Here is a 144,179-nt window from a genome sequence, read left to right on the forward strand (position 1 = left end):
GAAGTGTAAAGTATGTATGTACTAATTCATGCAAGTATTATGTATAAGTTTAATGTCATGTCATATATCATGTATGTAATGTTATGCTTCATGTATGCATTATGGCCTATGAACACCCAGGCAACCATTAACATAAGAATCTGTACAGAACCAATGTCAAATTGGAATAGCCCCTGTATGGCCATGTAAACTTTTTCATGAAGGCTCAGTAACTCCCGGTGCGCCCTTGTGGGACCCCAGGGAGTTCTTGTATCTATATAGGGGAGGCGGGGGACATATGCCTGTTTACCTCCGTTAAACACCAGGCGTCCCCGTCCTCCGTCAGCTGTCACCTGTGTAACATGTATACGACCCAGTTTCAATTAGAAAGTTCTCCACGAAAGCATCCTTTCCCTGAGGCAGATAGACCTCCAGTGCTTTGCTATAATCTAATAAACCAACCAAAATAACCTTTGGGTGTACACCAAACGAATTTTTCCAAGAACAAGTAAAGGCAAAATACTTAGACCGCTTGGCTTAATAACGAGACCCAATTAATGACTGCTTATAGAGTCATTAGGTTATTTTGAAAATGCGAAAATGCTGAATGCCCTTGCCTGGACCTCTCGAATGCTTGCAATTACACCATGAAGACGTGCAGAAAAGGAGGGAGAGAATACCTTATACCCCCTTTTAAAGAGGATAGCCAATCGCCAGATATCGGTGGTGACGAATGATCGGTCACCACCTTGTAGTTCGGACCCCATTTACTGGGAAATGTGTGTGTGATTATGGCAAAGCACACTAGGGCTCTCTGCCTAAGGGGAGGGACGGCTTCGTGGAGGACTTTCTAAGGGAAACTGGCTCGTATACATGTTACATATGGGGAAAACCACGAAAACTCCCATGCAGCCAGCCCTTTCGCGGGATTCTAACCTCGGACCGAACTGCTAGTGTTCAGCGACTTTATCACTCGGCCGCTGGTGGGCTTTACTGGGAAATGAGTGTTTTCTTGAAGCAGGAGATGTGAAAAATGTGCAATGACTTCGCCGGGACTCGAACCTGGACGTCTCGAATACATGTCGAGTATACTTGAAATTACACCACGAAGATATGAATATATATACCTCATATACTCTCCCCCCTTTTAAAGAGCGACTGGGGATGAGGGACCCTAGTTGCCAAATCTTGGTTGTTGTTGTTGTCTTGTCCATATTACGTGGAATAATGTTTGCCAGAGCCTACTCCGAAGAGAGGTTGGACTTCTTCTTAATACTAGCATAGGACCTCCACGAAGGAGGGATGCCTTCGTGGAGGACTTTCTAAGGGAAACTGGCTCGTATACACGTTACACATGGGGAAAAGTCAAATCTTGGTGGTTGCGAATTATTGTATTGTCCACCACCTTTTAGTTCGGGCGCCACTTGTACAGAAATTACGGTTTTCTTGCAGCAGGAGAAGAACAAAATGTGCAATGACCTCGCCGGGACTCGAAACTGGCCCTCTAGAATACTCACCGAATGTGCTACTTTATACCACGAAGGAATGCTGGAAAGAGGAGGAAAATACTCTGTACATTATTATAAAAACTTCTATTTTTTTGTTATAACAAATTTTCTAACAAACTGTTTTAATGCTAAGATAGATATGCATTGAGCAAAATATGTAATGCAGATAAATGCAGTATTGCGCATGCTACTGTCCGTAAATACTTTTCTGCTATCCAGATCAAAATCAGTTTTATTAACATGCTGTAATGTTTCCGATCTTCATACTTTTCATCAGTCTATTTTTTTTTCTATTTTGATCCTAACAATTTTCTTCGTTGCTCAACTCTTCTCATTAACGTTACAAAAACTCAATGTTAGTGAATTTTGAAAAAAAAAAAAAAAAAAAAAAAAAAAAAAAAACACCATGCAGTATCAGTTTTGAACGCTCATTGGCAGTTGTTGCATTGTCTCGGAAGAAGTGACTATGCGTAGACCGCGCAGTCTTTAATCATCGAACTAGAATCGTATTACAAACAAATATCGTATACCAAACAACAATTTTCGCTTCGATACTGGAAGAACAGCAAGCTCGAATAAATATATATATCGAATATCGTTAGTGTTTGACGGATTGTCGCCTGTTATGGTTGAACTTGTTTTGGCCCAGGGGTTTCACCTCTTGCAGCAGCAACAACAACTACCAAACTGAACGCATTTCAAAGTGGACATATACCGAGGTACACTGAAAAAAAAGGGGGCAGTTCTGTATCCCCCGTTCTTCTTGGCCAAATGACGAAATTCAAATTGCATTTTTAACGTCTCGAAAGTGCGACTTAGGGTATATATTAAATTAGCATTGCTCTAACAAAGGTAATTTGACACAAAATTGGACTTTTTCTAAAACAACATAGCCCACCAGCGGCCGAGCGGTAAAGTCGCTGAACACTGGTAGTTCGGTCCGAGGTTCGAATCCCGCGAACGGGCTGGCTGCATGGGCGTTTTCATGGTTTTCCCCATGTGTAACGTGTATACGAGCCAGTTTCCCTTAGAAAGTCCTCCACGAAAGGCATCCCTCCCCTTAGGCAGATAGCCCTCGTGTGCTTTGCCATAATTAAATACACACACACTAAAACAACATACTAATTTTTTCCATATTTCGATTCTGCGACTCAAATTATGCCTAGATATTAAACTTTGTAACTTTTGGTGAGAAATTTATGGTGAAATTTAAAAATTTATCTTCGCAATTTTTGTTCAGTTTGGAGAACTTCGTAATTCAAGCTATTTTCCTTTCCTTTTTCTCACTGTCTCCACGAGCGGGAAAAAAGACATCGTCCATACTTTCAAATAATTTTAGTAAGTGCGTAAACCACATTTGGCTTTATTATCGCTTATAACAAACACACCAAATTTCAAAACGCGCCACTATATAAATTCACTTTTATCTTTGGAAATTTTGAATAAAGAAGCTAATTTTTTGCAGGTATGCTTAAATACAAATTTTAAAAATAAATTATGAAAAAGAGCGAATTTTGTTTGGAATGAACCTAAATTTCGAAATATGAAAGGAAAAATCAAGTAAGTTTAATTAAGAAAGAGATATTAATATACATGCGTATCTAATTCAATCAACATTGATGAACTAAAATTTTGATATCTAATTTTCTAAAAACTACTCGTGCGAATTTTACAAAATTTGGGAGTTTGGCATAGTTTCAGTTGTAGAATCGAAATATGGAAAAACCTGGCATCAGAAAAAGTCCGATTTTTGTGTCAAAATATCTATATTAGAACAATGATACATATAAATCTAATATATTCGACACAGTATTTGAAGTTCCAGTCGAACGGGAGATATAGAACTGTCTTTTTTGTTTTTTTTTTTTGTTTTTTTACGCAGTACCTGCCTAGTACTATATTCATATGGCTAATTAGAAAAAAAAATTCGATTATTTATTTGAAGAAACATGTTGGGTACAGATTTCGTGTAGTTAAACCACTATATGAGGCAATAGACTAGACTGCACGGGAACGAAGCCCCTGTTCTCTGGCGTATAATAATAGTTAAACCACCATATAATGATTCAAGAAAGTGAGCTCTTGAGAAAATGATAATTACAAAGCAAGACATTCGCTTTCAGTCTTATTACTGTCATTCTGAATACGGAAGAAATGCACACAGAATCACAAACACTGGTTTGATTTTCCTTTCCAAAAGACAGTATTGACTCTGGGACCGTTAACAGTAGAGCGTATCCCTCCATTCTACTCAACCATGGAGGTAGGAAAGAGAGGAGGGGCCATTCCGCGCTAGAAGTGAAGCACTGCTTTGAAGCTTGGGTCACCAGACGTTCTTTGTTTACATTCAGAAGCTCGCTTGACAAGATTCTGATAGTATTTCGACACACGACAGTTCCATAGAAATCGAAAAAGGGACACTCTCGCATGAAAGAAACATTCACAGTGTGATGGATAATAGCAATTTGTATAGTTTACTGACATTTACGCAAAAATCACATCTTGGTTATTTTTCGATAACTAACAACAGCGATTTTCATTATGAATTTGTTTTATAAAATTCTAAGCTGTTGCACTACAAAAATATAGATTTTAAGAAAATTGCTAAAAGAGATCTGCCAAATTTATTTTCTAGAAGATTTGAAAATTTTGAAACTTGATGGCTAAATGTAAATATAAAATTATGTATGTTAAAATATTTGTAATTAGGCACATAGGTCAGATTAAGTTTTTATTAAATAGAGTAACGCATGCAAGCGCTATCTGCCTAAAGAGAGAGATGCCATCGTGGAGGAATTTTGAAGAAAAACTGACCTTTGAGTGGGTATTAAAAATAATACTTATAATTTTCATTCAAATTATATTCATATATATTTTTTTTGTAAAACTTTCGGGTGTATGCTAAATTAGTGTAAATTACTTTACACAAAAAATATAGTAAATGCACAGAAATTAAAGATTTGCACATGCCGGAAATGATAAATAGGAAATATGTATGGGTATTTATGCATGTGCTTGCAAAAAGCATGTATCTGCCTTTGACAAAATACTTAAATATTCATTAAATTATTGATAAATGTATTTGAAATGAATTTATTCACTTATAAACAACTGTGAAAGTACTGTGAAGAAATCTAATGACTAAATGTATCTAATTTATAATGATTATAAATGTTATCTAAATATATAATAACCTTAATATTGAATTGTAAACATAAATTGAAATCCTGTTGACAAATACGTTATTAAACTATTTAAGCAAGAATTGTTCGTATTGGAAAGCAATCTGTTAAAAGGTATTGTAAAGCAAATGCTATGAGATGCTCACTTAAGAACGTAATAAAGAGTTTTGGAATATGTATTGTTGAAATGAAGGGTAAAAAAAAATCTGATAAGTATAATTAAAAGAATTATTCCCTTTACATTTTATAATAACTCAGTTACAAGTTTTAAATAATACTTAAAAAAAAAAAAAAAAAACTTATTTTATTCCCTTTCAGAAATGTTCAGAGAAAGTCAAATACTATTTAATACATATTTACTTATTAGGAATTAGCGAAATACTTATTTAAAGTATTTCGCTAATTCCTAATAATTCTCTAATTTAAAATGAACCGAATAGAGCATTAATTATAAATTGACTTACATTTTTCGATTTAAAAGAAGCCAAAAAATCATGTCATATTTAAGAAAGTATTTTAGGAAGAAGCTCTATAAACAGAAAAGAAATAATGCATAATTTTAATATTAATAATACAATTTTTGTACCTTAACCGAATAAAATCGAATTACCTTAATTTTTTTTCTAATGTAATTAACGAAAACTTGTGAAAATATTTCATTCAAATTAAACCATTCTGAGAAAACTGTCCTGTGAAAAGTATAGCATTTAATTCCGTTCAGAATGATATGTTGTTTAAAAATATGTTGTTTTCCCATACTTAGGACTCTGAAGTGTTGTAGAAAAAGAAAATATATACATTTATATGTATATTTGCGACGTAATTACAAAATATTTACAATCCGAACGCGTCAAATCCCATAGAACTCAATGGTAAATGACCCAATGTTTTGGTCACCACGTAGGGATCGCTGGTGCTTCAGAGCAGAGTACGGAGAAACTTGTTTAGGGCGACTCCATCTTACTTCCTACCTCCATGTACTCAACTGAGTAAAAGCACTGAATTAGAAGCAGTGTTACTAATATCTACAAGAATCGGATTTGCATCGTGTAAACCAGCGATTTTCAACCGGTGGTGCGCAAAGAAACAATATATTTTTAAGTATTCAATTCAAAAATCTTGTGAAGAGAAATAACAACTGATAAATATTTCCTGCAGTAGAACTCTAACTAGAGATTTCAAAAATAACACACTCGTTGACTCTTCGCTGAACAGAAAAAAGAATTTAAAAGAATTTCAAATAAAGCTCTTAAATTTTCATTGCCATTTCGCACAACCTCTTTGTGTGAACAATAATTTCCTTCCATGTTATATTTGAAAAATAAATACAGAATAAAATTAAAGGTGGATCCTAATTTACGGTTGAAACTAAATTAAATAAGACCCGACAAAACCAATGGATCTTTCTCAAACAAATTTCAAAGCAAATTTTAGAATTAAATTATTATAGCTTAAATTTCAATGATTAAAATGGTAACCAATTTTTAACCTGATATTCTTCGCGTGTGCACATCTAATACAAATAGCCAATAAGTTGTGCAAATGGCAAAATAATATTTTTTAATATTTCTCTTCAGAAACTGGAAAATAATCATTGTAAAAATGTAGTGGTTGGTAGTATAGATTTTCAGTTTCTGGTTAGGTGGCACGTGTTAATCAAAAGGTTGAGAATCGCTAGTGCCAGGTGTCGTGAATGCGCTTTGGTAGAGAGTAAATATTCTCCGTTCAGTTGGCAAAACATTTTGTTTGCTTTACCAAGGGAAACTTTGACGTTGTACAAGTGTATACTTGCTATCATTGGGACTAGCGCAGAATGAAATCTCCAATATGAAATAAGACTCCAATATGACAAAGCACTCGAGGGCTATTTGCCTAAAAATTGGGAATGCATTTGGGGAGGACTTTCTAAGGGAAACTCGCTCGAGAAAAACCACGAAAACATGCATGCAGCAAGCCCGTTCGCAGGATTTAAATCTCAGACCGAACTACCAGTGTTCAGCGATTTTACCGCTCAACCGCAGCTAGGTCTTCCTTCTGCGATATCAAACAGTCGAATGACAAAAATAAAGCCTTAGAAATCGTCTGCCAGGTTCTATTTGCAAATTTGGGACGACAATATATCAAAATTTTTAAATGAAAGAATAAGTGCTTAGACAGATATAATTATTTCGAGAAGTTCGCAATAAAATATATTCATATAAAATATATATAAGATATATATTTTATATGAATATATTTATATCTTCATATAAAAAAAGATAATAAATTTTAATATATACCACACGTTAAAGTATTGGCCAAACTTCATCTGTAAGAGCGGAAGGCCTTACAGATGAACCTATGAAGAAATCCGACCGCGATATATTTATAAATTAAATACTTGTCAACCATAACTGAAATTTCATCTTAATTAATCAGAAACTGTGTTTTCGACTCTCATAATTAGCAACTAAAATTTTAAAGTAAAATTATAAAGTATACATAGTACGAATCAATTCATACCGATCAGAATTTGAAACACACGGAATACACTTCCAACCTTAAACAAAGGTCAATATTTCCTTCTTTGAATTGCCTACTTGTATGTTTTAAAATTAAGCAATATTATATAAACATAAAACGGGAAATAAATAAATAAAGGATCGAACCAAACTGTGTATTCTGTGTGTGTGTGTGTGTGTGTGTGTGTGTATGTGTGTTTGCAACATACTTCATCCACTACTTACGTTGTAGTCTGAACTGTAAATTACGATAAATTATGTTCGACAAACTCAAATCGCCGTATTCGTGATTTTGCAAGCAAAACAGTCTTAATCAGAAAAAGACGCATGTAATTTTGGAAAGTAATTTTTAGTGTTTTAAGACTCGAATTCTTACCTTCTCGGTAGCCGATGGCGTTTTAACTGCTGATATATTCTTTAAATGTATCAGAAAATATTATTATATTAAATAGATATATATTATTATAGACACTATTAATATAAGTCATCATGTACAGAGGGTCTAACACACACAAGTTAAATAAAGTTCGAGCGCTCAGACAAACAGATAAAGTAGTCAAATGTCTTGTTTTGCACCTACTAAGTCTTTCTGCACCGATGGGAGAAAAATTAAGCTAAGGTGCGAATGAAAAATAGAAAATGGGCAATTTCGTATTTCAGAGGAGAGTGAAAAGGAACTTCGTACATTTTGTACCTTGATGGCACAACATTAGTCACCATTACAGTTACAACTGGCCGTTGCTTCTATAATATGGGATAACGCGCATAACAGCTGATACCATTTATGCAGATTATAAGGTATTTCTCTCGCCTTCTTAGCCTGCTTTAGTGATGTAGTGGTTGGCACACTCGGCGCGTATTCGAGAGGTCCGCGGTTCGTGTCCCGGCGAGGGCAATGCTCATTTTTCATGTCTCCTGATTCAAAATCCTAATGTCCCTACAGTAGCGCCCGAACTTAAGGGTGGTGGAGATAGGATTTGACGATTCTGTATCGTACAAATCCTCGAGGGCTATCTGCCTAAAGGGAGGGATGCCTTCGTAGAGAACATTCTAAGAGAAATTGGCTCGTATACACGTTACACATGGCGAAAACCACGAAATGCCCATGCAGCCAGCCCGTTCGCGGAATTCGAACCTCAGACCGAACTACCAGTGTTCAGCGTCTTTACCGCTCGGCCGCTGGTAAGCCAAAATAAACATACAATATAATTAACCAATAGACTGACACTCAGGTCTCTGTACGAGAGATTAAAAATTATTATAACATTCTGTACGACGTATATAATAATAAGACTCTGCATTTACAGATTAAATAAAAAAATATAAGAAAACTTTATGAAGATTTATGGATTTTAGTAGTTTGAATTCGTTTAATAATTGAGGATTTTAAAAGTTTGCATAATTAGCCCAGAAGGGCTATTAGTCTCGGAACGGCATTTTGCGCTGGTTCATTATAAATGGCGCATCCCTTTTTAAATTGTTACCACCAAACATTATCACATTATATTATGTTTAAACAAAATAAATAATGAGAAATTTGTAAGAAGGTATGTATGTTTCTCGCATTATGGAAAAACAACGGTACTAGAGCCACCCAATTTTGAATAACGTAGTCCCCCACCCGAATATGGACACCTGGAAACCCGAATTCGGAATACGCATTTTGTTTTTATTGAGTATTTCATATTTCGTAAAATTCTAACGAATTTTGATTAACAAACTCAACGGTTTCAAAGCGAGCAGTATCAGTACTTAGGTGTTTTGGGAAGCAGGCAAGATGAAAAATGAGCCATCGCCTTCGCCGGGAATCAAACCACTGACCTCTGGTGCAAAACCACTAGAGCACGAAGGCACGTTAGGAAGGTGAGAGAAATACCTTATACACTATATGGAAGAAAACATTTCTATCGGAAATTCTAAAGATATGCTGTTTTTAAATATTTTACCCCAAAGGGACATTAGCCGAAGGGCTCTCGAAACGTGTATGTGTTTGAAAATGAAAAAAGCCACTTTGTGCGTAATATAAAATCTGGAACCTATGAGAATTTTTTATTAACATTTAAAAGCAAAAGTGAATGAGGCTCTAAGAAATCTAAAAAATCCATATCTATCTGATTCAAAGATTTGAAGGTACAGATTTGATTAACTTTTATTCTTAACTGACGAAACATAAAAACATTCTTTTGAATTTTAGCAATTAGAATAATCGCTTTACCATGCCTGAGTCGAATCACTTTCTTTGAAACACATTTATATATATGACTTGTTCCCCCCGCCCCCGACGGTAAAATCTGTAACAGAAGAACCCATTGACCGATGAGCAGCTGCAATCTGTAACGAAGATAATTTCTCTGCAACTTTATCAGAGTCGAAACGGTATCAAGGTGTGTGTGTGTGTATTTAATTATAGCAAAGCACACTAGGGCTATCTGCCTAAGGGGAGGGATGCCTGGAAAACCACGAAAACACCCATACAGCCAGCCCGTTCGCGGGATTCGAACCTCGGACCGAACTACCAGTGTTCAGCGACTTTACCGCTCGGCCGCTGGTGGGCGAAACGGTATCAAGTGTGAAGCTGTAATAGGAAATAGAGAAGTTTACAGTCTTTAATATACAAGCATATGTATTTTTATTTTTGAGTGTAATAAAAAATTAGTAATTAACAGAAATAGGCTAGATTGTGATTGTTTTTTGCTAAATTTTCTCTCAAACTGATAAATTCTCAAAACTTATTTATTTTCAGCTTTTTTAGAGTAACAATTTAATGATTAAATCAACATACAGGGTGGTTATAATTAAAGATCCACTTCAAAATGGATATAAAAGAAAAACTACTGGACGAAATATTATCAAACTGGGTAATCCTGTAAAGATGGTCATGGGAATTTACTTTCCGCGAAGAACGTTTACAAACTCACCATCAGGGAAGAAAGGCGTTGTATGCAATATTGTTACACGATATAAAACATAAAGACATCGGTTTAAAATGTGGTTAGTCATTTCTGAAACGCGTTACAATGCATGTTTAATGTGGCTGCCATCATTTTCCGAAAGCAAGGTAAATCGTATTTCCGCTTTTCCAACAGCAGCTCTTAGCATATCAGGAGGAATATTACGGACATGTCGGTATATTGCATCTTTCAGTTCCCCCAAATTGTTTAGATTAAGCTTTTGAAATAAGCCCATAGCAAAAGTCAAAGGAGTTGAGGACTGAAGACCGGTGTGACCAAGAAGTGAGGAGGTGTCGCCCGTTCATTCATGAAATGTTGTCTGAAAAACTGTGTGACAGTGCATGTAACAGGTCCAGCTGTCGACTGTTTCTTCAAGGAAAAATGGTCCAATTACGAAAGTAGCTGTCATGCCACACCAAACGGTGACTTTAAGAGAATGCAGTGTAACTGGGTAGATAATATGAGCGATGTGTCAGAAAATGATTTCCGAAATGCGCACACTTTTACGAGTAATTTGCGATATCATATTTTCTAATCTCTAATTTGTGGTTTTCAAAAACGAATTTCTCCGTTGCACGGAGGGCGCACTCGACTTGTATCGCCTTTAACGTCTTTAAATGGTAGTTTTGTTTAGGTCAATGTTTCTTAAGGGCAAACAACATGTTAAACCCGTGTAACAAAAGTTTAAATCAGAATCCGACCCTTATTTCGTTTATTGCTTACAGCGCCATTTCCCTCCTGGTGATTTTTCCTTTCATGACAATTTCAAAGTGGAACTTTAATTATAACCACCCTGTATTTTAATCTTGTTTCAAATAGCAAATTGATATAAGGAATAAAATTACTTTTAGCCTTCGTGATATACTTTGAAGTACGTACGGCTTCAAATCGGAATCAGAAAGTCTGAGGTTCGAATCCCGTCGAGGACACTTTTGATAGTCCTGTTTCCTTCAGCGAAATAGCTTAACGACTCAAAAAATAGGTTAGGTTATTTAATTACGGCAAAGCCTTGAGGGCTACTGCTTAAGGGGACGGATGCCTTCGTGGAGGACTTTCTAAGGGGAACTGGCTCGTACACACGTTTCACATGGGGAAAACCCCATGCAGTCAGCCCGTTCGCGGGATTCGAACCTCGGACCGAACTACCAGTGTTCAGCGACTTTACCGCTCGGTCGCTGGTGGGACCCGCAAAAGAAAAGAAAAACATTGTTCCAGCCTCGCAATGCTTCGGAGATCATAACTTTGTTCTCTTTACCCGACGCGTTCCCCTAAATTCTCGGAGATTACGGTCAATTAACTTCAATCTCGAGTTTCAGAATAGCGGAAATTGTCTTCCGATCCCCCTCCCGTGAGCATGGAGGCACTGGAGATCCTTCGTTGGTAACCAAAACTTTGGTTAATTTATCATTATTAAGTTCAATGGATTTTTGACACGATCGGATGTAAGTATTTTGTAATTATGTCGTAAATATACATATAAATGCACATATTTTCTTTTTCTACAATACTTCAGAGTCCTAAGTATATGAAAAGAATACATTTTTAAACAACATTTCATCCTGAACGGAATTAAATACTATACTTTTAACAGAAAAGTTTGCTCAGAATGGTTTAATTTGAATGAAATATTTTCACAAGTTTTCGTTAATTACACTTGGGAAAAAAGTTAAGCTAATTCGATTTTATTCTGTTAAGGATTGCAGAACTTCAGATGAAAGTTTATTGTATTATTAATATTAGAATTATGCATTATTTCTTTTCTATTTATAGAGCTTCTTCCTAAAATATATTCTCAACTATGACATTTTTTAGCTTCTGAGGCATCCGTGACGGAGAAGCTGAGATTTCATCGTGACAACCTTAATCCGAGGTCGTTCCATCGAATGCAGTTCAACTGAAGATATCCCAGATTGGTTTAGACATAATAACTTGCCGATTCCATTCCAAAGAAAGAACTAACGCTAATTACATGTGCGAAAGGTGAAGCCGCATTGCTTACCAACGTGAAATGAGAAGTGTCTCAAAACACGTTAAAAATTTCAGTATAATGATGAATGAAAGGGCGATTTGCTGTTATAACGATAAATATTAGTATTTATACTAGCGGGCTGCGGCCAAAGCAGAATTTATAAGTTCTATGTATATGTGTTAAAATACGTATTCTGCGCCTGGGATAAGACTTCAAAGTATATCACGCCGTACGTACTTCAAAATATATCACGAAGGTTAAAAGTAATTTTATTCCTTATATCAAACTACTATTTAAAACAAGATTAAAATACAGGGTGGTTATAATTAAAATTCCACTTTGAAATTGTCATGAAAGGAAACATGTGTATGATTTGGCAAAGAGAAGAACTAAAATTCATTTACTCCTAAAATAACACAAAATATTTTTCGAAAAGCTGCTTATTATTTCCTAAGAATAAATTTAGAATGCATATAACTTTCATCACTATCTGAATTGCCTGCTAGAAAATCTTCCCACTATTAAGTACTCGCATTTGCGTGTCCCGACTCACTTCTGGTTACTCTCTTTGTAAGCGACATAATTATTGTGGTGATGCGCGAGCGAAGTATTTGAATCTAAACAGTTTTCGGTTAGCTGCAAAGAATACCAACAGATTGAGGGTGCAAGATCCCATACGCGCGTATTGGCAGTACGGAAAAGAAGTGCTAGGAGGTGACTCGGATCCGACGTTCACGTTTAGAATGGCGCGTGTGCTTCCTGGGAGTCAACCTGTTAGTATTACAAAGTTACCGTCTGGCGTTAGTATTACATACCGTCTGGCGTCGTAGCGTCCTGATAACTTTCAAACTATACAAAATTTGATTTTGAAATTTAAAAGAAACAAGCTACACTGTACTGTTTATTAATCGGCACTCCACATAGGGTGTTTACTAACTTTTAGAACGAATTCGATAAAGAATTGTAAAAAAGCAAATGCTTTGGATTAAAATGTTTTTGCCCACAGCTTATTATCACAAAACAAAAATATCGTGTTACTTTTAAATTTATTCCCTGAAAATGTCGCATGTCAATAAGCTGCGGATTGAATGGTATGTTTTGGCACTTTCCGAAGTGAAATATCCCTATTCCATAATTCACAAACTTCGTGAAATGCGCGGTAATAAAATTTCTGAGTGCAAAATAAGCAACATTATTGATCGGAAAGGAAAAAACTGTCAATCATCACATGTACAGAGAAAGAATACTGCAAATATATACCAGAAAACTTTGCTTGTTGTTTCAAATATTTCTAAAGTTAAATCGCTGCTAAAAATAGGAACTTCGCCGTTTATAAGCCGCCGTACTATTTTAAAAGTCTCTAGTTCCCAAGAAATTTTAATATTTGCATGCTCTTTTAAAGTAAAATGTTAAATTTGATACTATAAAATCGTATTTGTAATAACAAAAAAGGGTACTTACGCTTTAAACCGTCGACCATGAAGTTTGTCTGGTATCGAACCCTAAAATTTGCTGGAGATCCCGCCAAAGATGTGGCAGAAGTTTTTGCGTTTCATCAAAAGGCTTTCGCTGATTTCTGTTCTTTCGTTAGGCCTTCCGGTTTCACTGGAATACCAAGTCTTGAATGATACGAGTAGAAATTTCCTTTTTGTAACAGTTCCAGCCTTTGACTGCTTTATTGGCCGTATTTAGATGACGTATCGTGTCCAATAATGCACACGTTTTTGACGGCACCATCCCATAACTTTAGAAATAATCCGTTGATTTCTGTTCTGTAGAAGGCAGGTTTCTAACTTTAATCATTTTTACTTCCTTGTGCGAAGTAAGGGAAGTATTGTAATCACGAAAAATATCAAGTATAATTTTTCAAAGGAAGTATATAATTGGACCATTCCGGATAACTTTTAGTGACGTCCGTACGTACGGACAGAATAATGAACTCGTTTTCAAAACAGATTGTAAAATGGGTTTAAAATAGATTCAAAAGGGTTCTTTTCATGAGATCTGTAAGTGTACGTACGTATGCATCTCGCATGACTCGGAAACAATTAGTCGTAGAACGTTGAAATTTTGAAAATAAGATCTCGTTGCGCACGTACCGGGACTTCATTTTCACAGTCTTGATCGTTGTCATATACTTCCAATTACAGAAGTGTTTTAAACGACAAAAGTATTCAAGGTTCGGCAATTTTAGATTTTAAAAAACATCCATTTTCGACAAATAACAAAATCTCTCTTAATGTCGTCTCGTGGTTCCTATACTTATATTTGGGAAAGTTTTATACTCGTTGTGAAAATATAAAATTATAAGAAGCTTGAATTTTCGTAAAATAAAAATTGATCGGGATGTTTAATTTCAAAATTTCGCAGCAATCTTTGATGTCATTGCCAGCTTGCCTTCAGGGATTGGTGTTACAATAGAATATTTCGAAGAAATAAGTTTAGAAAAAGGCAGCAAAAATGTGTATTACTTAGGCCGTTACGAGGAAGTTATGTGGTGTTCACACAAGATTTTTTTGTTTTTCAAAATGCAAGGAAAGGTACTGCATTAACAGTTAATTCATATCCTTGTTCATAAAAACAAAATTGTCAAGAATCCTTCAGCGTTCAAAAGAAAGCGTAGATATTACGAGTATGTTGTTAAATCACATTTATACATATGTGATGTTCAATCCCATTTTTCACTTGAAAGAATAATACACAAGTACTCTTACACGTATCCAATATTCTAGCTATCTTAGAGTACTATCTGCTGATACTCTCTAACCAGCTATTTACAGCAGGATATTCTGATTTTACATTTTATACATATACATTTTTATAAAGCTTTCTTCTTTCTGCATCTAAGTTATATGTGTATTACATAAAATATAGCTCATTATTCTCTATAACTAGAAAAGTGCGCCTGAAAATATGGACGCAGTTGCTTGAAAATAAATCAGACACCAATACATTAATTTTAGTTTAGATAAACCAAGAAGCATTTATCAGAATGAAGGCTATAGTTTAATTTAATCGTGTCATTAATTTTAATATTCCGGTTAAGTTTTCAGATATTTCGAAGCACATGTTATCAAAATGAATCCCTAACTAAATGTTCCTCTTATGGGTGATTCTAAGATCTTTCGCGACTTATTATAACATCAGCTACTGCAGGTGTGACGTTTCAGAATAAATTTCTATCACACCGCCTGAAGAGATGAAACAGAAAAAAGAATCTTACTTTAGGAAAATGCACATCTCTGTCGGAGAGCTCCCAGACCCATCATAGTATGCCGAATATGAGAAAACGAACTCTTTTTTTTTTTTTCGTCTAAAAATTTAAAGTGATTCGCCAGGAAAACATGCAGAGATCATTTTTGATTCAGAGCAAAACTAACTCTGCAGTTATGCAAATAACAGGAAAAGTTTGATTTGGAATGAAGAAAGAATGTCTGTGCTTATGTAACCTTTTTAGCAATGCAAAGCAAGTAAAGACTTCAACCGGCTGATGCTGTTCTGATTAGATTCAAAGATTTTATTACCATTCCCATTATTCTCTCACACATATAAAATTTTTAAGAAAACATCTTCGATTTAAACTCTGGAATTCTGATACGTTAATTTAAATATCCGATGATGATATGTGTAAAAAAGGATAGTTAAAATACTTTCTCGTATATGCTCTGCATCAAAAAAAAATATGTTAACAAATCTGAAGAAATTATTCGTTATAAAAAATATCTGATTTAGCCAGCACCACGACTTTCCTAATTCCACGTGAAAACAGGGAGTTCGCAAAATAGCAAGGAAATTCAAGAAAGCTTTCACTTCCGGTTGATCTTTAATAAATAAATGTTGTTTTGTTTATAAACCTTGTAGAATCATTAGGTTATTTTGAAGCAGGAGACGTGAAAAGTGTGCAATATATATACCAACTCTGTTACTCTGATTCGTCAGCTCAGTTTTTTTATTCTTATACCTTGTTAAATTCTGCATTTTCTGCTTTAAAAATAACTGAATTATGTTGCTCTTATCTTCCGGTTAAGGATTTTATGCCTTTATTTAATCTGCATGCAATAGTTATAGAATTCTCGACAATTTAAAAGTTTTTTAAGTGCGGTTATGCCTAATTGTTTTACTACAGCAGTGACATTTGTTTACATTTTAAACTTGGCGAAATAGTGAGTTAAGTCATTTCGCACTTTTAATGTTTTTTTGCCGAGCGGAACCAAAAGTAAACATTCAGTTTTGTGCACTTAAAGCCTGCCTTCTAGATCGCTGTTCCAATTGCTTGTTTTTGCGTAGAAACTCTAATTTGAGTTGCAAAATAGTATTTGTTTATTGCTTTAACTGTATTTGATGTTTTATATTTTTCAATTTTTAATTAAAATAGTTTGAGGTTTAATATATTTTTGGCTTGTCTCGGAATTAATTGAATGATTAAAAGTTTATCTTTAATAAAATTCGAGGAGATAAGTTTAAATGAAATGCAAGAAAAAATGCCTAGAATTCCTTACAAGGAAGTCATCAGGTTTTTAAACGTGATTTAGACGTTTTGCTCAAAAAGCGCGTTACACCAAATGGGTCTCGTTACACCAGTCTCGAAACGGAATTTTGCGTTGAATCACAATAAATGACGTATCACTTTTCTATTTGCTGCCACCAACTAATATCGCCCTGTATTATTTTTAAAGAAATTAAATAATGGCCAAATTTGGAATTAAATAATGCCTGAAAATGGAAGCCCGAATTTTAATTTAATTTCGAAGGATATTATGTTCTACATCTTTCGAGGGATAGGCAGAGATATCTCCTACAAACGACTCGATTTCGGCTGACTGTGTATTTTAAGTACCCCCTATGTCTCAAAGATACTGTACACTACTAAACATAAATTGTTTTTTTCTGGATTCGAACCCTAACCCGGTGATGCATAGAAGAGGATAACATTAGGTTAGGTTACGTTATTTAATTGCGGACTTCGTGGAGGACTTTCTAAGAGAAACTGTCTCGTATACACGTTACACATGGGGAAAACCACGAAAACACCCATGCAGCCAGCCCGTTCGCGGGATTCGAACCTCGGACCGAACTACCAGTGTTCAGCGACGTTACCGCTCGACCGCCGGTGGGCGAAGAGGATAACGAATGAGGATTATACGAAGCAGTAGGGTTTCTGTAAATTTCAGAACATTAGAGAATTCTTTGACTGAGGTGTCAGACAGCACTCTGTTCACGACTGGGACTTCTTCATAATTGCAAATGCAAATGAAATTTGTCATTGATTGAAAGGGTGTAAACCATGATTTCTATACTTAGTAATTTTTCCGTAAAATCATTTACGTGTGGTGAAATTTAAAAACAGCAAAAAGAAATTGAATCATTGCAGTACATCAACCACGCAGACTGCTTGAAAGGCAGACTGCTTGAATATAAAGGTAAATAAATTTCGTTATTTCCAGTAAGAATGGTAAGAGGTATAAATTTATCTCTTTGTTTCACATACTCTAAATTAAATCATTTAGAAACATTATTACTTTGAAAATTCACTAAACTGCACCGATTGGCAATGACCATTTTCCAGTACAAATGCACGATAAATGACGCGGTAGTAAAACGTAACAGAAATTTACATGACACGGAAGTTAGAATAAGTTATTTGAATATGGCAAAGCGCATGAAGGCTATCCGGCGAAGAGGATGCATGCCTTCGTGGAGAACTTCCTAAGGAAATCTGTCTCTATTTACGTTACCTATGCTGAAACTTGCGAATCCCAGCTAAGCAGCCAGCCCCTTTGTCTAAAATAGAACACAATCCAGATCGAACTACGAGTATTCAGCAGTGTTAACCGCTCGGAGACTCGTAAAATGGAAAAATCACAATTTCAGACATAGAAAACATACGGAAATTACATTCATATTTTTTGAGTCATTCAGTTATTTCGGTGAAGAAAACAGGACTATCAAAAGTGTCCTTCACAGGATTCAAACACCAGACCAGAAAGTCGGGCTTTCGATTTGTAGCCAGACGTGCTTGAAACTACACCAGGAAGGTTAAAAATAAACAAATTTATTTGTTATAGCAAAATGCTATTTAAAACAACATTCAATATTTCAGATGATTTATAAATGTACCAGCTACTTATTTATTTTATGATCTGTTAAAATTTTTGCATTGATAATTAAAACTGTCCCCGAGAGGTATTTACGAAAATCGTCTATAAATATGTAAAAAAGACAAACACATTTTCGTGAAGACAAACCGTTTTGTGCCACGTAAAACGCGTGAACAAGCCAGAGTGCTACCAGTAACAGTCATTTAGGTGGCATTGTACGTTATAGAACTATAACATACAAGCGCATTTTAGAACGTTCTTGAGAATGTTTTAAAGTATTCGAACGAATGTGTTCTTGTAGAACAGGCCGCCTTTTCCGCATTTCGTGGAGGGCACTCTAGGTGAAGCTGAAAAATATCTTTCACATGTTTTGCTTCCATCTCGTTTGGAATGTTTCCCTGGGGGCTTCGTTAAAAGTTTCAACAGTCAAAAACATTTCAAAAGATCACGTATTCGATTGTTGCGGGGAAGGGGAGAAACTGCAGCGATAAATTTTCGTACGGAAGGCCGCGGATTGATATCTTACACTTTTCCAATATTCCACTTTAACAGAGGATGTGAAACATACCCAACAGAAAACATTCCCTATAGGAATTTTTATCAATTTGTAAGGATTTCGAGGGATATTAGCAACACTACGAGTTGCAAGAATTTTTCATGGATATTTAAGAATTTAAAAAAAAAGAAATCGTCAAAAAACAGACATGTGAACGCTGATTCGCTGAACACCAATGAACGGTGGTGGCCCAGGATAAAGAAAAGAAAAATTTTAAAAAAATAAAAAAAGATGGTGTGCAAATCTGTACATTTATCTAATTCATATCCCCTAGATACCACGCCAGATACGGAGAGCCAGTTGTTTGCTTATGTATCTATTTGATGAAAGCATTTCTTGCATTTCCTATAGAGATTTAAAAATTATCCGAAACCCCTCCTGTTTCGTCCATGGCTATAAATTTGGTGTCTTTCTGTTCCAGCGATTTATTTTCCGCGGTTGTCTAAAACGTTCCTGTCATCAATCTTCATTAACTCCCTTCTTAAAGGGGTTACATAGTGAGAGGCTGAGTAGGGGGGGTTATTCAATTATGGCAAAGCACACGAGGGCTACCTGCCTAAAGGAAGGAATGCCTTCGTGGAGGACTTTCTAAGGAAACTGGCTCGTATACACGCTACACATGGGGAAAACCACGAAAACGCCCATGCAGCCAGCCCGTTCGCGGGATTCGAACCTCGGACCGAATTACCAGTGTTCAGCGTCTTTACCGCTCGCCCGCTGGTGGGCCGAGAGGCTGAGTGGACTTTGGCCTCTCGCAAAATGTAGAATAGCAAAAAATTTTCAGATTTAGAAAAAAAAATTTAAAACAAATTATAAAATATTTACGATCTTGGATCTTTGCATGAATGAAGCTAATACTGTATTTAAAAGGAGAGAGAGAGAGAGATGTTCAAACGCTGCGATGATTTTGGTAATGACCTTAAAGATCGTTTCCTCAATTAAAAATCAATAGTCTTCCAACGTTCTGCATAAAGGTGAGTTATAATAAAATCTTTCAGAACATATATTCGTTCTAAAACGAAGTACTAAAATGACGTTCGTTCTTCTAAAACGACTTCTGCTTTGATTTTAATTGCGCCTTTGCAGCTTTGAATTCTTTCATTTATGCAAATCCAAAAAAAACTACATTTTTCTTATTTCTATTCCAAAATTCGATACTCATAACTTTTATAAAGGGCTATTTTTTTTTTCTTTTAGTTTCAATAATGTCTAAAACATCCATATTGATTAACATCAGATGTGAAAATAACAGCCAATATTATAAATTGAGTGAAATTAATGATTTCGAGAAGAGCCTAAACTTAAAACTAAATTCACAAAGAAACTGCCCAGCTCTTCTTAATGACTTATCGTGACATCTCCTGAGGAGCTGTGGCAGGGGATCTGTACTTTCCGATTTCGCGGGAACAGGAAGAATTTTGAAAAAGGCGGAAAGAGGAATCGCGGGAACAGAACTATCTTCATAAATTTCCAGGGTGGGGAAAGACATTCTGCAGAACCCCGGAAGGAGAATGTCGGCGGATTCCTTTTTTGGCTTGCCAATCATTAAACATTCACGGTGACATTATCGTTGTCATGGAAGTAAGGAAAGGTTTACTTCCTACCTCCATGGTTGTTGCATATTCGGGTAAGAAGAGCCTTAATTATGAAGGGTGTAAACGGGTGTGTTAGAGGTTAAAAGGGGAGATATACTGTAAAAGAAAAATATTTTAGGTCTTATTCAGTATCAATATATAAGGAAACAAACCTCGAATGGAAGTGGGTGGTTTAAAAACAATTGCAGATACTTTTCGGGCATACTCCCTGATGAAATTTTTCCAATTATCAACAAATAACTAATTTTATTTCCTTTGTTCTTTTACATTATAATAGTTTATTGCTTATCAGTACAAAAACTGAGGCAATTAAAAAATAAGCTTTTTAATAATATAGTACATAAACATAAATAAAGAAGAAGAATTTAGAACTATTTTTACTAATAATTTCTACTAATATCAACATAATTAACGTAATTAATGAAAACCATTTAAAACAAAAATAGGATTTGCATTAGTGAGTTTCTTTTCTTTACAAATGCCGAATATCTGTTTGCCATACACTTGATCAAATAGTGAGTAAGGGCTTAATCCCAGTAATTAAATTGCGCCGATTCTGGTGCTCTTCACTTTCTAAGATAAATTACAATTCTAGCCGGGGCGCACCGGAGCCCTAAATAAGATGAGCTCCTTATAAAACTGAACCATAGTTTTAAAAAAATCTTTAGAATTCGGAACGTTTTGTTTTAGCCATAAGTAAGACCTGTTCTCCTAGTAGTTATTTGTGTGTGTGTGTGTGTGTGTGTGTGATTATGGCAAAGCCTCGAGGGCTATCTGCCTAAGGGGAGGGATGCTTTCGTGGAGGACTTTCTAAGGGAAACTGGCTCGTATACACGTTACACATGGGGAAAACCACGAAAACGCCCATGCAGCCAGCCCGTTCACGGGATTCGAACCTCGAACCGAACTACCAGTGTTCAGCGACTTTACCGCTCAGCCGCTGGTGGGTCCCTGTTCTCCTAAGATACAAATTCATAAGAACATGAGACATACAAGAAGAATCAATCCCCTCAATCACATGATCTGCCTAAAGGGAGGGATGATTTCGTGGAGGATTTTTTTAAGGGTATCTGGCTTGTGTACACGTTACACATAGAGAAAACCACGAAAACATCCACTCTGCGAGTCCGTTCGCGGGATTTGAACCTCGAACCGAACTACGAGTGTCTGGCGACTTTACCGCTCGACTGCTGGCGGGCTTTTTAAGTTTCTGCGAATAACTAAAATATAGTAGACTTTGACTATATATTCAATATAGTGACATATATTTGAATATAGTGACATATTTGCTTACCCAACATCCATCTAAATTAAATTAAAAGTCTGCAAAAAACGACTTTTTACTGTCCATTATTAAGTTAAATTACTAAAGAAAATTATTATAAAAAATCTGAAAGATTTCAGATTTTATATTATGCCCAAAGGGACTTTTTTTAACGTTTTGTGTGCTCCTTTATTTATTGAATATCATGTTCTTTGTACTTAAACCATAGAATTCAATTCAACAGCAATATCGCAAAATAATTTTAAAATGAGCATATTTTTAGAAATATTTTTTTCTGCACAACGTTGCCATTACTCGCTTTGAAGTCTTTGAGTTTAATTAATTGTTAATCCAATTTTTTGATTTGTTAATCAAAAACAAATATGAAATCGATATTGAAACAAATTTTAAATTCCAAATTAGGGCTTTCTGTTGCACATATTTGATGGAAGATTACGTTATTCAAAATCTAACGGCTCTAGTTACCGTTGTTTCATCACAATGCAAAAAACATACAAACATTTATGCAGATTCTTCATTATTTAATTTGTTTAAGTATAGCAAAGGGTAGCAACGATTTGAGAAGTGAACCGACATTTATAGAGAACCAACGCAAAATGCCGAAACGAAATGAATAGCACTTCTGGACAAATTGCCCCTTTGGGCTAAAAATTAAAAAATACATTAAAAATTTAATAAGGAACAACATAGTACTGCAAACGTAAGCACAAATATATGTAAGCCGGGCGGCATTCCGATATTTAGGGTTCCGAGATAATTTTATTTTTTCATTTTATTTTTGCCTTTTTCTTTTTTTTCTTATCTATTCCTGCATTCTGCTTACATTTTAAATGCTAGATAGGGAAAGGCGTGGGACATTCGCCTGTTTACCTATGTTAGACACCAGGCGTCCCCGTCACCTGTAACCTGCATTCTACTTACAGAGATGTTGAGATTGTTTAGTGTTATCACAGCTCGTGAATAACGAATATTGTCGGGAATTTGTTGAAAGAATGTATTCCTATTAAAGTTTTTACATAATGAAGAAAAGCATTTAGCGGAAATATAAATAGTTTACAAATACAACATAACGGAAAGCTAAAACTATTTAAAATGTCAGATAATTTTGAATTGCATTATCTGTAGAAATCAGTATTCCAAACACTAATTTCTGGCAAATGATAGGCTGTTTGAATAGAAACCATCAGATATTGGATTGCACTTGTCGGTACTGCAATTAACGCGGCTTCATTCTACATCAGACAGTCCGACATATGGTAACCCATGCACACCCAAACTCTATGGTCTGAAAAACATTTATCGGTATTGCAAACCAAAAGGTCATTGTCATTGCAAACCAAAAGGTATTGTTTTCAAACCAAAAGGTATTGTCATTGCAAACCAAAAGGTATTGTCAGACATTATCAGATCGTTCGACTTGTTGAAAGATGGGTGATGAGAACACCGAAGATGTTGCATAACCATGGATCATACTATTGTAATTGCGCCTAATTATGTACAGATATACATAATACAGATAGGAATGATACGAGTAAACGGGAATGCGTATGCAATGGTACCTCGTCCGATCAAATCCTGTTATGGGGCACTTTGACAACGAAGAATGCAGAAGTCCAACCCGCAATTACCTCGATGTCTTCCAGCAAGCATGCAGCCGTCAAGACGAGTCTTTTTTTTTTTTTTTTTTTGTTGTTGTTGTTTTGTTTTGTTACAGCAAAAGCATCATCGATGCATATGTATGCGTCACTGGAAAGCAGCACTGCAAGGGCTGACTCCGTGCTGTCAAAGGAGGCCCGAAGCAATCGGCGTTTTGGCCCCCGATGTTTAGTCCCCAAGCGAACTTGGTACTCATTTTATCGACCCACTCAAGGGATGAAAGATTGAGTCAAAACTGCTCAGCACGGGGATCAAACCCCGGACCTGTGGTGCACGACGAGTTAGCCACTTCGCCACCGGACGATTCTCAGTCCTTCTAACAAGGATCAAAATGAAAAACGTGAAGGTATTTGAAATTCAATACAACATTAGGACTTGGTGCGTATATATAAATAATTTTTGGTAATAATACAAACATTTAATGTAAATATGTTGTTGTGTCTTATATCACGTCTCTGACAGTAACATCAGAATAAGCACACGGAATTCACCGTGGCAAGGAGTGCAAGATTGTGACTGTTCGTTGGCAATAGCTTTGAACATCCTTGAGATCCTTGAGGTGACAGTACGATTTTGCTCAATTCCGCCCCCAATTTTGATGGAGAGCACCCAGTGGGTCCGAGGGTCTTCTACTCCTCTTCCCCTACCACCAATCTCTCGAGAGGACATTTGGCTCACCGCATATTTAGAGTGCCCCCATGCCGCACAGATACTATATATTTAAAAACATCCATGCCTTCTCCTGGATTCCAACCTTCGCTAACCATTGTCCGGTTGGGCAGTTGGTAAATATTGCATCGAGTTTTTTTTCTTAAAATTTTAAATCAAGAAATCTTTGGCTAAAAAGAGTTACCTGGTATAAAGTGTCCTTTTTTGTAATCATTTTTATCGATATTTGCGCAATTTATCTAGACCATACAAAAGAACAAATTCCGATAAAACCTACAAGGCACGGTATATATATCTTAAATGATAATCGTGTGATGGGTTCGAATTACGTCATTTTATAACCATCGGCATCTTCTTACTTGAGACGGCACCTAGAATTTAAATATATAATAGCCTAAAATTTCTGTATGATGTTAAAGTAGACTACAAAAATCCCTTTTTTAATTTATATTTTAATGCCTAACGCAAATTTTAGCAAATCTCGAAGTTTCATGGGTACTCTTCTGTTATCGTGACCGGATTCAGAAATGTATGAATGTATGTCAGTGTGTGTGTATATAGGTGCATATATGTGCTATACGTATACACACACATATATTAGTGCTTACATATATACACGAACACGTACACTGCGGGGAAAAAAATGAGACAGTTCTATATCTCCCGTTTTACTGGGCCGATTGATGAAATTCAAATTGCTTTCTTCATGTCTCGAAAGCGCGACTTATGATATATATTAGATTTATACATAGCTAAAATAGTTAGTTTGAGACAAAATCGGACTTTTTCTGAAATAACATAACAATTTTTTTCCATATTTCGATTCTACGACTCACATTATGCCTAAATATGAAATTTTGTAAAATTTGGTGCGAAATTTACGGAGAAATTCACAAATTTATGGGGTTTTTTTTTTTTTTTTTAGTTTGCGCCAAGAATAGTTTACTTAACGAACTTCTTAATATATGGCAACCTATTCTCTTTTCCAGTGAGCGGAAAAAAAATGTCACATTCCTTCCTTTTTTTCAAATAATGTTCTTTCTATTATATTTTTAATTATAATTGTTATTATTTTAAGTAATTTTTTCCTTTTTCGAGTTTCATTTTAATTGTTTAAGTTGCATGGTTTAAGTTGCATGGTTATTCGAACTGCGTACTTTAAATAAAAGGTGCATCGTTTATTTATTTTTTTTTTCCAAATAATTTTCTTTAGAATTTATGTTTTTGTCACAGTTATTATTTTAGGTAATTTTTAGACTTTTTTTTAATTGTTTGTGTTGCATTGTCTCTTCAGATAACTGCTTTCAAATTTTCTATTTAGTCATTTGAACTGAGCCTTTTAAATATATTTATTAATATATAATAAATATTAATATAATAATCTATTTCCAGGATTTTATTTTATTTATTTGAATTGCGTTTCTTTTGGAAGAATTGTAGATATATTAGGTTAATTGGAAGAGCCGGAGAGATGAAAAATTAGCAACCACCTTTGCCGGGAATCGAACCACGGACCTCCGGAATACCGGCCCAGCGTGTAAAAAGCACTACACCACGAAGGCACGCTAGGAAAGTGGAAGAAATACCTTATAAAATACTTTGTGTCCCAGACTACGATGCATCTGAAAACTGAATATATTAAAAGAGAAAATACGGTAAAGCACAGTTAACACGCCTTTCAATGTTCCTTTCAGTAAAGATATATAAATGAGAATGATGTATAACCAACATTTTAACTTGGGACGACTTCATAAATTGCTTTAAATAGCTTTAAACATTGTGTTCATTGCTTTACACAATTTTATCTTCCTACATATAGTTTCTTAAAACGTTATTCATATTTTATTCAAATATTTTATTTTTGAAATTGCAATAATCAAATATCATAAGATTAAAAAGTTTTAATTTAAAAAAAATACTAAATTGTATGCAAAAATTTATTTTTTTCATCTTTTCTCTTTTTCAGGCATTCTGCAAGTATATTAAAAATCATCCAACTTTTCGAAACATCTTGGTATTTCTGACAGCCAAATTCTCCTTCAAATTTTTGCTTACTTTTCACCCTAATTTTCTTCTACATTTATTTTCAGTGCTCACAACAAGAAAATTAAGATTTTTCGATTGTTACACTTCCATAAATTTTGCATTCTTGCCAATTTTTTTAAAATATCAATTACATCAACTGCGTTTCACTTGAAGACATTTTCATTTTCTAGGCATTTTAACTATAAATAAAGTTTAAAGCAAAGTCCAAAAGATAAATATTTTAATTAAAAAAGATTTTTTGCTATATGACAAAGAAATAAAACAGTCCAGCAGTGTTTATATTGTACCACTGAGTGACCCGATTATTGTATCGTCTGCACACAATCTCAATCATATTAAAGATCATGTTTTTTTATACAATCTATAACACGAGAGAAAAATAGCTACTTAAAACATTCTTTCCAAGAGGATTTATGTAAAAATTTATACTTATATATATATAATTTTTAAAGCTGGGACATCAACGTCCTATTTGCTTGAAAATTTTGTGAAAATAAATATCAAACGAACTTTCTCAGTTTTAGACAATTCAATTTAAATGCAATCAAAGTAAAGTAGCAGACGATAACACGGCGAAGGTAAAAATTTACTCTCACAAATATTAAAAACAAAAAAATCTGATGTGTACACCACATGACTTCCTTGTATTGGAATATTAAATTATACGCATTTTTTCTTGCATTTCATTTAAACTTATTGGATTGAATTAAATCTACTTCGCCGACAGCGCATAAACCACAATAGAATAAATGCATTCTTTAAAATTCACTCTAGTATTTGTTTACCATAGCGACACTCTGGCGCTAGATTCACTTAACAGTATTAATAATTATATAACAGTTAACGTATATACAGTGTCTCACAAAAGTGATGGGATACTTGTGCTTTACAAAAGGAAACTGTAATAAAATTAATTAAAAAACATGTAAACATTTTTTGTGTGTTTCATACTTAAATTTAGTAACAATTATTACATAACATACATTTTCTCAAAATATTAAAATATTAATTTAATAAGAATACAATTGTTTAGAACGGAGCAAAAAATGGCTCACATAAGTGATGGGACACCATTAGATACTACTACGTACTACAACAAAAATATTTTTGGGGTTTTTACTTTTACTCAAAAGCAATTAGCAATAATTTATAAAATCGTCTGCAGTCTTTCTCTCCAGTTTGTTTTGGAATTTTTGTGTTTTTTAGCTCTGTGCAGCCATGAATGCTAAACGAAAAGAAACTTTGCTTGAAATTCGAAAATTAGTTATTAAGTTGCATATTGAACGTCGAAAATCTGTTAGAGAAACTGATGAAACAGTTAACTTGAGTCATTCAACAGTTTTCAATATCATTAAACGATATAAAAATAATCATACGATTCAGGATAAAAGAAGACCTGGCCGACCATCAAAGCTATCCAATGGAATGAAGCGAATTATCGTTCGAAATATTAAAAAAAATCCAAGAATGAGTGCTCCTAAAGTTGCTGCTGATTTACAAGCATTATATGGAGTAACTGTTAATTCTGAGACTATTAGAAGAGTAATTCTATCTGCTGGATATCACGGTAGAGCAGCCAGGAAGAAATTCTTCGTAAGTGAAAAGAATAGAAAACTCAGACTGGCTTTCGCAAAATCCAACATAAATAAGAATTCTGATTACTGGAATGGAGTTATATTTGCTGATGAGAGTAAATTTAATATATTTGGTTCTGATGGGAAAATCTTGGTATGGAGAAAACCCAGGGAAAAATTTCGCAAACAGAACTTGATGCCAACAGCAAAACATGGTGGAGGAGGAGTTATGGTATGGGGGTTGGTAATCTTGTTTTTATTGACAGTATAATGGATCAGTACAAGTATATTAACATTTTAAATCAAAATTTGAAATCTTCAGCTCGAAAATTTAACATTCATAGCGATTTTAAATTCTACCAGGAAAATGACCCCAAGCACACTGCTTTGAACGTTAGACTCTGGCTGCTGTATAACTGTCCTGAAATAATAAAAACACCACCATAATCTCCAGATTTAAATACCATAGAGAATATTTGGCAAGAATTGGAATCAAGAATTCGCAAACACACCATTTCTTCAAAACAACAATTAAAATCAGTGCTTCAAGAAGAATGGGGTAAAATCACTCCAGAAATCACAAAAAAATTAGTCGAATCCATCTCAAGAAGATTAAATCATGTTCTAAAAGTAAAAGGTGTGGTGTATTGAGAATACGGCAAAGCACACTAGGGCTATCTGCCTAAGGGGAGGGATGCCTTCGTGGAGGACTTTCTAAGGGAAACTGGCTCGTATACACGTTACACACGGGGAAAACCACGAAAACGCCCATGCAGCCAGCCCGTTCGCGGGATTCGAACCTCGGACCGAACTACCAGTGTTCAGCGATTTTACCGCTCGGCCGCTGGTGGGCCTAAAAGTAAAAGGAATTCCAACAAAGTAAATTTAAAAATTAAATTTTTTTTTGGATAAATATTTGATGGAAAAGTAAGTGCCCCATCACTTAAGTGAGCCATTTTTTGCTCCGTTCTAAACAATTGTATTTTTATTAAATTAATATTTTAATGTTTTGAGAAAATTTTTGTTATGTAATAATTGTTAATAAATTTAAGTATGAAACACACTCACAAAAAATTTGTACATGTTTTTTTAATTTATTTTACTACAGTTTCCTTTTGTAAAGCACAAGTGTCCCATCACTTTTGTGAGACACTGCATTTCGTTCATATTATAACTCATAATGCACAAAATTTATATCATTTAAAGAATAGAATTATCTAATCGTTGCCACATGTTCTATTCAAATACTATAATAAAGCTAGAATGACGTATAAAAGAAATTAAGCAAACAAAACAAAAAAGGAGGAGCTTTTCACAGACGATTGAGTATTTCTCATTTAATTAATTCAGTTCTCACTTGGCGAGAAGGCAAAAATACATAAAAACTCAAAATATCTATATTAAAAATTACGAAGTAAATCTCAAACACTTATTTCCTCGAAAAATTTCCAGAAAGAATTAAGCATGATTTAATTGGCAATAATAAATGAATGCGTTATCTTTGTTGTTGCGAAGCTAAGTTTCTCTAGATTGGCAACAAATCCACTAGTCTCCTGTTTCAAATGTAAAACATCAATGGCCGCCATTAAAAACAGGCTTAGCGGCAATTAAACAACTTTAAAATTGCTGATAATTCTAAAAATAGTGCACACAGATTTACTAAAGGCATAAAATCCTTAACCGGAAGATAAAAACAGCATAATTCAATCATTTTTAAAGCAAAAAATGTACAATTTACAAACATATAAGAGTAAAGAAACCGAGATTACTGAGCCGGGTAATAAAGTGGATATATATATATATATATATATAAATATATTTATATACGTTTGGTGCGGCCGATTGCAACCAAAATACGAGGTGCACGTCTACATGTTATAGCAGTCCTATATACAAAATTTCAACGTTCTGAGGCTACTCGTTTTTGATTATGCGAGATACGTACGTACGCACGTACGTACATATGTTCGTACAGACGCCACGAATAATTCTTATCAGAATTAATTTTAAAGCAGTTTTATAATTTTTTTGAAGGAAAAGAATATTTTATTCTGTCCTTACGTACGGATATCACGCAAAAATATCGTGAAATTGCATTCGATAGCGGTCAAAATGGATATTTTCGTTGAAATATGCTGCCTGAAACTTTTCGCGATTACAATACTTCCTTTTTACTTCGTACAAGGAAGTAAAAAGGAAGAAAGAAATTTAAAAAAAGTTAAGAATTCGAATAATATCATCTATAATTTAAAAAAAAATATTTATTGCGCTTCATTGAGGGAAAAAAATTCATATAATTAATTCTCCGTAAAAGTTTATTTGAAAATTAAGGTTAAAAATAGCTGAGGCAATTCACTGCAACAAAAATCCATAAACCACATTTGGCGTTATTATCATTCAAAAAAAAGATGCCAAAATTCAAAACGCGAAAATATGTAAATTCGTGTATATCTTAGAAAATTTTGAATAAAAAACTCTACTTTTTTGCAGGACTTAGAACTACACCTACTTTAAGATGATGGTAACAACTTTATAGGCAAAACTTTTTAATTATAATTAAAAACGTTTTTCGAAAAATTTATAAAAATTATTTTTAAATAGAAATTTTTAAAATAAAGCTCAAAAAATGAGTGAATTTTATTTGGAATGAACCTAAATTTCGAAATGTGAAAGGAAAAAATCAAAAAAGTTTAATAAAAAAAAAAGAGATATTAATAAATATATACCAAATTCAATTAACACTGAGGAGCTAATTTTTTAAAAACTACTCATACGATTTTTACAAAACTTGGCAGTCTGGCATAATTTGAATCGTAGAATTTAAATATGGATGGTTTGGTTTATTTAATTACGGCAAAGCACACTAGGGCTATCTGCCTAAGGAGAGGGGTGCCTTCGTGGAGGACGTTATTAGGAAACTGGCTTCCGGGTTTCCTTAGAAAGGTCAGTGGTTCAGGATTCGAACCTCGGACCGAACTACTAGTGTTCAGCGACTTTACCGATCGGCCGCTGGTGGGCCAATCGAAATATAGACAAAAATTGGTATGTTATTTCAGAAAAAGTCCGATTTTGTGTCAAAATATCTATTTTAGAATAGTGCTATATATAAATCTAATATATATCCTAAGTCGCGCTTTCAAGACATGAAAAATGCAAGTCGAATTTTGTTAATTGGCCCAATAGAACGGGAGATATCGAAATGCGAAATGTCCCCCCCCTTTTTTTTTTTTTTTTTTTTTTTGCTTAGTGTACATTTTTTTGCTTAGTGTTTGAGGAGAGATTATTCGACATAATTGCAGGATTTGAGCTACAGAAAACCTGCATTTTTAATCGAAAATATAGTGGGTTAACTCTCAAGATAATGTTTGATGCGTATTGTTGCGTGCGTTACGAAATGAATGCACAAGTCCGATGAAAAATGGACAAAATTTTATTATTATCACAATGAAAATGATTAAATGTCCTCAAATAATCGTGCAGTAGCACAATATACAACAGTAGTTATCTTCTAACTACTCAAACGTTCAATAGAACTTAATTCACAACAGCTAAAGAAAGCTAATCCGCGAATTCGCTACAATCAATAAGAGCAGTTTTCTAAACAACAACAAACTAAGTAATTACCTAAATTGAGAGGTTTTCCTCCTTTTTATAAGATTTTTAAATCGCGTGCAAGAATTTTCTGGTACTTTCTCGAAATCAAAAAAACATATTTATTTATTTAATGTTAAATGCACGTGCTCTTGTATTTTTAATTTTCCGGCTTAGCTTTCTTCTTTTAATATTCGTCACGCGCTGCACTGCGCGGGAAATGAAACCGTTTAATTTATAATTGAACTAACATTAGCTTTTTAAATACCAAATTCGTAACAGAAATAATTTTAAATACTAATTCGTAACATTCGTTGAGCTACACAAAACCTTCATTTTAAATCGAAAATATAGCGGGTTAACTCTCAAGATAATGTTTGATGCGTATCATAAATTAATTAGGATGATTACTTCGATATGCTGATATTACTCCGATATTGTTTTCGGCACCGCAAGAAATGCAACTAAATATTTTTCCCCATAAGGTGTGGTCCTTCGCCGTTGGGGCTGCCGTTGGGTGTTCTTTGAAGAAACATCCCTATATAATTCATTCGATTGTCAGAAATGGACTAAAGTTATGGCCACTCCGTTCTTCGGACGTCACACCACTCGATTTCTTTTTCTGGGAATAACTGAAGAACCGAATTTTTGCATCAGAGATTCGCGGCATCCAAGAATCAAAAAATTGATTCATCAAAGAAACAACTACGGTGACTCCAAATGCTTATTATTTCCTCTCGAATGAACTCTGGATGGAAATCGATAACACACTTTATATATGTTATCCGAGAAACTACTGGTGCGCATATTGAAGTGTACCGTTACGAATTGTGTATTTAAATAGCTAATTTTAATAGAATTATAATTAAAATTGTTGTATTTCCCCGTGTAACGCAGAGCGAGGCAGATTTTGTGAGAAAGCTATGTCGGAAAAATAAAAATACAGGAGCACGTGCATTTAACATTGAATAAATAGGTATTTCATTAATTTGTATTGAAATTGAATAAATGTAATTGAACACTATGTTAGCCGTAACCGTAATTATATCCTCTTTTTGCTTTCCAGAAATCTGGAGAAGTAGAATTTACTAGAAAGATCTCGTTCGACCGGCTAAAACTATTCAAGGCCGAAGAAAGAGCATCTGGGTTCAGTTGCTTAGTTATTGTATTGCATTTCCGCGTGAATTGAGAAAAGTCGGATTAGCTTTCTCTTTAAATGCGCTGTGCATTGCGTTCTATTTAACGTTTTTAGTAGTTCGAAGAATAACTACTGATTATTACTGCGTGATATTGTGATACTGATAACTCTGAGGAAAATTTGAGCAATCTACTCAATTGCTTTTCATAAGAATAAATTTTATTAACCTTTTACCGGAATAACTATGGACTCATTCTTGCTAACACTTTTTTTTTGGCCTTTTTAGATTTATTTAGAACTTTGTTTTTTTGGCCTATTTAAATTTATTTAGAACTTTGTAGGGCCTTTTTAGATTTATTATTGAACAACACTTACTTTGCACTTATGGCGATACATACGGCAGCAAAATCACAAAATTTTCAAAAGTAGAATAGCAGTAAATGTTTAGATTTTTCGATACAGTGTTAAGAGTGGGCACACATATCTCTATTTTTTTAGTATTTTCTCAGTTCGTAGTATCACAGAACTCACTTTTTTTTAGTAGGAAGTCTAAACAAACTTTGTCTTTTTATTATTAAGTTTTTGCATGTTAAAAATTATTAAGCATCATACGCGACATAAAACAATAAAAAATCAAAAGAAATATTTTAAAAAAGCATATCTTTAGAATCCTCAATAGAGTGCTAAGTGCTGCAGAATATTTTACATTTTGTTTATTTCAAGCCTAGTCGCCTGAAATAGTTATAAAGAAGTAAAAAATATAATAATTTCAAAGAGTCCAGCTAGTGTAATGTCATCAAAGTATTTGGTATTTCTAATTGGACGTCTCATGATTTTCAAGCATTTTTATCTAAATCAGTCATGTTAAAAAGTAGAAACAATATTCTTAAGAACTGCGGTTAATGTTTCTAAATCACTTCATTTGTTACTCAATAACCATCCAGAATAAATTTGAAAGTGAAATACATTTGGCTTTACTAAATGGCAACAACATGACTCGTGGAAGATAAAAATATTTTATTTACGGTTGTGGCAATACCTTCCTTTCAAATAACTGAGTTTTTTAATTAAAATCGAAAGATAAATATGTGATATTTTTCGGAATGGCAACAGTCTCGCTCGCTGGATAGAGAAAACGGGCGGCTAAAACCCGCCGGGAACTGGAGAAATTCAACCAATCAGAGACAACCGTTGCGCCAGGAACTTTTGGCGTCATTTTCCGATCGCCAAACGCAATTTTTGTGCAAAACTGGTATACAAGAAAGCAGTTGTTAATGTTATGGTAACTTGTTCGTATTTCTTGGGTAGAAGTAGTTCATTTGTTTTGGTTGTTTTGTGTTGCCCTGATATGATTTAATATTTAATTTACTGTAGAAGCGATAAGTATGTAAATCTCAATTTCGAAAACAAATACAACTTTTTATTCCACTCAATTTGCTAACTCGATACCCAATAACTTTTCTTTACTTTTAAATAGAGGGTAAAAATAATAATTGATAAAAATTACTGTGAAATTTCTGGGCTCTTTGTGTATTTGAAAATGCTTGGTGATATCTAGGTTCATATTATTTCATGTACTCTAAACATCGTGAAATTCAACAAAGAAAAATATTTTAAGAATGTTTTTTTTTTTTTTTTATTTATTTTTTTTTTATTTATTTAAACTACTTTTAAAACTTTTAGAAATTTCTCTTTTGTATATTTTTCCGTAGGCAAAAATCACATTAACAAAAGCTCCTACTGAAATATAGAAAATACAATGATTATTCAGAGAATCTGTATATTAAAATGCTGATGTGGAATAACTCATAAAATAACCCAAGTAAGCCAGTGACCAATAATCAGGTAACCCAGTAACTCCCAAAAGAAAAAAAATAATTGAAAAAATTAACATGAAACTTGTTTATGCATTATTCTCCATCGAAATAGTTCTGTTTCATTTCATTGTGTTATGTAAAAATAAAGATGTAATTTTTAAAGTCTTGTAACATTAGCACAATCAAGTAATTTTTATTCATGATGAATCTGTGGGGTATTTTACACTTTATATTACACTGTATGTGTTACTATGTACATTATTTTCTTTCATTGCCAAGACTTTTCTGAATAATATGCAGTAATTTATCACCTTCATTAGTCTCCAGGGTTTGTAATTATATTTTAGGAAATCACACAGTCTTTAAGCTGCAATTTTAATTCCACTTGCTTATGATTTCAGATGTCATGTATTAATCCCTAGCAGGAATTCTGTATAAGTTTTCTTGAAATCCAAAGCGTTTTCTTTTGCTGTACAAATAAAATATTCCAACAACAGCTATCACCATTGGATGCCTCTAATTTTTATTTTGTAAAGAGCAACAAATTGTATATTGTAGTCTACACATCTGCTGCCTATGTTCCTATAATTTGCTATCATTTCTGATTGTGGAATTGTGGTGAATTTTCACAATTCTGTATTACACATATTAGAGCACGCATAAAAATATTTCAATTGGTAAGAGATTGTATAAGTGTTTTCTTTCTTTTTTAAAAAAAGTTCTGTATTAATGGTAGTAATTTATTTAATTCATTATTGCAAAGCAGGAGAACAGTATCTTCTTAAGGGTAGAAGACTTTCATGAAGTATATGTTTAAAAGAATATGACTTCTGTTCATGCGGCACAAGAGAAATATCCCATGCAGCTAGCCTGTCCACCAGTGTTCAAACTATTAGTGCTTCTTAGTCTTATCCACTCGACTGCTGATGAATACTAATTATGGAAGATAGTAATAATTTTTCTCAGTGTGAAAATTTTGTGACCATTTTATAGAAAGTTTTTCACTGTAGTCTGCTCCAGAATCTTCGGATGAAGTTATCATTACATGCTATATCATAATTTATTCTTTATATTGAAACTGATTGGGGAACTTCATTTTTTTTTTTTTTTTTTTCATCTGGAATAATTGTTCCTAGTAGCAGAATAACTGCACACAAAGGACTTTGTTTATAATTGTTATTCTCCAAGCAGATTTATTAAATTAACATCATTCAATTTATTATACCAGTGTTGTATAAGAGTCAAAAACGGCTATAAGACAAATGGGTGCATACTTGCCAACCTATGACACTCAAAAATCAGGAGATTTTTTTAAGAAATCAGGAGATTTTTCACAATGTTAAAAGGACTTTTTAAATGATAAAAATATGGTTTTAATAATGAATTAACTTTAATAGTAACTAATTCTTAAATGCAAGCAACACAAAAATACCTTACACATAAAAAAACATTTTTATTACTTGCATCGTTTACGGAAAAAAAAAAAAAAAAAAAAAAAAAAAAAGAGGGAATTTTAGTTTTGAAAATTAGGAAGTTTCTTTCTTAAAGAACTAATTTTGTTCACTGCAATTGACACGTAGGCCTGCTTTCGCTAAGAAAAGTTTTTCTAATGTGTCATCACTAATATTAGATCTAAATTTAGTCCTCGTTTACGCAACAACATTGAAAATCCTCTCACACTCTGTACTACTATGGGGAACTGTCAAGATGGCCAACTCAATTCTAGACAGTTGGCTATATTTTAAAATTCCATCAGCACCTTTCAGTTTTCCAATTAAACTCCACTGGGTGTCAATCCTAGCTGATTTTATAACTTCATTCAAGTTTTCTAATTGTAAACTGCTGTTATGCAGCTGTTGGAACTGTTTCAATTTTTCCTTCCTTTTAGAACTCCTTTCAAGATAATAATAAATATCAACAATGTGTTCATCCACATTTATTGGTAAAGAAGCTGCCCCTTTTTCAGCTGCTAAATTTATGAGGTGACAGGTGCACCTCATAATCTGCAAATCTGAATTTTCCTTTCTTAAGATGCCTGCAACACCAGTCTTCAAGCCTACCAATACTGGTGCATTATCGGCACCAAGTGCTAAGCAATTATCCAGAGGGCCTGCATTTTCTTTTAAAGTTTAATAATTAGCTGTGGTATATTAAAGCCTGTCAAATGTCCTTCTAAAATGGGGACAGAAAGTAAACTGCACTCAATTTCTTAAGAATCTGGATTAAAAAAAGAAACAACAATTGGATACAGTTTTGAATCGGTATTATTGCTTCTATCCGTAGAGAGGCAGAACGGAGCTGTTTTGTGCAATCAATAACTGAAGATTTATTTTTCAAACTCATTTCTTTAACAATTGCACCTGTTTTGGTTCTTGCACTTGAGTATTTCTTAGCAATTTCACTATCGGGAAACATTTTTCTAAATAAAGCTGCAGCGTGATCCTATGCATTCAGTGGCAGGTTGTGCTCCAGTAAAAAGGCAGAGAATAGACATTCTGCATTAATAACTTTTTGGTCCTTTGTTTCCGAAGAAAAATTTAATTTTTCGTTTTTTTTTAAAAACAACTCATGTTATCCTTGTGTTTTTGTGTTCGCGCATGTTTGAGAACATCCGCCCTTCAACATTGCGAATTCGAAAAATCGCAACGACAGGCGGTGCACATCGCAAATTTATTACATTTCCTTGAGGAAATAATGGAAGGAAAGTCAACTGTGTACGATTTTTGAAACGTACACGAGTATTTCATTCTCGCAGACATAACAAAAGAGGATAATTTCTAAAACTATTTCCCGAAGGCACGAGCACTCACACAACTCAGCACAAATTGAACGAAATAACTAAAGAACATCCAAATAACAGCTTGCCTTGTCCTCATTGGCTAATATATGCCAGCTGACACGCAGTGGAGTTCGATGCCCATTGGAGAACTGGAGAACGACGTTTCTGGGATACGTATAATGCTCTCACTCACAAAGCATAAGTTATCTGATTCGTAAGGTTTTGTTTTAGATATAATCTAGAGAAAATTCAATTGCTTTCGGACGTCCAAAATCACTTTTGTTCATATAACAAAGTATTAAGCCAAGTTCCATAAAAATCGTGAGAAATTTTAAGAATAAGAAAAAGTCGGGAGAAATATATTGTAAATCGGGTTGGCGGGAGATCGGTCGAAAATCGGGAGAGTTGGCAACTCTGTGGGTGGTATCTGAGTATAAGTGTGCATTTAGTTACAATAATTAGTAATAATCATTTATTGTTTTACAATGGTTTACATTAATGTTATGTCTTCCTAATATCTAACATGTTAAATAACAATTCTATTTTGCTTGGTTTAAGGTTGGTTCCTAGGGACCAATGCTATATTTAATATGTTAAGAAATGACTGATGAAGTGTTAAATTGATAAAAACAACTTACTTATACATAGAAAACAAACACTTGAAATTTTGAACTTCAAGTTATATTTTGTGATTATCCATATGATCCATGCGCAAAAAATATTTCAAAATATAGTATTAAAAAAGAAAATTTACAGAGTTTAAAAATTTATTAAAAAATATTCATATTATGCTACATAATCTGATATTTTGAGCAATATATATTAAATTGTAATTTATCAACCTAGATAAAATTTTGATTAAAATATCTAGTGGTGAGCTATTAAAATATTAACAAAGAGCACACACTTTATTTTATAAAATTCAAAATACCAAATTATGTTTAATTTTTAAATGTTTTAATTTTTACAAAAACGGAAAACAAATAGTAACTGTGCATGAAAAAAAATTAAATAAGAAATATCATGGAAATTACATAAAATAGCAAATAAATTTCATGATGTGCACAATTTGTGCCAGAAGTTGCCCCTCACTTTTCTTCTCACATCAGTTGATCATTTGTAAGGTTTTAAGAACCAGAAGAGATTTTTCAAAAAGTTTCTATTCTGCTAAAGGTTTCCCCATTTAGCATTGTTTTTAAATCTAAAACTTCATGTGAGTCAAAGAAGGTCTTATTGTGGAAACACTTTTCGTTAAGCTTAAAGCCTGCTTAGCTTCACCTCTATTAATACTAATAGTCTTCATAATAACTATACCTTCCTTTACACTATTAGGAATTCCATTATGCAGTTTTCATGTTAAAACCATTCCGATGGAAATCCTAAAATAATTTATTTATATTTCATGTTTTAATGTAAAATTTAACGTATGTTAAAGTACGGTTACAACATGCAAGACGTTTTTCCCTGGAATAAGTAATAAGCAAACAAAAAGAACAAAGGACAAATTGAGCAAAGGACGCGTGCAAACTTCCTACATTTCATCACTGAAGATATCATAATGGACTTTTTGTACCCCATTTAATGTTGCAAATACCTAATATTACTGATACTAAGAATAGGCTAAATAGATTTCACTTGTATTTATATCAAAGCTATATTTGCAGACATCTTTAGAAATTTCAAGACACTTTCAACTCAGACTAATTGCCAAGCAGGCTCATTTCCATTGTAGAACTGATGGTAATGAAAAAGCTGATTTCCTCACACAGAAAAAACAAATTTACTGAGTGCATTAGATTTCACTTTCTAAAGCTTTTGACGAATTTAATTTGTAAATTTTTCATGCAGAGTCATTTCGAGCATGTAATCGAAGAACTTGGAATGTTGTTCGAACAAATCCACCTGTGGTCCCAGGTTCTCAAAAATATATAGTTGTCACAAAATTTGTCAGGTCATGAATTTCAAGATTAAAATAAATCAAGAAGGCTTAGAATGATGCAGAATTTATATAATTCTTATTAATTTTGAGTGTTATATCTGTTCTTCAAAAGGCCAGGAATAAAAACCTTTTTTCATTTTTACTGAAGAAGAGGGACCTACGTCAGTTATTTCTTAAAACTGACACAAGATTTTATGTTAAGCTGCTATTTTTGCCTTACTTTAATTTTATATGTTTTTGTCAGTTAAGTATGACATACTTTTATCAGCTCTTGAATGTCAGAAACATTAATTTTTCTAAACCATGGGTTGTATCAAAATAAAGTACTTTGGAAGTAGATTTAAGCAAAATAAGTATGTTTCAGAGAAGACTCATAAGTATTCCAGAAATATAAATTCTAATTGTATTGGAAGCCTATAACTTTAAAATACATAATTACAAATGTTTGATATGTACATATTTGGTTATATGGTACCTGTCCCTGCTTGATAAGAGCTGATGCTAGCTGATGTATTTTGTGTAATATCTACACGACACATATATTTCACTGGCATGTCGCTTTAAGCAGCCACAGTAATCTTGTTTGCAGATCAGACTTAAGATTGGGTACAAATACTTTGTTTTTCATTTACCATTTTATACAGATCATCAGACCAGATAAGCTAAGCAAAAGGTGTCCAAATATATAGTTAGGATATAAACCTAACTATCAGTGTTCAGCAGTCTTACCATTCATGGGCTCTTTTTCAGATGATTATCAACTGCATTATATTACATTATAAAGATCTTCCCATTTTACACTCCTCGTGTTATGCTAATGACAATTTTTCTAAAAATCTATTTGTTACATGTATTAATCCTTCACACATCCTTCTTTTGAAATTGGGAAAGAATTCCAGATTTTATTAGATAAACAAAACACTTTAATAAAATTTCATATTAACCTTTTCAAAAATACAGTACATTTGAGATTTTTACTATCAATTTATTCAACGTGCTACATTTCTTAAAAATCAAATATCACACAAAAACGTAATGCATTTTAGAAAAAGTTCAATCACATTGTTTATTATTATTTAGGAATCTTCTAATATATATATATATATATATATATATGTTCTGCATGTGGCTTTGTTGGCTAAATTTAAGTACCTAATAAATACTTATATATATATAAAGAAAGAAAAAAGCAACACATCTTCTGCACAGGCCAAATTAATAAGCCTTTTTCATGTGCATTTTTTTCTTGATGATTAAAAAATAAATTCTTTCTGTAATTTTCAGTGCCACAAAATAAAGTGAAATGTCCAATTTAGCATAAAACTTTTGCGATACAGCACCGTACACCTTTTTTTTGCGGGAACAGGCCAGAAATTTTATTACACATTTCACGTGATATAATCCACCGAATTTTCCGTATTCACTACATTGTCTTTTATAGCAATAAAAGTTAGAAAACTATTATAAATTGATGCGAAAAAGACGTAATCAAAAGAGGAATATGAGCGGAAAATAAATCCAAAACAAACCCTTCAATTGCTGGCATAAAAATTGGTCGCCAAAAACAGTCTCCGGCGGTAGCTTATTCTGATTGGTTGAATTTCTTCAGTTCCCGGCGGGTTTTAACCGCCCGTATAGAGAAATGATTTATTTTTAACAGAGTTGCCAGAGCACGCATTCAGATCGCCGAGTTTGTTAATAGAAATTCATTAAATTTTTGAAAAATAGGAAATAGGTAAATAAAAACTATTCGAAAACCAAAGTTCAGGCTTCCAGATTCAGATATCCGATTGAGGACTACGCGCATTAAAAATTTCGTGGCTCTCTTTTTTCCACGAACCAAAAAACATATACGCATACATACATACTTACATAGATTCTTCATTATTTGATTTCTATAAAATTAATATAAAAAAAATAAAATCTGAAAGCTTTCAAGTTTTATATTACGCCCAAAGCAGCGTTTTTTTAACGTTTTGTGTCTTACCTTTATTTATGAAATAATCATGTTCATAATCATAAAACCTAACCATATAACTTAACCATAAAATTCAATTCAACGGCAATATCGCAAAATAATTTTAAAATGAGAATATCTTTAGAATTTCCGTTACGCAGTCTCGTGCATTTGGAGATAAAGAGGAGTCTTTTTTAATTATTTTTTTATTTCCTTATAGTGTTGCCACTGCTCGCTCTGAAATCCTTGAGTTCCTTAAAACTCATGTTTTACGAAATATGAAATAGATAATAAAACAAATTCCAAATTCGGCCTTCCATATACCCATATTCTGGTGGAGAAAAGCCAGGATCTGCAGACTTGGCCACGGAGACCAGCCATTTATCTAATATATACACTCTAAATAGCAGATACTTATCTTATGTGTATAAATGTATCCTTTTTACTCAAATTCTTTACAGGCGAGAGTCACAAAGTTGCATGCTACCTTTCAATAGAGAGAATATAGTAGAGTAACATGTATGCAATTTTTTTTTTTTTTTTTTGTTATTTGTTATTTGTTATTTTGGCGACTTCGCGGGCTTGCTTTTGTGTTGTTTTTTGGCGAACGTTTGGAGACGAGACCGTCAATCCCGGATCGGCTGTTTTTGTTAGCTGGACGAGTTCAATTTATGCAGGTAAGACGGGAAGAAAGGATTTCAAATTTGTCCTGGATGGTTTGGATTGAATTATTTAATTATGGATAGTCACATGAGGGCTATCTGCCTACAGGAAGGGTGCCTGAGGACTTTCTAAGGTAAACTGGCTCTTATACACGTTACACATGGGAAAAACCACGAAAACGCCCATGCAGCCAGCCGTTCGCGGGATTGGATTCGAACCTCGGACCGAACTACCAGTGTTCAGCGTCTTTCCCGCTCGGCCGCTGTTGGGCCCGGGGAGAAAGAAAAGCTTCCGAAATGGCTTGCAACGGAAAGAGTGTAAATCGCGGAATGTTTTTTAGTGGGCACTAGAGATATGCTTGCAAACTTATTCTTAAACCGTGGAAGGAGTTTCACTGCGCATTTTTATGCTCAGTGTTTAATTGAACAATTTATTTAAGGACGATTAATTTTTATCAATTCATGAAAAAAAATAATACTTCGAAGAGAAATACCTTCGCGAAATGTAAAAATTGTGCATATTGTATGCTTATTTAAAATTTTCTTGAAGCATAACGTTTTGGCGAAATTACATAATCTTGTTTATTCCAACGAAATCTAATATTTACTAGAACTCTTATTTCGGTCAAGTAATTGAGTATTACATGAAGTTACAATAAGTAACTGTAAAGTTTTTATTTACTTGAGGTATTGTAAAAAATTGTAACTAAATTTTTGATAATATTTACCGCTAATATCATAACAATAAAACATAATTATTTGTCCAAACGGGCTTTGTTCCTGAAGGACTATTGTTTTCGTTTTGCGATTTTGCGTCGGAACCCCATAAACTGCGTATCACTTTTCAATTCGTTACCACCAAATACTATCATCCTGTATTTCAAGAAATTAAATAATGAAGAATCTTCATAAATGTATGTATGTTTCTCGCATTGTCATAAAACCTAGAGCCATCAAATTTTGAATAACATAAAAATAATGTGTGCAAAATAAGTAATGTGTATGATATACTTTGATGGAGCTTTAAAGAGCCTATCTTTTCACGAAAAGAGTATTGCATTCACTTGTGAAAGAAAAATTTAGTTTTAATTCCATTTTGTATAAAAAAACAAGTATTATTTCTTTCCAGATCTTACCGTATTTACGCGAATCTAATGCACATCGTTTTTGGCCAAATGTAGTAGTACTCAAAATTGGGGTGCGCATTAGATTCGATGGCGCATTAGATTCGAGTGCAAAGTTCGCCGATGACGTCAGCAGTTCGCCGATGACGTCAACCGAATTTAAATCGTAACAATGGATTACTGTATTTCTCGACTACATTTACCGTTACATTTATCGTTGACACATTATTGCATACTGCAGAGTACTTAGTCACGAAATGGAGGGCAAGCAGAGAAGAATGTCATATGACGCTACTTTCAAACGTAAAGTAATTCTTTATCCTGAAAGAAATGGCAATAGAAAGGCTGGGAGAGAGTTAAACGTAGCTGAGAGCAATGTTCGCTTGTGGCGGCAACAGAAATTGGCACTGTTTGCAACTAAAACTAGTAGAAAGAAATTCACTGGCCCTCGCAAAGGAAGTCACCCTAAAATTGAAGAAAAAGTTTTGGAATTTGTACGTGAAAGGAGGAAGAATGGACAACCTGTGACTAGCGACACTATAAGAAATAAAGCAAAAGAGGAGGCTGAAGTTCTTGGAATACCGAAACGAGAGTTTAAAGCTAGCCGTCGATGGGTGGATCGGTTTATGAAGCGGATGGGCTTATTTCTAAGACGCCGTACAACAATATGCCAAAAGTTTCCTGCAGATTTTGAGGGAAAACTACTAACATTTTAGCGGTATGTCATCACACTTCGGAAGGAAAAGAATTTTTCAATGGGGCAAATTGGCAACGCTGACGAGACGCCAATTTGGTTTGATATGCCTCGTAACTACACCATTACGGAGAAGGGGACTAAAAAAGTTATCATCAAAATAGTGAATAAAGACGTTTACTATTAATCACTGATTGTAGAAACTGTTAGCTAGATAGAAATGTTACCATTTATTTCATGTTCATACTTTACGATATGTACCGTATATACGGTAGTGGTAATTAACAATGATTGTTTCACATAACAATAGCCCACTAATAGGTTAATTCTATGTTCTGTTACTTTATGTATAAATCCATTGTTGTATAAAATATGGTATCTAAATTTAAATAAAATTATCATACCATTGATTGATAGTTTATATACAAATCCATTGTTATATAAAATAAGATTCAATAAATTCCTCATACCATTGATGCGCATTACATTCGCCGACAAACAATTTTTTTATTATTTAAAGTTTTAAAATGGGGATGCGCATTAGATTCGCATAAATACGGTATTTAAATTTAACGCGAAATTTTTAAAATTAGGTAAAATTAAAAAAAGAATAATAAATATTATAGTCGTACTAGCTAGCTGAGCAATTGAAGGCGTTTAGCCCAAGCGTTGAGCCTTGGGGTGGTCGGGGTGGGGGCGAACGGGGTCACTGACCGAAGAAGGAGAAAGAGTCGAAAAAGTGCGGTTGCGGAGGAAAAGAATTAAAGTTAACTGTAGAAAAAACTGGAGTAGACTAAGAGCGGCGAAGAACCGAAGGGTGAATTTGAAGTGCAGGCAGAATGAAGCTTGTATTGCAGATTAAATTGTGATTTGACTTCCGGGTGCATTTAGATATTGTAAATGACAGCAGTACGTGTGATTTTTAAAGTAATATTCTAAGTAATTATTTTTATGGAAATCAGATAATTAATTTTAATTCTATTTAAATTAAAGGTTAAAAATATATAACAATTGATGAAGTCTGGCAGAAAAGGTCTTGGCAAGGGGAGGTATAAATATTATATATCAGCACGGGGACGTGTGAAACGAAGCCAGATTAGGTCTGGGAGGTGAGAACAATTAAGAGTAGACAGGTTAGGCCCGTGAAGTACTGGTAATTAATTCAGATTAGGTTCCCCGGTCAAGCAAGCAAACCCTTTTAGGCTTTCTAGGGAAGATGTAAGTTATGAAGATGTCTTTTGGCAGAGCTGGGCTCTGCCGGGTTGTAAGCTGGAATGGCATGCAAAACCGGGTTACTAATCTGTTCTATTCTTTGAAAAAATTTAGCCAAAACATGCTTGAAAAAAGCATCAAGGGGAGGAATTTTGAGATCAGAATGGAGTACTTCATTACGAACGTACCAGTGAGCATTAGTAAGGATGCGAAACGTGACGTTTTGAAAAACTTGTATTTTCTTGAGATGGGAATTGGCTGCTGTGGCCTAGATGGGAGCTGCATACGTTAGGATCGGCATGATGGTACTGGTATATAGCAGGACTTTGTTCCGGAGGGAGAGGTGGCTGGTTCTTGAGATTAATTGCATTAGTTGGGCTCTTGTATTCTTGGCTTTGCTGATGGCATAGGATATATGGACGCCCCAGATGAGCTTCGCATCCAAATAAACTCCGAGATATTTATAGTAATCCACCCAAGGTACATTTTCATTGTAGAGCTTGAGTGGTTGGAGTTGGCTGTGAACGTTCTTTTTTCTGGAGAAGAAAACTGTGGCGGCACTCTTTGCAACATTAATTTTAATTTTCCAGTCAACGAGCCAGGACTCTAAATCTGACAGGTATTTCTGGAGATGATGTAATGTATGATGGAGAGTTGGATGTTGAGAAATAATGGCAGTGTCGTCTGCATAAAGTGCGAGATCGACAGTAGGTAACTGTGGGATGTCATTAACATACAGGTTGAATAAATATTCCTCCCTGCGGTACACCGGCCAGGATAGGACGGGGGGAAGAGAGAGAATTTTTTACTTTGACACAAAAGTGTCTATTACTTAGATAAGAGTGCATTAGTCGCACAAAGTCAGCCGAAAAACCAAGTCGCATGAGCTTGTAAATAATGCCGATGTGCCAACACCTGTCGAATGCTTTAGCGACGTCTAAATAGACGATTGCTGTCGGCATTCCATTGCGAGCACCCGTATGAATGATTTCCACTACTCTCAGTAGCTGGGTCTGAGTGGAGTGTTTAGCTCAAAATCCGAACTGCTGTGGAATAATGATATTTCAGTTTCGGCAGAAATCTTTCAGGTGTCTAAGCAATACAGTTTCTTAAAGTTTACTTAGTGAAGACAGGAGGCTGATCGGCCTGTAATTTTGAGGGACTTTTGGGTCCGAAGCAGGTTTTAGGATTGGAATGACACAAGCATTCTTCCAGCTATTAGGATAGTATTTTAGCCTTAGCATAGTGTTGAACAAGAATGCTAGGTAAAATATAAATTTAACAGGGAGATTTTTGACCTGCAACTATATGGATGAAAGAATAAAAACATCCAAACGATTATACATATTTGCAAACGATCCGATAGAATGAAAGATTTTAGTAATTCAAATAAATCTACCGAATTAATATCATGCTTGTCTAAAAGATACTAAATCATGGAACACGCTAAAATTTCAAACAGATCTTTAAAACAACTAAGTACTTGGAAAACATCCGAAAAATTAAACATACTAATAATTCAAATAAAAACGCCAAACAAAGGCGCGCATCTACAAAAATATATGGACACCTAGAACACCCTAAGAAAACTTTATAAACCATCACGCGCCCCTGCTAACAATCCGAAAAATTACAGCATACTAACATTCAATGACCCTTCAAAGGAGCACACGCTTCACCAAAAGATACGAAATCCCAAAACATAAATACACTATGCAAGTCTGATGAACCGCGACACAAACGTACGAACGATCGAAAAGAATACAGCATACTAATAATTCAAACAAGCCTTCCAAACGACAACACGCACCTGCAAAACACGCGGAAACATAGAACATAATAAAAATTCAAGCATACCTTACAAACGATTTAACGCAACTGCTAACAATTGGAAAGAGTGGAATGTGTTATTCATTCAAATAAACCTTCCAGACTAAACCACGGACCTGCTAAAGATGGTAAGGAATCTTAAAACATACTATTAATTTAAATAGAACAGTCAAACGATAACTTACAAATACACCCCCCCCCAAATGAACATACAAATAACTGAAATAACCTTCCAAACATAAACAACAACAAAAAAAAAAAAAATGTACCTGCCAAAGAGTCGAAAGAATAAAACATTTTAATAATTCAAATAGACGTTCCAAACCTAAACACACACCTGCATTTAACTGTAATTACTTAACCGAAATTTTCAAACTATTGAAAACATCTAGAAACGCAACCAGAGAATAAAACTTAATGCATTTATTGCAGCTTTCAAATGACATTTATAAATGGAAACCCGTACCTTCGAAAGATAATACGGAAAATGCGAACGGCCCAAAAAATTCAAGCAAAACTTCTAAACGATTATACAGACTCGTAAACGATCGAAACGAATAAAACATATTAATAATTCAAATAAGTCTTCCAAACGAGAACACCCACCTGAGAATGATCAGAAATCCCAGAGCATTTCAATAATTTAAAAACAGGTGGCAAACGTAAAACGTATTTACAAACGAAACAAAATATGGAACGCACTAATAATTCAAATAGACTCAAACCTTACACACATCTTCAAAAGATCCCAAAGCATAAAGCATACGAAGAATTCGAATAAACCTTTCAAACAACAAGCAAATGGGAAAACAAAAGCGCGCTCCTGGTAACCATTCAAAAGAATAGAGCGCACGAATAATTCAAAGAAACTGTTGCGATGTAATGTGAATGGACTCGATACACGTCCTCGTTTTAAACACAAAACTTAAATTAAATAATTGCACAATACAAGTATAAACAAGAAAATGATATAAAACTTATCAATACAAGAACAGAACAAAAATAATGAAAAATAGACAGCATTCCAGCTGCTTTGCAGTAATTAAAAAGCAGAAAAAAATAAATATACAAACGGAACAAAATATGGAACACACTAATAATTCAAATAGACTCAACCCTTATACACACCTTCAAAAGATCCCAAAGCATAAAACATATGAAGAATTCGAATAAACCGTTCAAACAACAAGCAAATAGAAAAAAAAAAAAAAAAAAAAAAAAGCACGTTCCTCGTGTTTTTTTTTAAAAAAAAAAAAAACCTAGCACAGAAAATCCACCTGCCAAAAGAACACGAGAACATAATATAAACAACGTGATAAATTAGTGCCGGAGAACATCGCGGTGGAAAACAATGGAAGGCGGACCCGCCGCCATACAAAACATCGCGAAGAAAAACAAAGCAAGGAAAAACACAGCGGTTCAAAACAATACTAATTATCAACTTAAAGAGCACCTGCCACATGAAAGTAGAATCTGTGCAAAATAGAAAATAAAAGAGAAAAATACTATGATACTCTTAATGGGGAAAATAGAAATACAATCTGAAAACACATAATGAACTGAATACAATTTACCAGCAGACTGACACTCAGGTCTCTGTACGAGAGATTAAAGATTATTATAACATTCTGTACGACGTATTATAAATAATAAGGCTGTACTTACGGATAAAATAAAAAAATATAAGAAAATTTTATGGATTTTGAATTCGTTTAATAGTTGAAGATTTTAAAAGTTTGCATAATTAGCCCAAAGGAGCGTTCGCCGAAAAGCCTATTAGTCTCGAAACGGCATTTTGCGCTGATTCATTATAAATAACACATCACTTTTTAAATTGTTGCCACCAAATATTATCACGCTGCATTATATTTAAAGAACTTAAATAATGAAAAATCTGTAAGAAGGTATGCATATTTCTCGCATTGTGAAAAACAACGGTACGTAGAGCCATCCAATTTTGAATAACGTAGTCCTCCAGCCGAATATGGACACCTGGAAGCCCAAATTTGGAATACGGATTTTGTTTTATTGTGTATTTCATATTTTGTAAAATACTAACGAATTTTGATTAACAAACTCAACTATTTCAAAGTGAGCAATGGCAACACTATATGGAAGAATATATTTCTATCGCCAGGAAGACAGATTCTCTATCGGAAATTCTAAAGTTATGCTGTTTTTAAATATTTTTAGCCCAAATGCTTTCGAAACGTGTATGTGTATGAGAATGAAAAATATGCCACTTTGTGCGTAATATAAAATCTAAAAGCTTTCAAATTTTTTTATTACCATTAAACGAAAACGTGAATGAGGCGCTAAAATATCTATTACAGGAGCTAATTCATTTATAGCGTGATATGTATTTTATTCAAAGATTTGAAGGTACAGATTTGATTAAATTTTATTCTTTATTGCGGAAAACAATTGTGGAGACATTAGGATTTTTTTAGGCCAGAGAGATGAAAAATAGCAAACGCCTTCGCCGGGAATTGAACCACAGACCTCTGGAATATCGGCCCAGTGTGCAGAGCCACTACACCACGAAGGCACGCTAGGAAAGTGGAAAAAATACTTTACACAGTAACAGTTCACAATTTTTACTTTTTTACGTATTTTAACAATGCCTCAAAGTTAGCAACATTTTTGCACACATAACAAGCATTTTACTTTTTACATTATTAAAGTTTACTCATAGGTTTTTACAATAGCCTAACACTCAACTAATTTTATATTGTATTAGCGCCCTCTATTTATACAGTTAGCAACTTCATAGTTGTGTTATCAATTCATTTATGTACTAAAATTAATTTATCTAGTGTATTGGTTTTACTTCAGCTACATCAAGAAACTGGTAGAGACATTAGGTATTTTTGAAGCAGGAGAGATTGAAAAATGAGCCATCGCCTTCGCCGGGAATCGAACCACGGACCTCTGGAATACCGGCCCAGCGTGCAGAACCACTACACCACGAAGGCACGCTAGAAAGGTGGGAGAAATACCTTATATACTATATTGTATCGGAAATTCTAAAGATATGCTGTTTTTAAAATATTTTACCCCTAAGGGACATTATCCGAAGTGCGTGTATGTGTTTGAAAATGAAAAAAGCCACTTTATGCGTAATATAAAATCTGGAACTTATGAGAATTTTTTATTAACATTTAAAAGCAAAAGTGAATGAGGCTCTAAGAAATCTAAAAAAAAACCCATATCTATCTGATTTAAAGATTTGAAGGTACAGATTTTATTAACTTTTATTCTTAATTGACGAAAAATAAAAACATTCTTTAGAATTTCAGCAATTAGAATAATCGCTTTACTATGCCTGAGTCGAATCACTTTCTTTGAAACACATTTATATATTATAGGTTTTTTTTTTTCCCAAAGTTAAAATGAGTAACGGAAGAACCCTTTGACCGATGAGCATCTGCAATCAGTAATGAACATAATTTCTCTGCAAGGATACAAATTTTATCAGAGTCGAAACGGTATCAAATGTCAAGCTGTAATAGGAAATAGAGAAGTTTACAATCTTTTATGTACAAGAATATGTATTTTTATTTTTGAGTCTAACAAAAATTAGTAATTAACAGAAAAAGGCTAGACGGATTATTTTTTTGCTAAATTTTCTCTCAGACTCAAAAATTCTCAAAACTTATTTATTTTCAGAGTAACAATTTAATGATTAAATCAACATACAGGGTGGTTATAATTAAAGATCCACTTCAAAATGGACAAAAGAAAAACTACTGGACCAAATATTATCAAACTTGCTAATCCTGTAAAAGTGGTCATAGTGTAGACTCATTAGGATTTTTTTGGAAGCAGGTGAGTGAGTGAGTGAGTTTTTTTTGCACAAAAACCAATGATGATTATCATGCGCCAAACAAATGGTGGGATGACCTAAGTCATATAAAAAACCTGGTAAAAGCACACATTAAAATATAATACAAAATCTGCTGAACAGATTACATCAAGTAATAAAAGCCAGTCTCTTTTAAATAATAAAATAAATTACGATTGGCCTCTCTTCCGATTAAACGGTCGAGAGGTAAGTCACAGCTATAAAAATATTTCTGACGAAGATCGTTAAAACAGAGACACTCGATTAAAATATGACGAACAGATAGATAAACATTACAATTTGAACAAACAGGCTCACTCTCAGCTTTTAAAAGATAGTTATGTGTCACTCTAGTGTAACCAATTCTGAGGCGAGTCAAAAGAACTTCCTCCTTACGATTTTTGGTTGATTCCCTATGCTCAATTCTAGGCTTTACATGTCTTAACTTGTTTTGAGCTGAACATCCCAAAATTGCTGCCCTTTTTTTCGGATCTTCTCTTTCACAACACAACAGATGTCTCCAAAAGGGATGAGGCGACTGGACAGTTCAACAGCACATTTCGCTGTGATATCTGCCAACTCATTCCCTTTAATTCCCACATGACCGGGAACCCAGCAGTACAGGATTTCATATCCACGACTCGTTAAGTTTATATGTATCTTGAGAACATCCACTATGACTGGGTTTTGAGTGTTAGAAAAAACTTCTAATGATTTAAGTGCACTATAGGAGTCTGTATAAACTATAAACTTTTTGTGGCAGAGCCTTGAGATGTACAAAAGACAATAATATATTGCAGTTAGTTCAGATGTTAAGACAGAGAAGGCATGGTGCAAGCATCTACCCTCCATGTGATCTTTGATTACAAATGCCATCCCGACATGATCTTTTGACTTGGATGGAAGCAGGAGAGATAAAAAATATGCAACCGCCTTCTCCGGGAATCGAACCACGGACCTCTGGAATACCGGTCCAGCGTGCTACCGTTACACCACGAAGGCACGCGAGGGAAGTGGGAGAAATACCTTATATACTCCTCTTTTTAAAGGGCGACAAGGGTTTTAGGAGACCTAGTCGCCAAATCCTGGGTGCGGAGAATCATCATCCACAAACCGTTTAGTTCGGGGAGTCATTAGGGTTTTTTTGGAAGCAGGTGAGATGAAAAATATGCAACCGCCTTCGCCGGGAATCGAACCATGGACCTCTGAAATAACGGCCCAGCATGCTACCGTTACACCACGAAGGCACACTAGGGAAGTGGGAAAAATACCTTATAATGGGAATTCACTTTCCGCGAAAAGAGTTTACAAACTCACCACCAGGGGAGAAACGGCGTTGTATGCAATATTGTTATACGATATAAGACATAAAGACATCGGTTTAAAATGTGGTTAATCGTTTCTGAAACGTGTTACATGTTTAATGTGGCTTCCATCATTTTCCGAAAGCAAGTTAAACCGTATTTCCGTTTTTTCAACAGCAACTCTTTATCAGGAGGAATATTACGGACACGTCGGAGTATCGCATCTTCCAGTTCCTCCAAACTGTTTATACTATCAACATAAACAGTGCTTTTGAGATAACCCCATAGCAAAAGTCAAAGGAGTTGAGGTCTGAAGACCAGGGTGACCAAGAAGGGAGGAGGTGTCGCGCTACAATCCGTTCATTGTGTTGTCTAAAAAACTGTGTGACACATGTAACAAAGTGTGGTGGGGCTACGTGCTGCTTAAAAATCGTGGTATATGAAATGCCACGTTGCTGCAGTCACAGTGCATGTAACAGGTCCAGCTGTGGATTGCTCTTCAAGGAAAAATGGTCCAATTACGAAACTAGCTGTCATGCCAAACCAAACGGTGACTTTAGGAGAATGCAATGGAACTGGTTAGATAACATGAGCGATGTGAAAGAAAATGATTTCCGGAATGCGCACACTTTTACGAGTAATTTGCGATTTCCTATTTTCTAATCTCTAATTTGTGGTTTTCAAGGGCGGATTCTTCCGTTGCATGGAGTGGGCACTCGACGTTTTATCGTCTTTAAATGGTAGTTTTGTTTAGGTCAATGTTTCTTAAGAATTAACAACATGTTAAACCCGTGTAACAAAAGTTTAAGTTAGATTCCCACCCTTATTTCGTTTATTGCTTACAGCGCCATTTCCCACCTAGTGATGAGTTTTAAGCATTATTTTTTTCGCGGAAACTAAATTCCCATGACCTTCTGATTACCAAGTTTGATAATATTGGTCCAGTAGTTTTCCTTTCATGACAATTTCAAAGTGGAACTTTAATTATAGCAACCCTGTATTTTAATCTTGTTTTAAATAGCAATTTGATATAAGAAATAAAATTATTTTTAACCTTCGTGGTATAGTTTGAAGCACGTACGGCTTCAAATCGGAATCAGAAAGTCTGATGTTCGAATCCCGCCGAGGACACTTTTGATATTCCTGTTTCCCTCAGCGAAATAACTTAATGACAAAAAATATAAGTGCAATTTCTGTTGTTACGTTTTTCATGTTTGAAATGTCTATTAGCTGTGATTTTTTCATTTTACGAGTCTCTGAGTAGTTAAGATTGGTGAACACTCGTAGTTCTACCTGGATTGGGTTCTGTTCCAGAAAAACGTGCTGGCTCCTTTGCTTTAGGCATAGGAAACGTGAATACGAGACGGGTTTGCTTCGGAAGTTCTGCACGAAGGCATCCATCCTATTTGGCGGATAGCCTTATGTGCTTTGCCATATATTTATCGTGTAACTGTCCCGGAAAATGGCTATTTTTCTACGGCACTGCCAATGGGTGCAGTTCAGCGAATTTTCAAAGTAATGTTAATGATGTTTCTAAATGATTTAATTTAAGGTATGTGTAAACAAAGAGATTTATATTAAATCTCTTCATGTTTGTCATTATCAAACGGTTACCGTTTGATAAATTTATAACCTTTAACATTCCTACTGAAAATAACGAAATTTATTTTTCTTTATATGATTTTCAAACAGTCTGTGTCATCTCAAACAGTCTGTGTGATTGATGTACGTGCAATGATTAAATTTCATTTTTGTTGTTTTTCAGTTTCACTACACGTTAATGATTTAACGGAAAAGTTACTGAAAACATAAATCATGGTTTACATCCTTTCAACCAATGACAAATTTCCATTTGAAATACTCATTGGCAATTGTGAAGAACCACCATTGCATTTATTCTTTAGGCGCCATTTCTATCCCTTAAAATATTGCTTTATCTTAAGCAATGGAAATCTTAAAATATAATAATAAATGAGAAGTAAAATATATCACTTATTTATAGATCATCTTTAAAAGCGGTTTTTTAGAGCAAAAGGATTGCAAAATCTATTAAAAATATGTTTTCTTAATATATAAACTCTTACAGATGTTTTGAAACTGAACATCGCTTCAATAGATTTCAAAGATATTTGTGTTACTGTTGCAGACGTGTTTGAAAATATATAGAGATCGATGAAATCGAAAAAAATTTAAGTTTTGCGAATCGCAGTTCTAAAGAGTAAATTGTATTGAAGTAAAATTTTACGTTCTTGACGCTGTTCTCTCTCTCTCGTTTTTTTTTTTTTTCTTTGCTTTGGCTAAGTAAATGTTTGAAAACTTTTTTGAAAAGTCCTTAAGTTGCACTGAAACGCCATTAAAAGTCACCGACGAAAGACATAGTATCGCCTAAATGGAATTACCACACTGGCAAAACAGAGAATTTTATAATTTCATGATTGATGAGCAACATAACATAGTATATACAGTCGATTTCTGCTGTAAAAACTCGCGCTAATTTCACAGGATTTAAATTTAAACCTTACTTTTCTTTTTGTTCTTCTTGTCTATCGTCATATAATTCGTCTAATTTAGAAGATTTTAAGTTTATCCATTATATTCTTTTTTTTTTACTTCCTTGTACGAAGTAAAAAGGAAGTATTGTAATCGCGAAAAGCTTCAGGCAGCATATTTCAACGAAAATATCCACTTTGACCGCTTTCGAATGCAATTTAACGATGTTTTTGCGTGATATCTGTACGTAAGGACAGAATAAAAGACTCCTTTCCTCCAAAAAAATTATAAAATTGCTTTAAAATGAATTCTGAAGAGAATTTTTCGTGGCGTCTGTACGAACGTATGTACGTACTTATCTCGCATAACTCAAAAACGAGTAACCTCAAAACGTTGAAATTTTGTATATAGGACTGCTATAACATGTAGATGTGCACCTCGTATTTTGGTTTCAATCGGCTGCGCCAAACGTATATAAATATATTTATAAATATATCCACTCTGTTACCCGGCTCAGTGATCTCAGTTTCTTGTTTGGTGGTGTATTTAATTATGGCAAAGCACACGAGGGCTATCTGCCTAAAGGGAGGGATGCCTTTCGTGGAGGACTTTCTAAGGGAAACTGGCTCGTATACACGTTACACATGGGGAAAACCACGAAAACGCCCATGCAGCCAGCCCGTTCGCGGGATTCGAACCTCAGACCGAACTACCAGTGTTCAGCGTCTTTACCGCTCGGCCGCTGGTGGGCCCAGTTTTTTGTTTGTAAATTGTACATTTTGTAAATTGTACTCAGTGATATGTTTGTAAATTGTACACTTTTTGCTTTAAAAATGATTGAATTATGTTTTTTATATCTTCCGGTTAAGGGTTTTATGCCTTTAGTAAATCTGTATGCAATATTTTTAGAATTATCAACAATTTTAAAATCGTTTAAGTGCCGCTAAGCCTAATTTGATGGCGGCGTTTAAGATTTACTTCGTAATTTTTAACACAGATACTTTGAGTTTTTATGTATTTTTGCCTTGTCGCGAAGTGAAAACTGAATTAATTGAATGAGAAATACTCAATCGTCTGTGAAAAACTGTTTCTTTTTGTTTTGTTTGCTTAATTTCTTTTATACATAGTTCTAGCTTTATTGTAGTATTTGAATAGAACATGTGGCAACGAATAGATAATTCTTTAAATGATATACATTTTGTGCATTCTGAGTTATAATATGAACGAAATATAATACTGTTAAGTAAACCTAGCGCCAGAGTGTCGCTATGGTAAACAAAGTGAATTTTAAAGAATGCATTTATTCCATTGTGGTTTATGCCTTGTCGGCGAAGTAGGTTTAATTCAATCTAATAAATTTAAATAAAATGCAAGAAAAAATGCGTATAATTTAATATTCCGTGCAAGGAAGTCATGTGGTGTACACATCAGATTTTTTTTATTTCCTATTTCAGTTAATTTCGTGATTGCACTTGCTTACTGCTTCAAGTTTCAAATTCTGCTGTTTGCTAACTTGGACTCGATAACCGGTTTGTAAGTTTATAAGGAATGTTTTTTTAGAAAACATGAAAAATCGACTATGCTTTCGCCAGGACTCCAACCATGGATCTTCCAGTGATACCTGGATGTATTATATAATTTGAAATTTGAGAGATGCCAATTCAAATGAGGATGTGTCTTCGACCGCAATATTATGGTTCAGGTACTTGAGACCACAATATTTTAGCTCAGTTACTTTAGGCCGCATTACTTTAGATCAGCTATTTTAAGCCACATTACGTTTATTATCAGCTATTTTAGCCCTGATACAATTTTACATTGGGTATTTTAGGCCTCAATACTTTAGGTCAAGTATTTTAGGCGACAACGTTTTAAATCAGATATTTTAAGGCCACAATATTTCAGATCAGGTATTTTAGGCAACATTTTAGGTCAATTATTTTTTAAGCCACAATATTTTAGGTCCTCTGCAGAGAATGCTAGCCTTTTTGGTGCGATGAAAGTAAAACATCAATTGTGCTTATGCGGTATTCAAACCACGGATTTGGTCAGTGCTGCCTGGATCTAGTAATTAACTTCTTACAGCACAACAGTTAGTGTGAAGGAATGCGGTAATTCCTTACGAAGAGGCATTCAATCTCGTACACCTTGGTGTCCAGCGGTTATCATCTACCATATTTTAATTCCGGCGTAAATTTGGGACAATTAGGCTTTCGGGAACGATGCGAAATGCTAGGAAAATCATCTGCTAGGAAAATCCGGGACTCACACCATGGAACACCCACTTGCCAGATTGTTATGCCAACCACGTACTCCGCGTGATCATGTATGAGGAAAAGGTGATTATTCCTTACATAGTCACCGCTTAAAAAGGACTAGGCTACTAGTGGTGCTGCAACGTGTTGTATTTACCCCATTCTAGGTCGACTACTACTGTAAAAACAACTAGGTTCCTCGAAGACAAAAAGCATAGAATAAATCCCTGTTTTCTTTGGGATTCGAACAGCTAATCTCCCGACGTTAGCTGGATATGTAATTACTTGACAACATGCGGACAGAGAAATGCTAGAATTAATTGCAGGCTCAGGTTGAAATAATATAATCAGGGTTTGATTGATTACATGTACAAATAAGCGCCAAAGTTCTGAGATCGCCCACCAGCGGCCGAGCGGTAAAAGCAGCTGAACACTGATAGTTCGGTCCGGATTCGATTTCCGGCGAACGGGCTGGCCGAATGTGCGTTTTCGTGGTTTTCCCCATGTGTAACGTGGATATGACCCAGTTTCCCTTAAGAAGACCTCCACGGCGCATCCCACCCTTTCCGTGTAGTGCCTAAGGGCGGAGCATGTAATAAGCAAAAAAAAAAAAAAAAAGTACCGAGGTCTTTCATCAGATAAAGGTCTTTTCAATTTTTACTGAACTTCATTTTTAGCTCTGTGCTTCAAGTTAAAAGCAATTTAACAAATTGATAGTAACGAAGAGATATTAAAAATTTACTTAATACCACATGGTTAGTTATTTTTAGCCCCAAGGAGCAATTTTCCCAGAAGGGCTATTAATTTCGTTTCGGCATTTTGCTTCGGTTCACTATAAATGTCGGTTCACGCTTCAAATTGTTGCTACCAAATATTAGAGTCGCGCATTATATTTAAATTAAATAGCGAAGAATCTGCGTGAATGTACGTGTGTTTCTGGCACTGTAAAAAAACAACGCTACCTAGAGATATCAAGTTTTGAATAACGTAGTCCTCCATTCGAATATGGGCATCTTTAAGCCCAAATTTGGAATTTGTTTTATTATTTATTTCATATTTTGTAAAGCTTCGAAACTCGACGCTTTCAAAGCCAGCGATGCCAACACTATACGGAAAAAATATTTTTTTTCATCTTCAGCACAGGATACTGTACCGGAAATTCTAAAGATATGTTCATTTTAAAATGTTTTGCGATATTGCCGTTGAATTGAACTTTATGGTTTAAGTACGAAGACTAGGATATTTAATAAATAAAGGTAACACTCAAAATGTTAAGAAAACGCCCCTTTGAGCGTAATGTAAAATCTGAAAATTTATTTATTTATTATATATTTTATTCTTCTGGTGGAAATAAATTTTCTTTATATTATCGTAACGTAAAGTAGACTGTTAGACTGAATTTAAGTAAGTAGAAGATCAACTTCTACAGCGCCTGGGATAAGAACAGGGAATATACATTTGCAAAGCGAAATGAACAAAAACTAAAATTCATTTATTCGTAAAATAACACAACATTTTTTTTTTTTTTCTCTGTAAAGTTTTTTTCCACTGTAAAGTTGAAAACTGCCAAATACGAGATAATTCGAAGCGACCCTGAACGACCTCACATGTGTCTACTCCATTTATATCGCCAGTTACGAATATTCTCGAAGCAAACACATCTTAATGTATCTATTTGGCGCCTGGGATAAGAACAGGGAATATACATTTGCAAAGCGAAATGAAAAAAAAAACTAAAATTCATTTATTCGTAAAATAACAACAAATTTTTTTCTCAAAGTTGCTATAAATTTATTATTCCATAAGAATAATTTTTTAATGCACATAATTTTCATAGATGTCTGAATTGTCTTAGAAAATCTTCCCACTGTAAAGTGCTCGCATTTGCGTGTTCTGACTCATTTCTGGTTACTTTCCGTTTAGGCGACATAATTATTGTGGTGATGCCCGAGCGAATTATATGAATCTAAACAACTTTTTTTTTGTTAGCTGCAAAGAATACCGACAGCTGAGGGTGCAAGGTCCAATCGCATTTATTGGTATAATACGGGAAAGGACTGCTAGGAGGTGACTCGGATTCAACGTTTCTGTTTAGAATGTGCATGTGCCCGGTAGCAGTCAGTATTACACAGTGTTAGTATTACACAGTTAAGGCTTACCGTCTAGCATCGTAGCACAATGATCAGTTATGTGACTCTAAAACTATACGAACTTTCATTTTTAAATTTAACAGAAACAAGCTACACAATACTGTCAATTATATTCGATACTCCACATAAAATGTTTACATACTTTTACAAAGATTCCTATAAAGAAATTTTAAAAAGCAAATGCTTCGGAATAACAATTTTTTGCCGACAGCTTATTCTCACAAATAAAAAATACCCTCTGCTACTTTTAAATTTATTTTTCTTGTTGTGTCGCATATAAACAAGTTGCGGATTGAAGGATATGTTTTTGCACTTTTCGGAAAGAAATATTCCGATTCCATAATTAAGACACGTTGAGAAATGCGTAGTATTAAAATTTCCGACTGCAAAATAAGCAACATGTCAAATGTCAGCCATTACATCTGCATGGAAGGAAGATTCCAAATGTGTACCTTTCAAAAGGTGCGTATTGTTTCTAAACTTAAATCGTTGCTAAAAATAGAAAATCGGTCCTTTATAGTCGCCGTAAAAGTCTCTAGTTTCCTAGAAATTTCAATCTTTGCATAATATTTTAAAGTAAAATCTTAAATCTATGAAATTACGTAAAATTAATTAAATGACGTAAAAGGTTAAGAAGATTTTGGTCAAGTTTTACAATTTACGCTATGACGATTTATGCAGCCTTCGACAGTTAATCTCAAGTTAGCAATGAATTCTTTAAAATACATTAACCTTGAGGGTGGATGGATGTTTCAACTTCGAGTCATTTAAAATTATTAATGTTCTAAGAAAAGGCTACTTAGAAAAATGTAATAATTAGTTGTTAATTGCAAGTAATTAAAAACTATTTCGACCTGTGTTCTATTCCCGGTGAGCAGGGTAGAAAGGTATGGAGAGCTTTGTGGCATTCTCCGCGAGTAGCATATATCCCAACCAGTTCCCTGAAAAGTTTCCCACAAATCATCCTTTATGTAAGATCTTCTCCTACCTGATCTGTAATTTACTGTACGCCAAATAATCCAGTTGAGTCTCATGTACACGCAAAGAAAATACCACACCAAAACGAAAAATGTTACAGACAAAACGTCGAAAAATTCCGCTTTGGACGTAATATAAAATCTGAAAGCTTTCAGATTTTTTTTAAAATTATTTTTTATTATTTATTTATCTTTATTATTTTTATGGATAGACAAATTTTTCTGCATAATTTTCTGCAAAACGAAAGGTGCTACAGAAGAAATAAATTAAAAAATTACTTATGAATAAGGGTGACTAGATTCATGAGCACGAATCTAATGTTAATATTCTCCGTCTTCGCGATGAATTTCGAATTATTTCGGGAATTTCGATTAATCGGAGTTTTACAAGGAAATAAGAGCCCATAGTAAAAACTATAAATCTTGGTTTGCAATATATCTGCAAAGAAAATGTACTTACGAAATAGAATATTATGATTTTAATGAGTCCAGCTAGTGTAAGTTCACGGTTCCAGCTAGTAAATTGATAATAATACAGGCAAAGAACTGCGCTCATTGCTTTTAAATCACTTAGTTTATTTCGCTTTATCAGGTAGGAAAACATTTCTTCCTAAATCCGGCGATTTTTCTGATTAAATTTGAACTTAAATTTTACCACTTAACTTTTAAACCACTGAGTTTGTTCATCATAATTTCATTAACCTAAATACAAAACAAAATTTGGTAAAATCCTAGTATACGGTGCAGCCTTGGCGCAATTTTTGAAAATTATCGCCAACACCAAAAATTACCAAAAGAACGTCTATGTATATATAGTGATAGTATACTATACACTATATACTATCATTATATACATAGTATATACTATGTATAACTACATATATTCTTTGAATACCCGTTTACTACTCATCGTATATGTCCCGTTTTTACTGCTCGTCATAAAAGTCGCCAAATGCACCGGATACTAGGATTAAACCCAAAATTTTTAAAAAAGAAAAAAATCTGAAAGCTTTCAAATTTTATATTACGCCCAAAGTAACGTTTTGTGTATTACCTTGGTTAAGTATCATGTTCTTTACACTCCCCCCCCCCGTACAGTGTTGTCATTCCTTGCTTTGAAATCGCCGAATTTGTTACTTAAATTCGTTATACAAAATATGAAATAGATAATAAAGCAAAATCCAGATTCGGCCTTCCAGAAGCGCATTTTTGAGTGGAGGACCACTTTATTCAAAATTTGATATCTCTAGGTACCGTTGTTTTTTCACAACGCGAGGAACTTACATATATTAATGCATATTCTTCATTGTTTAATTTCTCTAAATATAATGCAGGGCGACAATATTTGATGGTAACAATTTGAAAAGTTAAAAACACCATTTTATAGTAGACGACGCAAAATACAAAAACGAAATTAATAACCCTTTGGGGGCAAATTACCCCTTTGGGCTAATTATAATGTAAAGATAAAATATTTTAATTAAGCAACATTACTTAAAAATAATTAATTATAATAGGAATTATCACCCTTATCGCAGTCGAAAATTTCTTAAAGGGCCGTTATTGACAGGGCGAGAATTACAACTTTCTTAAGTGTGACTGATAAATTTACTGAGTAATAGAGTTAAAAAACTCTAGACATGCAAATAAATTTTGTTAGGGATTACCGTTAAGTATTCTTTCACACATTTGTAATTCATTAACATTAACAATTGGTGAACATTTGTTATGGAATTTTCATTACTGTTAATTTCTGGATAATATTTTATAGGAAAGTGTATGGAAATTTTCACGCTGCATAATTATTGTTGAGCGCTTACTTATTTTTAGATTTCCCCGCCAAATACCGTATGAAGAGTCACTGGAATTTTGTAAATAATTGTAGCAAAATGAGTTCTGTTCCGTAGCCAATTATAAGCGCTATTGTGGTAGCGGCATCAAGAAAAAGGAAACGATTTAAGTTACCATAGAATTAGCAGACGACTTTTTATTTTTAGCTTCTAATAAATTGAGAGAGTAGATTTAAAAAGCGCTGTAAGTATTTTTAAAACGCAGTCCATTGAAATTCTTGTAACAAGTGTCCTTAATCATCAATTTATAGAATTAATCATCAAGAACGTCTGACAAAACGGCAGAAGTCTAAATTCAAGTTGGCATATTATGATTCTTTCCAGAAAATTTATTTTACAACTTCCCGTGTCTATAGGAAGGAAGTCACGAGAATATACAGGAAATTTCTTTCCCTGAATTTCGACGATATCTTGAAAAGTCCCGTAATATTACCTTCACTCTTCTTTCCTGAACAGTATTAATTATAATAGCTTTGTGAATACAAATGCTAATTAGTTCTTTCTAAATGATTATTAAACGCTTACGTTAGAATTACCAACAGAGCAAAACTTTTGAAAGAATCAAGTTAATATTGTTGCGTGCGTACGGGTTCGTAACAGATTGAATGCACTCAGGCCCGACGATAGGTTAATAAAATTTATTTTTAGCAAAAGAAACACTTCGAAGTTCTGAAATTTTCGACAGAAATACTCGCACAGGTGTTCACAATATCACATATTACAATCAGTAGTTACATTTCAAACAACGAAGAATGTTAAACACGAAACAATGTAAAGTGCACCTAAAGAAAAAGCGGTACTTACGTATTAACGCAACTAGGCCAAAATTCGCATAAATCGCCAAATTTGGCGACCCTACGTGTTATACGTAGTTTTTCGTAAAGAAATTATTTTTCTTACTGATTAGATTGAATGCCCTGAAATACTTTAACTATGGGTATTTGGGATCTGCCTACGAGTGAAAAAGATGCTGTTGAATTGTTGCAGGGATATGGAATTATACTGAACGAACGTACTTGTAAAAATTCTCATAAAATGAAACTGTATTTTGGAAAGCAAATCTTCTGGAAATGTAACGTCGAAGAGTGCAATCAACATTTGGGTGTGAGAACCGGAAATTGGTTTGAAGGTAGCCGAATTTCATTTGTGACAGCGGTGCGCTTCATTTATTGTTGGTGTAAAGAGTTAAACCTCAATTAAATTTTGTGCAGAAGAGATGGGAATTGCTGACAAAACTGTTATAGATGGGAATAATTACAATGGCGAAGACGGTTTTCAATCAGTGCTAAAAGCAATAGCCAAAAGATTTCCGCCGAAAAAATAATATTCAAATTATATATATTCAAATTCGAAATAATTATTCAAATTCGAAACCGGAAGGGTTTAATTGCTATTTTATATTTTAAAACAAAATAATATAAAAAACTATATTAAAAATTATCTGGGTTGATCTTTACAATATGGTAACTGGTAGTTTGGCGACATTTTGGAGGCGATAAAGGTTACTACCTGGGACTTTGGTAATAATGTGAGCAGTACTCAGTTCCGATTACGCATTATTTTGTGTGGGGGAAATGAAAGATCATGGGATATGTCATGTGATATTAATGGACGAATTACGGTTCTTTAATCGGAAAAGGGGGGGAATTTGGACAAGTATCTGTGGATGTATATTATTTTGTATTAAGCTTCATTGTGTGTTGTGTGAAGTAGGGTTGAATAATTTTGGGATTGTATGGCGCTGTCTAAAGTGAATTGTAGATGTGATAAAGAGAATTTTTTTTTATCAAATTCTATCAAATTCGGAAAAAAAATTGTTCAGTAATTTTATTGAATCCATAATAAAAGTGTATCCACCATGTAAGGAAGATTCGGAAGAAGATTAGGTTAGTTAGACTTTGTTAAGAATGTGAGTAGTATTCAGTTCTGATTACGCATTATTTTGTGTGAGGGAAATGAGAGATTATGGGATATGTCATGTGATATTAATGGACGAATTACTGTTCTTTAATCGGGAAAAATCTGGGAATTTTGTATTTGGCTTTATTCTGTGTTGTGTGAAATAGTGTTTGTGAATTTTTGGATCCCATGGCCGTAAGTAAAGTGAATTCGAAATGGGTATTTAGTGGTATTGAAAAGGATAGTAAGAAATGTTTTTTAAGGTTGTGCGAGAGAGAAATAAAGGTGTTTTATTATGTTATTTATTTTACCTGGTATCTTGCTTTGAAAGATAAGTATGATTTTAAAGATTCTGATACAGAAGGAAGAAAAGTGTATCCGCCACGTAATGAAGATTCTGAAGAAGATTAGGTAAGTTAGTATTTTTAATTATTTGAGGATATTATTTTTATGCATTGTTGTAAATGTAAGGTGGAAAGGAATTTGGTATTATTGGGAAAATTGTTATTAGCAATGATTTAGTTTAAAGTAATTAGGATTGTAAGGTAATTTTTATTAATTTAATGTATGTGCTCATTTATATTTTAAGTAGTGTTTTTGAATTTAATTATATTTTAATGAAATGATAGTGATTTTGTGAATTTTATGCTTGTAGGAATTTGGTATACGTTTAAGTTGAAATAAACGTGCATGGAAATAATTTAAATATTTGATACTAAATATTTGTAATGCTTCATGTATGAATTCGTTGGTGACGTGTATAATGTAATAGATGATTTAGAGGTAAAAGTTTTTGGATATTTTATTTATTTTATATGTGGAAATGTTCATATTTGTAAAGGGTAAATACTTTTTCGCGAGCATGTAATTTCATACATGTTCTTTTTACCGGGTTTAAAGATTGAGAAAATTGTCATGTATTTTTGTGAAATTTTTCTGATTTATGAGAAAAAAGCAGTGTACATGGATATAGTGAAGAGTGTGCGCAATGCCGTTTTTGTGCAGTTCTGGGATGTTTTTTTAAGTAAAAATAAGTCGGCGTGTACATGGTTTATGTGTATGTGTTATTTTAAAAATGCGTAAGGAGGATGGTATTGTGCAGTTTTTCCTAATTTTGCAGTGAATATTTGTCATGATTAAGCAGTTTTGTTTCATAAAATTTCTAGCATAAGTGTAATTCGGCTAGTAGATTGTTGGAAGAAGTGTTCAGGAGATAAAAAGAAAAGAAACATGTCTTTACTTCGTGAAGACAAAATGGCGGCGGGGAAAAAAAAGTAGAGGGTTGCTGTAGGAGAGTTGGTCGGCAAATTTTCGCCAAAAAATTGCCAAGTTACCATAATGTAAAGATCAACCATTATCTGTAATTATTAAATGTACATTTTCTTTCTATTCATACTTTTCTACTCAAACTTACAAATCGCGCCAACCTGGTTGCGATAATACGTAAGTACCGAAAAAGCTAACTCGCAGATATCTCGGTTTACGCTGAACTAAACAACTCGCAACAAAAAATAACTAAAATAAACTTTTGTTTTTGCTAAAATAAACAAGACACTTATCTCCAAAGTTTGCGAGAAAAAAATCTCAGCACAATTTGCTGAAAAATCCTATTTCAACAACAAAGTCAGATATTTTGAGAAATCAGGTGGCTCAAGCGAGGGTAAAAGAATACCGAAATACGGATACGAAATGGAAAAAGATCTTCAGGCTACATTCTTTTTAATCCCTTGAAGTCAAAGAAGAATACCTGTAGGCAATTTAATGGGCTAATCTTTGGAATATGGTAACAGGTAGTTTGGCGACATTTTGGTAAGGCGATAAAGGTTACTAGCTAGGACTTTAGCAGTGTACATGGATAAAGTCAAGAGTGTGCGCAATGCCATTTTTGTGAAATTCTGGGATGTTTTTTTAAGTGAAAATAGGTCGACGTGTACATGGATACCGTGTATGTGCAATTCTTAAAAACGCGGCAAGCAGTTTCGTTTCTGCACTTTGTCCCAATTTCGCACCTAATCTTCGTCATGATTAAGCACTTTTGTTCCATAAAATTTCTAGCAGAAGCGTAATTCAGCTAGCACATTGTTGAGAAAAATTGTTGAGTAAAAGAAAAACATGCCTTTACTTCGTGAAAACAAAATGGCGTCCAAAACAAAACTAGCAGGTTGCTGTAGCAGGGTTGGTCGCCAAAATTTCGCAAAAAATCGCCAAATTATCATAATCCAAAGATTAACCATTTAATGTACCGAAATAAACAATACGGAGAGATTATTCGCTTATCCTAGAACGCAACTTTTTTTTTCCCCTTTGCCTCATGCCGGCCTTGTATTCACAAGCCTCTTGTATTTTAAAATGATGACATTAGCAATACTTCTAAATGACAACTGAAAAGTTACACTTGTATATTTTATCTGTATGTGTATTATGTACTAAATAAAAAGGCAATACTTTTATTAGACATCCAATATGAAATTTCACAAGACCGTTAAACGTAACATAGATTAACAAACTGTACGATGTCTTATTCGATTGCAAGCACTTGATAATACTTTTAATAGATTTCTAAAGCAAAGGAAACGTCATATTCATCATTGTGCAAGCGATGATGAATATGACAATTTGCTTCTCGCGATCTACATCTTCTTAGAATGCACTTCTTTATAAAGCACGAAACTTTAGAGAAAACATACTGAAACATTGTCAAAAATAATCAAGATTTCTCGTAAACAAATACCTAATTATTTAAAAATACTATATTTATGTATTTTGTACAGGAAACCCCTATCTACCAATATTGTGTAATACATATGATAATAGTGTCATTCAATATAAAGTTTAAACAGTTTAACAGTAATAATTAGTGAACTTAGATTCACATAAACATCAGCTGAGCACTGCAATTCTTAATTCTTAATTAAGCTGAGCACTGCAATTCATTTACATTTTGGATTTAGCTTTACATTTAAAAAATCTTAAATGAATTTAATACATAAATATCGAAGGCACAAATAATAATAATCAACGAGATGTAGCACAACATTACACAGATTCTTATTGCGTATTGATCTAGTTTCTTTTAATATTTGACCTTTGGCGTGGTCTACATCATAGGTATATTAAGATAAACCTACCTTTGAAAAAATGCAACTCTTGCAGTAACACAAATTTCAATTTATATTCAATACGAAATTTTTACTGTTTTTAGATATTGCGAAAAACTATTTTGACATTAATATGTATTATGATGAATGATTTTAACTATGAAAAACGCCATGCTTTAAATAGTAATTCAGAATGTCATATTCAGCATGTCGTCTACGTAAAAGTATAGAAATTTAGAGTATGATATTCAATCGCTTTATGCATAATAATGGAAAAACTGCTGCCGGATATATCAGTTTCCGTGATGAAATAAATGAATTAATTTATAACATTTTGTGGATTAACTAACGTTGAACCTCACATATGTCATTATTATTCTGTTAGAGTAGTAAAGTTTGGCGTTTCACGTACTGGTTGCTGGGAAAACCTCACATAATAAAAGGAAAAACTTGGTATGAAAAAATTAACCAATTATAGAAAGTGTGGATCCAACTCGTATTGAGCCTCACATATATCATTATTATACAATAAAAATAGTAAAGTTTGGCTTTCTACATCGTTGTTGCTGAGAAAATCTCACATATAGTAAAATGGAAACATTGGTATGAAAAAAATGAATTAACTTTAGAAATTGTGCATCCAACTAATGTTGAGCCTCACATATGTCATTATTATTCAATAAAAATAGCAAAGTTTGGCTTTCCACATACTGGTCGTTGGGAAAAACCACACATATAATAATAAACGGAAAAAATTCACAAGATAATTCCTACCTTTGACTGTTATCTTTTGACTTGTCTGTCATCACAATGTTCTATCGAATCCTTGGCATTTGGAACGTTTGGGTTTGCCAATTCATACAATTTCTAGAAACTTGACAAAGGTAAATTTTCTCGTATGTAACGCTGATTATTTTGAGTTCGGTCATTTCCAAATATGACGTCGTCATTAGGCGGGATAATTTGCCGTAAAATGCGGGTACATTCTTTGGTGAGTTGTTGGTAATCATAAGTATCAAGCATTATTATCATTACAAGTATTCGTCATCAATGTCGGTGCGAAACAAAACTGTTTCTCAAATCTGTCCTTCGGACGTTAGAGAATAATTCAACTGGTCAACCAAAGTTATATCCTGTCGTGCAACATCACAAAAAATCGTCACCTGAAGGTTAGAAACTTGGAATTTTATTGCAGGACTTTCTAAGCAATTAGCCTCAGAGTCCCAAAAACTGCCACGCATTCAATAGTATATTTGAATCTGGCGCCTTTTTTTTGTAATGTTTACCATTATTTTCCTATCACAAGCAGGCAAGATTTCTATTTCGGCAGTGAAATTGGCACACTTCCATTATCATGACCGGAATCTGAAATGTATGCATGTATGATGTATGCATGCATGTATATGCGTATGCGTGCATACGCACTGACATATATACATGCATCCTATCCATAGGCGCACACCTAAATATAATTCTGAATACGGTTCCCACAATATAAGAGTACCGTAAAGTTTTATGAGTTTGCCAGAACGGATGAACAAGATTTTTTTTTACCGCCAGCCATACGCTGAGCATAGTGCGTATAGATCTTTAATAGTTTTCACTAAATAAATCACGTATAAAACGGCATGCATCTATTAGCTTAAGAAAATGTTTAATTCGCGATGACACTAATGTTATTAAAATACAAAGTTAATTTTCGTCATGAACACATTTTCTTACTTGTGAACAAGCTCGCATTTTTACCCTTTGCACGTAATGTTGCCAACAAATCTAAAATGTATAAAAATAGTAGTTCGACGGAAATAGTCAACCGTAGTTTTGTCCAATCGGTTACAAATGCTTCACACTTGAACACCTTCTAAAGGCTCACAGTTTCACAACTGAAAGCCAAGAGAAATTTACTTTATTGCTTAAAATCAAAATTAAGTATCGCCTAACAGTAGCATAGTAAGCTGATAGAAATAAAGAAAAATTATTCAAATGCCTACTATGCTGTATAAACGTTGTTTTATATCAACAGCTGTCTTAAAAATTTGCAATCGCTTTTAAATGTGAATGGCAGATCGTCTCGTGTAAGCTTTCCTTTTTAACACATATTAAAAGAGTACGATATTATGCTGTTGTCAGCATGTGCTTGGCTGCCTTGTTTCAGAAAACATCTTCGGTTACTCACTTTGCAAAGTGCGAATCGCTTTTCAGAGTAACAGTGTTAGATTCAGCTCCTAGAAAGGAAACACATAAGTGCATTGGGTTTTGAGAGATAAATAGGGGGGTATTTAAACGACCATGGTAATCAGAATTCCCAGTTCTGTGGTATTTGGGGTATTTCAGATAACCAGGTGCAACATTGCCAGTCTCAGAGGAAGGATGCCGTTTCCGATCATTCTGACACTGAGGCAGTTTGATTTTTGCAATAAATGTTTCAACTTTAATACTAACATTAGTTGAGCAACATTACGGATTTGGTAAACATTTCCTTCAGGAATGAGCAGGGCCTGAAACGTGGAAGGAGTACCTTAGTTCTGTACTTCATTATTTGGACAACTTGATGCCCTTTGAAGCCTAACTCATTTAAAGAATTAAAACAATGTTGATATGTGAATTCAAGAGTAAGCCTCAAAGAACACCTTTTAACAGGTTTCTTATTGCGCAGGTCAAAGACATAGTGTTCTACTACGTAGAAAATACGAACTGAAGATCCTATGAACGTTTTCAGTAGTCGTCGTCTCAAGTTTGTGGTCTCAAGTAGCCTCTCAGGTGGCCAAAGAACTTGCATTTTGGTGGTTCATGAGATAAAGATTTTGCAAAGGTCTAAAAAGCGTTACGCTCTCAAGGTTTGACCATATTTGGTGTGGCCTAGCTGGGATTTGGCTGCTGCTTTTGCACCCCTACACCTGCCTAGACATTATTATCGTTTAAAGTACTAGAACTTAGAAGGTCAACACAATTCACAGCATCCCAGAATTTACATCATTACAAACATTTACACCAAAAATAGCATTAGGAACATTATTAGATACTGTAACATCATCAATATTAGTTAACAATCTATTTAGCAAAGCCATAGAGAAATTTGGCTTTGTACGGCTAATTCTCTCCTCCGTTTTAATGGGTTTTCGAAAGTCGCAATCATTAACATTATCAATGCCCGAAATTTCAATTTTATATTATTAATTTACAATAGGAGTTACAACTGGTAAACTAACTCTATTTGCTAACACTTACCTCGGAGTGAAGTAGCACATGACCCGAAGAACTTGACTTGAAGAGTTTAACATCTTTAAAAAGACTCTACACAAGTCATTATTCATATCCCTGCACGATGCATTGAATGAGAAGCTTGACGCCATTTTCACAATCGTTTCCAAGGGGTGAAAGTTCAGTAACTTTGATATTTATAATTTTCTGCACACGAACAAAAACGTTAGCAGAAAAACGCACACTTAATCCAGAAGGAAAGCACACTCTCAATAAAAAGAAAAAAGCGGACAGAATTCCCAGAAATAGCAATTTTGTCGAACATGGTTAGAAGACGTACTAACACAGAGAAGGTATACATGATAATGAATCTTGAATCCAGTTCTTATGAGCAAAGTCATTTCTCCGCCACAACGGAAGGGTTTCAGAAATGTTCTTCCATCGGCAAAGAAACAGTGAAAAGTTTTCAAACGAAAGCCTCTTGGAAGTCAACGTGCCAGCAAGCAACTTAAGTACCGAAATACCGAAGGACTATCCGAATATTCTACCACACGTTGTTTCGTCCTCGGATACCACAACTTTGAATAGTACTTTTCATCCCCGGATATTAACAACTTCTAAATTCACCGATCAAATTTTAAGACAGAACTAGCGTGCTGCACCCAAAGCAAAATTTATAAGTTCTATGCACCATTGCAAAACAAATGTATAGAAACATTTCAGTGTGAATGAAATCAGTTCCTTCTTTCCGAGAAACAACCCATTCGTTAATAATTTTTATTGCCAAACCAGGAAACAGAAACTCCTGACACTCCAGTTTAATAAGTATGACGTCATGATTGAAATTTAATCTAAACCGAAACACCGAAATCTGGAGAATGTCGACTTTCTCCGGTGAATGTCAACATTCACATAGTCTCTTGGTGTATGTCCGAAATATTTTCCAAATACTCTTATTTCTGACTTACACCGGTCAATGTCGACATTCCCCATGTACTAATGGTGAATGTTGAACATATAACAATATTATATTTTCTTCTCCGTAATTCAGTCGCAAATAAACGCACTTGAGACTTGAAATAAGAACTTAAGAACATGAGAACCTAAAATACACAATACATTCAAAATGAGAAAAGAAAATAAAATAACAGTAATAAAAAACTTACTAAATTATGCGATTCAAATCTTATTGATTGCAACAACTTAAACTATTACGGCACTTTATGATCTCTCTTTTCGACTTTCACCAGAGCATATCTGTAATTGTCGATATACACCGGTGAGGGTCCGAATATACAAGAATGTAATAAAATATTCGGTCTTTCGCCGACGTATTTGGTGAATGTTGATATTCTCCGGTGAAAGTCGACATTCTCCAATTTCGGTCTTTCACGGTAACATGTATATATAAAGAAGAAAGTCTGTGTGTTTGTTGGCTAATCACTCAGTCACTACTATAGCTATCCTCACCAAACTTTCTATACATATTTTTCTGGGTCCTGGAAAAGGTCGACGTCGAATCTCCCCCCCCAAATAGCTATAATCAGAGATATTAGTTACAAACCCTTAAAACGCTAATTTTTTCCCTAGTTTTTCCGAGTGGCAACGGTCTTGCACGTTGAGAGATAAAAATCTGCTTTATTTCGAGAATCGTTGCCACTGCTCGCTTTCAAATCGTATTCTTAATAAAAATTTTATAAGCTCTACAATAAAATAAAAATAGCATTGCCAGACATTAAATACATTATTCCCGATTCCAAAAATTCATGCGAAGCCATTTTGACTATTTCCATCTTGTTATGACTTAAACCAGCCGAAATATTAAAAACTCTGAAAACGTTCATTTTCGCACTCCTTTTTCCCAGTGGCAACAGTGTCTTGCGAGTTGGATATGCTTTGTTTTAAAAAGTGTTGCTACTGCTTGCTTTCAAATCGTAGAATTTGTTAATCAAAAATTCGTAAGCTTTACAAAATCTAATATATATAAAGAAGAATGCCTCTTTGTGTGTTTTTTACTTCCTTGTACGAAGTAAAAAGGAAGTATTGTAATCGCGAAAAGTTTCAGGCAGCATATTTCAACGAAAATATCCATTTTGACCACTATCGAATGCAATTTAACGATGTTTCTGCGTGATATCTGTACGTAAGGACAGAATAAAAGACTCTTTTCCTCCAAAAAAATTATAAAATTGCTTTAAAATGAATTCTGAAGAGAATTTTTCGTGGCCTCTGTACGAACGTATGTACGTACTTATCTCGCATAACTCAAAAACGAGTAACCTCAAAACGTTGAAATTTTGTATATGGGACTGCTATAACATGTAGAATTGCACCTCGTATTTTGGTTGCAATCGGCCGCACCAAACGTATATAAATATATTTATATATATATCCACTCTGTTACCCGGCTCAGTGATCTCAGTTTCTTTACTCTTATATGTTTGTAAATTGTACATTTTTTGCTTTAAAAATGATTGAATTATTTTGTTCTTATCTTTCGGTTAAGGTTTTTAAGTCTTTAGTAAATCTGTATGCAATATTTTTAGAATTATCAACAATTTTAAAATTGTTTAAGTGCCGCTAAGCCTAATGTTTTTTATGGCGGCCATTTATTGTTTACATTTGAAACAGCAGGATAGCGGATTTGTTGCCAATCTATAGAAACTTAGCTTCGCAACAACAAAGATAACGCTTCATTTATTATTGCGAATTAAATAATCATGCTTAATTCTTTCTGGAATTTTTTCGAGGAAATAAGAGTTTAAGATTTACTTCGTAATTTTTAATACAGATATTAGGAGTTTTTATGTATTTTTGCCTTCTCACGAAGTGAGAACTAAATTCATTGAATGAGAAATTCTCAATCGTCTGTGAAAAACTGTTTCTTTTTGTTTTGTTTGCTTAATTTCTTTTATACATCATTCTAGCTTTATTATAGTATTTGAATAGAACATGTGCAACGATTAGATAATTCTGTTCTTTAAATGATATAAATATTGTGCATTATGAGTTATAATATGAAAGAAATATAATACTGTTAAGTGAATCTAGCGCCAGAGTGTCGCTATGGTAAACAAATACTAGAGTGAATTTTAAAGAATGCATTTATTCTATCGTGGTTTATGCGCTGTCGGCGAAATAGATTTAATTCAATCCAATAAGTTTAAATGAAATGCAAGAAAAAGTGCGTATAATTTAATATTCCGTACAAGGAAGTCATGTGGTGTACACATCAGATTTTTTTTGTTTGTTCGCGTTATTGATTTCTAATCCATTATGATCAATTATTTGCCACACTTATTAGACTAAATCTGAATGTAGGTAAAATATTGGATGGAACTTGAGCCTTTACACTCCTTTGATTAGAAAGACGAAAATCATTAAAAACTGGGTGCTATTGTTTCTGATATAATGAAAGAGAATTAGTTTATTTTTCTGTCGAAATTTTGTATGTGGGTTTCATATCGCATCAGACGGAAAAATATTACTCTAAAATCGTATTTTTTTCATCGTTATTAGAGAAGGATCAAATACTTATTTTTGTTACAATTAGCCACAAATTAAGATTCTTGGAATTTTATATTTTATTTCCAAGAAAGTTTTCGAAGGTTAGTTTCGAAAGGGCATTTTGCGTTAAATCAAAGTAAAATGCTGAATTACTTTTGAAAATTTTGCCGTCAAACATTATCGCCCTGTATTATTTTGAAAAACATCAAATAAAGGAGAATGTACATGAATGTAGGTTGTGAAAAACAACATATTTTTGTTTCTCGCATGTGAAAAAACGACAGCTATCAAAATTTGAATAATAGTCCTCCACTGGAATAGGGGCACCTGAAAGCCCGAATTTTGAATTTGTTTTATTATCTATTTCCCATTTTGTGAACCTTCAACGGATTTGTTTTAACAAACTCAACGATTTCAAAGCGAGCAATGGCAACACTGTAAGGAAAATAACATTTTTATCTCCAGCGTGAGATTTCCAATCGGAAATTCTGAAAATATGCTGTTTTTAAATAGTTTGCGAAATGGCTCTTGAATTGAATTTTATATTGCTCTTGACTATGCTATGCGATATTGCTCTTGAATTGAATTTTATGTGGTTTAAGTGCGGAGAACATGACCATTAAAAAATTAAAATAACACACAAACCATTAAAAAAGCGCCCCTGTCGACGTAATATAAAATCTGAAGCTTTCAGATTTTTTTTATTAAATCAAGTAGTTATGTATTGATGAAAAATTAAAAATGAATTAAAAATCCTATGTTTTTGGAATTGTAAAGCTTTGAAAATAGACTATGAACGAGGATGCGTGGGAGCTAGATTAGCTGTGTTATATTTCGCGCAACGGCGACGAGCATTAAATTAGGACTAGCAGTTAACATCGGCCTAACAATGCAATGTTATAAGGCATATAATGATTCAAGAATTACGCAAAGTTCCGATAAACACATACCAAACATTTAAAAAAATTTAAGAATTGGAAAAACTTTGCAAAACCACAGTGTAGTAACGGTATTAATAATAATTACCTCGATTGGGGTTTTCATTTATCCCTCTGACCGGAAGAAACCCCAAATTTCCAAAACTTGCCACGAAAAAGAGGTATTTTCTTGATTTTAATTCCTACTTGGATTTATGTACTTTTAACATACTGTCTTGATATCTTGGACAGATTTTAAGATGCTAGTATATTATACGTTCATACAGACTTCATAAAAAAATTTGCAGGACGTAAAATACGGCTTTGCAGGCCAGAGGGTTTCTCAATTATGGGAAGATTTGGTTTTACGAGATTACGATAAAGCCTCGAGAGCTATCTGCCTAAGGAATGGATGCCTTCGTAGAGGAGTTTCTAAGGGAAACTGGCTTGTATACACGTTACACATGCGGAAAACAAGGAAACGCCCATGTAGCCAGTCCCTTCGTGGGATTCGTACCTCGGATCGAACTGTCAGTGTTCAGTGGCTTTTGGTGGCCATGGTGGGTTCTTAATCGGAATGAAATACTAGTCATCTTAATGTTGCATTGGAATAAATGAATTCAGTTTTCCTCGCATACAATTCAATCGGAATGAAATAAAACTATTTTATTAGAATAAATAAATTCAATATTTTTGAATTCAATTCAAAAATATGTCACAATAATGACAAATATTGACAAAATATGAAATATATTCACTTTTTTTGGAATCAATTCAATTCCGTCGGAATGAAATATTAGACATCTTAATATTGCATTGAAAGAAATAAATTCAGTTTTTTCTCACTCAATTCAGTAGGAATGAAATACTAGACAAAAATATTTTATTGGAATAAATAAATTCGTTTTTTTTTCTCATTCAATTTAATCGTAATGAAATATTAGACATAAAAATATTTTATTGGGATAAATAAATTCAATGTTTTTGGACGGAATAAAACATTAGCAATCTTATGGATTGGAATAAATGATTCAATGCTTTTGGATTCAGTTCGATTCGATCGAAACGAAATATTAGACATTTTAATATTGCATTGGAATAAATAAATTCAGTTTTTTTCGTATTCCATCATTTCAATCGGAATAAAATATTGAGCATCTTGATAATGCATTGGAATAAATAAATTAAATTTTTTTCGGATTGAATTTAATTCTCTCGAAATGAAATATTAGACATACTGCATTGGAATATATACAGTTTTTTTTGGGATTCATTTCAATTAAATTGGAATGAAATATTAGAAATTAGCGTTGGAGTAAATAAATTCAAATTTTGTGGTAGTGAACACTGTTGCTATAATCACGGTAATTTTTTCATTGCCTATTTTCTGCGGAAGAGCTTCTTTATAAAACATTCTTCTTTATAAAACATTTGTATGTTTTCAAACATCAACGTTAAGGACGACTTTAAATTTCACTAAGCTAGTTTGTTTCACATGTTTCTTTACATAACTTACATTCTCGTTATGTGTTAGAAAAAGGAAATAGAAGTTATTTTAAACGCTTAAAGAAAAAGGCTGTGTAATCAAAAAACGCCAATTTGTTAAAAATATATTGTTATCCACAACATCGAAATAACGTATTGTCATTTGGAAATTATTGTTTATTGCCTTGTTAGCGGATGATAAATTTTAAGCTCAGAACGCAATTCATTTAATTACTCTAACATACTGTCTGACCCATTTCCAAAATTTCTTTACCAGACGGTTTACCGGACGTAAGAGATTTCGTGTTTCAGCAGACAATAGCAGAAAATAAAAAATACCCTTCTCAAATGTCTTTTAAAAACTCTTAAAGAAATTTCGCTTCATTTTTCCTAAACGGGTAATAAAAAAATTTCTCTTTAACAGATGAAATGGGAGATTGAGGAAAGCTTTTACGAAACCTGCTCAAAATTCTTCCCGTTTCCGCAAATTTATCCCAGCATATATCTAAACCGCTTACATAAATTAAAGATGTCATAAAGCCTTTTCAGTCTGCTGAGCATCCATGAAAGTTAAGCCGTATACGAATATTGTTGAATGCGTTATTACATATCAAAGGCAGGATGGCCTGTGGGAAAAATAATACTGTATTTGAATGGATGCTATATAAATTAAATGAATTTTTTTATATTCGAGAAAGTTTCTAAGAATTAAAAAGTTAAAAAATTAAGTGCCTTAACTGATTCATAATTTAATTTCTTTCCCTTAACATTTTAGCATAGGAAGACAAGAAATGCTTGGCAGTGCATTAGTGCTTGATCTTTGAGCAAAATATATGAGCAGTCAATTGACAAGGTTTTAAAACATGGTAATGGATTTAACGGGTTTCCATTTTGCAAATCCTGAGCCATATAACAGCCATTTTGTTTTATCATGGAACGCGTGTTAAGCGTGGCACCTAAAGTTTAAAATATTCTCAGCTGTGACGTAATTTTCTCCCTTTATAATATTCTGTTTTAGTTTAAAACGTAAACTTATTTTTCTTAACATCTTTTCTCTAGTTAATCATATTTCTATATTTATTATTCCAAACTGACTTTTATTATTTTATTAAACCCCGTAAAGGGATATTTGATCGTATACAGTATGTGCTATTTCAGCGATATATGATCCTGGCAAAAAGGGGGAGTAAAGTATTAAAAGGGGGAGCATATAAGGTATTTTCTCCCTCCCCATGCTTTGTGGTGGCTAGTAGTCCAGGTTCGAGTCATGGCGAGGGCATTGTACATTTTTCTGTCTCCTGCTTCAAAAATATTAATGAAAATTAAAAGGGGTATATAAAGTATTTTCCCCTTCCTTTCCGCTTGCCTTCGTGGCGTAATTGGAAGCATGCTCGAGGCGTATTCGAGAGGTCCAGGGTTCGAACACATGTTTCATGACTCCTGCTTCATAAATGTTAATGACTGTACAGTAACGCCCGATTTAAAAGTGGTAGACGATAATTCGTCACCCCCAGGATTCGGCGATCGGTCCCCGTCTCCTTTTAAAGGGGTGGAATATAAGATATTTCCTCTCTCCTTTTCGCATGCTTTCGTGGGGTACTTGGAAATATACTCGACGCGTATTCAAGAGGTCCAGGGTTCGAGTTCCGGCAAGCGCACTTCCCATTTTTGACATCTCCTGCTTAAAAAAAAACCTAATGACCTCAGAAACAGATTTCCTGTAATAAAGCCACATTTTCTTTCGCTCTTTATACATTACAAAAAATTTGAATGAAATGAAAACAAAATTGTAGAGTAATATACAGGAGATCATTCGTACTTATTTGAACGTATTGGTATTCGTACTTATTTGAACGTATTTGTTCGTACTTATTTGGAACCTATTTTGAAAATTAATTTTTATGCAGAAATTATAACTGATAGATTTAACTACAACTGTAGCTTGAAATTTCACTGAAAGGACAATTTTTCATAGCACCTTTATGTCAGTTTTATTCCACTCCTTTTGGATCGTTTTCCAAAATCTCTTCACTGCTCTTGGACTCTTAAAGCGCCCGTTTCAACAAACCAAAAGCGCGAAAGTCCATAAAAGAAGCGCCTGCTGATTTTGCCCATCATTTCATAAAATGGGACTCCTTTATCATTGTTTTTTCGCTTGCGGTAGTGGACTTAGGCCTGTGACTAGAGGCTCTATCCACGTGAAGCTCAATTTTATTGAAGTCTTTTCCATACAAGACTGGAAATTCTTCTTCAAAACTAGTTCTAAAATATTCTGTTCATAACAATTAACTTCAGCTTTACTTGAGATATTTTTATTTCCATCTACGAAGTAAAGGAAGTTTTTTAATCGCGAAAATATTGGGTATCAACTTCAATGAAAGTATCCATTTCAAGCACTCTCGAAACCATTTCAACGAATTTTTGGGTGATATCTGTACGTATGGACGGAATAAAGGACTGGTTTTTGCTAAAACGAATTGTAAAATGGATTTTAAATAAATTCAGAAGAGATTTTTTTTCCCCTTGACGTCTCCACGTACGTATGTATAATATATATCTCGCGTAACTCAAGAGCGAGTAGCAGTAGAACGTTGAAATTTTGTACATAAGACTTCTATAACAGGTATTTGTGCACCTCCCTTTTTCATTGCAGTATATACAATTGGTATATCTCATCTAGTTAGTCCGTGCAGAGACGATCGAGTTGACAGCCGGTCAGCGAGTGCCGAGTGGGTCGTCGAGTGCATCGAAGAGTCTCTTAGTCTATCGCGGTTAGTGCATCGTCGAGAGAGTGTGTTAATCCCCGGGAACGACTGAACCGAAGAATCGGGAGCTGTGCTCTGTGTGTCGTCGAGTGCATCGCGAGTTGTAGCGTGGAGAGCCTCGAGATTACGTGGAGTTCCGAGAACGACCGAGCAGAGTTGGGAGCTGTACTTTGGTGCTTTGCAGTGAAGCTGTCTCCACCGTTATAGCCTGATAACCTGAAGGCTGTGTCGCTGATTATTCCAGCGAGTGTATAGTAGATCTTCGACGACTATAAAACGTGACTTTGAACCAGTCCTGATTAATATTGCTAAATAAAGTGTGTTTCGGTACTTTATCAAGTGTCTCCGTTATTCACTCCAAATCCACACGAGCCCCGTACGAAAGTGAAGGAAGAAAATAACGTAACAATATATATATACTACATATATATATATATATATTTCGACTGAGGTTACCTGGCTCGGTGAGCTTAGCATTTTATTCTTATATGTTAGTAAGCTGTGCATTTTTTGCTTTAAAAGCGATTGAATTATGTGGTTTTTATGTTCCGGTTAATGTTTTTATGCCTTTAGTTAATATGCGTTAGTTTACATTTGAAATTCAGTAGAATAGTGAATTAATTAAGGTTCGGAACTTCCAATGTCTTTTTGCAGAATGGGACCAAAAGTAAAACTTCAGTTTTAAACAACGAAAAATTTGCTATCTCGCCCGCTGGCCGAGTTGCTTGTTTTGGGGTATAAACTCTAATTTTAACTGTCAAAATTGTTTTTTAACTGTATTTGGTGTTTTATGTTTTTCTGTGTTTTACAATTTTTAATGATGCGAAGAAAGAACTGAATTAATTGAATGATAAATATATTTCTAATTAAATTGGAGGAAATAATTTAAACTGAAATGCAGCAAAAATTTGCATGATTTAAAAAGGCCGTACAAGGGAGTCATAAGGGGTCCATATCAGATTTCTTAGTTTCAGTTTACGGTTGAAAAAAAATCCTGAAACTATACCTGTTCCCGTTAGGAACTTTTCTGTACACTAAAGAGGCAATTTCCTACAATCGTCTTCGTTTGCTGAGAAAAAGGATTTGGTTTTTTTTTTTTTATTAAAATCGCTTAAATGTACCCAAGGCTTATCAAATTGTTACCACAAATCTCCATTTGTCATCAGCTAGGTCTTTTTCTCAAAATTTTCTACAATTTTTATTTCTTTTCGTAAAATACTTCGGCAAAAGCGGATGAACTTAAAAGTTTAAACATCTTTATTAACTTTAAATCTTTATGAATGATTTTAGGGCGAAACGATACAGCGCGAAACGATATTCAAAGTTTCGATGCAATAGTTATCATCGATGCAATGGTTTTGAGGATCAAAGGTTTCACTTTTTATACATTTGCACACATTCGAACTGTCTTAGACTACGGTTTTGGCTTTCAGTTTTATTTTTAACTATACAATTGCTTTTTTTTTTCAAATTTAATATATGTATATCTTTGAAATGCACTAATGTCGATTTTTACATCTCTTTACAATTTACAATCGATTATTTTTTTACTCAGAAATTGCATTTACCTAACCTTCGAGCCGTTTATCTACTTGCCATTCCCCAAATAAATCTCTTATTCTGCAGGCTAAGAAAACAATAGCAGGCGATTATATTGGATATATTCAAATCTTTATCTCAAAATAATGACGGGAATATTTAGATAGAAAATCATTGCTGTAAAGTCCGAATTCTCTAGAATTAAAGCCACAAAATTTATATAAAATATAACTAATGGGCATTTAATATGGAAGAACAGGCGATGTTCATGGTAGTGGTAAAAAAGAGACGAAACGTATAGTGCAACAAATTTCAGCAATGAGCGCAAGACGCATTAATTTGATTTTAAAGATATAAGGCGAATACGGAGAAATTTAAAAATTCAACTGCATAAAATCTGATCCCCATATATATATATCACTGTACTCTTGTTCATCACTGTACTCTTGTTCTGCACGATCATTTGCTTTATGATAAAAATGTCTTCTAAATTTTGTTTCAATATATGTGGCTTTGGCGTATAAATGCAAGTCCTGACTTTGAGTTTCATTTTTAGTAATTAGAAAATGTCCTAGGACTTTATCTTCAGTAAACGATGAGGTGCCGATACGAGTTTCATTTCTGCAAAACACTTCTAATCCTTCAAGGTAGTGCCGTACTATAACCATCACATCTTATCTTCGCATATTGAAGCTTTCTTCAAACTCTCTGCCCTTTTAAAACATTGCAGTAATATGCACGACCCTTCGAACTGAATTAAAAGCATAGGCTTTTGGTGCTCAATTCTAACTCATGTATAAAAAAATTATCAGACTCCTGTAATTCCTAATTCATCTCGACCGCTTTGACATTGAAAGATCACATGATTCATCGCAGAATCGTTCCTAGAAAATATTCTAACTGTAGCCTGAGATCAGGACTTAGAACAGAAGGGCTAGCTCATAGAGCTTTTCCCCCTGAAGCAGAAAGTGAGAAGTGATGACGTAGTCATGATTACACTGAGCGCGCAAATGCAATTCACGGCTTGAAAATTAGCGTTTTTGAACCAGCGTTTGAAATGAGCTGTGTGTGAAAGATAGCTATAATTTGGAAGAGACAATGTTACTACAATGCATTTTAGACTGAACCATTAAAAAAATTTAATAATACTTACTCAATTTTAAAATAATAGATAAAATGTGCTACTCTTTTAACAAAGTTCCGTGGGTTTTTTTTTTTTTTATTTTTATTTGCAAGTTTTTTTATTTAATGCACGTTTATTTCTAATCATTTCTTTATCTGCATGTTAACTGAGAGAATTTTTATACTGCTTCTAAGATAACTATAATAGCAGCTATTTAAATTTACTCAAAAAACAATTTTACATTGACATAGTTTTAAACATATATGACATATATGGCAACATTTCTGCTAACCTAGGTTTGATTTTTTGCCTAATTGTAAATTTTACATTGTTACAATTCTCTTCCGATTCAATATAATAATAGATATTTTTTTAAATAATTTTGTAATTTATACTTATATCTATATTACAATTAAATAAATATATGTAAGATTGTTACCTTAATTTTGACAAAATAGCTTTACTCAGAGTACCTAATACAGTTATTTAATTTTTCAAAAGTGTGAGTAAAGGAAGCAAGTCTTTTTATGCCAATTACTTTGATGTTTTATACTATTATATATTATCTGGAATGCTAATCTAGTACAAAATCTAATCAATAATTAGTTACAAAGGATACAACAAGAATAACTTTAACAAGTACTTAACAAAATTAGTTTGTTAAATACTTGTTATTCTTGTTGGTACTATTCATAATACCGAAGATATTATCGATTAATTCATAGAAGTCAGATGCTTTTTGATTTCATGTGGGGTGGAGTATATCTTTTGCGGTACTTTTTGAAAATAATGTTTTCTCTGGAGCGACTTTTTGTCTCTCGTTTCCCTTGACCATTAATTATTCGGTTTGAGTTTGTGACACAATTTGATTTCTTCTCAATCTCTATTTAAAACCTCTTTAATAATATTAAAATTTAAAACAGTTCCATCTTCTAAAACAAATCTTTTATCTAAAACGTGGTTTCTCAGTAATTTGAGGCAGAGCGCGTAACGAGACCTCTGATTAAAACAAACTGCACATTTTGAAAAGAACCGAGAACTTGGTCCAGTTTAGAGTCATAGCAGAGTTTTCAATCGATATGCATTTCGTCGAAACTGAGAACGCATATTTTTTCTACAGAATACAAATATTCGCCTCTTTCCTTCTTTAGAGTAAGAATATCACTTTCAATTCTTGGATTACACTAAAATTTAGCGCACCATTTCTTTAATTTGCTAATACTAGGTAAAGATATTCCAATTTTTTTCTTAATTTTTTTTTCTTTCCAAAAATCATAGCTTTAAGATGACAGAGCTCTTATGACAATGCAACGTGAAATATCTTCACTAGTCCACCTGATTTTTTCCTTCTTTTTCAGTAATACATTAATCTGCGTCTTTATAAAAATAGGCTTTAGACATTTTTTTCAAATTCTCCGATTTGTGCTTCCCCCCCCCAAAAAAAAAAATTCGCTATTTGAGATTTTAATTTCTGATACCAATTTCTGTCTAGATGTCGTCCACCTTCTTTGCAGCTGAACAAACATTCTAAATTTTTTTCCTCTATTTTTCAATACTTTAATGCAATTTTCTAAGGATATTATTTTGTTCTTCAAATTATCAATGCATTCTTGTTTATCCTTAAACTTAGGGCATTCAGGAATATCTACATTTTCATTTGTGAGTTTCAAAATCATTAAAATTTTATTTATTATGGTCATCATTAATTTCGATTTATTATTGTCATCATAATTTACTTTTGGCACAGCATTCCATTTCAACAGTTTCTTTTTGTGGCTATCCGAACAAGCGATTTTTCATATCATCTTCATACACAGCATAGAAAATCCATTCTTTCGTCAAAAGCAAAATCTCATTTGGATCCTTTGGTAGCATGAAATAAAATATCTCATCCTTTAGTACTTTTGTAAGTGCTACGACACGTTACTACAGCGCAAAATGCCATATTACGTAAACGGTACTTTACAATGTAGAATTTAAAATAAAAACTGACTAAAATTACATATATATAAATTATTTTAAATACATACATTATTAGAAAACAGATATATATATAATTAAAATTAATTTGGGATATGTAACCTCTAGAAAATCGTCTCGCAGCTGAATGAAACTACAGTTTTAAACTCGGGAAATCAGAACAGGTGGCATCATAGTGACGTCAGATTACTGCCTGTTAAGTCCCCCCATTAGGCTCGCGTCGGCGAGGAGTCGAACAAAGAAATGAGCTAGCCCTTTCTATTTATCCCTGGCCTGAGATACTGAATCTGAATCAAATATCGGACCGACAGTAAAAGGTTGCTGAGCGAAGGTCAACTAAACAAAATTTGCAGATTTTAGAAAACACTGCGACTATTGCATAAATAGCGAAAATGGCATCTTTAAAGGGAATGGGAACCAAACTTTATTTAAATTAGTATTTTATTCTTAAATGTTAGCAATGCAGTGTTACTTAAGGGGGGGAAGGACGATAACCAGAGTTTATTTCAAGCACAAAGGCATAAATAAATATACAAATTTTTCCAACATTTCTTCGGCATTTTGCATGAGTCTAAAACAATTCCTATAATTCTGAAAGTTTTCAGATGTTATATTACTCCCGAAAATTTTTTTAACGTTTTGTGTATTACTTTAATTTATTAAATATCATGTTTTTCGCACTTAAGCCTTAAAACTCAATTCAACAGCAATAATACAAAATAATTTTTAAAGAGTTCAGAGTTCCTCCCTTTGTAATCCTAAGTTACTGTTGGAAGTGAAGAATCTTAAGAACTGATAAGCGAATCATCGCTTGAGTTCGTGTGACAGGAAACAACAAGACAGAAGGGTTAAACTAGCCCTTTATTATTTCAACTAAAGTTTAACAAAACTCCGTCTTGGAGTGTACAATAAAGCCGACACTTGGGCTTTGAACTTAAGAGACTAAGAACAGTACTAAACTAATCTAAACTAAAGAGGTACAACTGAAACTATCAAAATTCTGATAGAGTTGGGCCCTTAACGTTAATAGACTGAGAAGCTATCAAGGGCTTACGGCCGAGCGTGATAATAGCTTACGAGAGAGAATACCCGGTATCTCTCTCTCTCTAAGACCGAAGAACTTTGTGGTTAAATACCGCTCATTATTTATTCAGACGTGATTCTAAAACTACGTTCTGGTCGGAAGTGGTAAGTTGAAGTTAAGAATCGATAGGAAAGGAACTTTAACTCAAAATTTAACTGTTAATAAAATTAACATAATCCTTACAAGAGCATATTTTTATAATTTCCGCTAGATAATCTTGCGGCCTGGAGATGATTTCCCCCCCCCCCGTACAGTGTTGACATTGCTCGCTTTGAAATCGTAGAGTTTCTTAATCAAAAACTCATAAATGCTTTTGAAAATATGAAACAGATAATAAAACAAATTTCAAATTCGGGCTTCCAGATGCCCATATTCGGGTGGAGACATACGTTATTCAAAATCGGATGGCTCTAGGTACCGTTGTTTTATCATAAAGCGAGAAGCGTACATACATTTATGCAGATTCTTCGTTATTTAAATTTTTTAAATATAATACAGGGTGGTAATATTTGGTGGCCACAATTTGAAAAGTGATTTAAACTTTCCAATTTTTCGACGTAAATTGTCCCAGGCAATGAGAAAGAAACGCCTGTTTTAGACTAATCGCTTACTGGTAAGCATTTCTGCAATATTTCACACAGAAAAATAGCTTTATTAATTTGATCTGTCAACCAGATGCATTTATACTTGGAAAGATCCCACTAAAGGGTTCAAAATCTGAAAGGCTGGAAAGTCTTTCTCGCAATGTACTGGCCTAATGGCATAGTCTTTCAGACCCTATTAGACTCACCAGTTAATTTTCACTCTGCCTGAAATATTATGACAAAGGTCCGAAGAAGGTTTAAACCACCTTTTTATTAACTCTTTAAATGAATAGAAAGCTCAGCTGTGTATACATTCTGACACTTGTAGGTATTTAAAACAGCTAAGCATTTCCAAATGAATTATTATTAATATAATTAATTATTAAATTAATCTAGTGTGAGGATACGCAAATTGGTCTTCTTAAGCTGTCTCAAAATTTTAAATGCCGCGTATTAACCGTACGCACTGCTTATGCTACAAAACAACTTCCGCTACCTTCCGGTATTTAAATAAAGTTAGCAACATAAGAGAAAGTGTGTGTGTGTGATAAGCCTCGAGGGCTATCTCCCTAAGGAGAGGGATGCCTTCGTGGAGGACTTTCTAAGGGAAACTGGCTCGTATACACGTTACACATGGGGAAAACCACGAAAACGCCCATGCAGCCAGCCCGTTCGTGGGATTCGAACATCGGACCGAACTACCAGTGTTCAGCGACTTGATCGCTCGGCCCCTGGTGGGCTATAATATAGTGAAATAATAACCTAAGTTAAATAATAACATGACATTATGTTAACAAAAGATAAAGTTAAATTAATAACAAAGATAAAGTTGAATTCCTATGTAATTGAGACTACAATGAAAAAACATGGTAAAGGTCTATTTTAAATGTCGATTAGCAATATCCTAAAGCCGAAAATAAACTTATGCAAAGTCGGTGAAAGTAAGTAACATCAAGTCGATGCTGCCAGAAGCTTGCAATTAAATATCGAAACTCTTTGCTTAAATGCACAACTAATTTAAATGCTGGGGAGGACTACGGAAAGGAGAAGTTATAGCAATAATAATAAGTATTTTATTAACATAAATTATCTTGTTATCAGTCATAATTTCGACATGACAACATCAGAAAAGCACATCAAAAAAGAAATTTTAAAAAATTCCGTTGCCTTTTGTTTGGGGGAAATAGATTCGCATTGTTTACAAATCTTACTTTTTGATACTTTAATACAAAAGTAATTATACAGGGGCTCTACTACAGTACTTCCTCTAAAAATTAGTTAAGTCCAAAATGGGCATGGTGATGATACATCCTGAATGAGTCCCATGGAGGGAGCTAGGAGAATGTTGAAGAAAAAGATGGAAAAGCCTTTTCTTAGCCCTTTAAAGCTGGCGATCGTACCGTATCCTTTTCCTAGTGACTGGTCTTCTGTCCTAAAAAGGACTTTTACCAGTACCAGTTACGTGCCCTAAAAAGGGAATTCTAAATGAAAAAATACTCCAGAAGCCGTAAGCTTCTATTTGGAGAGAGCGTAGCACCTTCTAAGCGCTAGAAAAGAAAAATGAAAAGTTCATCTCGTGCTGAGGTGCTGCCATCTATGAGTCGTCCCGTTATTAGGCGCAGAATTGGAAGTTAGGTTTAGCTGCACTTTTCTGTGGCTACACCTATCGGTAGCCAGGAAAGGAGTTTTAGGCTTAGTGAAGGTCTCATGTGCTGCCATCTGTTGGAAGGGTATGCAATCGTCTAATTTTCTTCAGCAAAGTTGATCATTATCATTGCTGCTTGGAACCTGCTTTGAACTTCTCTGCTGGGGTTTTCGCTGCTTCAATTTTTACTATCTGTGCTATGATCGTCTTTAAGAAGTTTGAAATTTTTTCGTCGCTCAGCCTGTTGCTTCGCTTATATCATCAGGTGGAGGTTTGATTTTCCCTTGGAGTTTGTGACTAAGATACTTAAAACTGGCGAGGGACTTGTCGAAGCTCCAGAGGCCGGTCAAGGTGGCGCCATCTATTGACGAAAGAATCAGGACAAATTTTACTTCATAAACTGCAGCTTACTTTTATGTTTTTGCGTTCAATGCAGTTGTTTACAGTAGTGCAAAAGCACTACTGTAAACAACTGTGTCAGAACATTGAAGCGAACGTTTCAGTTCTCCATACATAATGGAATATTTTTATCAGACTAAAGTCATTAGGGACTCCGAATGGGATATTAGTCTCGAAACACCATTTTGCGTCGAATCACTAAAAACGGGATATCACTTTTCATATTGTTGCACCAAATATTAACGCCCTTTATTGTATTTAAAGAAGTTACATAATGACGAATATGCAAGAATGTATGCATGGTTCTCGCATTACGAAAACACAACGGCACCTAGGCCATCCAAATTTGAATGGCGTTGTCCTCCGGGCACCTAGAAGCCCAAATTTTGAATTTCGAATTTGTTTCGCGATCAAGTTTCATATTTTGTAAAACTTTAACGAATTTTTTATTAATAAACTCAACGATTTCAAAGCGAGCAGCGGCGATGCTGTATGGAATAAAACGCGCGAGATTGTCAATGGGAAATTCTAAACATATGCCGTTTTCAAATATTTTGTGATTTTTCTGTTGAATAGAATTTTATGTAGCGAAAGCGCCATGAACGTGATATTGCATAGATAAAATAAACATGCGAAACGTTACCAATGAAAAGGCCAAAAAAGTTTTCTTCAACCATCTTAGTAAGAAAACGGAACGTTGATATGCTGAGCTGAGGAAAAAACAGAAAACATGTATACCAACACTTGACGCTGCATCGGGAAAATGATAAGCGTGTACTGATATACTGCTTTTAATTTTTTACTTCCTTGTACGAAGTAAAAAGGAAGTATTGTAATCGTGAAAAGTTTCAGGCAACATATCTCAACGAAAATATCCATTTTGACCGCTATCGAATGCAATTTAACAATGTTTTTTGCGTGATATCTGTACGTAAGGACAGAATAAAAGACTCTTTTCCTCCAAAAAAATTATAAAACTGCTTTAAAATTAATTCTGAAGAGAATTTTTCGTGGCGTCTGTACGAACGTACGTACGTATCTCGCATAACTCAAAAACGTGTAGCCTCAGAACGTTGAAATTTTGTATATAAGTCTACTATAACATGTAGATGTGCACCTCGTATTTTGGTTTCAATCGGCCGCGCCAAACATATATAAATACATCCACTCTGTTACCTGGCTCAGTAATCTCAGTTTCTTTGCTTTTATATGTTTGTAAATTGTACATTTTTTGCTTTAAAAATGATTGAATTGTGTTGTTTTTCCCTTCCGGTTAAGGTTTTTATGCCTTTCGTAATTCTGGAAGCAATATTTGTACAATTATCAACAATTTAAAAGCTGTTTAAGTTTTAAATAACATGGAGCAGATATTTGATTACATTTGAAACAGCAGAATTGTAGATTTGTTGCCAATCTAGGGAGACGAAGCTTCGCAACACAAAAATAAAGCCTTCATTTTTTATTGCGAATTAAATCATGTTTAATCCTTTCTGGAATTTTTTCAAGGAAATATGTGTTTAAGATTTACTTCGTAATTTTTAATGCAGATATTTTGAGGTTTTATGTATTTTTGCCTTGTCGCGAAGTGAGAACTGAATTAATTGAATGAGAAATGCTAAATCGTCTTTGAAAAACTGTTTCTTTTCTGTTTTGTTTGCTTAATTTCTTTCATACATCGTTTTAGCTTTATTATAGTATTTAAATAGAACATGTGGCAACGATAATTCTTCAAATGATATAAATTTTGTGCATTCAGAGTGTCGTTATAGTAAACAAATATAGTGAATTTTAAAGAGTGCATTTATTCTATTGTGGTTTATACGCTGTCGACAAAGTAGATTTAATTCAATCCAATCAATTTAAATGAAATTTAAGAAAAAAATGCGTATAATTTAATATTCTGTACAAGGAAGTCATGTGGTGTACACATCGGATTTTTTTTTTTTTTTTTTTTAAATTTTGCTGTCGAATTGTGTATGACGTAAGCGCGAAGAAAATGATACTTAATAATAAAGATAAAAAGGCAACAAAATTAAGTTAGCAGGAGTGAGGTAAGTGTATACCTCTCGACTGCGAGGTCAGCGGAGTGATTCTTTTAAGTATAAACAATATTTAAATGCAAATGAGAACAATTTTGATAACACTTTTAAATAACCATAGAAGCAAACCTCTGTACTGATTTTGTGATTGGTTGCGTTACTAAAATGTTATTCATGCAAGAGGCGATGGAAAGTATTTCTCGATCGGAATCGAGAATAAGTGAGTTATTACGCGACCGAAAACATGCTTCGTAATATTCCGTTCGGTGCTTTATTTACTCGCACATACGAGACATAAATTTAGTTTGCTGCCAAACGAGATCTAAATACCGTATACACCATTTATCCTGGCACAAAGATAGTGAATGAAGCACTTCTGTAGACAATGCTATATCATCAGTTCGCTTTTGTGTAGTTGTTGTAGTATGCTGAAACAGCATAATTTCGTAATCACAGAAGAGCAAAATTATTGCAATTTTATACTCTATTTATGGGTAATTTACGGACTAGCAAGAATCTTGCTTTATTTAAACTTCATTTTCGCGTTCAAATGCATATAGAAAATGTTAATGGTGTTAAAGCTTAAGATTAAATTTCCAGAAATATATTGTATGGCTTTTCTAAAGCTGTTACTGACATTTTATAAAGTTGTACCTAATTAACAATTAAAACTCAATTAATACCTGTTAAACCCAATTAATTAACAAATGAACCTTCTTGCCATTTAATTTAAGTTCTCTTCATTACACTTCAGATTCATACACTTTTTCAGGTATAAATTTCAGGAACACAGAAAAATATAAAACTTGATTTATAAAATTTAATCTTAATCTAAAATTTAATTTTTATTAAAATTTAATCTTCTAATGCAGTCAAAACATACTCACTGTTGTTTGCATGATCACCAAAATTTAAGTATTTAAAAGGAAAAGTTACTTTATTTGTGTAACTAATCCAGCTCTGATTAGGATGAACGGCTTAAGATTCGCGAGTAAAAAGAATATAAACATCATTCACCAAAACACATAACGCACAGATATGCTAATATAGCTATAAAAACAACAACTCTTTGTCGAACTCCGAGAACTGTAAATTCGTTCGCTAACTAAACTCAGCCTAATTTACATTTTGCTGAGACCGACGGAAAATATTCGGTGTCTTCCGTTTTCCGCGATTCCCGTTTCCGCGGTTGTCAATATCATTCCTGTTTCCGCGAAGTCACCAATCTTCATTACCCCCCTTCCTAAAGGAGTTACATAGTGGGGGCGGAGTGGACCAGTAAGGTTGGAAAGCAAAAAATTTTTTAATTTAAAATAAGAAATGATCGAAAAATATTTACGATCTCAGATCTTTGCATGAATGAAGATAATATTGTATTTAAAAAGGGAGAAAAAGAAATGTTCAAACTCTGCAATGATTTTGGCAATGAACTAAAGTAAAAAACAATATTCTTCCAAAATTCTGCATAAAGGTGAGTTATAATAAAATCTTTCAGAATAAATAGTAGTTCTAAAACGACGTTCTTTCTTCTAAAATTGTCCACCAGCGGCCGAGCGGTAATGTCGCTGAACACTGGTAGTTCGGTCCAAGGTTTGAATCCCGCGAACGGGCTGGCTGCATGGGTGTTTTCGTTATTTTCCCCATGTGTAACGTGTATATGAGCCAGTTTCCCTTAAAAAGGTCCTCCGCGAAAGGCCTCCCTCCCTTGAGGCAGATAGCCCTAGAGTGCTTTGCCGTAATCTAATAAACCAAACCAAAGTAAACCTTTCTTCTAAAATGACGATTTTTTATTTTCATTAATGGCGCTTTTGAAGCTTTTAATTCTTTCATTTATGCAAATCCAATAAACTACATTTTCCTTATTTTTATTCTGAATTGGATGCTGATAACCCTTATAAAGTGCTAAGGGTTTTCCCTTTTAGTTCCAATAATGTCTAAAACTTTTATATTGACTAATATAAGATGTGAAAATAACAGCTAATATTGTAGCAGAATTACAAATGGAATGAAACTGAAGATTTCAGGAGGAGCCTACACTAAGACACGTCTTCGTTTCTAACGAAGACTAACTTATTCACAAAGAAACTGCCCAGCTCTTCTTAATGGATCATCATGACATCTTCTTAGGAGCTGTGGGAGGGGTACTGTACTCTCCGATTTCGCAGGAACAGGAGGAATTTTGAAAAACGCCGAAGCAGGAATAGCGGAAACAGAACTAATTCAAAAAATTCAGGTCACAGAAAAGAATTAACATAAAAATAACGTATTATGTAAAATAAACGTTACAAAACGGTAGCTTCAAAGCCTCAAATAGATACGCAGGATTCTTTGACCTATTTTTATTTAAATTAATACGGGCTCAAGAAAGCTGAGATATCTTCCAGTTTCATGCTGTAATTTATTCATGTTAAATAGTTAATTTTTTTTTAACTCAAAAATTAAAATTCCTTTCTCACTTTTAATATTAGATATCTCTTTTGCCGGGAACTTTTATTATATGAAGTATTACACGAAATATTAATATAGTTATGTATCCAGCCAATTAGTGGTCGAGGTAAAAGGTTGAATGCTGGTAGTTCGATAATATAAAAGTTGGAATTTGCTTAATCTCAGGAAATACGCTAGCTGCAAGGGCGTTTTTATTGTTTTCCTCATGTGACGTAAATAATTATGCTAGCATCCTTTGGAAAACCGTTTACGAAATCATCTCTCAGGAAATATGTACGATTCCTTTGTTAAAATTATTACTGTATAAATCTTGCCTCATATTCTTTGGTCTGGAAAAGCAATTACACAAATTATTGCATCTATGCTTATTCCTTCACAAACTCAAATAATTTATCAGTACGCTTTCCGAGTTTATGCAAGGTAACTAAAATACATACGTACAAAACAGTCTCATTTACAAAATTTGGTTCCGGCATTAATAAGCAATTGTGTATTCAGCCCCGTAATGTTTAATGTTAATTTCCCCTTTCTGCTCTAAAAATAGAAATCTTTTTCTACACTGCGTCATTTTGAGAGTAATCTATGCCATATGAATCTTACATAACGCTTCTGATGTGAGTGGAACTAATCAAACAACCAATGATAATTTTAAAAACAAACAGTGCTAATTATCCAAGCAAATGCATTGACACCCGAACAGTGGCGTAGCGAGGGGGGGGGCAAGGGGGTGTATGATGCCCCGTGCGCCGCTCGCAGAGGGTCGCCAAATGGTTTCCAAACAAGATTTTTTGGAAAATTTCAGTTTTTATTTTGATCGATTTCTAGAAAATATATTTAAAATTAATAATTATTGTAATATAATTATTTTCTTAATTTGTCTGATAAAATGCGTAATAAAATGTTTGCAGTACATGAACAAAATATCTCCCCATACAAAACGTTCTTTCTGACCACTTTATTTTTCCAAAATAGAGATATAATATTTTTTTAAATGAAATGCATGTATAGCTTCCGTTTTTATTTTGAAACGATAACACAACTTTGTCCAGAATTTCACAAACATATCCATTTTTCCAAAACCGATTTGGGAACTCCTAACGCTTTCGCTACAATGGATTGCGTTTGACTGATGGCCTTCCTGGCTACTGATTCAACTAAGTCATCTTGCTGAGACATCGTATATTCACTACTACAAAGCAGTTAACGTTTGTCAATTGTTTTAATCTCCTACTACAAAAGAAATGCTGCAAGTTTCTCCTTACTCCTAATCTAAAACGCTTAGTTTTCGATCTCGCAGACTAAATTTGCATATTCCCAACTTTGTAAAGGTTATAATTTTCCTTTTATAATCTCTTCTATTTCCTTTAGTTAAAAAGGTTGCCGATTATATGCTTATTTCACACCGAACTCACAATATATCCTAATTGTTTTGAACAGTGAATGTGACTACAAGATGTTACTCCGTAGCAGAAAAGAAACTAAATCTCCGACACAGATATGTTTTCGAATTCAATGCTAATGTAGTTAGGTAGGGACTATTCTTAATATATTTTAGAGTATTTTATGACAGACTCAGCATTTTATTATTATTTGCATTATTTTCTTGTTACAAATATATTCTATACATCATATTACTGTATTTCGTTTGGGGCGGCGCCACGGTATTTTGCCCTCGGGCGCCAGTTATGTTCACTACTCCACTGCACCCGAAACTAGGTCATTCTGAATTAAGGTTTCTTCCTTCCTCTATATAGGCCTGGCTGGACTGCTGCTCTCTTCTTACTGAAAAGTTATGAAAAATTTAAACATTTTGAAATAGGCAATGAAGTAGTGTGCCAAGTTGCCTGTGGCAATTTCTTATGCTACAAAAGGTACATAATAATACATTAGTGAATATTTTCTTCACGTGGCGTTGGGTGTCACCGGTAGGGGAGCCGTGTGGACCCTCATCGAGGACAGACGTCGTTTCGATTCGCTCCTGTATTTTTGAGATTTTTGGTGGAAAAAGTGCCGCCGGAAGTGTAATGTTTGTTTTAAATTGTGTGTGAATATACGCTGCATCCGAGGATATATCATTTTTGCCTGTGCACCAAGTATTTCTCTAGTTATTAGTGTTTTAGTGCCGAAAACAAAGGATTCTAGGCCGCTGCAAAAGTGCCGGACTTTTGTTCATATGTGATGCCGCCATTGCTACGATCGCCTTCCGCCAGCTTACCACGTGGTGCCCTGGTAGGGCTAAGAAAAGTGCTCAATTATTTCTAAGTCCCGAAATTGGTGTGTAATTTTGAAAAAATCATATCTTACCTCCAGTTGCACCTAGGCTTACCTGGTTTTCGGGAAAAAGGTATTTTTTTCATGATCTATTATTCTGTACAGTTCTTTTATTGCTAACTATTGTATCTTCGGACTTGATCTTTTTACTAAAAATTCTATTGTTCTATTAATTGGTTAATTGGTCTGCAATCATTTTACTATGAAACCTATATTCTCAAGCTAAATATTTAATACTGCCAAAGGGTTCGTCCTTCTGGCTTAGACGCTTTGAAATTGCAATAATTTTGACTCTGTTGAATTGCCCTATATTTCGTCGTTATTTGAACTCGATGACGAGTGTTAATACGACACTTTCACTCTGATTTCGACAAGTGTTGAATACTATCTATATGTATTATTGTAACAGTAATTAATGTTTAAACTGTTTTAAATCATTTTAATTGATGTTTTAATATACTTTATGTTTAAATATTGTTGTTATTATGCAGTATTGGTAAATTTACTTGTATTATATTATTTTGCTCTTTATACTTCTTGTTGAATTGCATAATTCTGTGGTACAATTTTATCTTTACTCATTATACAGCTGATTAATATATATGTTTAATGGTGTTTATGCTACATTACTTTTTGTAAAATGTCTCGCCCTTCTGTAATACCTGTTGATAGTAATCAAACTCCTTCAATAAGTGATTTGGATCCATTTACATTGATATATTCAGACATTTCTTATCATGAAAAAATAAAGGTATTATATGAAACTATCCATACTATAGCAGTAACATATAAAGGAAGCAAATTTGTCCTTCCCTCAAATTTAAGAGAACCTCTTTGTAAATCCTTAGACGCCTTCAAACAATTAGCTGAAGAAGGCCCAGATTTTGTACCTAAGCCTCCCACAACTGATACTGGTAGCAATACCTCGACTGTTATTTGTTGTGAACTTGTCCATCATAAACAGGCTTCAGATATCTCATTTCCTGTGCAAGATACAGTAAATTTGCCAACTCCACTCGCAGGCTATTCTTACGTTCCTGCAGTGCAGCATTCCATCCTTCCAGCAGCTCCTCAACCGACGTTGCTAATATATCCAAAACATACGACAACTAGTCGTAAATTGAAGGATAAACTTGCTAAGGAGTTCCCACTTCCAAAAATTGGAGCTCAGGTAACTGCTATACATTCAATTAAAAAGGGTGGTCTTGCTGTTGTCTGTACAACAGAGTCAGATAAGAAGAAACTAAAAGATACCTTAACATCTGAGAGAGCTTCCTCACTAGTTACTATCAAGCAACCAACATTAAAAAATCCTTTACTAGCCATTCATAACATTCCTACAGATCTTCCTCAAGAGGATTTAGGGGAAGCATTTCTTACTGAATTTGGTTTAGACACAGAGGACATAAAACCTCTTTTTCGATTAAAAGAAAAGAAAAATGTTAAGTGGATCTTCCAATGTAAGCCCGCAGCTTTCAATACAATTATGCGATACCCCAAACTCCATATTGGATGGCAGTCTCACAAAATCACAGAACATTTTAACATCAAGAGATGTTATAAATGTCAGCGATTTGGACATTTGCAGCGGGAATGTCGCAGCAACTTCTACTGCACGTACTGTGCCGGTGAACATGACTCCCGAGACTGTTCCTCGGATTTTGCAGCCTGCATCAATTGTCTCGACGCAAACAAGAATTCCAGAAACCCAGTCCCAGTTGATCATATCGCCAACTCCAACGCATGCTTTTGCTATCAGAAACAAGTCGAACGAATGCGCCAGAATACCACATATGTCTAAAGGTGCGATTCATGTATCACAGAGTGCTTTGCAATCATTTAGATGCTTACAAATAAACATGCAGAGATCTCGGGCAGCTACAGCACAGACAATAGAATTTGCATTAAGAAATCACATTGATCTCATATTGGCCCAGGAGCCGTACACTAGAGACGGTCAAGTTGCTGGTTTTCCTCTTCTTTGGACAACTTTCTCCAAGGCAGACACTTTAGCACCTCCACGTGCAGCAATTATTAACTGTAATACACAAATCTCTCCCTCAATTTTATCAATTAATAGAGATCAAGTTGCTGTAGTTTTAGAAATTCGAAATTTAATAGTTGTTATTTATTCAATTTATTCTCCTCCTACGGATGACATTACCCCAGTTATTGCCTTTTTAGAAGAGAATCTTCGCATTATTGGTAATAAACACCAAATCATCAGTGGGGACTTTAATGCCCATTCAATAGCATGGGGTTATACAACAACTGATCCTAAAGGTCGCCTATTGGAGGATTTTATATCTTCAAAAAATTATGTGCTTTTTAACTCACCAGACTCTGCGCCTACCTTTGATAGAACATATGCTATTGGATGGCCTGACTTAACTTTTACTAAAGCAAATACTGCACATTTGGTTCATAACTGGACTATTCATGATGAAATAAGTTTATCGGACCATAAATTCATTACGTTTGAAATAACCAACAATGGCTCAGTTCCTATTCTCATTAGATATAATCTCCCAGGTCATAAATATCGTCAATTTACGAGAAAAATTAGAGGAAAATTGAACCAACTGAGAAGACAACTATCTTTGCAAACAACTCCAGCTGCCTTGGAACAATTTACGGACTTGGTTTTAACTACAATCCAAGATATTTGTCAAGATCTTCTTCCAAGGAAAACAAATAAAAAACTTTCAGCTCTCCATTGGTGGAACGGTGAATTAAGAACTCAACAACAGAAATGTCGAGCGCTTAGAAGACAATTAAAATCTGACCGTCGAAATGGTATCACCTCAAATACTTTGCAACATTATCAAACAGAAAAAGCAATTTATAAACGCATGATTATTCAATCTAAATTAACAGCATGGAAGCAATATTGCACTCAAAATCATGATCCATATGGACTTCCTTACAAAATTGCAAGGACAAAAATTTTTCAACCTTCGCAAACTCATCTAATAGCATCTTCTACTTCGACTGAGCACCCAACACAAGACACAATAGAATCAATTTTAACCACCGTGTTTCCATCTGATGATCCTTCCACAGATTCTCAGTTCCAGACAGAAATTAGAAATAACTTAACAGTTCCTGATACTGCAGACGATCAAGATATAACTTTAGACGAAATTAAAACTACAATACGAAATCTTCCTAAAAAACGGGCGCCAGGGCCAGATGGAATTGATTATGTTATCATCCGAGCAACTATTAATTCTCATCCTTATTTCTTCAAGGACTTCTTCAACAAACTTTTCCATTTAGGACTTTTTCCTAGGGCTTTTAAAATTGGCAGAGTGGTCTTATTCCTAAAACAGGGTCGAGACCCACATAATCCTGCATCATACAGACCCATATGCTTACTCTCTGCATTGGGTAAGGTATATGAGAGAATAATTGTTTTACGCTTAAAACATCATTTGCATGTGCAAAACTTTTTGTCTGATAATCAGTTTGGTTTTCGACCTGGTAGATCCACTGTTCAGGTATTGTCAAAGATTGTTAATGATTTGCAATCTAATAGAATCAGTGGTCACCACAGCGCTTTCATTAGTATTGATCTTCAAAATGCTTTTGATACGCTGTGGTGGCCAGCAATTCTGGAATCATTAAGAAAAGCTCATTGCCCTAAGAATATATTCTTGGTATTTAGAAGTTATCTATCTGAACGAAAATTAATGTATTTAACTAACCGGGAAGTAATAACCAAGATACAAAATCGTGGCTGTCCCCAGGGTTCCTGTGCTGGCCCTGTTTTGTGGAATGTAACATTTAATTATGTTCTATCCTCCACTTGGCCAGCACATACCCGTTTATATGCTTATGCTGATGACACAGCTTTTGTTGTCACAGGGCGAACAAGAGATGAACTGCAAATTAACTCCACAGAAACTTGTAATCTTTTTTATGAGTTATGTAATAATATCAAACTTACAATTTCCTCTTCAAAGTCAACCATTCTCCTTGTCCCAAAGAAAGGAAAATCTTTAAATCGACGACCGAGAATTACAATAAATGGTACCAGAATTGGTATTAAAAGGCAGCTCAAATTTCTCGGTATAGTATTTGATGAGAAATTAAATTGGATTTTGCATCTGCAGGAATTGAAAAGAAGAACAACTATCATTGCAACTAATCTTCGCCGTATGTATGGACACAATTGGGGTATTAGTCCGTACATACAAAAAATATTATATCAAACTGTAATCGAGAAGATGGTTATATATGCAGCTGCAGTCTGGGCCGACCCTATGCAGGGTCGTAAGGCCAGACTATTGCAAAGCTTACAACGACCCTTTGTATTACAGATTACCCGCGCTTTTTGTACAACTTCTTCTAATGCCTTGACTGTGCTTGCAGGCATTATTCCATTGCCTCTACGCACTCTACAGGAGGCAGCTTATCAAACAGTTCGCCAATTGCAGCAATCTGTAAATTTTCATGATGACATATTTCTTCCAACCAACTATGAAAAGCAAACACAGCATTTGGATAATCATCCTGCTCAACAAGGATATGGACTCAATGTCTTTTTGAAATGTGACAATTTGCCACAACTACCTCACTTACAGATATTCACTGATGGTTCGAAAATTGAACAACAAACTGGTTGTGCCCTTGTGGCTTATCACAATGAAGATCAAATATTTAAATGGTTAGGACATCTTACTGCTGAAAACAGCGTTTTTCAAGCAGAAGCGATGGCTATTCTTAAAGCTGTTCAATATCTTAAACAAACCGGCGAGATGGAAGGTATAATAATAACGGATAGCCTTTCATCTCTTTTTGCAATTAAAAATCCAAGGCATTCTTCGCCTATTATCTCTGCCATTCAGCAGGAATTGCTCATGTCCGGAAATTCTAAAATACTGATGGCCTGGACAAAAGGTCATGCAGATAACATTGGCAATATCCAAGCAGACTTCTTTGCAAAAATAGCTGCCCAAAAACGTATTGATCATATTGGTGAAATTGAAAACCTAATGGTAAAACGGCCAATTTCGTATTTTAAAAAGGAAATTTTACTCAAGACTATTTCTGCGTGGCAAACAAACTGGGATGACTCCGACACAGGTCGTCGTACTTATTTTCATATTTCATATGTTGATATACATAGACAGGTTACCAATCATCATTTGGTACGTTATATTACAGGGCATGGACCCTATCCAGTTTACTATTATCGACATGGGATTTCAAATACTGATGTGTGTGTATGTGGTGAACTTGGAAATCCTGAACATTATGTGACTCAGTGTCCTATTACACAAGATTATCACATTCCCATACCAAATACTAACACTCGTGCATTTTGTAAGTTTTTAATTAAACAAAAATACTTAGTTAAAAAACTGATCAAAATTATGGAAATACTTCATTCCTATGGTACTGACTTGTGCTTGGTAACATAATTTACAATTTTATTATATTGTACGCATACATGTTAGTGTTAATCTACTATTCCCATATGTCAACTTATCACATGCTTGGATTGGGATTTGTCTCATTGAATCTTCGTTGAATTTTGTTCAATAAGAATGTTTACATATATATATATTTTATTTATCTTTGTTAGAAGTACCATTTGATATATGCATTTACTTTTCTATTAATATCTGGATTATTTTAGTATTTGAATTTGTATTGTTTAGATCTTATCGATTGTATTGGGTTGTTTTCTCGATATGTCTTTAACTTGTTATGCATTTATAATTATATCAGTATATATCTACTGACTGTATTTGAATATGCATTGCATAGATATTTTAAGAATAACCTTTTGCTTTTGTATTGGTCATATGTTCGGATTTTTATTTTAGTTTATTATTATAGTTATATTTTAATACTGTTGGTATTTAAATTGCAATACCATTCTGTTGTACGAATATGACTTTCTTTTGTATAGTATATCTATATCTAACATTGTATACTACTACTCTTTAACTTTACGTTTTGCATTGATATACATAGTCCTTTAACTTAGTATTGTTTTGCACTGATGGTTCATGAAATATTAACATTTGTAATTACATACTCGTGTTTGCATTATATTGTACTGTTCGACTTGTATTGTATTATACAGTCTATTTGTATTTACAATCTTATTATGTACCAATTGATCATTGTATTATAATTGTCAGAGAATTTCAGTATGTTATCATATGTACTAATATTTGAAGCAGTAGTCCTTTAACTTACTATTATTTTGCACTTATGGTTCACGAAATATTTGCATTTGTAATTATATCTTACTTTTTACATTGATATTGTACTATTGGAGTTGTATTATGCAGTATATTTATAATTGCAATTTCATTATATACCAATTGCACATTGTATTATAATCGTCAGAGAATCTCAGTATTTGCTATCATATGTACTAATGCCTGGACGGTTGGGTGAGCGTTGTGTGGAGGGCGCTTTTGGTCAGTTTGACTGCCCTCTGGATGGTCCGAGCGTTGGGCCTCGGCTTTTGGTGCTGGGCGCAAATTTGGCTCCTACACATTGGCTCTAGACAGTGGTGGGCACGGTGCAATACCGATTAACCATTATGGTAAAGGGACAGTGCCCGTGCTCCCCGTTACCTACCTACCTACCGGTAGCATGTGCAGCTAGCATCCATTAAACATCCATTGTTCGAATCCTGACGAAGGCATAGCGAATTACAAAGTATGAGTCAGGATAGAAATTTACGATCACGTGATACGGGACCAAAATAGAAATACACTCATGTCCATAAATTAAGGATAATTCGGAGTCCCGCGGAAATCAAACTCTAAAATAAACATATCACCTGTAAAAATCACTACGCGCATCTTCAAAAATCATATGCAAATTTCAGCAAGTCACCAGATGACACCGATGCTACGTCACAATGACGAGAGTGTAAGAGAGTGATATATAAAGAATACACGCAAAGAAGCAAAATTGTTCGCAGGCGCTTTATAAGCATTTCAGTGCAATAACCGAATAGTTATGACACAAAGGACGCATTTGGATGATTTTTTACGTAGTAGAATTATCGGCCGTCTGGAATGTGGGCGTACCCGACTGGAGGTATCAGACGAACTTGGAATTGCCCAGAGTGTCATCTCCAGGCTTTGGCAACGATTCCAAGATGATGATAATGTGAGTAGACGTTACAGCACTGGTCGCCCCAGAGTTACAACGCCGAATGAGGACCGGTATTTGGCAGTTACTGCCAAAAGAAACAGGCGGAGCACAGCCTCAGATCTGTCTCGTCAGCTCTCTTCAGCCACTGGTACGACAGTTTCATGGTAGACCGTGTACAGACGCTTAGGGCAGATTGGTCTATATGCTCGCGTTCCACTTACTGCAACTCACTTTCGCCTGCGGTTAGCCTGGAGTAGAGAGCATGCATTGTGAACACCGCAACAGTGGGCTTGCGTGATGTTTTCCGACGAGTCCAGGTTTAGCTTGCAGTTTGATTCTCGCCGGACTTTCATACGGAGAGCTCCAGGTACCCGTTACCACCAAGAAATCACCATTGAACGACACAGTTACGGTGGTGCAGGAGTGCTCGTTTGGAGTGGAATTATTCTGGATTCCAGAACTGACCTGCATGTTCAAATTGGAACCATGACAAGCCAAATCTATCGGGATGTCATTCTGGAACAACATGTACGTTTGTTTCGGGGCGCCATGGGAGCAAAATTTGTGTTTATGGATGAGAACGCCCGTCCTCACCGTGCAAACATCGTAAGCGAATGCCTTTCAATTGGAGGATATCACCCGTATGGACTGGCCAGCATTCTCACCGGACTTGAATCCAGTAGAGCACGTGTGGGACATGCTTGGCCGACGAGTTGTAGCTCGTCAACCTCCTCCTACTTGTCTACCGGAACTTCGGAGAGTATTGCTTTTTGAGTGGTGGAATATCCCCCAAGATCAGATCGATAATTTGATACTCAGCATGCCTAGGCGTTGTACGGACTGTATTGCATCGTCTGGGAGACATACAATGTATTAACAATCATACCATATTATAATATTGGTTTTTTGTAAATAGTTTTTTTTTGTTGTTATTTGCACCAGGGAGAAAAAATTGCTAATTTTTTAATAATATCAAACATATAGCATCTTTTTTCTTCTTTACCTTTTGTTTAATAAATAAGCTTTACAAATAAGTCAAATTTGTTTTGCTTCTAGCTCTTCCATTGCCTAATTTTTGCATTATCCTTAATTTATGGACATGAGTGTATAATATTATTCATTTTTTTATAATAAGACACAATATAATGAAGTCACTAAATTTTACCATCCAGTGTAGTTCGTTTCGGATTTCTATCTTAATCTTGAAACAGTAAAAATATTTCGATGTTACCGAATATAGTGCAAATAATGCTAAGTAACATAGAAAAGAACGTATATCAGCACTAGCTTCGTTCTTAAATTCTCGTTCTTTATACGAAGCAAATCTCCTTTTCTATAATTGCCGACGTCATTAATATTAATAATGCAAGATTGTTCGAAGATCCAAATTGGAATTTTATGCCTGCTCTCCATGCATTCCATTAACACGTTCCTCGTATTCAACACAGAGGGTTTGAGCATGCCTAACGAGTAAAGCCCCAATTCTCATCACTGTAAACGAGCGCAAGCATAAAGAGTGAGAGAAGATTTCACTTTGCCATATTGGGCCCTATCTCTCGTTTTCTAAGATAGAAGAATCATTATATTTGAAGCGCGGTCTCAATCGCCAGCTAATTTTATGTAATGTAATTTTATGTAATGAAAACGAGATAACAGAGAGTAAGAAACTTTCTTGAGGAGTGGAATGTGTTAGAAGACGATTTACATATTGCCTAATAGATTTTTAAGGGAGTGAATGGAATTTACAATTTTTTTTCATTTTCGTAATCCTCAGGTAACACTTACAAATTTAATAATGCCATAAAAATCTGTTACAACACGGCATTTAATTTAATTCTAATTCAAGTATTAACCTTCGAGCACGCGCGCCGGGTATCTCATACCCGGGGGCATATTCTTTGTCCCTTATCTCAAAACCCCTTTCCTAGAAATGGACAAAAACGTTTGTAGCTGTATTCAAGGAAACAAAAATGAAGCTGGGGAATCCGTGGAGCGATTATTCGAATACTTTTCTAGGATTTGTTCTGTTTTGGGTATGTGACACCCACGCGTCTTCTCGCGTCTCTCAGATTTTCACCCTCAGTTTCTTTAATCGGCATGGAACGGAATCTAAATTATAATAAAGAAATGGAAAAAAGAAATATTCTAGAAATCATTTCAACAGATGATGAAACGTTTAGAGAAGAGGAGGAAGAATTAATAGATGAAGAACACAACAGCAATTATAATTCATCAACAGACAATAAATTAGATAGCGAATTAGAAAATCAATGAAATGATGAAAATTATGTTGGTAAAAATGACTTGGTATGGAAGAAAAACAAATTCTGAACGAATGTTAGAACTAGTTCTGAAAGCATTATCTTTAAAATGCTAGGAAATACTGGTTATTCGAAAGTGGAAGATTACTCAAATCAACGGCGGCAGTAAATCATGCTCCCTTTGAAACTAAAAGAAAAAATAATTCCAGGAGATTGCAACATGGAACCACCGTCTAAAAAGAGGAAACACGTCCACAGAAGATGCGCTGAGTGCCCTAAGAACACGGACAGAAAGACACGGTTTCTGTGCGAGAAATGTAATATCAGTATATAAGGTATTTCTCCCACTTCCCTAGCGTGCCTTCGTGGTGTAACGGTAGCTCGCTGGGCCGGTATTCCAGAGGTCCGTGGTTCGATTCCCGGCGAAGGCGGTTGCATATTTTTCATCTGTTCTGCTTCCAATTAACTTAACTCTACAAGTGGCGCCCGAACTAAAAGGGTTGTGGATGATGATTCTCCGCACCCAGGATTTGGCGACTAGGTCCTCTAAAACCCTAGTCGCCCTTTAAAAAGGGGAGTATATAAGGTATTTCTCCCACTTCCCTAGCGTGCCTTCGTACTGTAACGGTAGCACGCTCGGCCGGTATTCCAGAGGTCTGTGGTTCGATTCCCGGCGAAGGCGGTTGCATATTTTTCATCTTTTCTGCTTCCAATTAACCTAATGACTCTACAAGTATTTGTATAGAGCATATGTGTTCAGTCTGCCAGAGATGTGAAAAATAATTGTATGTTAAGTACTTCATTTATTATATTCTTTAAAATATTCTAAAGTTAACTGTTTTTATGTTAATCCACATTTACACTCATATTTATATTATTAATGTAATTTAAAACGTGTTAATTGCTTTCGGGTATGACATACTCAGCGCGACTTCTCGTGTTCGTAATTTTGGCGCGCGTCCTCGCGGGTTAATTTAAACTTTTAGTTATTTCTTTAGTGCTTCGGGGTCGTAACAGATTGAATGCAGATAGAACTGTTCACAGCTTGACAAAATTGATTTTACCAGAAGAAATACTTCTCATTTCTGGAACGTTCCCCCAAAATACTGCACAGTATCACAGAGCACAGTCAGTAGTTACTGTTCAAACTACTAACAATGTTAAACAAAATGCAAAGCAAAGCGCATCCGAACAGCAAAGCTCACACGGAGGTATCTCAATACTCCGAATGAACGCTGAACTCAAACAACTCAAAAACATAACCGCCGCTTATACAGTTTTACCCGACCGCCGAAGAATCTCTAATACTTCTCGAAAGTACTGGAAGGCGTATGAGAGCCGGATACGGTTACAGCCACATATGGAATCAATTAAGGGGACTCATACACCTTAAAACCCATTAGATCTTCGAATATGTGACTGTTGCAATAATTGGAATGATTTATTTATTTTATAAGCAATTACTTCCAAGTTTTTACAGCTGACTACATAATATAGCTGCTTTCTAAAATAGTAATCGGAAAGTTTGTGTCGCCATAAATATTTTTATAATTTAATCCGCTTTGTGACAAAATGTTTTGTTATGTTTCCACCTTGCGCGCACAGTTTAAGATATTTTGTTGCATAATTTAATTTCATATTTAATATGTAGCTTTTATACCATTTGGAAACTACTGTGAATCAAAAATTCTAAAAACTTCATGTTAAATTTTTATTTTATTTGGAGTCGAGTTCATAAAATATATTTTATTAACAAAATCTGTAATGTTTTCGTGCATAATTTTTTTTAACATTAAAATATTCATCAGATTTTTGGTTCAGTTAGAAGATAGTGCCCGTATAAAGAATTCCATCAAATTTCAAGTATGTACCAGTAGCCATTTTTAAGATATCATGCGCGAAAGGTTGAAACATGACGAAACATTTTGTCATAAAGCGGATTATATTACAAAAATATTTGTGGCAGCATAAACTTTCTGGTTACTAGTTCCCAAAGCAGCTATATAGCTGTAAAAAGCTGTCAGCTGTAAAAAGTTAGAAATAATTGCTTTTAAAATAAATAAAATATCCTAATTCTTGCAACAGTCACATATTCGAAGATCATAAGGGTTTTAAGGTGTATGAGCCCCCTTAAGGTTAATCAATTACAATACCCATTATGATAATGCAGGGCCCGTACGAAAATGTCGCTAAATGGTCACCAAGTTTAGAGACTTCTGGCGATCAGCGCTTCTCAGTATCTCAGAATAGAATAATTAGTTACACTTCAAACTACTAAGAATACTAAACATGCCTCAGTGCAAAGCGCACCTAAAGAATGAAGCTCGCGCGAGGATTTCAAAATTCCGAAGTCTATTCTGATCATGACTATCATCTGATGCTCGCTCAGGTCTTATATAGTTTTGGCCGGCCGACGAGAAATCTCTAGCATCTTCCATTTCTAAAAATTACTGGAAGGCATATACGGATAAAGTTACATATAAGGGCTGGATACGGTTACAGTTACATATAATAAATATATAATAAATTACAGTTATTTAGTTACAGACCCAATTACAGTTATAAACGGACCGGACCAAAGTCGGGCCAAATGGTCACCCAATTTGGCGACCAAAACTAGTCGTCAGAAACGTCCCCAGCTTGGCGATATCTCGCCAGTTTAGCGAGATGATCATTTGCTCACTGTTAAATAAACTTGCTTCCGTATTCTTACTTTTCCGGCAAAGCTTCTCTTCCTTACACTTTTATGTTATATTATACAAAAAAATAAGTAAATAAATAAATAAATAAAATTGAACAATTTCATATATAATTTCACTAAAATTATTTGTAGGTACAAAATTCGTAAGAATATATATTTACCGAGTTGAATTCAGACATTTAAAATTTAATAATATTATTTCGTAACAATGGTTTGAGTTCTCTCTCTCTCTGATATTCCTACTCCACCAGTCACTGAGTAGTCACCAGTCACAGACTCTTAACTACTAGTTTAAGCTACCTAGCTACTAGTTTAGTAGCAAGTAGCTAGTGGTGACTTCGGCTCGTGTTCGAAGTCAAGTGAACGTACTGATTTGCTTGTTTGGTTACCACCACGAAGATATCCCTTCCTTAGGCCTATAGCTTTCAAGTGATTTGCAACATTCAAATAACATGTCTCTTGTCATAACATGTCTTAATGTCATAATTAACATGTAATGTTACTTGAAAGGATTAACATTTAATTACATTAAAAAACTGATTAACATGTAATGTTAATTAAAATGTTAATGATTATCATGTAATGTTAATTGTCATGATTAACATGTAATGTTGCGTCATGATTAACAAGTCTTCATGTCATGATTAACATATCTTCATGTCATAACATGTCAAAATTCAAATAACATGTCATGATTCAAATAACATGCCTCTTGTCATGATTTATAACATTCAAAATATTTAGGAGAGTGGACCAATAAATTAACATCACATTCGGGAATGCACGGCAGACTTCTTAACATCTACAAGGCTTGTAGCGTAACATATATAAACTGAAATCATTAATTACCATTTACTATATTTCGTCATAGTCCTTACAACCAATATGTACCACTATATTACCTAGACAACACTTGGTTTCTTTATTTATATGTATATATTTCCATTATATTATATTCTGTTGTAAGGATTACGTTAATTTTATTAACAGTTAAATTTTCAGTTCCTTTCCTGTCAAAGTCTTAACTTCAACTTACTACTTCCGGCTAGAACGTAGTTTTGGAATCTTTCTGAATACTTAATGAGGAGGAGCGGTATTTAAAACCACGAGGTCTACTTACAGAGTTAGAGAGAATAAGAGTTTCTGATTTGCGCGCGTCTGCCTTTTTGGCTACTCTCTCTCTCTCTCTCAAAGTTGTTATTACGTTCGGCCGTACTCAGGCCCTTGATAAGCTTCACAGTCAAGTAAAGTTAAGGGGCCAACTCGATTAGAATCTCGATAGCTTCAGCTATATTTCTTTAGTTAATTTTAGTTTTAGTTTATTCCTTAGTCTCTTCCCTCTCTTTAGTTCAAGTCCATGTGTCGGCTTTGATTGTACACTCCAAGACGGAGTTTTGTTAAATCTTATTGGAATAATAAATCTTCCATCTTGTTGTTTCTTGTCACACGAACTTAGGCGATTATCCGCTAACTAGTTCTTAAGATTCGTCACTTTCTACAGTAACTTGGAATTACACTAGTAAAAATCTTACACTGTTAATATTCTATATTCTGTTCTACATTATATATTATATTATATTCTGTTAAATGTTAAAATACATTTAATTTATATATTTTATTTATCTTATATGTTAATAATTTATTAATTTATTATCTGTTACATGTATTTATTATATTCGTTAAATGGTATTTCTATATGTCTTTTGTTTGTAATACTTCATCATATTATGATACTGTTTATGTCCTGGCTTATGTCCATAAATTTACTGAAAATCTCTTTGTAAAACAGTTTGTAATGACTATATTTTTGTATTTACTTTGTGGTACTTTGAAAATGATTATGTAATGACTCTGTAATTATGATTTTAACATTGACTATGACTATAACTTGGTAATACTGATTTTGTCTACGAGTCATTGTGTAATGCAAGTAATGACTATGTAATGACTCTATAAATATGACTCTGACTCTAATACTATTATACTGAATGTAATATTGACTCTGTCTACGACTATGACTCTCTGTGTGTAATTACTGACATTGACTAATTGTATCACTAATTAATGACTCTATGATGACTATATAATGACTATGATGAATATCAAGACTTGAACAGGCTTTTAATGACTCTGTAATGCATGTGAAGGTGATGATTATGTATTACACTCATTACAGTAATGATTATTTATGTGGCAGCAGCATAGCTTGCAAAGATATTTCTGTAACATATATATATATATATATATATATATATACTGACTTCTAAAAAATATTTTTGATTTAGTATTCAATAAATGCCGCTGATCTTCTGGGCTCGTCCTGGTGGTGGCAGAGGTGGACGGTAGATGGTTTCTACAGATCAGGCATATTCCGATTGGTTTTACCTTAGGACGGAAGCCTGGTCTGTAGTGAAAATAAAATAAATAAATTCAAATAACATAGCTTCTAATGTTTCTTTGTATTTTTATCGAAGAAATTGTTAAACACCTTATCGAGTGAATCAAAAGAGATCTTATCCAAATATAATTTTGAAATTAAGTAATTAATTAGCTTATTTAAAGTGATATTTATCACTTTAAATAAAGTGATATTTATCACAATTAATAAGTGATAAATAGCTTATTTAAATATAATTTCCAGTCGAAAGTCTCTGACTATAAAATATGACACGAAATTATCTTCAGATGAAAATATTTACGAAGAGTTAAAAGGAAGAAAAATAAATATACAGTATCAATTTTCGCTTTGATGCTTATGTTCCCTTTAACTTGTAAGATGTCATTCATATTAAGCAAATTTAAAGTATGAAAAATATACAGTGCGGATCATTGAAAAACGAAAGGAATATTTAATATATGCAGAGTAGAATTTCACAAATGCACACCAATGTTATATAGATATACAAAATACCCGTAATAGCCATAGACATGTAAAATATCCGAAATATCCATAATACGATAGAAAAGAGTAAACTTTTTGCTTTGTATACAGTGCTTTAATTCAACAAATAACGTCTAATATTCTACGACAAATATTATGTAATATTGTAAGGTTTATATTTATTTTAACTAACATTTATTTTAAGTTTAAGCTATCTTTCCTGTCAAACCTTTACTTTCCCCTAGAATTGCCAATGCCAGAGTATGTAAATCGTAGTAGAACGCGCAGAGTATTCAAATTTTAGCAGAAGTAAATTGAGTTTAAATAGAAGGGAAACGAGATTGTAAGTGTGCTTCTTGAATCGCGAGCGGGAAGGTTGCTAGGTAGAAATTTTAAGAACCGCGCGTTTCGGCCTGTGTGCCTATTTCGACAGTTCGTTGAATCTTTCAACTGCTTAATCAGTAAGTTTGCTGAATCTCAGCTGTATCTTAGACGCGGTTAAGTTAGTTACAATTATAGAGCCTCGTAGATAGTGATTTCGTTAGTTATTCATCCTGTCATTTATTTTTAGTTGTACTTTTCTATTTTGTTACACCGCCGGGTCGGCGTAGTTTGTGAGCGTCAAGTGAACGCAACTGTGATTTCTAAAGTGAAATAAAAAGGGATTTAAACCCTTCTTACGAGTTTGTGTAACTTACAGTTCATAGCAGTCACTACTACTGTTGCTGACAAGTTGGGGCCACCCAAGATCATAATATTTTAATTCAATAAATATTATATATTAAAATGAACATTGTTACTCCCGCTAAAAAACATTTACAGAGAATGTTTCCCAAAGAAGATAAGAAATGTCTTTTGCCTAAGTAAAGAACTCTATTTAGTTCTTTTTCAAGGAAAAGAAAATGATGAAATTCCCTTGAAGTACGTCACATAACCCTAAAACTAAATAAATAACAAAACATTGGCAACAAGCAGCAGCTAAGCAAACAGAAACAAGAAATATTTTTCCTACCTGATAATTAGCATTCTACTGTATTAATTAAACTACTTCTATTTCATTTCAGTTAACGTAAATTATTATTTTTATCTGGTATGAAATAAAGTAGAGGTGTAATATATGTATATATACTTCATTTAGAGATTGCTATTTACAACGGAACTATTATTTTGATGAACAATAATTCTCCAGGATAGTCTATTTTGTTGTGGGTATGTAGTTTGAAATCAAGCGGCCGCTTGAGTTGGAGCGAAGAAAACTGCATTATTCTTCCTCTTGCTATAATAGTGGTAAACTGCTTGACCACAGCTAATGCAATTAATCGAAAAACTTTAACTTTTCCAATGAACTTGCCCGGTAAGTCTACCCAAAAAGGTTTATGATATTTTTAATGCATCATTTCGAACAGCACATATATCTTTCTATTCTTGATCATGGTGGTCAAATTGTAGTTCAATATTCGCATCTTTAATCCAGCATCATCATAATCATTGGACAAATGTCTGATATATTTAATGCTCCGAGAACAGTTTAACTGCTGCTGAACAAAGTGCCCGTTGCAATTCATTTTAGTTTCATATTATTTGAATAACAATACCTAATGTGGACACCACATGACTTCCTTGTACGACCTACTAAATTATACACAATTTTTTCCTGCATTTCCTTTAAACTTCTTTCCTCGAATTTCATTTGAGATATGTTTCTTATTCAATTAACTCAATTCTCATTTCGTACAGAAAAACTGAAAGCATCTTCTTTAAAGTACAGAAAAACATAAAATACCAAATACTGTTAAAAAAACAATTTTTGGAAGTAAAATTAAAGCTTCTGCACAAAAACAAGCATTTCGATCAGGGGGCAGGAAGACAGATTTTTGGGGTGCACAAAACTGAAAGTTTACTTTTGGTTCCTCTCGGGAAAAAGACAGTGAAATTGGTGTATTAACTGATTGACTCCCTATTCTACCAAGAGTTCCAAATGTAAACAAATGGTGGCTCCATTAGGCTTAACAAGAGTCACTTGTACTTTGAAATTGCTAATAATTATACAACTACACTACTGCATGCAGATTTAGAGAAGGCAAAGAAACCTTAACCTTAATATAAGAATAACATAATTCAAGCACTTTTAAAGGAGAAATGCACAATTTACCAACGTATACGAAAAAAAAAACTAAGCTCACCATGCCGAGTAACAGAGTGGGTATATACATACATATATACGTTATGTACAACCGATTGCAACCAAAAAAGAAGTGCGTACATATGTCACGAAAAAAGTTTCTTCTGAATCCATTTAAAATCCATTTTACAATATGTTTTATAAAAACGAATTCTTTATCCCTTTCCGGCATGCTACCTTTTAAATTTGGAATTTCAATAAAAAAAAAAGGTAGGCAGTCTAAGCTTAAAGGAGAGCAAAAGTAAAATTTTGTGTAAAAAAAAAACTAATCAAACAACCAATGATAATTTTAAAAACAAACAGTGCTAATTATCCAAGCAAATGCATTGACACCCGAACAGTGGCGTAGCGAGGGGGGGGGCAAGGGGGTGTATGATGCCCCGTGCGCCGCTCGCAGAGGGTCGCCAAATGGTTTCCAAACAAGATTTTTTGGAAAATTTCAGTTTTTATTTTGATCGATTTCTAGAAAATATATTTAAAATTAATAATTATTGTAATATAATTATTTTCTTAATTTGTCTGATAAAATGCGTAATAAAATGTTTGCAGTACATGAACAAAATATCTCCCCATACAAAACGTTCTTTCTGACCACTTTATTTTTCCAAAATAGAGATATAATATTTTTTTAAATGAAATGCATGTATAGCTTCCGTTTTTATTTTGAAACGATAACACAACTTTGTCCAGAATTTCACAAACATATCCATTTTTCCAAAACCGATTTGGGAACTCCTAACGCTTTCGCTACAATGGATTGCGTTTGACTGATGGCCTTCCTGGCTACTGATTCAACTAAGTCATCTTGCTGAGACATCGTATATTCACTACTACAAAGCAGTTAACGTTTGTCAATTGTTTTAATCTCCTACTACAAAAGAAATGCTGCAAGTTTCTCCTTACTCCTAATCTAAAACGCTTAGTTTTCGATCTCGCAGACTAAATTTGCATATTCCCAACTTTGTAAAGGTTATAATTTTCCTTTTATAATCTCTTCTATTTCCTTTAGTTAAAAAGGTTGCCGATTATATGCTTATTTCACACCGAACTCACAATATATCCTAATTGTTTTGAACAGTGAATGTGACTACAAGATGTTACTCCGTAGCAGAAAAGAAACTAAATCTCCGACACAGATATGTTTTCGAATTCAATGCTAATGTAGTTAGGTAGGGACTATTCTTAATATATTTTAGAGTATTTTATGACAGACTCAGCATTTTATTATTATTTGCATTATTTTCTTGTTACAAATATATTCTATACATCATATTACTGTATTTCGTTTGGGGCGGCGCCACGGTATTTTGCCCTCGGGCGCCAGTTATGTTCACTACTCCACTGCACCCGAAACTAGGTCATTCTGAATTAAGGTTTCTTCCTTCCTCTATATAGGCCTGGCTGGACTGCTGCTCTCTTCTTACTGAAAAGTTATGAAAAATTTAAACATTTTGAAATAGGCAATGAAGTAGTGTGCCAAGTTGCCTGTGGCAATTTCTTATGCTACAAAAGGTACATAATAATACATTAGTGAATATTTTCTTCACGTGGCGTTGGGTGTCACCGGTAGGGGAGCCGTGTGGACCCTCATCGAGGACAGACGTCGTTTCGATTCGCTCCTGTATTTTTGAGATTTTTGGTGGAAAAAGTGCCGCCGGAAGTGTAATGTTTGTTTTAAATTGTGTGTGAATATACGCTGCATCCGAGGATATATCATTTTTGCCTGTGCACCAAGTATTTCTCTAGTTATTAGTGTTTTAGTGCCGAAAACAAAGGATTCTAGGCCGCTGCAAAAGTGCCGGACTTTTGTTCATATGTGATGCCGCCATTGCTACGATCGCCTTCCGCCAGCTTACCACGTGGTGCCCTGGTAGGGCTAAGAAAAGTGCTCAATTATTTCTAAGTCCCGAAATTGGTGTGTAATTTTGAAAAAATCATATCTTACCTCCAGTTGCACCTAGGCTTACCTGGTTTTCGGGAAAAAGGTATTTTTTTCATGATCTATTATTCTGTACAGTTCTTTTATTGCTAACTATTGTATCTTCGGACTTGATCTTTTTACTAAAAATTCTATTGTTCTATTAATTGGTTAATTGGTCTGCAATCATTTTACTATGAAACCTATATTCTCAAGCTAAATATTTAATACTGCCAAAGGGTTCGTCCTTCTGGCTTAGACGCTTTGAAATTGCAATAATTTTGACTCTGTTGAATTGCCCTATATTTCGTCGTTATTTGAACTCGATGACGAGTGTTAATACGACACTTTCACTCTGATTTCGACAAGTGTTGAATACTATCTATATGTATTATTGTAACAGTAATTAATGTTTAAACTGTTTTAAATCATTTTAATTGATGTTTTAATATACTTTATGTTTAAATATTGTTGTTATTATGCAGTATTGGTAAATTTACTTGTATTATATTATTTTGCTCTTTATACTTCTTGTTGAATTGCATAATTCTGTGGTACAATTTTATCTTTACTCATTATACAGCTGATTAATATATATGTTTAATGGTGTTTATGCTACATTACTTTTTGTAAAATGTCTCGCCCTTCTGTAATACCTGTTGATAGTAATCAAACTCCTTCAATAAGTGATTTGGATCCATTTACATTGATATATTCAGACATTTCTTATCATGAAAAAATAAAGGTATTATATGAAACTATCCATACTATAGCAGTAACATATAAAGGAAGCAAATTTGTCCTTCCCTCAAATTTAAGAGAACCTCTTTGTAAATCCTTAGACGCCTTCAAACAATTAGCTGAAGAAGGCCCAGATTTTGTACCTAAGCCTCCCACAACTGATACTGGTAGCAATACCTCGACTGTTATTTGTTGTGAACTTGTCCATCATAAACAGGCTTCAGATATCTCATTTCCTGTGCAAGATACAGTAAATTTGCCAACTCCACTCGCAGGCTATTCTTACGTTCCTGCAGTGCAGCATTCCATCCTTCCAGCAGCTCCTCAACCGACGTTGCTAATATATCCAAAACATACGACAACTAGTCGTAAATTGAAGGATAAACTTGCTAAGGAGTTCCCACTTCCAAAAATTGGAGCTCAGGTAACTGCTATACATTCAATTAAAAAGGGTGGTCTTGCTGTTGTCTGTACAACAGAGTCAGATAAGAAGAAACTAAAAGATACCTTAACATCTGAGAGAGCTTCCTCACTAGTTACTATCAAGCAACCAACATTAAAAAATCCTTTACTAGCCATTCATAACATTCCTACAGATCTTCCTCAAGAGGATTTAGGGGAAGCATTTCTTACTGAATTTGGTTTAGACACAGAGGACATAAAACCTCTTTTTCGATTAAAAGAAAAGAAAAATGTTAAGTGGATCTTCCAATGTAAGCCCGCAGCTTTCAATACAATTATGCGATACCCCAAACTCCATATTGGATGGCAGTCTCACAAAATCACAGAACATTTTAACATCAAGAGATGTTATAAATGTCAGCGATTTGGACATTTGCAGCGGGAATGTCGCAGCAACTTCTACTGCACGTACTGTGCCGGTGAACATGACTCCCGAGACTGTTCCTCGGATTTTGCAGCCTGCATCAATTGTCTCGACGCAAACAAGAATTCCAGAAACCCAGTCCCAGTTGATCATATCGCCAACTCCAACGCATGCTTTTGCTATCAGAAACAAGTCGAACGAATGCGCCAGAATACCACATATGTCTAAAGGTGCGATTCATGTATCACAGAGTGCTTTGCAATCATTTAGATGCTTACAAATAAACATGCAGAGATCTCGGGCAGCTACAGCACAGACAATAGAATTTGCATTAAGAAATCACATTGATCTCATATTGGCCCAGGAGCCGTACACTAGAGACGGTCAAGTTGCTGGTTTTCCTCTTCTTTGGACAACTTTCTCCAAGGCAGACACTTTAGCACCTCCACGTGCAGCAATTATTAACTGTAATACACAAATCTCTCCCTCAATTTTATCAATTAATAGAGATCAAGTTGCTGTAGTTTTAGAAATTCGAAATTTAATAGTTGTTATTTATTCAATTTATTCTCCTCCTACGGATGACATTACCCCAGTTATTGCCTTTTTAGAAGAGAATCTTCGCATTATTGGTAATAAACACCAAATCATCAGTGGGGACTTTAATGCCCATTCAATAGCATGGGGTTATACAACAACTGATCCTAAAGGTCGCCTATTGGAGGATTTTATATCTTCAAAAAATTATGTGCTTTTTAACTCACCAGACTCTGCGCCTACCTTTGATAGAACATATGCTATTGGATGGCCTGACTTAACTTTTACTAAAGCAAATACTGCACATTTGGTTCATAACTGGACTATTCATGATGAAATAAGTTTATCGGACCATAAATTCATTACGTTTGAAATAACCAACAATGGCTCAGTTCCTATTCTCATTAGATATAATCTCCCAGGTCATAAATATCGTCAATTTACGAGAAAAATTAGAGGAAAATTGAACCAACTGAGAAGACAACTATCTTTGCAAACAACTCCAGCTGCCTTGGAACAATTTACGGACTTGGTTTTAACTACAATCCAAGATATTTGTCAAGATCTTCTTCCAAGGAAAACAAATAAAAAACTTTCAGCTCTCCATTGGTGGAACGGTGAATTAAGAACTCAACAACAGAAATGTCGAGCGCTTAGAAGACAATTAAAATCTGACCGTCGAAATGGTATCACCTCAAATACTTTGCAACATTATCAAACAGAAAAAGCAATTTATAAACGCATGATTATTCAATCTAAATTAACAGCATGGAAGCAATATTGCACTCAAAATCATGATCCATATGGACTTCCTTACAAAATTGCAAGGACAAAAATTTTTCAACCTTCGCAAACTCATCTAATAGCATCTTCTACTTCGACTGAGCACCCAACACAAGACACAATAGAATCAATTTTAACCACCGTGTTTCCATCTGATGATCCTTCCACAGATTCTCAGTTCCAGACAGAAATTAGAAATAACTTAACAGTTCCTGATACTGCAGACGATCAAGATATAACTTTAGACGAAATTAAAACTACAATACGAAATCTTCCTAAAAAACGGGCGCCAGGGCCAGATGGAATTGATTATGTTATCATCCGAGCAACTATTAATTCTCATCCTTATTTCTTCAAGGACTTCTTCAACAAACTTTTCCATTTAGGACTTTTTCCTAGGGCTTTTAAAATTGGCAGAGTGGTCTTATTCCTAAAACAGGGTCGAGACCCACATAATCCTGCATCATACAGACCCATATGCTTACTCTCTGCATTGGGTAAGGTATATGAGAGAATAATTGTTTTACGCTTAAAACATCATTTGCATGTGCAAAACTTTTTGTCTGATAATCAGTTTGGTTTTCGACCTGGTAGATCCACTGTTCAGGTATTGTCAAAGATTGTTAATGATTTGCAATCTAATAGAATCAGTGGTCACCACAGCGCTTTCATTAGTATTGATCTTCAAAATGCTTTTGATACGCTGTGGTGGCCAGCAATTCTGGAATCATTAAGAAAAGCTCATTGCCCTAAGAATATATTCTTGGTATTTAGAAGTTATCTATCTGAACGAAAATTAATGTATTTAACTAACCGGGAAGTAATAACCAAGATACAAAATCGTGGCTGTCCCCAGGGTTCCTGTGCTGGCCCTGTTTTGTGGAATGTAACATTTAATTATGTTCTATCCTCCACTTGGCCAGCACATACCCGTTTATATGCTTATGCTGATGACACAGCTTTTGTTGTCACAGGGCGAACAAGAGATGAACTGCAAATTAACTCCACAGAAACTTGTAATCTTTTTTATGAGTTATGTAATAATATCAAACTTACAATTTCCTCTTCAAAGTCAACCATTCTCCTTGTCCCAAAGAAAGGAAAATCTTTAAATCGACGACCGAGAATTACAATAAATGGTACCAGAATTGGTATTAAAAGGCAGCTCAAATTTCTCGGTATAGTATTTGATGAGAAATTAAATTGGATTTTGCATCTGCAGGAATTGAAAAGAAGAACAACTATCATTGCAACTAATCTTCGCCGTATGTATGGACACAATTGGGGTATTAGTCCGTACATACAAAAAATATTATATCAAACTGTAATCGAGAAGATGGTTATATATGCAGCTGCAGTCTGGGCCGACCCTATGCAGGGTCGTAAGGCCAGACTATTGCAAAGCTTACAACGACCCTTTGTATTACAGATTACCCGCGCTTTTTGTACAACTTCTTCTAATGCCTTGACTGTGCTTGCAGGCATTATTCCATTGCCTCTACGCACTCTACAGGAGGCAGCTTATCAAACAGTTCGCCAATTGCAGCAATCTGTAAATTTTCATGATGACATATTTCTTCCAACCAACTATGAAAAGCAAACACAGCATTTGGATAATCATCCTGCTCAACAAGGATATGGACTCAATGTCTTTTTGAAATGTGACAATTTGCCACAACTACCTCACTTACAGATATTCACTGATGGTTCGAAAATTGAACAACAAACTGGTTGTGCCCTTGTGGCTTATCACAATGAAGATCAAATATTTAAATGGTTAGGACATCTTACTGCTGAAAACAGCGTTTTTCAAGCAGAAGCGATGGCTATTCTTAAAGCTGTTCAATATCTTAAACAAACCGGCGAGATGGAAGGTATAATAATAACGGATAGCCTTTCATCTCTTTTTGCAATTAAAAATCCAAGGCATTCTTCGCCTATTATCTCTGCCATTCAGCAGGAATTGCTCATGTCCGGAAATTCTAAAATACTGATGGCCTGGACAAAAGGTCATGCAGATAACATTGGCAATATCCAAGCAGACTTCTTTGCAAAAATAGCTGCCCAAAAACGTATTGATCATATTGGTGAAATTGAAAACCTAATGGTAAAACGGCCAATTTCGTATTTTAAAAAGGAAATTTTACTCAAGACTATTTCTGCGTGGCAAACAAACTGGGATGACTCCGACACAGGTCGTCGTACTTATTTTCATATTTCATATGTTGATATACATAGACAGGTTACCAATCATCATTTGGTACGTTATATTACAGGGCATGGACCCTATCCAGTTTACTATTATCGACATGGGATTTCAAATACTGATGTGTGTGTATGTGGTGAACTTGGAAATCCTGAACATTATGTGACTCAGTGTCCTATTACACAAGATTATCACATTCCCATACCAAATACTAACACTCGTGCATTTTGTAAGTTTTTAATTAAACAAAAATACTTAGTTAAAAAACTGATCAAAATTATGGAAATACTTCATTCCTATGGTACTGACTTGTGCTTGGTAACATAATTTACAATTTTATTATATTGTACGCATACATGTTAGTGTTAATCTACTATTCCCATATGTCAACTTATCACATGCTTGGATTGGGATTTGTCTCATTGAATCTTCGTTGAATTTTGTTCAATAAGAATGTTTACATATATATATATTTTATTTATCTTTGTTAGAAGTACCATTTGATATATGCATTTACTTTTCTATTAATATCTGGATTATTTTAGTATTTGAATTTGTATTGTTTAGATCTTATCGATTGTATTGGGTTGTTTTCTCGATATGTCTTTAACTTGTTATGCATTTATAATTATATCAGTATATATCTACTGACTGTATTTGAATATGCATTGCATAGATATTTTAAGAATAACCTTTTGCTTTTGTATTGGTCATATGTTCGGATTTTTATTTTAGTTTATTATTATAGTTATATTTTAATACTGTTGGTATTTAAATTGCAATACCATTCTGTTGTACGAATATGACTTTCTTTTGTATAGTATATCTATATCTAACATTGTATACTACTACTCTTTAACTTTACGTTTTGCATTGATATACATAGTCCTTTAACTTAGTATTGTTTTGCACTGATGGTTCATGAAATATTAACATTTGTAATTACATACTCGTGTTTGCATTATATTGTACTGTTCGACTTGTATTGTATTATACAGTCTATTTGTATTTACAATCTTATTATGTACCAATTGATCATTGTATTATAATTGTCAGAGAATTTCAGTATGTTATCATATGTACTAATATTTGAAGCAGTAGTCCTTTAACTTACTATTATTTTGCACTTATGGTTCACGAAATATTTGCATTTGTAATTATATCTTACTTTTTACATTGATATTGTACTATTGGAGTTGTATTATGCAGTATATTTATAATTGCAATTTCATTATATACCAATTGCACATTGTATTATAATCGTCAGAGAATCTCAGTATTTGCTATCATATGTACTAATGCCTGGACGGTTGGGTGAGCGTTGTGTGGAGGGCGCTTTTGGTCAGTTTGACTGCCCTCTGGATGGTCCGAGCGTTGGGCCTCGGCTTTTGGTGCTGGGCGCAAATTTGGCTCCTACACATTGGCTCTAGACAGTGGTGGGCACGGTGCAATACCGATTAACCATTATGGTAAAGGGACAGTGCCCGTGCTCCCCGTTACCTACCTACCTACCGGTAGCATGTGCAGCTAGCATCCATTAAACATCCATTGTTCGAATCCTGACGAAGGCATAGCGAATTACAAAGTATGAGTCAGGATAGAAATTTACGATCACGTGATACGGGACCAAAATAGAAATACACTCATGTCCATAAATTAAGGATAATTCGGAGTCCCGCGGAAATCAAACTCTAAAATAAACATATCACCTGTAAAAATCACTACGCGCATCTTCAAAAATCATATGCAAATTTCAGCAAGTCACCAGATGACACCGATGCTACGTCACAATGACGAGAGTGTAAGAGAGTGATATATAAAGAATACACGCAAAGAAGCAAAATTGTTCGCAGGCGCTTTATAAGCATTTCAGTGCAATAACCGAATAGTTATGACACAAAGGACGCATTTGGATGATTTTTTACGTAGTAGAATTATCGGCCGTCTGGAATGTGGGCGTACCCGACTGGAGGTATCAGACGAACTTGGAATTGCCCAGAGTGTCATCTCCAGGCTTTGGCAACGATTCCAAGATGATGATAATGTGAGTAGACGTTACAGCACTGGTCGCCCCAGAGTTACAACGCCGAATGAGGACCGGTATTTGGCAGTTACTGCCAAAAGAAACAGGCGGAGCACAGCCTCAGATCTGTCTCGTCAGCTCTCTTCAGCCACTGGTACGACAGTTTCATGGTAGACCGTGTACAGACGCTTAGGGCAGATTGGTCTATATGCTCGCGTTCCACTTACTGCAACTCACTTTCGCCTGCGGTTAGCCTGGAGTAGAGAGCATGCATTGTGAACACCGCAACAGTGGGCTTGCGTGATGTTTTCCGACGAGTCCAGGTTTAGCTTGCAGTTTGATTCTCGCCGGACTTTCATACGGAGAGCTCCAGGTACCCGTTACCACCAAGAAATCACCATTGAACGACACAGTTACGGTGGTGCAGGAGTGCTCGTTTGGAGTGGAATTATTCTGGATTCCAGAACTGACCTGCATGTTCAAATTGGAACCATGACAAGCCAAATCTATCGGGATGTCATTCTGGAACAACATGTACGTTTGTTTCGGGGCGCCATGGGAGCAAAATTTGTGTTTATGGATGAGAACGCCCGTCCTCACCGTGCAAACATCGTAAGCGAATGCCTTTCAATTGGAGGATATCACCCGTATGGACTGGCCAGCATTCTCACCGGACTTGAATCCAGTAGAGCACGTGTGGGACATGCTTGGCCGACGAGTTGTAGCTCGTCAACCTCCTCCTACTTGTCTACCGGAACTTCGGAGAGTATTGCTTTTTGAGTGGTGGAATATCCCCCAAGATCAGATCGATAATTTGATACTCAGCATGCCTAGGCGTTGTACGGACTGTATTGCATCGTCTGGGAGACATACAATGTATTAACAATCATACCATATTATAATATTGGTTTTTTGTAAATAGTTTTTTTTTGTTGTTATTTGCACCAGGGAGAAAAAATTGCTAATTTTTTAATAATATCAAACATATAGCATCTTTTTTCTTCTTTACCTTTTGTTTAATAAATAAGCTTTACAAATAAGTCAAATTTGTTTTGCTTCTAGCTCTTCCATTGCCTAATTTTTGCATTATCCTTAATTTATGGACATGAGTGTATAATATTATTCATTTTTTTATAATAAGACACAATATAATGAAGTCACTAAATTTTACCATCCAGTGTAGTTCGTTTCGGATTTCTATCTTAATCTTGAAACAGTAAAAATATTTCGATGTTACCGAATATAGTGCAAATAATGCTAAGTAACATAGAAAAGAACGTATATCAGCACTAGCTTCGTTCTTAAATTCTCGTTCTTTATACGAAGCAAATCTCCTTTTCTATAATTGCCGACGTCATTAATATTAATAATGCAAGATTGTTCGAAGATCCAAATTGGAATTTTATGCCTGCTCTCCATGCATTCCATTAACACGTTCCTCGTATTCAACACAGAGGGTTTGAGCATGCCTAACGAGTAAAGCCCCAATTCTCATCACTGTAAACGAGCGCAAGCATAAAGAGTGAGAGAAGATTTCACTTTGCCATATTGGGCCCTATCTCTCGTTTTCTAAGATAGAAGAATCATTATATTTGAAGCGCGGTCTCAATCGCCAGCTAATTTTATGTAATGTAATTTTATGTAATGAAAACGAGATAACAGAGAGTAAGAAACTTTCTTGAGGAGTGGAATGTGTTAGAAGACGATTTACATATTGCCTAATAGATTTTTAAGGGAGTGAATGGAATTTACAATTTTTTTTCATTTTCGTAATCCTCAGGTAACACTTACAAATTTAATAATGCCATAAAAATCTGTTACAACACGGCATTTAATTTAATTCTAATTCAAGTATTAACCTTCGAGCACGCGCGCCGGGTATCTCATACCCGGGGGCATATTCTTTGTCCCTTATCTCAAAACCCCTTTCCTAGAAATGGACAAAAACGTTTGTAGCTGTATTCAAGGAAACAAAAATGAAGCTGGGGAATCCGTGGAGCGATTATTCGAATACTTTTCTAGGATTTGTTCTGTTTTGGGTATGTGACACCCACGCGTCTTCTCGCGTCTCTCAGATTTTCACCCTCAGTTTCTTTAATCGGCATGGAACGGAATCTAAATTATAATAAAGAAATGGAAAAAAGAAATATTCTAGAAATCATTTCAACAGATGATGAAACGTTTAGAGAAGAGGAGGAAGAATTAATAGATGAAGAACACAACAGCAATTATAATTCATCAACAGACAATAAATTAGATAGCGAATTAGAAAATCAATGAAATGATGAAAATTATGTTGGTAAAAATGACTTGGTATGGAAGAAAAACAAATTCTGAACGAATGTTAGAACTAGTTCTGAAAGCATTATCTTTAAAATGCTAGGAAATACTGGTTATTCGAAAGTGGAAGATTACTCAAATCAACGGCGGCAGTAAATCATGCTCCCTTTGAAACTAAAAGAAAAAATAATTCCAGGAGATTGCAACATGGAACCACCGTCTAAAAAGAGGAAACACGTCCACAGAAGATGCGCTGAGTGCCCTAAGAACACGGACAGAAAGACACGGTTTCTGTGCGAGAAATGTAATATCAGTATATAAGGTATTTCTCCCACTTCCCTAGCGTGCCTTCGTGGTGTAACGGTAGCTCGCTGGGCCGGTATTCCAGAGGTCCGTGGTTCGATTCCCGGCGAAGGCGGTTGCATATTTTTCATCTGTTCTGCTTCCAATTAACTTAACTCTACAAGTGGCGCCCGAACTAAAAGGGTTGTGGATGATGATTCTCCGCACCCAGGATTTGGCGACTAGGTCCTCTAAAACCCTAGTCGCCCTTTAAAAAGGGGAGTATATAAGGTATTTCTCCCACTTCCCTAGCGTGCCTTCGTACTGTAACGGTAGCACGCTCGGCCGGTATTCCAGAGGTCTGTGGTTCGATTCCCGGCGAAGGCGGTTGCATATTTTTCATCTTTTCTGCTTCCAATTAACCTAATGACTCTACAAGTATTTGTATAGAGCATATGTGTTCAGTCTGCCAGAGATGTGAAAAATAATTGTATGTTAAGTACTTCATTTATTATATTCTTTAAAATATTCTAAAGTTAACTGTTTTTATGTTAATCCACATTTACACTCATATTTATATTATTAATGTAATTTAAAACGTGTTAATTGCTTTCGGGTATGACATACTCAGCGCGACTTCTCGTGTTCGTAATTTTGGCGCGCGTCCTCGCGGGTTAATTTAAACTTTTAGTTATTTCTTTAGTGCTTCGGGGTCGTAACAGATTGAATGCAGATAGAACTGTTCACAGCTTGACAAAATTGATTTTACCAGAAGAAATACTTCTCATTTCTGGAACGTTCCCCCAAAATACTGCACAGTATCACAGAGCACAGTCAGTAGTTACTGTTCAAACTACTAACAATGTTAAACAAAATGCAAAGCAAAGCGCATCCGAACAGCAAAGCTCACACGGAGGTATCTCAATACTCCGAATGAACGCTGAACTCAAACAACTCAAAAACATAACCGCCGCTTATACAGTTTTACCCGACCGCCGAAGAATCTCTAATACTTCTCGAAAGTACTGGAAGGCGTATGAGAGCCGGATACGGTTACAGCCACATATGGAATCAATTAAGGGGACTCATACACCTTAAAACCCATTAGATCTTCGAATATGTGACTGTTGCAATAATTGGAATGATTTATTTATTTTATAAGCAATTACTTCCAAGTTTTTACAGCTGACTACATAATATAGCTGCTTTCTAAAATAGTAATCGGAAAGTTTGTGTCGCCATAAATATTTTTATAATTTAATCCGCTTTGTGACAAAATGTTTTGTTATGTTTCCACCTTGCGCGCACAGTTTAAGATATTTTGTTGCATAATTTAATTTCATATTTAATATGTAGCTTTTATACCATTTGGAAACTACTGTGAATCAAAAATTCTAAAAACTTCATGTTAAATTTTTATTTTATTTGGAGTCGAGTTCATAAAATATATTTTATTAACAAAATCTGTAATGTTTTCGTGCATAATTTTTTTTAACATTAAAATATTCATCAGATTTTTGGTTCAGTTAGAAGATAGTGCCCGTATAAAGAATTCCATCAAATTTCAAGTATGTACCAGTAGCCATTTTTAAGATATCATGCGCGAAAGGTTGAAACATGACGAAACATTTTGTCATAAAGCGGATTATATTACAAAAATATTTGTGGCAGCATAAACTTTCTGGTTACTAGTTCCCAAAGCAGCTATATAGCTGTAAAAAGCTGTCAGCTGTAAAAAGTTAGAAATAATTGCTTTTAAAATAAATAAAATATCCTAATTCTTGCAACAGTCACATATTCGAAGATCATAAGGGTTTTAAGGTGTATGAGCCCCCTTAAGGTTAATCAATTACAATACCCATTATGATAATGCAGGGCCCGTACGAAAATGTCGCTAAATGGTCACCAAGTTTAGAGACTTCTGGCGATCAGCGCTTCTCAGTATCTCAGAATAGAATAATTAGTTACACTTCAAACTACTAAGAATACTAAACATGCCTCAGTGCAAAGCGCACCTAAAGAATGAAGCTCGCGCGAGGATTTCAAAATTCCGAAGTCTATTCTGATCATGACTATCATCTGATGCTCGCTCAGGTCTTATATAGTTTTGGCCGGCCGACGAGAAATCTCTAGCATCTTCCATTTCTAAAAATTACTGGAAGGCATATACGGATAAAGTTACATATAAGGGCTGGATACGGTTACAGTTACATATAATAAATATATAATAAATTACAGTTATTTAGTTACAGACCCAATTACAGTTATAAACGGACCGGACCAAAGTCGGGCCAAATGGTCACCCAATTTGGCGACCAAAACTAGTCGTCAGAAACGTCCCCAGCTTGGCGATATCTCGCCAGTTTAGCGAGATGATCATTTGCTCACTGTTAAATAAACTTGCTTCCGTATTCTTACTTTTCCGGCAAAGCTTCTCTTCCTTACACTTTTATGTTATATTATACAAAAAAATAAGTAAATAAATAAATAAATAAAATTGAACAATTTCATATATAATTTCACTAAAATTATTTGTAGGTACAAAATTCGTAAGAATATATATTTACCGAGTTGAATTCAGACATTTAAAATTTAATAATATTATTTCGTAACAATGGTTTGAGTTCTCTCTCTCTCTGATATTCCTACTCCACCAGTCACTGAGTAGTCACCAGTCACAGACTCTTAACTACTAGTTTAAGCTACCTAGCTACTAGTTTAGTAGCAAGTAGCTAGTGGTGACTTCGGCTCGTGTTCGAAGTCAAGTGAACGTACTGATTTGCTTGTTTGGTTACCACCACGAAGATATCCCTTCCTTAGGCCTATAGCTTTCAAGTGATTTGCAACATTCAAATAACATGTCTCTTGTCATAACATGTCTTAATGTCATAATTAACATGTAATGTTACTTGAAAGGATTAACATTTAATTACATTAAAAAACTGATTAACATGTAATGTTAATTAAAATGTTAATGATTATCATGTAATGTTAATTGTCATGATTAACATGTAATGTTGCGTCATGATTAACAAGTCTTCATGTCATGATTAACATATCTTCATGTCATAACATGTCAAAATTCAAATAACATGTCATGATTCAAATAACATGCCTCTTGTCATGATTTATAACATTCAAAATATTTAGGAGAGTGGACCAATAAATTAACATCACATTCGGGAATGCACGGCAGACTTCTTAACATCTACAAGGCTTGTAGCGTAACATATATAAACTGAAATCATTAATTACCATTTACTATATTTCGTCATAGTCCTTACAACCAATATGTACCACTATATTACCTAGACAACACTTGGTTTCTTTATTTATATGTATATATTTCCATTATATTATATTCTGTTGTAAGGATTACGTTAATTTTATTAACAGTTAAATTTTCAGTTCCTTTCCTGTCAAAGTCTTAACTTCAACTTACTACTTCCGGCTAGAACGTAGTTTTGGAATCTTTCTGAATACTTAATGAGGAGGAGCGGTATTTAAAACCACGAGGTCTACTTACAGAGTTAGAGAGAATAAGAGTTTCTGATTTGCGCGCGTCTGCCTTTTTGGCTACTCTCTCTCTCTCTCTCAAAGTTGTTATTACGTTCGGCCGTACTCAGGCCCTTGATAAGCTTCACAGTCAAGTAAAGTTAAGGGGCCAACTCGATTAGAATCTCGATAGCTTCAGCTATATTTCTTTAGTTAATTTTAGTTTTAGTTTATTCCTTAGTCTCTTCCCTCTCTTTAGTTCAAGTCCATGTGTCGGCTTTGATTGTACACTCCAAGACGGAGTTTTGTTAAATCTTATTGGAATAATAAATCTTCCATCTTGTTGTTTCTTGTCACACGAACTTAGGCGATTATCCGCTAACTAGTTCTTAAGATTCGTCACTTTCTACAGTAACTTGGAATTACACTAGTAAAAATCTTACACTGTTAATATTCTATATTCTGTTCTACATTATATATTATATTATATTCTGTTAAATGTTAAAATACATTTAATTTATATATTTTATTTATCTTATATGTTAATAATTTATTAATTTATTATCTGTTACATGTATTTATTATATTCGTTAAATGGTATTTCTATATGTCTTTTGTTTGTAATACTTCATCATATTATGATACTGTTTATGTCCTGGCTTATGTCCATAAATTTACTGAAAATCTCTTTGTAAAACAGTTTGTAATGACTATATTTTTGTATTTACTTTGTGGTACTTTGAAAATGATTATGTAATGACTCTGTAATTATGATTTTAACATTGACTATGACTATAACTTGGTAATACTGATTTTGTCTACGAGTCATTGTGTAATGCAAGTAATGACTATGTAATGACTCTATAAATATGACTCTGACTCTAATACTATTATACTGAATGTAATATTGACTCTGTCTACGACTATGACTCTCTGTGTGTAATTACTGACATTGACTAATTGTATCACTAATTAATGACTCTATGATGACTATATAATGACTATGATGAATATCAAGACTTGAACAGGCTTTTAATGACTCTGTAATGCATGTGAAGGTGATGATTATGTATTACACTCATTACAGTAATGATTATTTATGTGGCAGCAGCATAGCTTGCAAAGATATTTCTGTAACATATATATATATATATATATATATATATACTGACTTCTAAAAAATATTTTTGATTTAGTATTCAATAAATGCCGCTGATCTTCTGGGCTCGTCCTGGTGGTGGCAGAGGTGGACGGTAGATGGTTTCTACAGATCAGGCATATTCCGATTGGTTTTACCTTAGGACGGAAGCCTGGTCTGTAGTGAAAATAAAATAAATAAATTCAAATAACATAGCTTCTAATGTTTCTTTGTATTTTTATCGAAGAAATTGTTAAACACCTTATCGAGTGAATCAAAAGAGATCTTATCCAAATATAATTTTGAAATTAAGTAATTAATTAGCTTATTTAAAGTGATATTTATCACTTTAAATAAAGTGATATTTATCACAATTAATAAGTGATAAATAGCTTATTTAAATATAATTTCCAGTCGAAAGTCTCTGACTATAAAATATGACACGAAATTATCTTCAGATGAAAATATTTACGAAGAGTTAAAAGGAAGAAAAATAAATATACAGTATCAATTTTCGCTTTGATGCTTATGTTCCCTTTAACTTGTAAGATGTCATTCATATTAAGCAAATTTAAAGTATGAAAAATATACAGTGCGGATCATTGAAAAACGAAAGGAATATTTAATATATGCAGAGTAGAATTTCACAAATGCACACCAATGTTATATAGATATACAAAATACCCGTAATAGCCATAGACATGTAAAATATCCGAAATATCCATAATACGATAGAAAAGAGTAAACTTTTTGCTTTGTATACAGTGCTTTAATTCAACAAATAACGTCTAATATTCTACGACAAATATTATGTAATATTGTAAGGTTTATATTTATTTTAACTAACATTTATTTTAAGTTTAAGCTATCTTTCCTGTCAAACCTTTACTTTCCCCTAGAATTGCCAATGCCAGAGTATGTAAATCGTAGTAGAACGCGCAGAGTATTCAAATTTTAGCAGAAGTAAATTGAGTTTAAATAGAAGGGAAACGAGATTGTAAGTGTGCTTCTTGAATCGCGAGCGGGAAGGTTGCTAGGTAGAAATTTTAAGAACCGCGCGTTTCGGCCTGTGTGCCTATTTCGACAGTTCGTTGAATCTTTCAACTGCTTAATCAGTAAGTTTGCTGAATCTCAGCTGTATCTTAGACGCGGTTAAGTTAGTTACAATTATAGAGCCTCGTAGATAGTGATTTCGTTAGTTATTCATCCTGTCATTTATTTTTAGTTGTACTTTTCTATTTTGTTACACCGCCGGGTCGGCGTAGTTTGTGAGCGTCAAGTGAACGCAACTGTGATTTCTAAAGTGAAATAAAAAGGGATTTAAACCCTTCTTACGAGTTTGTGTAACTTACAGTTCATAGCAGTCACTACTACTGTTGCTGACAAGTTGGGGCCACCCAAGATCATAATATTTTAATTCAATAAATATTATATATTAAAATGAACATTGTTACTCCCGCTAAAAAACATTTACAGAGAATGTTTCCCAAAGAAGATAAGAAATGTCTTTTGCCTAAGTAAAGAACTCTATTTAGTTCTTTTTCAAGGAAAAGAAAATGATGAAATTCCCTTGAAGTACGTCACATAACCCTAAAACTAAATAAATAACAAAACATTGGCAACAAGCAGCAGCTAAGCAAACAGAAACAAGAAATATTTTTCCTACCTGATAATTAGCATTCTACTGTATTAATTAAACTACTTCTATTTCATTTCAGTTAACGTAAATTATTATTTTTATCTGGTATGAAATAAAGTAGAGGTGTAATATATGTATATATACTTCATTTAGAGATTGCTATTTACAACGGAACTATTATTTTGATGAACAATAATTCTCCAGGATAGTCTATTTTGTTGTGGGTATGTAGTTTGAAATCAAGCGGCCGCTTGAGTTGGAGCGAAGAAAACTGCATTATTCTTCCTCTTGCTATAATAGTGGTAAACTGCTTGACCACAGCTAATGCAATTAATCGAAAAACTTTAACTTTTCCAATGAACTTGCCCGGTAAGTCTACCCAAAAAGGTTTATGATATTTTTAATGCATCATTTCGAACAGCACATATATCTTTCTATTCTTGATCATGGTGGTCAAATTGTAGTTCAATATTCGCATCTTTAATCCAGCATCATCATAATCATTGGACAAATGTCTGATATATTTAATGCTCCGAGAACAGTTTAACTGCTGCTGAACAAAGTGCCCGTTGCAATTCATTTTAGTTTCATATTATTTGAATAACAATACCTAATGTGGACACCACATGACTTCCTTGTACGACCTACTAAATTATACACAATTTTTTCCTGCATTTCCTTTAAACTTCTTTCCTCGAATTTCATTTGAGATATGTTTCTTATTCAATTAACTCAATTCTCATTTCGTACAGAAAAACTGAAAGCATCTTCTTTAAAGTACAGAAAAACATAAAATACCAAATACTGTTAAAAAAACAATTTTTGGAAGTAAAATTAAAGCTTCTGCACAAAAACAAGCATTTCGATCAGGGGGCAGGAAGACAGATTTTTGGGGTGCACAAAACTGAAAGTTTACTTTTGGTTCCTCTCGGGAAAAAGACAGTGAAATTGGTGTATTAACTGATTGACTCCCTATTCTACCAAGAGTTCCAAATGTAAACAAATGGTGGCTCCATTAGGCTTAACAAGAGTCACTTGTACTTTGAAATTGCTAATAATTATACAACTACACTACTGCATGCAGATTTAGAGAAGGCAAAGAAACCTTAACCTTAATATAAGAATAACATAATTCAAGCACTTTTAAAGGAGAAATGCACAATTTACCAACGTATACGAAAAAAAAAACTAAGCTCACCATGCCGAGTAACAGAGTGGGTATATACATACATATATACGTTATGTACAACCGATTGCAACCAAAAAAGAAGTGCGTACATATGTCACGAAAAAAGTTTCTTCTGAATCCATTTAAAATCCATTTTACAATATGTTTTATAAAAACGAATTCTTTATCCCTTTCCGGCATGCTACCTTTTAAATTTGGAATTTCAATAAAAAAAAAAGGTAGGCAGTCTAAGCTTAAAGGAGAGCAAAAGTAAAATTTTGTGAAGATAGCACTTATCGTTTTAATTCTGTGGGTGTACCCGAAGCGGGCACACTGATTGAATAGAGCTTCGAAAAGAGTGCTGAAACGAGCATTGCTGGGAAGCGAGTAAAAGAGGAAGAGATTTGCCTACAATTAAAGAACACTAGGTTCTAAATACCGTATCAGATTTAGCATTACCTAGGATGTGCCACGGGAAGACCTGCTACTCTACAACCCCCAACAGTAGGGTTTTTTAAAACTAAACCCACCTAAAACTCTTTTTTTGATTATATGATGATTACATGCGTATGAATGAAAAAACAAACGTAACTTGGGTATATGATATTTACATTATTTACATTTCATATTTACACATTAACCTATTTTTTTTTCATGGTGGTTCTTTTCGAAGAAAGTGGCACCACCTTTGAAAAAAGCACAACCCAATATTGTACGTTTTGCACATGTACTGGGATCCGTATCAGATTCACTATCTGAAGGCAATTCGTGTAGCACCTTCAGTGCTTCAGAAATGGTCAGCCCTCTCCGATCCGTTTCGAAAATAATTAAAAATCCGAAAAAATAAAAAAATAAACTAATATTATATCTACAATTAGAAATTATAAACTGTAAAATAAAATTAAATAAACTTCTACAACTCAAAACTACTAAACTTTGAACGAAAGTGAAGAACAGCTAACTGATAAAATTACCTTTGACCTTAAGAAAATCACCCCCAAAATTTGTTAGTTAATAACCAAACGTCCTCTCTCCCCCCCCCCAAAAAAAAAGAGAGAGAGAAAAGAAGAAAGGAAAAACAGGAAATGAAACACAGATGTGGACCTACCTTTCTGTTGTCAACTGACCGATGAGATGCGGAGAAACAAAGAATACGGTCTCTCAGTTGTCTTAGATTATCGGTGAGCCCGTCCTGGGCACACCTAGGGTTCGCCGTTTGATTTTAGGCAACATTTCAAGGTAAAAATTTAAAACTAATGTAGAATAAGGAGATTACCCTACAGCCAATAAAATAACATAGAAATTTCTTTTCAAACAATTCCTTTCACATTGTAAAAAAATTTGGAAGATTTCTTTGAAAAATGAGGGTCTTAAAAAACTAAACATGGGTAAAATATATGGACTGGTTTGTGTTAAGCTGCCACCTACTGTAAATGAAGACAGTTCAGAGTAACCTATGGTAACCAATTCTTTTTTCATTCAATTTTTCTGTGCGTACAGAAAGAAATTTTTAGGTGTGCCCAAACTAGGCACACCGTGCCGCAAAGAGTCCGTGTGTATAGATTTTATGCAAAAACATCGTTTAAATGGATTCAAGAACAGTCGAAATGGACCTTTTCGTTAAATATGACACCAGAAATTGTTCGCGATTACGATGCTTTTACTTCGTACAAGGAAGTAAAAAAATTTTAAATTAATAACTAACTTAAACTTATTTTGTTTGGGTGAGCGGGAACATTCGGATATACGGAGTTTGGGATATCGAAATGTAGGAGAATTTAAATTATATCGTATTGTTCAATGTGAAAGTTATCTACCCTTCTGCCTAATAAATAACCTTCTGCCTAATAAATATACTTTAATACTAACATCTATAGAACCATCTGAAACGAAATGAAATGCAAACTAATCGTTTGCAGATACATTTTACATCAACTACGTTTCAGATCACCAGCTATCAGCAAATTTATTATTAATTATTAATAACAGAAATATTTATAGCATTCTGCTTTACATCCAAAATTTATCACAAAACGCAATTGTTCCTTAGGTCTAATTAACTAATTTTTAAGTTGGGAAATGCTCACTTGTCTGACGTAGTCAGCCCAAGTCCATGATGTACCTCGTGGCAAGGAGCGCTAGAATACTCCCGCCGTTGGCAACAGCCCCATTCAGGTCACAGTGCGATTTTGCTCAGTTCCGCCCCCCAGTTTTGATGGAGCCATCACTATTTGGTCTATTTTACTAATTTGTTGGGTACTCTTCTGTTTTGAGGCCCGTAAAAAAATTGCAGTGAAAATGCATTCGCAAAAGCGCCAAATCTAGCAAACGCGCCCATTTAACAGCGAGCCGAATCTAGCGTACGCGCTGATTTCAGATTGCGGAAGTTTATATAGTTCTATATTTCTTAAGACGCCATTGACATACTAGTTTAATTTTTAAATCCTTTTTTCATTCTAAATCCTTTTTTGATATCCTATGGATTTAACAATTTGGAAATTGCCCATGACGAAAAGTCGGCAATAAAATTTTGGGTAAAGTGCAGAATCATCCACAGCTTGAAACCTATTGTGCACAACGACCTAAAAAAACCTAAAAAAAAATCCTAGAATTGCACAAAAATGGCACTGCGCATACCTTTGACTTTATCTATGTACACATCGAGCTATTTTCACTTAAAAAGTAAAAGAAAATTGACAAAAATCCAATTGTTTTCACCCTTGTAAAAAGCGGCGAACAAATAAGCGAGTGATTCTGCACTTTACCGAAAATATTTTCAAAGAAAAGGCATCATTCATTATAGAAAATTACGTTTGAACAACTAAAGAGATGGAATTATGCTTTAGCGATAAGTCGATAGCGAAATAGTGGTGCAGGCATCCATTCAGTTATGTTTAGCAATTTTTATATAAATTATAATAATGATTTGAAATAGTTATTTACTCTTTTGCTTCCATTCAGTCATGATTAGCCTTACCTTTCATCTAAATTAAAACATCAATCTTAGATAGTTATTTACTATTATACTTGCTTTCTTGCCGCAATTATTAGGGTTGCCGCAATTATTTTTGACAGCATTGGCATCAACAATAGTTTGGCGATTTTTTACGGCCCCTCGAAACCGAATAGTGCCATTTGTTGTTACCATTGTTTGTGTTTGTTGTTCGCGTGTTTTTTTTTTTTCCCTTCTTGCTTGTTTTTGTCTTTGGTGTGTGTTCTTGTCTAAATGTTTGTATTTGTTCTTTTCTTCACTTTTATGTTTATAATTATTATTAACACATGATTATTCTCATTTAGATATTTTATGTTTCATTTTTTTCTTTGTTGAAATAAGCGTGGCCTGTCATCATGACCATAAGACCAACTTGTTTGGTTAGGCGGATCGGACTGCCCCCACTACTGATACCTCGTGGGCAGACGAGTCCCAGTGTCTCCTACTCCACTTTCCCTACGATCAGCCTGTCGAGAGGACTTTCGGTTCGCCGCATATTTAATGTGTCTCTATGCCGCACGACATTTAGAAACAAAAATTGCCTTCTCCGGGATTTCAGCCCGGCCCCTTGTTACGGCAGTCAGCGTCACTAACCACTGCACCAATTGGGCGGCGTGCATAAATATTGTTTATATCAATGCATTCGTCCAAGCACTGTGCATATAAAACATTTCTTCCAGTCTTTTTACACGCATCAAAAGTGTTACCATAAGTCAAAATAAAAGAGAAACACGCTAACGCGCCTCTTAAAATTAGGCGGAACAGTCAGTCGTTTGACAGAGATTTCAGTCAAACCTCTAGTCAAACCTCTATGCTTTGCAGGATTATGAGGCACAGGTCCCCCTTGATTAGAACTAAAATGATTTTCGAAAGAATTGACAAAAGGGAGGATTGACGATCGCATTTATACTAAAAGCAAACAGCGGACAAAAACAAAAACGAGCGTAGAGCTATGTCTCCAAGGAAACAAAAAATATTAAGATATTAAAATTTAAAAGCGCTAGGAAGGCCTGGATTGCAATTAAAAACACTAAAAAAATTAATACAAGAAAAGATAAAAAATTCTGAATGTTTTCAGACATTTCCAAGGAAAAAGACCTAAAGGGGCCTTTCTTTAACGTTTTGTGTGTTACCTTTCTCTATTAAATATCATGTTCTTCGCACTTAAACCATAGAATTCGATTCAACGGCAATATCACAAAATAATTTAAAAAGAACCTATCTTTAAAATTTCCTATACACAGTCTCGCGCGCTGGAGATATAAATGTTTTGATAAATACAAGATTTTCTTTAATAACGATGAAAGTAATTCTATCTTATTTGAAAATCTCTGACACAATAAATTCCATGCAATTTCGAAATTACTGTCAAGCTTGGACAATCAAGCTTGAGACCTGTCAAGCTTGAGATCATCTCTTTAAAGAAACCTTTAAATATTGTAGCTTTCGCGCACCCGATAAATGGTCATTATCCACTATCGCCGTTTTAAATAGATCAAAAAATGATAACCATTCTTCAGCACTGCCACTAAACACAGGTAGAGTTATCTTAGGTAAGCGTATACTAGCCATTTCACAAGATTCAATTTCCACTCTAATATCTTTAACATTCTTAACTCTGGTTAGCACTACAATTAGCTCATCAACATTATTTTGTATGACCTGCTGCTCTTCTATAAAGACATCAATATCTTTCTCTTCACACACTAAAAAAAATGTTACTAAAAATATCCGAAAGTTCAGTCATTACATTATTTAACCTGGATTTAAAAAGTTCAACATCAGCAATCACTGTAATTTTCTTCCTTAGCTTAGCTTTCCTCCTCCTTTTAACCTCCTTTCAACTTAGCTTTAGCTACACTCTTCTAAGTCTTAAGCGCCGTAAATTCCATTATTTAATAGAAAGATACAGAAATATAGACTCACCAATTTTACTGTAACTCCGTAGCCGAACCAAAAAGCATGTATGTTCCGTCGTTCAGTATAAGTGGACTGTAAAGTGAGTAGATATTCCGTCAGTGTCGAACTGAAGAAATTGCAGAGACATCATGTCGACCGAACTCTTTAGCCAACCTTTCGAACATAAAGTTGGCTGAGGAACGGCGAAGAACACCTCCGACACTTCAGACTCGGATCTCAAAGCAACTCAGAAGAACCTCTGCCTAGTTGAAACTCCAGTAATTCACAGCCATCTTAAAGCTCTAAACGCGAGCTTTAAAAACCCTAACAAATTTGCGTCTGCGCCGCTCCTCAGTGCAAAGAAAGAAATACAATTTGCATAACATCGAACACTGCATTTAAAAGTAAATCAGTTTCCACTAATTTACTTATAAATACAGATAAAATCCATACTGTAACGTACTATTTAAATTCGAATTATGGCTCGTTCACAAGCATTCCAGCTTTCAAGGGCCACAAATTAAGCTAGAACATTAAGCATTGGCGTTTTCAACAAGCAACCTGGAAACTGATTTACTTTTAACAGAGAAAATCCATACTGTAACGTACTATTTAATTCGAATTATGGCGCTTTTACAAGCATTCCAGCTTTCAAGGGCCACAAATTAAGCTAGAACATTATAAGCTTATCCTACGCATGGAATTAATATTCCCGTAGGAATTGAAAGCTTGTTTCCATTCTCACGGGTGGAAATATTTTTTTCACAACAGTATCATAATTTTTTTTTATTATGAATAGAAGCTTCTTAACATATTCATTGTAACTTAAGCTAAAGCATTTCAAATTGACATTATTTTATTTAACACTGAATCCTTACAGCTTTTTGAGAATATCTGATATTTAATCAATTTATCATACGTAGCAAATACGAGCATGCGTAACAAGAAATACTGACATGAATTTCAAATAATGATACAGCATAGCAGTTAACTTAAAAGTTTCAACACATTCATTCTAACTTGAGACACGCATTTAAAACCGACATTGCTTTATTGAACATTGAACTCTTGCAACGCTTAAAAATAACTGAAATTTAATTTATCATGGGTAGCCATTAAGGTTATGCATAAATATCATACATGACAGACAATATTGACATGTACTCCGTATAAAGGTCCAATATAGTCGGCAACTTAAAAATATTTTCGCAAGTTTTTAGTATGACTTAATTTAAGAAAGTACATATTTTCAAAGAAACATTATTCAATAAAACAATGGAGACATGAAATTCTTCAGACGCATATAACATTTAATTTTTTATGATCATGATGCATAGTAAGTAAATGAAGTACATTTTAAAAAGCATGAAACACATTTTTCATCAGCTGCGTTCTTACTTATGAAAAGAAAAAAAAAAAAAAAAAAAAAAAAAAAAAAAAAAAAAACGGATGAGGAAGATAATCAGTATGAGTATTTGAGAACCATTAGCTGTTGTTTCTCGTTTACCACATATTGATCAAAATTCACATGTGCTTTAACTCTCAGAAAATCGAAGCCTTCGCTAAACGGTATACTTAAAATACTGAAATGCCCATCCCCGACCATTACTCGTTATATCCGTTTCCCCCCTTCCCCGTCTGTTAACGAACAAAGAGGTGTGAAAATTTCAAATGACATCCTTTCTTCTTCCTAATAAAGAAGCCTTCTAAGGCAATCTATGAGTAATAAACCGATATAATGCATTTGGGGAAACTGCGCCTGCTACTGCATACCTTACAGGGAAGAAGAAAACAATATCACAATCTCGGCCGTTTCGGGTAGTTGCGGTCGTTTGAATAAAAGCACGTCTACGACATTTTGGTTGGTTTGGTTTATTTAATTATGGCAAAGCACACTAGGGCTATCTGCCTAAGGGGAGGGATGCCTTCGTGGAGGACTTTCTAAGGGAAACTGGCTCGTATACACGTTACACATGGGGAAAACCCCGAAAAGGCCCATGCAACCAGCCCGTTCTCGGGATTCGAACCTCGGACCGAACTACCAGTGTGCAGTGACTTTACCGCTCGGCCGCTACGACATTTTGACCTTCAAAGGATTAAAACTAGCTAAATCAATCGAAATGTAAGTATTTAAACAAGAATGCTTCACAGATTTGAGAAAACCTAAGAATTTAGCGAATAATTGATACTTAAGACAAATCATGTAAAGGACTAATAAATGCTTTCGTGGATGACTTTTATTATTATTAGCGAATTATTAGTTATTTAGCGAATAATTGATACTTAAGGCAAATCATGTAAAGGACTAATAAATCCTTTCGTGGATGACTTTGCAAGGCAAACTTGCTCTATCCTCGTTACGTATGGTTTACCATTTATTTCCGTATCAATAAACATTCAGAATAATTCCTTTAAAGATAAGGATTTTGCTCACATTAGTTTGTAATGTAAATTGTGAGAACAGCTAGAAGTATAGGAAAATTATATAATAGCCACGGAAAAACTTCTTCTAAAGCTAAGCAGCAAAAGCGAAATATGAATATTTTTTTCTAGTTATAATTCTGAATGAGATAGTCATAGATAAGAACTTTCATCAGTTTCATGCACTATGCATGAAAAATCATTTGTTTTTGTTTCAATGACCACATGTTTAAGATAACATCAACTTTAATAAATTTTTAGCCCAAAGGGGCTTTAGCCTGGCGGTGGCTATTAGCCTCGAAATGCCATTTTGCATCGAATCACTATGAACGGCTGTATCACTTCTCAAATTGTTGCCACCAAATATCATTTGAAGAAATTAAATAATGAAGAATTTGCATGAATGTACAGACGTTTCTCGCTTTGTGAAAATACAGTGATATCTAGAGCCATAAAATTTTGAATAACGTAGTCCTGTATTCGAATATGGGCATCTGGAAGTCCGAATCTGGAATTTCAAATCGGTTTTATTATCTATTTCATATTTTGTAAAACATTATGGAATTTTTGATTAAGAAACTCAACGATTTCAAGCCGAGCAGTGGCAGCACATTGTACGGAATAAAATATTTTTATCTCCAGTGCGCAAGACTGTCTATCAGAAATTCTAAGCACGTGATATTTTTTAATATTTTTAGCCCAAAGGGGCCTTAGTCTAAACCTTCTCGAAACGTGTACGTATGTGTAAATGAAAAAAAAAAAAGTCCCTTTGGGCGTAATATCAAATCTGAGAGCTTTCCGATTTTTTTCTTTTATTATTTTGAATTATTTATAACGAATATTTTTATTACGCAGTTCGTTATTATTTTTAATATTCCTTTATTATTCAATCAGGATACATCATTATTTAAACATAATTTAACATAACTGTAAAACAAATTTGGAAATTAAAACTAACCCTTTAAAAGTTATTAAATAATTAATATTAAATTAGGAATATAAATCATGAAACATTTCTATTTCACACTTATCACACATACACTTGAAACCAAGAACGACGTTTCCATTTACTTTCCTGGAAGAGATAAACTTTGCAATTAGTACGGCGAAAACTGTTGCGCTTTCAGATTAAAATCTGTGATCTTGCAGATGTAACGCATTTAATCGAGAGGAAAATATTTAATCGCCATAATAGCCATGGAATCGCAGTCGTTTCTAATGAAGTTATCAAGCACCTGCAAAGTCTCAGAATCAGGATCTGACCTTCTAAACTCCAGTATGGTGGGCGCCGAACCTCGGCGACATTCGGGGAGGGGTCATTGCAACATGTTTACGGAAAGAAGATAGTCTGTGACGATGAGACTCCAGGTCAGAAACCTCCCCTTCTCCGTTGTACATATCACTTCTAAGAAACGTGGAAACGGAATTTACAGAAATAAGTCATGAAATTAATAATGAGCATTACTTTCATATATGTGTTAAATTTGTATTTCATTTGATACTTAATCCCCCTATAGCAGAGCGTATCTTTTGAATATCCAAAAAAGAATTTATTCGAAGACATTGGGGATGGGGAGGAATAGAAAGAGTGATAGAGATTCTGAACCTCCTCACGCATGGAATGAGGAAAGGAATCGTAAAACATTCCGTAAACCATTTAAGGGGACTCGTACACCTTAAAACTCATACGATCTTCGAATATGTGACTGTTGCAAGAATTGAGATAACTTATTTATTTTAACGGCAATTATTTTCAACTTTTTACAACTGACTACATAATATGGCTGCTTTCTGAAATAGTAATCAGAAAGTTTGTGTTGCCACAAATATTTTTATAATTGAATCCGATTTATGACAAAATGTTTCGTCATTTTCCATCTTGCGCGCACAATTTAAAACATTCTGTTGCATAATTTAATTCCATATTTAATATATAGCTTTCAAAACATTTGGAAACTACTGTGAACCAAAAATTCTAAGAATTTCATGTCGAATTTTTATTTTATCTGGAGTTGAGTTTATAAAATATATTTTATTAAAAAAATTTGTAATATTTTCGTGCCTAAAATTTAATATTAAAATATTCATCAGATTTTTGGTTCAGTTAGAAAAAAAGGGCGAAAAGTGCTTTATATAGTGCCTATATAAAGAATTCCATCAAATTTCAAGTATGTACCATTAGTAGCCATTTTAAAAAATATCATGCGCGCAAAGTGGAAACATGACGAAAAACTTTGTCACAAAGCGGGTTAAATTACAGAAATATTTGTGGCAACACAAACTTTCTGATTACTAGTTTCCAAAGCAGCTATATTATGTAGTCAGCTGTAAAACGTTGGGAGTAATCGCTTTTAAAATAAATAAAATATCCCAGTTCTTGCAACAGTCACATATTCGAAGATCATAAGGGGTTTAAGGTGTATGAGCCCCCTTAAGTATTTTCGCCATTTTTTCCTACCCAAGGTTGGCTTCGCGGAAATGGAACGAGGGGGGAAGGTAACCCCCCTACTCCCGAATACTCTGGCACTTAACGGGAAAGTAGGGAAAAGGGATATAGTTTTTTTATATGTAAATTGAACTAGATTATAAAGCTGCGCACCGAGTTAGTGTTCTTTGAAACAAAGTTATTGGTTATTTTTAGGATGCTGCTTTTGACACCGAGGGTTCTTAAAAATGCTGATTTTTACTCTAGCTGTGGTGGTGGTGAGAAAGAGATTTCGGATGATGGCGGGGAAGGGCAGGAAGAATAGAAATCCAGCCTATCGTTGCCCCCCACGCTTATCGGTGACGTTTCTAAGCAGTCTGAAAGGGTATTTTATGCACAGAGTGACATAACACTTAAATGCATTTATACAGCAAATTAAATTTACTATGGATTTGACATTAGACTTCCCGAATTGCACAACTCTGAAGAAAATGATAACTGAAATAATAATTTTAAAATTGAAATTGTTCTTGACATGACTATTCATTGTTCTTGACTATTCAGCAGCTGTAAATATAAGTCTTGTATCTCGACAACTTGATAGTTAGTTTTATTAGTACCTTATACAAAATAAAGGGAGTGTTGTAATCACGAAACATTCCGGGTACCATATTTCAAAGAAAATATCCATTTTGTACGCTATCGAATGCAATTGAAAGATGTTTTTGCGAGATATCTGCACGTAATGACAGAATAAACGACTCCTTCCCCCCAAAAAATTATAAAACTGATTTAAAGTGAATTCAGAAGAGATTTTTTTCCGTGAGGTCTGTACGTACGTATGTATGTATTTCGCACAACTTAAAATCGAGTAGCCTAAGAACACTGAAATTTTGTATGCAGGACTGTTATAAGATGTAGCTGTGCACCTCTCTTTTTGGTGCCAATTGGCCGCACCAAAAGTCAATAAATATATATCTACCCACTCTGTTACTCTGTTACTCGGCTCCGTGAGCTCAGTTTTTTATTCTTATATGTTGGTAAATCGTGCATTTTTTTGCTTTCAAAGTGATTGAATTATGTTCCGGTTAAGGTTTTTATGCCTTTCGTTAATATGCATGCAATATTTGAAGAGTTATTAACAGTTTGAAAGTTAAAGTTGAAAGGAGGCTTAGCCTGAATTTATTTTACCATAGCAGCCATATTTGTTTGCATTTGAAACAGTAGAATAGTTTTGCACCTTCAGCGTCTTTTGCCGAGTGGGACCAAAATGAAAATTTGTGTACCGAAAAATCTGCCTTGTTGCCTGCTGGCCGAACTGCTTAGTAACGCGTGTTTGTCTTCTCGCTAAGGCACTCTTAAAGCTGTTACGCTCGGCCGTAAATTATGTGCCGGTTAGTTAGTCGCCGGTTAGTTAATTTAAGGACCCATCTGCGTTAAATAATTGCGTTGAGCTTCGGCTAAGTCTCGATTAGTTAATTATAGCTCAGTTTCTTAGTTAATGCCCGAGTTCTAAGTTAATGCCCGAGTTCTAAGTTAATGCCCGAGTTCTAAGTTAATGCCCGAGTGGAGACTTCTGTAAGCCCGAGAAGGGGCAGACCGTTATTTTTATTTGAGTGAAATAAAGGGTATTTTAACCCTTCTCGAGTCTACGTCTTTATTTGTTTGAACTGAGCGATAAGTCGCTCCATATTTCACTAGGTTCCTCGACGTTCATCTTAGACAAAAGAAGTGAGGAACTCTACAAACTAATAAGAATAACTTCAGTATCCTTTATTTTGTGTGTGAGACAATACTCAAATATGTCTCTTGGAAATCAGTTAATTAGTTCGAATGCTATCACACACATGTGTTATGAGGCAACTAAGTACAAAACAATTACGTATTGAATTTCTCTAAATCTTAGTCAATTCCTGTTGCAAGTGCAATATTTGCTCAAAAATAGGGTTGTTTAAAGAAAATCGCATATTACTGTACAAAGATAGAGTACACAAAAATGAACATAGGTAATTGCTATTATATTTAGAATGAATTTGGAATTAAACCAGCGGGCTGAGGCCAAAGAAAAATTTATAAGTTATATAACACTGAAAAGAAAATGAGTAAAAATATTTCAACATGAATGAAATCACTTTATTCTTTCCAAGCAATAAACGATTCGTAAATACTGTTTTTTGTTGCCAAACCAGAAAACAAAAACTTTCGGCACTTCAGGTTAATAAATGTACGTATGACGTCACGATTTAAATTGAATGCAATACAATAACTTTGTCTCAATATCAATAAAAACATTAACGTGGCAACTTGTGGTGTCAGTTACTCTAATCCGAAACAACAAAGTTGCTAATAGCAGTATTTATGAAAATGCCGATATTAAAGAAATATTTTCGACATAGAATAATGACATCTCATGCAATCGCCTGCTTTCTTTAATGTTAGAATATGATCTTATACATTTAATGTTTATAATCAGTAATATATTTAATGTTTGGAAATGCTATTTTTATTTCAAGTTTTGTTAAACTTAGAAACTTTTCATTAATAGAGTCTTCGAATTGAAAGCGAGCTGTGGCAACACCGTTTCGAAATAAAGCATTTTTATTTTCAGCGCGCAAGACTGTTGCTTGTCGGAAATATGAGTGCCAAAATAAGCGTTATTAGAGTTTTTTTTAATTAATAGCCGTCTTGATTAAAATCGTACGAAGATGAGAATGGTCGAAATGACTTTGCTCGAATTTTTAGAATCCGGGGCTACCTCTCTCGAAATTTAACTCTCCACCGTTTCGGAGGAGATGTCACAAAGAAGCAAATAAAAAACCGACGCGCACAGATGTTAATAGTATGCATACCGGCCGTGTAGAAAAAATTTCAAAAATTTAAAACAAACTGAGCAAAATTCGCAAAGATATCTGTAATTATAACTTTCATGTTGCCAACTACAAAGTTAATAAAGAATGCTTTTTTTCATAAACATTGTTAACTACTGGCCTTTATAGATGTACGAAAATAAAATCCGTACGAAATAATGTGCAATAAAGTAAGTTTTCGTTTTCCATTTTTTTCATTAAATTTAATCAAAATCTCGAAATGCTTGAAATCGCTAAATAGTAGGCACTAGAATGTTATCTAAATCAGTAAATTAATATCCTAATGTGTTGTTAAACTTTGCACGCGTAAAACATCTTTTCGTTCTAAGGTTTCTGTAGAAACATTTTATTTAAAGAAGAACCATACCACCCTATATTCATAAAATTCTGTATTGTATTTTAAGAAACTTAGCCATATAGTAAGGATAAAAGTTTAAAGAAATAAAATTTATAATGATTTTATTTTCGTACATCTGTAAAGGCTAGTAAGTGACAGTGTTTAAAATATAAAATACTATACAACTCTATTCTGATATTGTAGTTTAATGAGATCTGAAACTTCATTACCAACTTAATGCGACGCGAAACCTAGATTTTAAATTACAGAATCATTTCTGTAGATTAAAATCTACAGAAATCAGAATCATTTCTGTAGACTTAATCAGAATCCTTTCTGTAGACTTAATCAGATCATTTCTGTAGACTTAATCAGAATCCTTTCTGTAGAATTAGCTTAAAATCGACATTTTAAGCTAAGTCTTTTACTTGAGAAATTTTGATTGTCTTCCTCATTACTAGTTCCTTACGAACTGCATGTTTTATGCTTTATGTGTTTCTGATGCGCAACCGAACACGAGTTAATCTTTCGACTACTTTGCCATAATTAAATAATGAATTAACTAAACAGCTTGTAGCATAAATCTAATCTTAGGAGATCATTTAAGTGTAGCTCAAGTTCTGCCCTTCTAAAACCTCCATTTTTATTGACTTAACAGATTACCTTTTGAGAATGTCCAAAATAGATTTATAGAAAAAGATTCAATTTGAGCAGCGGTAGAGCCAGCCCCTGAACAGTGGTAGTTCGGGCTGAGGTTCGAATTCCGCAAACGGGCTGGTTTCATGGGCGTTTTCGTAGTTTTCCCTATGTGTAATGTGTTAATACTAGCCAGTTTTCCTTAGAAAGTCCTCCACGAAGGCAACCCTCCCTTCCGTGTAGCGCCTTAGCATGAAGCGCGTAAATAATAATTTAAGCGCAGATGCGCTGGGAACAAATGTAAGAAAGGAATTCTATCACGGGGTTGAGAAGATGTTTCTTGGGCATTTGAAATTACTAGTTATGTCTAATCAGTCTACGAAGGCCTTAAATTGTATCTTCTTTGTTTTAGAAAGCAGCTAAACCCAGCTTGAATATTTAAGATAACAAGGGCTTTTATTAATGTCTTTCCCATCACCTAAGAAAATAAACATTCTCTTACACGCATAAAACAACAGCAAATCTTTAGCACAAACTTATTTTAACTAAAACAAGTGAAAATTATTTTACCAGTCTCTAGTGAACTATCAAAGAAACAACCGAAAAGCTATAGAAAAAACTACAAAAAAGAAGATAAATAAATAAAAATAATCATAATTGCAAAAGACAATCAGTCATACAATTATTATATATTAACATACTGGTGAGAAGTTTTAAAAATAAGCCTAAATTTACGTTAAATTTGAAAGTATGTCATTTAAAAATACTTCCCACGACCTAACGATATATATAAGTAGCACCTATATTATACTTGCATAAGTACTACTGTAGCCTTGGTTACTAATGTTTAAAATTAATTTATGACTAGGAACAGCATGAATTATAAACAAATAGCTAAGTTATTGCATTTTATTTTCCAGCTATCGAAATGCGACGCTACGAGCAACGTTTTGAAACCAAAACCTAGCAATCATGAATCAGAACTAGAACTAGTTGCCATTCAGCATAAAGAAATTTAAATATAAATATGAACTACTTATTGCCATTCAGCATAAAAGAAATATAAATATGAATATTAACAAAATATTAAAGTTAATTTTATAAAATAATTAAACACATGAACAAATATATGAAATAAAAAATAATTATTTCTCATGCAATAACTGGGCCACTACACTACTCCCCCACCAGTAACTAAGTTACGTTACGAAGATGGAGAAATAGGTAGTAACTAGTATTGCAGTGTT

This window comes from Stegodyphus dumicola, chromosome X1 (genome assembly GCF_044657685.1).
Source record: "Stegodyphus dumicola isolate Sdum_Otavi_A_Nest chromosome X1, ASM4465768v1".
Taxonomy (NCBI): Eukaryota; Metazoa; Arthropoda; class Arachnida; order Araneae; family Eresidae; genus Stegodyphus; species Stegodyphus dumicola.